The sequence below is a fragment of the Lactuca sativa genome, chromosome 1 (genome assembly GCF_002870075.4).
Source record: "Lactuca sativa cultivar Salinas chromosome 1, Lsat_Salinas_v11, whole genome shotgun sequence".
NCBI lineage: Eukaryota > Viridiplantae > Streptophyta > Magnoliopsida > Asterales > Asteraceae > Lactuca > Lactuca sativa.
In genome coordinates this window covers 115,369,511-115,513,689 of record NC_056623.2, presented here as the reverse complement: position 1 = coordinate 115,513,689, position 144,179 = coordinate 115,369,511, and the positions used below count along the sequence as shown (strand labels likewise).

Genomic DNA, 144,179 nt, shown 5'->3' with positions numbered 1-144,179 from the left:
CATCCATAGTCTTACATACAAGTCACAAAGACAATCAAGCTTTGTGATCTAACCACCATCATTGATACACATGTTGTGATCCAACCACGATATTTCATACAGATGTTGTGATCCAACCACAGTCTTTCATAGTGTTGTGATCCAACCACGGTCATTCGTGCAAGAGTCATAAAACCAATCTAGCAGTCTACATAGTATAAAGAGAAGACTAACCTATCTCATGAAGTCACTTAAAACACAACTCTATGCCATGTAGATAGTGCTACAACACACCTGTTGAAATAAAAAAATGTCCAACCTTAGTCTATACTCTAGAACTAGCAATTTGACCAAAAGTCAACTTAGGTCAACAAGTCTACGGTCAAGACCAACTATCGAAGTCAGCCTCAGGGAGTCACCATGCCGTGGCCTTCTACTAGCTACGTCCTGGTGGAATAAGACAAAATAGTCGACTTGCCCCTTGGTCGCCACGTCGTGACGACCAAGATGTCACATTGTGGGAACAGGGTGTCAGGGTCTTAAAAACATAATGGATTAAGTTGTTTTCCATCTATTCCATGAGTTATAAAACTCAGATCTGATTCTTATGAAGGTCTTTATGGATAATGTTTCCAACTTTATCCATTAAGACATCCCAATAAGCCAAGATCTCTAAACTTCAGTCCTTAATGGCAACTTATGGCATAAAGTCAACCATTTAGCACTTAATCCTTAAAGTCTCTAGTCCACAATTTTTAGAAGGGTTTCCTTCTCCTAAATCATCATAAAAATCAGTGCTTTATGGACATGCATGTCCCTTCCAAACTAGGTCAAAATTAAGGAAGAAAATAGCTTAAACTTGTGTAGTTGTGTATGAGACCAAATACCCTAAGGAACCTTAGATTTGCAACATAGAACACCAAAAGGACCTCAAGGATCCATAAGGTTTCCAACTTTATGGAATCATTTCTTTAAAACTCTCACAACATGAAGAATAAGGGACAAGGAACCACAATCTAGGATCATGCAACCTGAAGTTTGAATCTTGCACACTTACAAGGGTCAAAAATTATGCTTGATGATGATGATAAGACTTGCAAGATGAAAAAATGCACCAAAAGAGCTCTCTTCTTCTTCAACTTTCCAAAAAAGAACCATAAGATTCATTAAAACTTAAAAATGGAGGCTAGATGTGATTAGGGGTAGAAAGGAAGGTATTGGATGTTGAGTGTGACATCCCCAAATTCACGGTCATATTAAAAAATTTATTTACGCTTATTTAAAATCAGAGTATCCATTTTAAAGAATAATATTGTGGAATTTGTTCCCAAAAAACATGATAAAGATATTATCAAAGCATTTCCGAAGAAAAGTATTTTGTTTATATTAAAACATTGGTATGTCGTTGTTAATACAAAAACATAAGCATAAACAGACCTTACGTTCATTCACACTAAAGATTTACATCTCCTTTAATCTCTATGTGTAATGTAGCTTCGTATCGACACATGTGAAACAAATAAACTGAGTGGGTCAGGTTGGGAAACCTAATGAGTACATAGGGTTTTCAACCCACAATAATAAATTTATTATTGTTTCATCATCAAACAATTAACCCAATTACCCATCCCCATTATCTTCTTTATTCTTAAATTTCTTCCCTAAGAATCATCTATTCCTCAATACTTATTCCTAAGGATTGTCCTAAGGAATAGGCACGAAGTCCATCACTACCACAATTTATGTAACTGACACTAAGTTTATAGTTCTCGATGTTATCTATTAGGCACTAAGTCCATACCTGCCAATATTCATCTATAGGGATGTTCCAAAGGATCATCGCCTACATCGCATAGACAATGTTAGGTCCAGTATTGTGTTGCGTCTATTGGGCTCATTAGCTAGTCCATGTTTATCTCCGGTATGGGCTCGTCCATCCGTGAGTTTTGTAGGGTTTATTATAAATAGATGCTTGCATTCATCCTAGAACGTAATGATTAGAAACGATTAGACAAGTATTGTTCAGCATATTCATCGTTCTTATTTTGTAACCCTAGAAGTCCTCTACAACGGAAGTTCTTAGTCGAGCTCTGCTGAGGATTGAGTAATCTAATCATTCGACTCATTGTGATCCATACTTGTGTTTATTTCCTTGCTTTTTACGTTCTTTACTTACCTGTTACGAAGATCTAATCGATCTAACAATTTTTATAACTCATCAATTGGTATCAGAGCAGGAGGCTGTGTAATCGATACACATCTTTTCTGTGAAAGAGTTTACGATTATGGTTATTCCGCATTAACTGATATTTATTGAGCCGTCATTCCATAATTGACGTAACTCAGCATTTATTTGTTTTTCCCTAATCTTACGTATTACAAGTCTGATCTTTCAAACAGGTTAAACGATCAAGCATGGACGAGTCATAATCTAATCCTATCAACATCTCAAATAGCATTGGATCAACGACAAAGATTCCTATTCTCTACACCCAGGATTATGAAGTCTGGGCGCATCATTTTGAAGATTATGTCATCGGATCTGAAGATAATGGAAATCTTATTTGGGAAGCAATCGTGTCTGGACCATTCGCTCACTCAGGGACATCAAAGATCATCAAAACTCAGAAAGAATATAATGATCTTTTAAAAGACGTAAAAGACGTCGCTCAAGATGAAAAGGAAAAGTTTCAGTGCAATATCAAAGCATTGAGACTAATCCGATTCGCTCTTCAATCTGATACATTCAGGTTAGTAAGTTCCTGCAGTAGAGCTAAAGAAATCTGGGATAGGTTGCGAGAGCTTTATTCCACAGATGAAGATTTGGAGCATTCCATTCAGACGTTGCTGTTGTCTGAGTTTGGTGAATTTAAGCAGAATTCTGATGAAACTGTTACTCAGACATTCGATCACTTCAATCATCTTCTTAGCAAGATGATCAAACATGATATAGAAAGGAAGCTGATTGAACAGAAGGTCACCTTTTTGAATGGCCTAAGACCCGAGTGGAGAGCGGTTGTGCCTACAGTCAAAGCTCATGAGCAGTTCAAGTCTTATTCGCTGGCAAAGTCGGTGGGAATTTTGAAATCCCAAGAAAAGATTGTCATGCAAGAGAAGAATGTGGTTTCAAGTTTGGGGTCCTTGGCCTTCATGTCTAAAGGAAAAAATACGGTTGATGATGAAGATCTGAATCTAGAAGATTATGATATTACTTCTGAAGATTATGCAATGATGGTGTCTAATCCAAAGAGGTTTATCAAGAAAAGGTTCCCTACCAATAAGAACCGAAATTGGCAGGGAAGCTATAGTTCTGAAAAGGTCAGAGAGGAACCGAAGACTGAAGAATCAAAGAAGGAGGCGAAGGTTGAGGGAGATTCTGGTGTGAACTGCTACTACTGTGGAGGAAAGAACCATTATGCCAAAGACTGTGTTCTAAAGAAAATGGCAGAGAAGGATGAGGAGAATGATGAAGAAGCTATGTTGATGAAAAAGCTGGATGAGATCAAGAGGAAGAAAACTGCTACTAACCCTTCTATGAATGCTCTTATTGTACAGGGTTCGGCAGTGGATGACGAGTTCGGTGGCGTGCAAGTATGGTCTACCGAATCTGAGGATGATGAAGTGAGAGGGCCTTCGCATGGAAAGGCGTATGTGGCAAGAGGTGACGAGAGCAGTGGGAAATGTTTGATGGTGACTGATGTATCTCACATGATAGGATACAATACTGATGGCGGAAAAGAGGACACCAAGGAGCGAGAGGACTTATGCTTCACAGCAAAACCTCTCAGTATGCAGATCAATGAGCTTGATGAATTAATCAAGAAGGTACAATCCCTTTTTATTTCATTCAAAGTCCCACAAAATTCATATGAAAAAGAATTAAATAGCTTAAATTCAAGAATCTCAAATCTAGATAGTTGTTTAACTCAAACACGGGTCACCAATTCTAACCTAACAGACCAAATAAGTAGGGTGTCATCCAAGAGTGAGGAACGGAGGATGTGGATAGAGCTGAAGGAGTCGGAGCTGATTAAATCTAAGGACGAAAACATTTATTTACAAAGAGACAATTTAAAACTTTTGAAACAGAGAAATGTTTTTTGTTTAATTGCTAAACGTCTTTATGCTAACATCACTCAACTTCATATGAATTGTGAAATAGGGCAGAAAATTCATCGCATGATTTTTCCCTTGAGTTTAAGGAGGATGAAATCGATGCTGAGGCATATAATTGCGAAAAGTGTAGTTTCGTCTGATGATGTGAATTCGACTTATATGTATGGACTGGACAAAATTGAATCTTTCATAAAGTCCAAGGACCATAAGGACATGCTGAAAAACCTTTTAGATGAAAACGATAAGCTGAAACTAAGGACCGAAACCATACAAAAATTTGACTCATTGAATGCCAATTTAAGTTCAGAAAATAAAATTGATGTTGACATGAGCGTAATTTCTCTAGACGATGAAGTCGACTGTTCTGAGTTTGTCAAGAGCGAACCCGAAAACCACAAAAATCTTATTTCTGAAAATTCATTGGAGTTTGCTCGTTTGTCCCAAAATAAGTCCCCGATTCTTGAAGAAAAGGTTGTAGTGTACCAAAAGGTGAGAACAACACCAAATCAAGTATATAAGGTCACAGGAGTAACCGAACATCAAACAGCCGAACTCACTGCCATAGTGAATGAAGATAATGCAGATGGCTATGATGAGTTTTTCTGGTCTACTCCTATAGATAATGCTGACGAAACTGTTGGTCTGTCAGAGCGTACCTCCTGGAAAACCAAAGGCAGATATGTTCCAGAGCCACTGAACAAGCCTGACAACTTCGACATGCCAAGCACTAGTGGTACAAAAGAAGTTCCTGTAGAAGAAGTCACTTCTAGAAGCGAAACATCATCTGTTAAAAGTAAACCAGCTGACAGGAAGCTGAAGCAAAAGGCTAACATCCATAAACAGCCGAAGCAAGTGAAGGATCAAAAGCAGCAAAGGAATCTGAGATACAAAAAGAATCTCTCAGAACGAAGACAATTTTGGTGATCTCAAAACGCCCATTTCTCTTATCATGACAAAAATTCAAAGTCAGAGAAAAGTGATGTCAGGCCACAAGAGAGTAACAACAACCGAAAGGACAGATTCGGTTCGGAAAGGAATAACAGCCGAAGGGACAGGTTCGATTAAGAGAACACCAGCAACTGAAAGCATAGGTTCGGTTCCGAAAGCAAAAGCTACCATAGTTCAAGGTTTAGTCCCACTAGTGACCAAAAACAAAAGGATCACTTAGAACCTCAAGACAAGAAAACTTCTCAGTCCAAATTCTCTCGTTCTAATTCCTCTCAACCTCATTCTAAACCCAATTCTGTTCAAACTCAAAATCCAAAATCTTCAACAGATTTGAAAGGAAAATCGAAAGTTTCCTCAGTCAAGAATGATCAGCAGCAGTCAAAGGCCCAAACGCCAAAACCTGAATGCAAACCGAATGTAACAAATCCTAACAAAATTAAAGTATTCACTATTAAGAAGAAAGATGAAACAACTTTAATAAAATGAACATATCTTGTTGACATTTCTCTTACTATTCCTGTTCCTGTGAAAGGCTCACGTGGACCCAAGAAACTTTGGGTTCCTAAATCTGCTTAAATTTTGCAGGTTATTAGTGACGAGCAGTTCGACGAAGAATGGTATATTGACAGTGGCTGCTCACGTCACATGACTGGGAGGAAGGAGGAGCTAAGGGAGTTTCGATCTCTTCAGAATGGTGGGAATGTCAAGTTCGGGAACAACTCATATGGAACAATAAAAGGTTATGGTATGATAACCAATGGTGATTTCACAATTAGAAAGGTTGCGTACGTTGAAGGGCTACAGCATAACCTCATCAGTGTATCTCAGCTTGTTGGAGGTACCGGTCTTAAAGTTTCATTTGACGATGAGGGTTCGGAAATAATAGAGAAGAAAACAAAAAGGGTAATTCTCAAATCAAAGCGTAAAGGCGAAATGTTTCCTCTCAATCTCAAACCTATCAAAGGAAATCCAACTATCTGTCTGTTATCCAAAGCACATTCTGACGAAAGCTGGTTGTGGCACCGAAGGCTCTCCCATCTTAACTTCAAGGATATCAACAAGCTTCACTTCCTCAAGTTTGATCGAGAACATTTGTGTGCTGCGTGTGAAATGGGGAAGCAGAGTCGTCAAAGTCACCCATCCATTATAAACACTAAAGTTGTCGAACCACTTGAGTTACTTCACATTGACTTGTGTGGTCCATCATCTATCGAAAGCATTGGTGGTAGCAAGTATATTCTTGTTATCGTGTATGAATTTTCATGTTTTACATGGGTGTTCTTTCTGAAGCACAAATCTGAGGCCACTCTTAAGGTAAAGATGTTTATTAAGTAGGTTGAAGTGCGTCTGAGGAAAGTTGTTCGCAACATCAGGAGCGACAATGGAATGGAGTTCAAGAATAAAGAATTTGATGACTTTTTGGTAAGAAAAAGGAACCAGTCACAACTTCTCAGCACCCTACACCCCTCAACAAAACAGAATTGTCAAAAGACGAAACCGATCTTTGTGTGAGGCAGCCCGAACCATGCTAATTTTGCATCTCTACCTTTATATTTATGGGTTGATGCTATTGCTGCAGCATGTTTTACACAGAACAGGTCCTATCTCAATAAACGATTCACTCTTACTCCTTATGAGATCATCAACAACAGGAAGCCGAACGTTAAATTCTTCCATGTATTCGGCTCACGATGCTTCATCTTCAACTCCAAATACCATCGTAACAAGTTTGATGTTAAAGCTGATGAAGGAATTTTTCTGGGATATTCACTCACTTCAAAAGCATACCGGGTTTTAAATAAGCGTTCGAGGAAGATTGAAGAAACGTATTATGTGACTTTTGATGACAGTTACGTCAAGAAGCTGAAGGCCTCTGCAGAAACAGTTGGGGAAATTTTCTCTCAAACAGGTCAAGTCACGGCCTCAATTGCTAATTTGTTTGAGCAGTTTGTGGAATTGTTCGATGAACTGGAGAAAGCTAATCTATCGGAAGCCAAGGCAGCAGACAACAAAGTCGACTATCTGAAGCAAATCGTCGAAGATGCCGCCAAACGAATGGGTGAAGGAGAAAACGTTCCAAACGAACCTCCAAAGCATGGTGCTTCAGTTAAGGGGGAGAATCCACCTTCTTCAAAACAACTGAGCTCACAAACTGAGGGGGAGAATTCCATTCCAGTTCCACCCGAAAGCTCAGTTCCACCCGAAAGCTTAACTGCACCCGAAAGCTCAACCGCACATGAAAGCCCAACGCCACCCGAAAGTCCTGTAGCACCAGAAAGTCCAGCTACACCTGAAAGCTCATCTGTCGAGGGGGAGAATGACGACATGTTTTACGACGATGATAGCCAGTCTGAATTAGAAGAAATGGTGAATGCTGAATTAGATCCATCCTATGATCCAAATTACCCTCCTCTTGTCAAGTGGACCAGAGATCATCCCGTTTCACAAGTAGTCGGTAATGTCTCCGAAAAGGTCCTGACCCGATCTCAACTGAAGGCAAAGCAAGCATCTCTATTCTCAAAAGTAGAGTTCTACATGTTTAACTCTTTCGTATCAAAAGTTGAACCGAAGACAGTAAATACTGCTCTTGACCACTCTGACTGGGTTCAAGCTATGCAAGATGAACTCAACGAGTTTGAAAGAAATAAGGTTTGGCGACTCATTCCCACTCCTAAAGATGCCTCAGTTGTTGGTCTCAAATGGGTATTTAGAAATAAAATGGACAAGGAAGGCAATGTGATAAGAAACAAAGCTCGTCTAGTGGTGAAAGGATACTGCCAGGAGGAAGGAATTGATTATGAGGAAACTTTTGCTCCAATAGCTAGGCTAGAATCTGTCCGGATATTTCTTGCCTATGTTGCTCACAAGAACTTTGAGGTCTACCAAATGGACGTAAAGTGCACATTTCTGAATAGAGAACTAGAAGAAACCATGTACGTGCAGCAACCTCCAGGTTTCGTTAATGAAAAATACCCTAACTACTGCTATATTATGGACAAAGCGGTTTACGGTCTGAAACAAGCACCTAGGGCATGGTATGAAACGCTAACCAAGTTTTTAAAGATGTCAAAATTCAAACAAGGTTCGGTTGACCCAACCTTCTTTCGTAAGAAGGAAGGTAACCACCTTATGATAGTTCAAATCTATGTCGATTGTATCATCTTTGGCTCAACGAATCCTAGCTTAACAGCTGAATTCAGAAAGCTGATGGAGACTAAATTTGAAATGAGCTCAATGGGTCCAATTAACTTTTTCCTTGGTTTAAATATTAGACAGGGACCCGAAGGCATCTTTATCAACCAGGAAGCTTATACCAAGACTCTTCTTGCTAAATTTGGCATGATGGGAGAATCAAAAGTTAAAGTTCCAATGGCATTCGGCACCAAGCTCACACCATCCTTGGATAAACCAGCAGTTGGTATTACGCTATATTGTCAGATGATCGGTTCTTTAATGTACCTTACTGCTAGCAGGCCTGATATAATGTTTTCTGTCTGTTACTGTGCTAGATTTCAGGCGAATCCTCGTGAACCTCATATGCTTGCAGTGAAGAGCATACTCCGGTATCTGAAACGAACTACCTCTCTCGGTTTATGGTATCCATCAAACTCAGGTTTCTTCGTTCAAGCCTACTCAAATGCAGACCTTGGAGGTTGTGCACTAGACAGGAAAAGCACCACTGGAGGCTGCCAATTCCTTGACGGGAAGTTGGTTAGCTGGCAATCAAAGAAAAAGACTTGTGTATCTCTGTCTACAGCTGAAGCAGAATACATAGCAGCTGCCACCTGTACATCTCAAGTGATTTGTATCCAAAGCCAGCTCCGAGATTATGGACTCAATATGAAAAAGATCCCACTATATTGCGACTCAGAAAGTGCAATTAGGATCTGTCATAACCCAGTGCAACACTCCAAGACTAAGCACATAGCACTAAGGTATCACTTCATTAAGGATCATGTGGAAGACGGGAACGTCGAAATTCACTTTGTTCGAACCACTGATCAACTGGCTGACATCTTCACTAAAGCTCTTCCTGAAGCTTCATTCAACAAAATTCTACAAGGGCTAGGAATGATGGAATCGGAGTCAGTACCAAAGATTACTTCTCTAGATCGAAAGTTAGAAGCGAAATAGACCGAACGTTCGGGTTCGGGTCTCATGTATGCCGAAATGAACCGAACGCTCGGGTTCGTGTCTTGTTCTGGTGTACCGAAATGAACCGAACGCTCGGGTTCGGTTGTATCATCTACTCTTCGCTTATCACTCAAAGGTAGTTTCTTTGGTTGTAATTCTTTTGTATTATTTTCTCAAATTTATTTATCTTATTGTCAAAGTTCTTTTCTTTTTCATCTTTTTTTTTTGGCAACCGAAATAGACCGAACGCTCGAGTTCTGTTCCAAAATTTTTCTCAACCGAAATAGACCGAACGCTCGGGTTCGGTTCCAAAATTTTTCTCACCCGAAATAAACCGAACGCTCGGGTTCGGTTCCCAATTTTTTTTAAACCGAAATAGACCGAACGCTCACGTTCGGTTCCAACATTTTTTTGTATTCATTTTTTTATCTCATTTTTCTTTTTATCAAAAATTCCAAAAATATTTTTTTCGTAAATTAAAAAAAAAATCCAAAAATAATTTTTTTCTTTTATTATTTTATTTTTTATGTCTTATCTTTTTATGCGTCTATTTGTGGGAAATTCGTTTCACTAGTTAAGTGTCCCTAGAAGCATGCGGCTGTATGTGTCCAAAGCCTCACCTGATTCTGAATAATAGATTTACTGACTTGGTACATACAAACCTTGTCTTCCCAATTAGGCTCTCATATTTATTTTAATCATGAGCTACCTAACTCTATTCTCACATGAGATAAGAGTTTTCTGCTTGGTCTCTATTTTAACAGCAGAGGTACTTTGGTTTCTTTACACCATCTGCACTACTTTTCTCTATCTTATTCGTTTCACAAACGTAACCCTTGAGACTCTCAGCAATTACCACTGAGGTTTATGGTTACACAATTTATGTGTTAATTATCTTAGCCTCGTGTCACTACGTGCTAAGTGAAACCCAAAATTCAATACCTGCTATGCATTGACGGTGAACAATAAACTGGTTCTAGCTTTCACTAATGAATTTTATGGATTTATCCATGGGGATACAAAGTAAAATCTCTAATTTCCTTTTGAGTGATTTCTATGAAATTGTTAAAACCAATAACATTTCTTCCCTCAAAATCCAGTTTTAATTTTTTTTTTGAGATTTTACATACATTATTTTACCTTGCCACTTAAATTATCTCCAACCTACTTGTTCAATAGACTACATTGGTCTCACAAGTACTTCGTTCGATTTCTATCTTATATCAAGATCATGAATTCTGAATTGAAGTAAAAGACACCCAATTAAGCCTAATTAAAAGAAGCCTTTCAACACTTCTTAATAAGTGTCTGATCGTTATTCAATGGGAAACCACACAAACACTTTAAGGTCTCTCTTGACTTTGAAGGAAGAGATCTGTGCCCGGGATCCATTGTTTCGTGTCTTTATTGACATCACATAATCCCTCAAATATGTTGCTTTATTTCTTTTTCTTTTACACACATAGCACGAAAATCTTTTTGATTTTCCAAAATTCAGGTTTCATTAGTTACAAGGCATTTTAATGGGGTTGGCAGTTATTAACGGGTTGTGGTCAACATTAATCCACGTGGGTAATATTTCGCTTTCAAGATGCCGTTAACTCTAAAGGGATAAGATTACAAAAAGCTGACTCAGGCGGGAGTCCAATCGATTTGATTTCAAACGGCGCTAGAAGGCCACGCGTGCGAATTGGAACCGTTTCATCTGACAATGGGGCTTGATGAGAAGGCATGTAAATCGGGACTGACACTCTCTCTCATGCGTAATCATCGGCATTAACAACTGTCACACGTCAATCGCCTCTGAAAAACTCTTCGTTTTTCACTCGAAGATTTGGGAAAGATTCTTCTCTCTCCTTTACCCACAGTATAAAAGGTAACGTAACCCTTTGTTTACCTCTTTACTGCACCCATATTTCCAGAGAGCAAGAAAACCCTCCAACACTCTACTGTTCATCATCTCTCCCATTCTCTTCACAACAATGGCGGATTCTTCATCAGTTCACGCTACTTCACACATCTTGCCGATTTGTCCCCAGCAAAGTTTGATCATTGATCTTACTCCTCAAGCATACGACGCTTTCATGTTCCCCATTATCGAAAGCTTTAAGTACTCGCCGATTGCTCCTTCTTTCACCAGAGCTGAAGCAGTTCCCATGGAGTTCCTATCCCAGATATTTGCTACTGCTCACTACGACAAGGTCGTCGACCGGATTTTCTTCGACGTATTCGAGCACAAGGCGTCAATTTCCAAGCAGAGATTTTGTTCACTGTTAGGGTTTGAACCTGATTCGTCGAGGGTTAACCCTGAAACCATTCCAATGGGTCATCTTTTTAACATGTTCTACAACATGGGGTACACTGAGGTGCTCACAATGGTCACGAAATTCAAGAAATTGTGTCTGCCCCCTCAGTGGAATGGCATGTTTACAGTGCTTTTCAAGGGGCTGTCTGAAAGGAGTGCGGGATCAGACGGGGCAAGTCGTCTGTTCCTTTCAATCATGTACGGTATCTACAACGATATCAATATGGACTACGGGTCGGTCCTTTGGCAACAGCTCATTCAGAGCCTCTTTTCCACTTCTCGACATTAAGAGATTTCATATGCTCGGTTCTGGACTCTTGTCACTAAATGGGTGATGGACAAGTACCACATCGATTGGTACCTTCCATACCACGAAGATCATTGTATCTGACGCATCAAAATTTCCCTTCAACGGTTCTATCCCTGAAACAATGTATGGTGATGTTCCTGCCGACAGCTGGATCATTAAAACGTACAAGGAGTACCGACGGTTTGGTCCGAGAGACCTTACTCCAGAGATGCTCAAGTCAATTTATGATGCTAACAAGCCTGCCCCCAGAGGAAAGAAGGCTGATAAGGGCAAGCAGGTTGCAAAGGGAGCGAAAGACCCATCTCCCAAGAAGAGGAAACCCACCAAAGCTGCCCAATCCCCTCCTATGAAGAAGTGTAAAACCCAACCAAAGTGAAAGCTGATCATCGCTTCGTCCTCAAGCGAATATGAGGAAGAGTGTTCTGATTCTGATGGATCTCAACGTGGTAACACTCCACCATGTTCACATACACCAAAGATTCATATTTCCACTTCTCCAATTTCTTCTCCACCAGTTACAATTCCTATTTCCATTGCCCCCATAACCTCCACCACTCAAATACCATCCACCTCCATCCTAGTACCACCACCCATCTTTACCGAAGCAACCACCACCACTGCCGAAGTAAGAACCAACGTATCTGATACGGGGGCTCATACTGATGCACCCAAATCTACCTCAACACCCGAACCCACACCAACAACTGAACACACCACCCAACCCGAACCTACCTTTACTACCAAACCTCAAGTTTCACCACCACCATCTTCTCCTGCTTATACAGCAGAGAGTGAAGAACCACTCCTTGGTGGGGAGGACATGACCTTCGATTCGGTCTATTACAGTCCATTTCAAGTTCAGAGTGATGATGATGACGATGCTCCTGTCACAAAGAAACATCTCAAGGAGCTACATGATAAAATCGATTCGCTCATTGCCTCATCTTCGACATCTCAGTCCTCCATCTATGAAGCTGCCATTCAGAAAATTGTTGATGCTTTTTCCAAAGCTCATCAAGTTTCCCTTGATTCCACCACTGCAGCCATTGACGCCTCAACCAAAGCTTGTGAGGCAGCGATCGAAAAAGTCGATAAACTATTTACTGATGCTTCTACCCTTTTACAATCTATATAGGAAACTGCTGCAGCCACCAAAACAATGCTGGAACCAATTGTCAACCAGCTCGCTACAACATTTGCATCGGAGCTGAAGTCGTTCGCTTCACTTCCTCAAACTCTTTCTGACGACAACTCAGCTTTCAGAACAACCATTGAGGAGCGCCTTGCCAAGCCTCAAGAAGACTTAGCTGCTGAGAACACCCTCATGGATGCTCTCACACGGAAGACTAACGCTATGAAGGTCAAGAGTATTCAACTCTCCAACTCTCAATAGGAGATTGAGTCTCTTCGATCTGAAAGAGAGGTGGTTAAATCCTGTGTTTCGGATGTCCACTCAGCTATCTCAAACATCCTTGAAGCACATGACCCGATCCTCAATTATTCTGTAAGGCGTGACCTTGTAGAGAAGCTTGCTCCCGCCCTCTCTCTACTAAGCAAAATTGAAGGGCTCCTTGATTTCGTGTCCATTCCGAAACAAGGGGGAGAACAAGAAAAAGTGTCTCAATCACCTCCTACTTCAACAGCAACTCACACAACCGAACCTCCTTTAGTAGGCCAAGCCTCAGGTTCCGGTGTGAAAGACAAAGGCAAGAAAATTGTTGAGGAGAGTGACGATGATGATAAGGAGACAATTACCGACCTTTTGAAGTGACAGGGCCGAGATAAAGAGGCTGACATCAGTGCTCGTGTGGCTAGAGAGGCTGAAGAAGCCGAAAGGAGACAGAAAGAAGCCCACGACCTTCTCGAGAGCAGGAAAACCCTTTTTCCTCCTTGGACTCTTGAGAAACTGATTAAGAAGCCATCGAAACACCCATTATCTTGTGGCTAGAACCCGTGATCTCTTTAGATCGTTCTAACACTGTCGACTCTCAGTTCGATATGCCATTGACCCGAAAGGCGTTTATCTTTCATGCCTTTAACAACATTGCTGAGTTCCCTCATCCTCATCCAAAGGTTGATCGGGGCTTAGTCGAATTTTATCTGAGGGCAGCTCAACCACAATATCAAACTTGGAGCGCTCAGAAAATCGTCAATGTTCGGGTCCTAAAGCCGTACAGGGAAGGCAACTTCACCAACGTTCGGTTCAAGATACTACGGGGATCTGCCAAGACCGAACATGCCATCTCACTTGCAGAACTTCCCAACCTTAATCCCCATGACTAGATTATCTTGCACAACATCCTTCTTACAAACGAAGCTGAATATGGTCTGATCATCGACCACTTTAAGAGGATGCTTGTATGCTTTGTCATGGAAGTTGCCCTGATGGATCAGGAGATAGCGAGCGTATTCAAGAAAAAGCCTACCATATCTCCTGTTGGCTCTGCCAGTGATCTCAACATGATGCAAATGGGGAAGATTGACCCAAAGAGAAATTCCGTCATGTTTACCAGAAACGAAGGACAGAAATGTCTTTTCGCCTTGGCAGACAAACATCTCTATACCACTGCTTGTTTGCAACATGTCTTAGGGATCATCCATCGGTGCAAGCAGAACACAGCGGATGATATAAAGTACTTTGATGACATATTCAATGGTACATTCGCTTCAGACAGACTATCCTTGCACTTATCTCACGTCTGTTTGATACAATAAGGAAGGTTCCCGCTGCTGGTCCAAGCAAGAAGAAAAGATAGTCTCGCTCCAAATTGACGCAAAGGGGGAGATTGTTAGGTCCAGTATTGTGTTGCGTCTATTGGGCTCGTTAGCTAGTCCATGTTTATCTCCGGTATGGGCCTGTCCATCCGTGAGTTTTGTAGGGTTTATTATAAATAGATGCTTGCATGCATCCTAGAACGTAATGATTAGTAACGATTAGAGAAGTATTGTTCAGCATATTCATCGTTCCTATTTTGTAACCCTAGAAGTCCTCTACAGCGGAAGTTCTTAGTCGAGCTCTGCTGAGGATTGAGTAATCTAATCATTCGACTCATTGCGATCCATACTTGTGTTTATTTCCTTGCTTTTTACGTTCTTTACTTACCTGTTACGAAGATCTAATCGATCTAACAGTTTTTATAACTCATCAGACAATACTGTTTCGGGGATCGCTCCCCCAATACATATCCAATAAGGGCTAGAGTATTATTGCATGAATACATAGTTACTACATCGTATGAAATCGTAATTCACCACCTACAGGTTATGAGCCTTCTGATGTTTCCACATGACTTAGTCAAGAGTCCCCATCTAGACTCTGGTAGATGACTACATCGCAACATCGCAACCGCAGGTTAAGGTTATCTCATCTCCTAATCATCTCTCATCTCGCATCACCTATTTTTCATCACATATCTATCATCACCTATCTCTCATCACTCTTCTACCCATCTTTACCCAATATATTTATAGGTATAAAAGTACATATACGGTATGAATCACGTAACACAGGTATAAATCATTCATCTAAAATAGATATCAAGAACATAGATAATACACATACATAGCACGTAGTTTATATTAAATACGTCATATCTATGTGTAAGACAAAAGTAACTAGGAACTCATTTGTTAAAGTGATGACTCGAAATTCGGACTGTGCTTCGCTTCTAACAATCCTCCTTTCCTTCGACGAAACCTAGCATTATTATTGCTAAATTTGATAAGTGTTAAACAATACTTTTCAACTACTATGAAATGGCAGGGGCCAGACATGAAACACTGGAGGGCGGGACCATTTTGGCATTTAAGCTATTCTGAAATCCAACAATTCTATGTGGCCCTTCAAACCAAATTCCCCATACCGCGAGCAATTAAAAGGTATTATAATAAAGCTTTTAATATTTTTTGCTTAACATATATATTGCGTATAGGTTCATAATTACGATAATGAACTTAAATGTAAGTTATACTTAAAGTAGGGTAAGTATAACTCACTTACAAAGGAGTTTAGCGAAGAACCGGGCTTTGCGCGAGTAGAACTTCTGAGTAGAAAGCTCTTCTTCTCAGAGCCTTCTGGCACTCCAGGACTAGCCTCTAAAACTTGGGAAGTTCTAGGGAATGGGAAGGTTTAAGAAGGATGTTTGAGAGAGAAATAATGGGAAAGGTGTGAAGAGAAATGAAGAAAAACACTTCTATTTATAGGCTGGTGGCTGCGCATACGAGCGGCGTACTTCGGAGTACGCGGGGCGTCCGGAGCCTATGCTGCGCATACGAGGGGGTAGGTTTCTAGATTACATGTGAGGCCATGGGGAGAAAGTGAAGGCTGAGATGGTGCCACGTGGCACTCCTCGCATCAGCCTATATACAACTTCTAAATTCCGTTACTTTTGCATACGAGCTCCGTTTTTGATATTTTTTATATCCACGCGTATGTATCGATGGGATTTACAACTTTCATTCAGACTCCATTAAAAATTCATAACTTTGTCATCCAACGTCCGTTTTTCATTTTTCTTTATGTCGTCGAGTTCATATTAATGAGATCTTCAATTCTCATTTAGGATTTTTCGATTACAAATCAATCGATCTAAAATTCGATTTCTAGGTTATGCACTGCTACGCTAACTCTTAGAAAAATCATAACTTCCTCACACGAAGTCATATTTTGACGTTCTTTTTATGTACATTCTTGGTTTAACATAAACTACAACCTTCTTTTAGATCCCTAAGGCTAAAAAGTAATTTATCAAAAACTCACTTTTTACGTAGCGCGGTGTCGTGTCGATTTAGCCGTAAAATTTTGACGGGTCATTATTTCTTCGTAAGTCGGATTTCAGTGTTTTTTATGTGTACAGAATCCTTGTGATATATACTATAACTTGGTTAAGATTATTTATTCTAAATAATCTTCTATCAAAAAGTCGTTTTTGACTCTTATTAATTATAAATTAACTAGCCCGAAATTGTAGGCGTTACACTGAGGCTAAAAAAACCTTAGCTCATACTTTCCTTATATAGGGCCCAAAGCCCGAAAAATTTGGGTTTTTGCCCTTAGAAGGTCGCTACAATGTGAAACCAATACTTGCCACATCATGAGGCACAATAAAACATCTGCAAACATTCCTAGACATGCCATGTCATGGGGACACCTTTCCCACATCGTGGCTAATAAAATATTTAATAAAATTATAATAAATTATACCTAGGATGCCGAATGTAACAATGTACCTTCGATATATCTATGTATTTCAGGGAGCATTTATGTTTTAGTACTTTGATATGAAGTCTCTCTATACATTTTGTAGTTTGTTGAGGGAACTAGAAATAGTGTAGTGATCTAGATTATATAGGGCCCAAACCCCGAAAAATTAGGGTTTTTCCCTCAGGTGGTTGTCACAATGTGACCCTATACTTTCCATTTTGTGAGGCACAATAACATATGCAAACATTCTTGGACACTTTTCCCATATCGTGGCCAATAAAATATATAATAAAATTATAATAAATTGTACCTAGGATCCTTAATGTAACAACGTACCTTTGATTTATCTATGTATTTCAGGGAGCACTTCTGTTTTAGTACTTTGATATCGAAGTCTCTCTATACATTTTGTAGTATGTTGAGGGCACTATAAATAGTGTTGTGGTCTAGATTATTAGGTATGCAATCTCATTACATTGTAAACCTTATAACCTTGATTTCTTCCAGACTACATGAGAGCTTCAACAAATTTTTTTACATCGTATGTTCATTTCTTTTACTGAAATCATAACATGATTGGATTCTTAATTCTTCAAGATCATAATTATCAAAATATGTTTTCACAAAAATCAAATTGGTATACTTTTGTTTTAAAATATCCATTCATTGAGTATAAAATTAGTAGCAAGCAAACCACAATAAAGAACCAATTATATTACAAAACGACAACTATGTCTAGTCATGTCAAGGCTTGCTGTTAATATTCATATTTGCTAAATCTTTCCACCTAGTCATGGCGTACATGACATTACACAAAACATACGCCAGACAACATTTTCTGGTGACTTATACAGTTCAAACACAATGTATCATCAAAATGTAACACAATCAAAACTTATGGGCCTTTCGAGTATCATATTCTCATACTCATATATAATCCTTTGGTTATGTACCAATCAACACCTTAGGGATCATTATAAAAGTGACACCACATCGACCCTATCATCATAGGAAGAATGGATCAACCTTTTGAGGCTTCCCTAGACCTCTACCTCATGAAGGGATACTTTGTCCTAGTAGATTCGTCCCTTATCCACTTTGATATACCACCAACGTTCGAACACTAACATTCACTTGACAATCACTTCTAGCAAGATCAACATGTATAACATAAAATAATTTTGCATAATTAACATTTGCTCCTTATTACATTTAGTATGAACTCATATCAACATTACATACTCCTATAAAGAGTATCTTTAAGTATATTTCTTAATCTATCAAACCGTGTATCACTAAGAAAAACTCAATATAAATCACCTTACTAGTTATTGAAAACTAAATGTTACTTGGCTTTCCCATTATCAGTTGGTTCTCTTGATCAATCCCTTTGCCACAACCTATTCAAATGACACATTAAGCCTTTATTAACCTATCTTAATCCATAAACAACGTATTTCGAATCCATATTAAATGTGATCATTCTTTTGATCTCATGAACTTCTTATTCATAACTTTTGTCATGAAAACTATTTATGATCCATGGATATCTCATCTATATTACTTATATAAATAATTCTTATCCTTAATTTCAAGTTTCCAACACTATCATCAAGTTAGGGTTTGAGCCCTAAATAATAAAATCTATGAATTTTACAATGTTTCACCATGAAAACTTGAAATCATATCCTTCATACCTTTAACAAAAACATTCTAGACATCTAAATTCAGTTCTAACAATTTATGAAAACCCCACCATGTAAGCTTGTTCAAAGTTGATAGAAAGAGTATTTTATCTTGAATTCCAAGTGATAGAATCTTAATCATTTGTTCCCCTTGCAATGCCTTTAAGAGTTTGGCTTTAAAACATTGAAATCACCTTTATAAACATTAGAGCTCGAGTGGGTTTCCCTTGACAAGAATGAGGCCAAATGACTGACCTCATCCTTACTAGATACCATATAATTTCGTAGTTTTGTAACATCCCAAAAATCAAGGTAAAATTTTCATTTTCGAACCCAAATCCAGAAACCATAAGTGTTTGCAAAAGTTAGTTTCCAAAAGTCATTATCATAAATCAGAGTATCCCAAAATCGTAAAAACACATGAAATCTAGGAGGATGTACACAATCAAGACTTTTCCTTGCTTGTATCCTCTGAGTTCCCTCAAAGTACCGCATACACAACCATATAGATAATAGCATACAAATCTAAACCTTCAGCCTAACTGTATTGCCATGTCGGGCCTATAACTATCCAGACCGCTCCTTAGGCCTTCGGCCTAATTGGACAGCCTCGTTGGACCTATAACCTATCCGAACCACCCTGGATATCTTGTCCTTCAACAAAAAGTAGGATCGCCTCAACCCTACCAACCATAGCATGTCGACATATACAATAAAAAACAATAACCAACAAGAACATGTAATCATATAGAACTAACAATCTAACATACAACTAGGCTACACATGTAATTATACAGATCTACTAGTCTATCATATACCAGCATATCATCATCCAATATACCATAATACATAATCCAATTGGTCGACATTGGTGCCTTCGACCCATAAGTACATTGAGGAAAACTCACCTCACAGTCTGAAATGTAGCTGAATACATCACAGCTCCAACTGCTAACGCTACAGATCACTTATACAACAAGCAAGGAGCAAGTCTCAAACTACTGCTCAAAATATCCCTAGGTTAAACTTGGTCAAAATCCCGGTCAAAAGTCAAATATTTCATTTGGGTTGAGTACGCCATGTGTACTCCCCTCTACGCTGAGCATAGAGGGCGTCCTTCCAAAACATGGGTTCGATCCTTGGTATGTGCAACGTACCTATAGTTACACCCAACGTACTAGACTTGAATATATACTTCACTATTAAGCACTTATTTCGTTAAGCCAAGGCACAAAACTTCAGATCCAAGTAAAAATGGATGTGTTAATGGATAAAGTCTCAGAATTTATACATGTGCATGCATACAAGTGGGTAAAAACTTAAACCCTTGCCCAAAAAGTCATCCAAAGTCCGAAAACTCTTACATGGCTCAATGAGAATGCCAAATTTCTAATTTTTATGAATCTATGAGCTCAAAACTACATGAAACTTCATTTCAAGGACCTAGAGTGGCTCATACTCCACTAGACCAAACTATAGGACCGAAAAAACACATCAAGCTCCAAGATTTATACCTTCAATTGATGCTTGTAGACAATATACTTCTGGATCCAGGATACCTTGAACTTCTAAGTTGATTCCACTTCATTCTTCTTCCTTCAGGATCACCAAAAGCACACTTCAAGCTCAAAATGCTCATACAATGGATTAGGGTTTGTAAGGGACAATTTAGGAGGTGGATGTTGATGAGGGAAGAGGTCTTAGAGGGACAATTATGCTTAAATATGGTTCAAACCCTAAAAATTAGGGTTTGAACCCCAACCATAGATTCCCTACGTATGCTAAGTATGCCTAGCATACTAGATGAGACATGTGATCTCACTTAATGATCCAAGGGACTGATTTTGCAATTAAATTTCCTAGGAAGGTTATAAATCGAAAATACATGGCTCAAGGTGTTATAATTTTTCCCCACTTGAATCATACTTCATCCTCGAATCCCAATGTGGTGAATACCTGGGGCAGTGCTCTTGTATGTATGCCTCGATTCGGAACCTTTCTGATGATGCCGTTGGACCTTGACTAATGATACCACCTTGTTGCGTAAGGCCTTCGTCTTCCTATGCAAATCGCCACTGGCCTCTCAACATAATTCAGGCAATCATCAACATGAGTGTCATCCAAAGGAACCACTATTGAATCATCTACCACACACTTTCAAAGCTCGAAAACATGGAAGGTGTTGTGAATCTGACTGATCACCTATAGTAGATCCAGTCGATATGCCACCCTGCCTACCCTAGTAACTACTCAAAATGGACCGATGAATCAGGTCCCCAAATTGCCCCTCTTCCTGAAGCGTATTATACCCTTCCAGGGTGATACATTCAGTAATACCATATCGCCGACCTAGAATTCCAACTTTGATCGATGTGTGTCAGCATAGCTCTTCTACCGACTTTGAGCTATCTGTAACCTCTGCCTATTCATTTTTGTTAAACACTCCACTTGAAAATAAAGGTGGCTCCCAACATGAGTCTCAACTAAATAACCGTTGTAGTGGAACACAAAAAATGTTATGATACTCCACAACTCCCTTTAACAATTTTGAAATCAACACATCTTATAAAAAAACTCGAAAACCCATAGTTGCCAACAAATAGCCCAACAACTTGAGAATACTCAATCACAACAACTATCTTTCTCTTCTAACTATAAGACCAAATTCCAGTGAGAAACATGTGATAGGGAACTCTCAAAACTACAACCACAAATCAACTCCATCAATATACTTCCTGGAACCGGGAATCTATTAGTTTTAAACTTCAAAAACCATATACTAAGATTGATGATCATTTATTCGTCGTACTTACCCCTAATCCCTGACTAGGAAACATGTGAAAGAATACTCAAAACTTACTGACCGTGAATTTCACCCATTCCTAAATTTAAAAATTATGCCCAAAAACCTTAAATACACACCTGACTTCCTGACAAGTCATCACTAACCTATTACTCTCACGAGCATAATGGTGGTCCATCCAAAAATTTCATGTTGGATCCAAATCCCTTATCAACTCAGGTGTACCTCCAACTGACAAATAAGTCACGAAATTCACAACGAACTTCATGACTCGAGATTCCATAATTGATACCCAACATTGGTAAGCAAACTCCTAATAGACAGCCTGCAAGAGACATCTGATGCACAACTGCTACTCCCAACAACCTTTAACTTCCAACATGATCCATACTAGCTATATACTGAGTCTCCCGACTCATACTATGCACTAACAGCTAAACATGCCAAGAAAACTAATGATTTGAGACCTAATAGTCTCAATCAAATGACTATCGGGTCCCACCCGTATGAATCATATGACCACTGGTTCACAAGACATCGTGAAACCTTCTAACCACTTAACAATATGCTCACGATACAATGTCGATCTTGCCATCATCCCATCCCTGGCCTGAAGGCTCACGACTGGCACCACAAGGGCCCAAAGATACCCAACCATCAATCGACCGACTTGCAGAAAGCTGATCAGCATCCCCTTCAATGCTAACTGAACACAATAAAGGCCATACCCTTCTATACGTAAAATTCCTTTCATAGTATAGACTGCTACCAATGCAAAATCAAGCAAAAAACATGGCCGCACATGACTATAGATTGAGATAGGTGGTTAAAATATTATTCCAATTCAAAGGATAAAAATCAATTAAGAACCATGCCAATAACTTGATCCAAGTTTTCTCATACTATCTTACTCATCCTACATATATCCCCAATGGAAAACACATGACCAACCTAATTCTACAGCACTCCTTCTTCCTCATAACCTTACCCAAAGGATGTGGTACCAGTAGATCTAACCGAAAAGATGAACCTCAATCACTAACAGAAATATCCTCATGAATGGCCGAAACTAAGATCCCACATCTTGATTGAAACCAAACAGATCCTATCAATATGTAAATAGCTCAAAAAAACTTCCAAATCCATCAAAAATGCTAGCAAAACGCAGGTCGGTTCAATCCACAAACTAACCCTGCCAATGCGATATGTCAAAATTAGATTTTGTGCAGATCCAAAGCCACACCTAAAAAACTAAAATACGCTACCCTAACATCCAAACTTCCAATAACCAAGAACAACTTCCAAACTCAAGCCTGCTATGAATAATAATTTCACAACCAACCATTAAGGGTACCCATACCTAAAAACAAAATTGTATAATGTACATATTTTGATAATAGGTTGATGCATCCATTGAACTCTAACTGGTATAGCTCGAAACTTTAGAAAAACCCTTACTATTGATGATGAAACGAAATACCAACAATCGATAGTGCATTGACAACTAATCCATTGATCCAATACTCTACTAGACAAAGCCCATGAGGGAATAAAAATACCAAACTTAGAACTGATTGACCGATCAGCAATTGCCCAACCTAGACCACAGATATCAATCTACAGAACAAGCTGACAAGTCCCTCAACAATCGATACTCAACCTAAGTGACCCAAACATCTCTTGACCTTATTCCTCGATGTTCTCGAAAGGAGCCACTGGCTACAATGAGCCCCTTTTCTAACACCTTCTTGTCGCAACGACGACTCTTGCATTCCTGAACACATACATCTGATGGCATCTTGCTCTGCATCCTCATCTTGACCAAGCCCTGAACCAAAGTTTCGCATACCCGGACCATATGTCACACCCCAAACTAGAACGGTGGAAATGTTCGGCGGCGGAGGACGTCATATTCAATATCATAACAATTGAATAGTAAAGAAAGTACACACCACCATGATATAAATATATTTTAAAATTTTACATGATTGTATGTGTTACATGTTTGAATATCAAATAAAATATGGTGATCCAAAATATGTTACGAACGCCAGCGCGTTAGCCTTCAAAAGTAGTCGCTAACATGACTTAGCGGTTCCCTGAGAATACATGTTATTTCAAAGAAAGTGTCAACAATTAAGTTGGTGCGTTCATAAGTAGTGTTTTTAGAAAATGTATGCCATTCGAAAGTTCGTGTATGTTTTCCGGAAAATCCGATATTTTTTATGAGTGTATGAAATGAGTATGAATGATTGTTGTATAAATTGTATGTATTTGAACTAGGAAAATTCTATATTTTCCTAAAAGTGAAATGCAGTCTCAAATGACCAAGACCGTAACCTGTAAACAACTATGACATGCTCAAAAGAATGATGTATAGTCTTATTATAAAACAAAACCATAAGAAGATTTGTATTTGAATGTGAAAAGAACTGTATCTGTTACTTTTCCTGTGAAAACGTGATACCTTAATAATTGTCTATCCAGTGAGTTTTTATAACCGTACTATCATAATTTGTCTGTAGCGACATTCTTCAGGCGTCGAAATGAGATGACACTTGTCACCCCAGGGACTATAGCTAACAGTCAGGGCGCGTGATCATTTGTCGCATATAGATCTATACACACTTGTCACGTCCTCCGGACAGGAGATTCTGGTTATAAACAGGACTTCTAGCGGTACCATAAAAGGTATATTGAAGATGAATGACTCACGAATTCTCAATTAAGTCCCGTATCAAAATGAATGCACTTGATTCTGAAATGATTATCCTTTGCAACGATAGTAACAAAGGAAAAATTAAGAGGTGTATGTTCTGATGGATTTTGAGCATCCTAACAACCTTAATGTGCACATACAACCCTAGAAGCTTTGAAACTATGTTTTCTCTATTATACATTCAAAATTGATTTCCAAAGCTTTATCATTTCTAGCATGCAATCCTATGTACATGAATAACAAAACTAGATAGAAGTACATACCTTTGTTGTTGCTTGGATTCGTTTGAGACTTTGTGAGCCTAGCACCCCAAATGTGGTGCTTCAAATGCTTAACACAACACTACAAGACTTGGAATAACTTGAGAGAACACACTTGCACTCAAAATCGGTTATGCCCTCTTAGAATACCCTTAGGTCCCGATTTTTCTAGCTATTGGGTTCCTTTTATAGTGTTGTCACAATTAGGGTTTACACATGAATACCCTTAATTGTCATGACTCTTCATTTCTAATGATCCATGGGTTTGTAACTCCCATGAACTATCCATGGAGCTCCAAATGGTTATAACCCAACTCCATGAACTATGGATCATTAATCCACCATAAAAGATTATATGATTGTCATAATCAACCCTATATATTTAATTAGTCTCACTTTGATCACCAAATTAATACTAGATTAATACCTGATCAATACTAATTAAATAATACTATTATTAATATATTAGAACCTATAATATATTAATAATCACAAATGTCCTTTGTATCATTTTTGTCTATCCAAGTATTGCAATGCCATGCAACCCAAATGGACCATGCCAGGTTGGGTCAAGTACATACCAAATAAAGTTATGGACTTAGACACTATATCCAACAGTCTCCCACTTGGATAAGTCTAATAACTCTATTTGCATATATGACTTCAGGATCCGAATAGCAATCGTAGCTCTTTCAAAGTCTCTCGGAACTAAGATGATGATGATACGCCATTTAAGATAAGTGATCATATAATCCTCTGCTCGCAAGATACCAGCCGGACAAACACATGGAACATGGTCTTACTTATTGTCCAGCATCTGTTTCTCGATCTCTGATTTGTTTCGACATAGAACTAAATTGAACACATCAATTAGGTTCTGACCAGACCCGATACATAAGTCAAAACCAAATCATCGAGGGGCCAAAATATCGCTTCTATTTCTAGAAGGAACATATAAACTTCAACTCATATGCTTCTACTTACTACCTGTTAAATTATGCACAAGAGCACGTTTTATAACATCGAGTTACCAATGCGTTTACGTACAATCAATGGATAACTAACTCATAGTCAACAACTCATATCTCTAGGTTTGAAGATTTATATGATATTACCGTCTCACGATCACTCGAGAAATTCCATGAAGTGATGCAAGTGATCGTGGGTTGAATCCAATACTCAGGCCTTATGAGTACTCATGAATGTTGCAGCAACCATTGCTATGTCTAATACACTTTAGACAAATCATACAAACCAACTTCATGACAATCTTAAAACAATACCTACTTCCAAAGTTTGACTAACTATGGAAAGTTCGAATAATAACATAATTATTCTGGAAGTCAAAACATGCAAATTTGAAACATAGTAAACGATTAACACAAGATAGTAACACTTTACTCATAAATAAATAAAAACTTTTATTTAATCAACAAATGTCAATTATATTTTACAAGTTTCAGAAATCTAATTATTGAAACTAATATCATCCTTCAGCCCGATGCGCCTCGCATGCTGTAAATGCTTAACCCTACTCAGTCCCTTAGTGAGGGGATCTGATGGGTTCTCATCCGATGATACCCTCTTTGCCACGAGGAGTCCTTCTTCTACTCAATGCCTTATGAAATGGTATTTTCTGTCAATGTGCCTAGATCTTCCATTATCTCTTGGTTCCTTAGCCAAAGCAACCACACTTTTGTTGTCACAGAAAATTTCCATTGGCTCCTTTATAGCTGGTACAACTCCAAGGTCTACGATGAAGCTCTTTAGCCATATCGCCTCTTTTTCTACTTCACTCGCTGCTATGTACTCTGATTCACAAGTTGAATCAGCTACTGTCTCCTGCTTGGAACTTTTCCAAGTAATTGCCCCTCCATTTAGGATAAAGACTCAGCCTGACTGAGATCGGAAATTATCCCTATCAGTCTGAAAGCTAGCGTCCCTATATCCTTCCACTTTCAAGTTATCACTGCCACCAAGGGTAAGGACCCAGTCCTTAGTCCTCTGTAGATACTTGAGAATGTTCTTTATATCGATCCAGTGAGCCTTGCGAGGGTTCCCTTGATATCTACTGACCATGCTCAAAGCAAAAGCCACATCAGGGTGAGTACAAGTTATACCATACATGATCGAACCCATAGCGGAAGCATATGGTATATGACTCATTTTTGCTATCTCAGCCTCTGTACTCGGACTCTGAGTCTTACTCAGCTTGGCATTACTCCGGATAGGTAACTCCACTTTCTTGGATTCTTGCATGCTGAACCTCTTCAGCACCTTATCCAAGTAGGTACTTTGACTAAGTCCAATTAGTCTCTTACTCCTGTCTCTTAATATCCTTATCCCTAGTATATAGGCAGCTTCCCCAAAGTCCTTAATAGCGAAACACTTCCCAAGCCAGGACTTAACTTCTTGCAAGGTTGGGATGTCATTTCCTATTAGTAGTATGTCATCCACATACAGCACCAAATATGCTCCCACTAGCCCTAACATATACACAGGACTCATCCTCACTCCTTGAAAAGCCAAACTCTTTGACTTTCTCATCAAAGAAAAGATTCCATCTGCGAGATGCTTGTCTCAATCCATAAATGGATTTCTCAAGCTTACACACTCTATTAAGGTATTTTTAATCAAAACAACCCTCTGGCTGAGCCATGTAAATATCCTCAGCCAACTTTCCATTAAGGAAATCGGTTTTGACATCCATTTGCCATATTTCATAATCATGAAATGCAGCTATGGCTAACAACACCCTAATAGACTTAATCTTCGCTACTGGTGAGAAGGTCTCATCATAGTCAACTCTCGGAGTTTGAGTAAAGCCCTTCGCAACTAGTCGCGCTTTGTAAGTGTGTACCTTCCCATCCATGTCGGTCTTCTTCTTGAAGATCCATTTGCACCCAACTATCTTTCAACCTGGTATATTGTCAAACAAGTTCCAAACTTGATTGGCATACATGGAATGAATCTCACTATCCATAGCCTCCTTCCATTTTGCAGACTCAGGGCCTGCCATGGCTTTTATATAACTATTAGGTTCATCCAAATCTATCAGTGTACTATCACTGATAAATGTATCACCTTCAGTAGTGATGTGTTAACCGTAATAAAATTCAGGTGTGTTCCTCACCCTAGTGGAACGCCTCAGAGGTACAGACTCATCTATCGGTTCAACAGGAGTTTCCTCCTCTAGTTGGTCGCTTGACTTTTGAAGCTCTTCAAGGTCAATTTGCCTCCCACTATCCCCTTGGCTTATAAATTCTCTCTCACGAAAGACTCCTCTTCTTGCTACAAAGACCACATTATCACTGGGTCTGTAGAAGAGGTAACCAAAGGATCTCTATGGGTAGCCGATGAAAATACACCTCTCACTTTGAGGTTCAAGCTTATCATGAGTCTCACGCCTCACGAAAGCTTCACAAACCCAAATCTTGATGTGGTCTAAGTTGGGAACTTTCCCAATCCACATCTCGTGAGGTGTTTTGGCAACCTTTTTGGTAGGGACTAGATTAAGGATATGGGCGGCAGTCTCTATGGAATACCCCCAGAAAGAGATTAGTAACGAAGCTCGACTCATCATGGAATGAACCATATCCAACAAGGCTCGATTGCGCCTCTCAGCCACACCATTCAACTGTGGCGTTCTGGTAGGTGTCAATTGTGAGACAATCCCACATTCCTTAAGATAGTCAAGGAACTCAATGCTGAGATACTCTCCTCCTCGATCAGATCGGAGAATCTTGATGTTCATGCCCAATTGATTCTCAACTTCCAGCTTAAACTCTTTAAACTTTTCAAAAGTTTCTGAATTATGCTTGATTCAGTAGATACATCCACATCTGCTGTAATCATCAGTAAAAGTCACATAATAGCGATTAGCATCCCTTGTAGCAACTCTGAAGGCCCACACACATCCATGTGTACAAGGTCCAACAAACTTTCACCCCTATCACAAGTACATGTGAAGGGTGACTTTGTCATTTTTCCAAGTAAACAAGACTAGCAACTATCATTCGACTTTAGGTCGAATGATTCCAAGACTCCAGCCTTTTGGAGTTAGCCTATGTGCTTCTTGTTAACATGTCCAAGATGACAATGCCACAAGGACGCTTTATCCAAGCTATTTGAAGAATCAATATACAACACATTATTTCCTAGATTATCTACAACATTTACAGCTTCATATACACCATCACAAGGTAATGCTTTAAAGTAAAATACACCATTGTAATAAAAATTAATAGCACCATTATTATTATCAAATGAAAACGTAAAACCTTTTTTGTACAAGCCATGGAAAGAAATAATATTCCTCGCCATTTCAGGCGAGTAACAACATTTATTCAAATCTAACATTAACCCATTATTAAGCAATAAAGAATAAACTCCTATCTTGGTTACAGGTGATGCTTTCCTGTTACCCATGACTAAGTTTATCTTCCCGTGCTCCACTCGCTTACTTCTTCTTAGGCCCTGCAAATTAGTACAAATGTGAATACAACAACCTGTATCAAGCACCCAAGAATTAGCATTAGACGAGTTATTAGACAATATTGTATAAATACCTGCATGGGTGGGTTTCACTTTCCCATTCTTTACATCTTTCAAGTTGGGGCAACTTCGTTTCCAGTGCCCCTTTTCCTAGAAATAGAAGCATTGTGCTTCCTTTGGGTTTGAGGAAGGAGTATTGGGACCTTTCTTTGTTGCACTTGAAGAGAAACCATCAAGGGGCTTACCCTTGGTACCCTTCAAAGGGCTTTTCCTCTTCTTACCCTTTCCCTGCCCAATTGCAAGAACAGGGGCTACTAAAGGAGTGGAAGTAGAGGTAACTACCACATTGCCCTTACGGACATTTTCAGTTGTCCTTAAGAGTCCTTGAAGCTTACTAAGTGTGACTTCCTCATTGTTCATATGATAAGTCATACGAAATTCATCATAACATGGAGGTAAGGAATGGAGAATGATATCAATCGCCAAATCATCAGGAAAATCAACATTAAGCTTCAATAACCGGTCCACAAACCTTTGCATTTTCTGTAAGTGACCGGTGATGGGTTCACCATCTTTCATCCTGGTTGTTATCATGGAGTAGATGATTTCATACCTCTCCCAACACGCGCTCTGATGGTACCTATCCATCAGATCCTGGTGCATCTCATAGGGGTAGAAATCTTCATAGGATTTTTGAAGTTCAGGAGTCATGGTGGCCATCATGATGCATGCTACCTTAGTAGCATCCTTTTCATGTGCCACAAACTCCACAAACTCTTCAGGAGTAGCAGTGGCTTCATTCACAAGCTTAAGCTCCCTGTTGAGAACATACTCCTTGTCCTCATAGCAGGTAATCATTCTGATGTTTCTGATCCACTCATTAAAGTTGGATCCGTCAAAAATCACCTTCCCGCACAAGTTCATAAGGGAGAAAAAGCTTGTTGAGTTTGAGCCAGTAGCATTGTTGGAAGACATTTGAAAGAAAGAAAAACAAGTTTCATTAGATTTAAGAGTCCTTAATAAGTCACCCAAATGAAATATTAAGGCTAGGATCCAACAAACTATTTATAGTTAGAAGAGGGATTCTGTAATCCAGCTATAAAATATTTGAAGGTAGGTAAATGACGATTTACCAATTTCCACCATAAGAACGAAATATTTTACTATTAGGTTATATTGGATATGAAATTCCTAGATCTTTTGAGATACATTGAACTTTTCAATGACATGTTTGAATCTCGATTGTGCCCTCACAAGTTTGTGACTGGGATATCGTGGATCACAAACAAGGTGTGAATAACCATATAAATTGACTTGGTACCCTTAACTATATTACCTAATTGATATGCCGGTTAACCACACACGCTCCACCGATCTATAATAAAGTCAAGTTACCATTTTCCACACTTACTAGTCCTTGTTAGTGTGTCGGTTAACCACACACGCTCCACTAACGACTTGGTAAGGTACAAAGTGTAATTTTATGGGCTAGCACCTATTTCACTTTTTCCTAATGTAAATAAGATTGGGAATTAATAATGTATAGTTACTTTAAAATTCATTATATTTTTAATGAGAGTTAAAGTCATGTCCTACCCGTTCAGCTAAAGACCCTCCACCAGCCAAGGAAGCGGTGGGTGAGAGTGGACACCCATTAAACCACCATTTTATAGGCAGTAACCTTATACCCCCCTTATAGACCTGCTTCGTGAATGAGGCCTAATAACGGTAAGAGTGACATATTCTTATACATGTCTATATAAACAAGATTATCATAATAGTATAAGAGTTGATTTTAAACTATTAAAAATCTAAGGCTTAATTTGGAATTAAAGAATTAATGTGTAAGACTTTACAAATTTCAAAACTTGAGGGCAACTTTTGAAACTATTTCGAGACTCTTCAATTTGTAACTTATGAGTTTTAATGGTTCATAAAAATGAAGACTCTTCATTTTATGAAACCTCTTTGTTCTTTAATAACAATTTAAAGAAGTGACTTTTGGTTATCCATAACTTCAGGACAAGTTATGGACACCATCATTAGCATTAAGATCATGAATTAATCAAGCATGTAGGTTACACACAATTCCTATGATCTTCTAAAAACTCATAAAAAAACAAATATTCATATCAAACAATTTCAAGAAATCACATTAACACATATAACACTTGAAATTTTGATAATCACCATTGGAAATGGATTAGCATAGTCATCACAATCATCAAAAACAGATTTCATAAGTCCAAAACAGTTTAGGTGATGATTCTAGCCCATTTCCAGCAGAAAAGCTCGAACAACAAACTGTCAGAACACAAAACTCGTCGAGTTTCTTGAGAAAACTCGTCGAGTTCATGCCAAAACCATTGAACTCGTCGAGTTCATGCTAAAAACATTGAACTCGTCAAGCTCCTTGCATGAAATCGACGAGTTTTGCAGTCTGGACAAAATCCAGCTTTGCAAAATCATATGAACATCAATATAATAGAAAACAATCCTATGCTCTGATACCACTGATGGGTTTTGAGCATCCTAACAACCTTAAGGTGCACATACAACCCTAGAAGCTTTGGAACTATGTTTTCTCTATTATACATTCAAAATTGATTTCCAAATCTTTATCATTTCTAGCATGAAATCCTATGTACATGAATAACAAAAGTAGATAGAAGCACATACATTTGTTGTTTCTTAGATTCCTTTGATACTTTGTGAGCCTAGCACCCCAAATGTTGTGCCTCAAATGCTTCACACGACACTACAAGACTTGGAATAACTTGAGAGAACACACTTGCACTCAAACTCGGTTATGCCCTCTTAGAATACCCTTAGGTCCCAATTTTGCTAGCCATAGGGTTCCTTTGATAGTGTTGTCACAATTAGGGTTTACACATGAATACCCTTAATTGTCATGACTCTTCATTTCTAATGATCCATGGGTTTGTAACTCCCATGAACTATCCATGGAGCTCCAAATGGTTATAACCCAACTCCATGAACCATGGATCATTAATCCACCATAAAAGATTATATGATTGTCATAATCAGCCCTATATATTTAATTAGTCTCACTTTGATCACCAAATTAATAACAGATTAATACTTGATCAATACTAATTAAATAATACTATTATTAATATATTATAACTTATAATATATTAATAATCACAAATGTCAATTCACTCATTTTTGTCTATCCAAGTATTTCAATGCCATACAACCCAAATGGGCCATGCCGGGTCGGGTCAAGTATATTCCAAATAAAGTTATGGACTTAGACACTATATCCAACATGTTCTTTTATGTATAAGAATGGTATACTGAAAATGGTTACCCTTGATATGATTCAAATGTATAAATAAGCTTATAGTAATTATTATCATGTTTCATTCTGAGAGGGTAAAGTAGGGTAAGACGTTTTGCATGCTAACAGGTCCATATGATAGTTATTAGAAACAATATGAAATGTATAATGGAAGATAGATGTTTTCACGCAAGATTAATTGTGTTTTTACTTTTATTCTCCCCCTAATGTGTTAAAAGTATTTAAGAGTGTAGAAATGGGGGTATGAACTCACTTGGTAGTTTGAAGAATGTGAGACAAAAATCGAGCATAACTTCTACTGGAGAAAGCTGATTTTTTAGGATTCTCGAGAATCTTGGGAATCTCAGGAGCGTAAAACTTCCTTCAGAACTTGGATATGAAAATCTGGGCTTCGGGATGGCTTCAAGGGATTAAACGCACACATAAGCACGAGAAAGAGAAGAAGTGAGCAGCTAAACTTGGAACCCCCTTGAGTTCTATTTATAGTCCAACTTTTTGGGTCTCACATCGTGAGAATAGAGTTGCTCACATCGTGAGGTCGATCCTTATCCTCTTCCATAAACAAGATTTCTGCTGCCGGATCTGGAACCCATCAGTCACGGGCTCACATCGTGAGCTGTCTAACAGCTTTGTTTTTCGTGTCTCGAACTTTAGAAATTCATATCTCTCGCGTATGTTCTCCAATTTTTATGTTCTTTATATGCACGCGTATGTGAGATTATTCTCTACAACTCTCGTTTAGACTTCATTGGGTAATTTTGAATTTATTTTTAATATTATATTTTGAACAGGCCCGGACAGAAAAAGTCCATTAAAAATCCATAACTTCTTAATTTGATGTCTGTTTTTTTCAGTATTTATACCGTTGTACTACTATTGTTGAGATGTTCGACTATCGTTTAGGTTGCGTTGGCTAAAAGTCACTCGATCTCTATTTCTAGTTTTTAGTTGTCTATTGCTATGATTAAAACTTTGAAAAATAATAACTTCCTCATACGAAGTCAGATTTGGGCGTTCTTTTTGTGTAAGCTTACGATTTAATGATATCTACAACTTTCATTTACAAACCTAAGTTTGAAAAGTATTTTGTTGAAATTTCTCGTTTTCTGTTTAACAGTGTTTTACCACATTTGCGACGGATCTTAAATTGGTTATAACTTCTTCGTTATTACTCGGATTTTAGTTTTCGTTATACTTTTGGAAGCCTTATTACGATATCTACCACTTAGTACACTCAACTGAGATTTTTGAACATTGTGTTTTTTATGTTCTTTTTATTAATTCACAAAGGGATTACCATATTTGACTTTTAGTCATTACATTGACCTGAAATATCGGGTTGTTACATCATCCCACCGTTAGAGGGAATTTCGTCCCGAAATTAATTACAAAGCAATAGTTTATGAACTAGGGAAAAATGTGGGTACTTTTGTTGCATCTGATCTTCTTGCTCCCATGTGAATTCAGGTCCTCGCTTAGCATTCCAGCGAACCATCACTACTGGTATGCGACTCTGTTTTGTTCATTTGATTTCCCTTTCCATGATCTCGACAGGTTCCTCCACAAATTTAAGATTTTCATTCAGCTTGATGTCCTCGAGTGGATTTACAATAGTTTCGTCGGATAGACAGTTCTTCAAGTTAGACACGTGAAACACCATATGTACTTTGTTAAGTTCAATTGGAAGTTGAAGTCTATAAGCTACTGGACCAATCCTTGTAGTAATTTCAAAGGTTCCAATGTACCTTGGGTTTAGCTTTCCACGTTTCCTAAAGTGTATCATGCCCTTCCAGGGTGATACCTTCAGTAGAACGCGGTCACCAACCTCAAATTCCAAAGGTTTTTGTCTTTTGTCGGTATAGCACTTTTGTCTCTCTCGTGAGGCTTTCAGTCGCTCTTGAATTTGAAAGATCTTTTCAGTCAATTCCCTTATGATTTCTGGACCAGTGAGAGTGCTATCAGGGACTAGACCTTTTGCCAACTGCGTGTTGCCCACTTCCGCCCAGCACAGAGGTGATCTACACTTGTGGTCGTAAAGGGATTCGAATGGAGAAGTCTTGATGATAGTGTGATAACTGTTGTTGTAATAGAACTCAACCAATGGAAAGTGGGCGTCCCATGCTTTACCAAAGTCGACTACACATGCTCGCAACATGTCTTCTAGGGTTTGGATCGTTCTCTCACTCTGCCCGTCAGTTTGTGGGTGATAGGTTGTACTCATATCCAACTTAGTACCTAAGGCCTTCTATACCGTTTGCCAGAACCTTGAAGTAAATCTACTGTCTCTGTCTGAGATGATAGGCACTCCACGAAGTCGCACGATCTCTCGAATGTAGGTTCTGGTTATCTTCTCCATCTTATCGGCCTCTATGATCAGTAAGAAGTGGGCAGATTTGGTTAACCTGTCGACGATTACCCAAATGGTATCGTGGCCACCCTCCATTTTGGGTAGTTTGATTATGAAGTCCATGGAAATATGCTCCCACTTCCAATCAGGTATTTCGGGTTGATGGAGTAGACCTGAGGGCTTCTGATTTTCTACCTTGATCTTGGTGCAAGTCAAGCACTTGCCCACATAGGTAGCAATTTCTGCTTTCATGTTTGGCCACCTGTAGAGTCTCTTGAGATCCAAATACATCTTATCTGAACCTGGGTGTACGGAGTATGGGGTCTTATGTGCTTCGTCCATAACCATTTCTCTGATCCCACCGAACTTCGGTGTCCAGATACGGTTCATGAGGTAACGAACTCCGTCACTCTTGATTTCATGATTCTTGTCCATCCCTCTAAGTGCTTCACATACAATGTTTTCGGGTTTCAAGGCTTCCAATTGAGTTTCCATGATTTGTGTTGACAGGTGTGAATGGATCGTCATGGTTAATGAATTCAATCTTTGACCAGAGTACTCCTTACGCCTATGGGCATCTGCCACAAAATTGGCTTTTCCCGGATGATAACGAATCTCACATTCGTAGTCGTTGAGTAGCTCAATCCATCATCTTTGCCTCATGCTGAGCTCCTTCTGATCGAATATGTGTTGAAGGCTCTTGTGGTCTGTGAAGATGGTGCATTTCGTATCGTATATGTAATGCCTCCAGATCTCTAGAGCAAACACCACTGCTCCAAGTTCTAAGTTGTGAGTGGTGTAGTTGACCTATTGTGTTTTCAGTTGTCATGAGTCGTACGCAATAACCTTTCCTCACTGCATTAGCACACAACCCAGCCCTTAATTGGAAGCATCACACTATACTATGAAGTCTTCTGTCCCCTCTAGAAGGGACAAGATGGGTGCACTGCACAGGGCTTGCTTCAAGGTCTGAAATGCGGTATCTTGTTTTTCTCCCCATTTGTAGGCTACACCCTTCTATGTCAGGGAGGTAAGAGGTTTTGCAATGCTGGACAAGTTTTGTATCAACCTGCGGTAATAGACAGCGAGGCCTAGGAATTGGTGAACTCGGTTGGCGTTGTGGGCGTGGCCCAATTCTTGATAGCCTTGATGTTAGAAGGGTCCATGTGGATTCCCTCTTCACTGACCACGTTTCCTAGGAAGTCCACCTTCCTAATCCAGAATTCGCATTTTGAGAACATTGCATAAAGCTTCTCATCTCGTAATGTCTCTAAGACTTGCCTTAGGTGCTGACCATGTTCTTCTCTACTCTTTGATATGATGAGTATATCATCTATGAACACAATCACAAATTTGTCCAGGAAAGAACGACATACCCGATTCATTAAGTCCATGAACACGGCATGGGTGTCGGTTAGTCCGAGCGGCATCACTACAAATTCATACTGACTGTATCTTATTTGGAAAGCCGTCTTGGGAATATCACCTTCTAGGAATCGTAGTTGGTGATATCTCGATCTCAAATCGATCTAGGAAGAATATTTTGCTCCTTGGAGTTGGTCGAACAGATCATATATTCGTGGTAGGGGATACCGGTTCTTGATGGTAAGTTTTTTGAGTTCTCGGTAGTCGATGCACATTCTGAACGATCCGTCTTTCTTTTCACGAACAGCACTAGTGCTCCCCAAGGTGAGAAGGTTGGTCAGATGAATCCTTTGCTGAGAAGTTCGTTCAGTTGACTGGATAGTGGTGGCTCCATGAATTAAGTCGATTCTGAATTCGACTTGCCTTGCAGGAGGTATTCCCGAAAGATCCTCAGGAAAGACATCGGGAAAGTCACAAACGTCAGGCACGCTCTTGATGTCTTCTACTGCTCGTTTCACATCCACAATATGTGCCAAGAACACGTGACATTTCTTGCGCAGATATTTTTGAGCCTTGATGCAGGAGATGATACAAAGAGGGGTGCTAGGTTTGTCGACATAAATAACGAGGGCTTCTTCATTTGGCAGATTAAGGCGAACGGCCTTCTCGTAACATAAAATGTCCGCATGATGAGAACTTAGCCAATCAATGTCTATCATGACGTCGAAACTTTTTATTGAGACTAGCATGAGGTTGATTGGAAAGGATTTATTGTTTAATGAGAAGGTATAGTTTAAGTATATTTGCTTAGCGCTTTCTGTTTTCCCATAAGCCATTTCAACTATAAATGTTTCACTTAGTGATTGAGGGATTTGTTTGAGTAGGTTTTTAAAACTATGACTCATAAAATTCCTCTCCGCTCCACTATCAAATAACATGCATGCATATGAGTTATTGAGGAGAAACATAACCGTAACAACAGTGGGGTCTACAACGGTTTCCTCCTGGCCCATTACAAATACTCGGCCACTTCCTCCAATATTCCCTTTATTGGCTTTCGGGCAGTCCCTTCGGAAGTGCCCTGTTGCTCCGCACTCGTAGCAGGTACGACCTACTCCGACATTTGCAGCTAGAGCGGCTGGCTAGGTTGGTTCCTTGTAGAAGCGGACAGTGTGTCCCTTGAAGTTGCACTTGGTGTAATGCATCTCACGGCAGGCTCTGTGGTGATGAAACTTGCACCTACTTCACTTTGGCAGATTGTCAATGTACGGCTTTGTTGGTGTGGGGGTGGTAGGGACAGTAACAGTGTGAGCTGTCACTAACTGTTGCCTCTTGGGGTTCTCTTGTGGGGCTTTCCCGTTCCTCTTTTTCTAGGGTTTCCTTCGGTCGTCTACCTCCTTCAGTGGGTCAGAATAACTATGATAGTACCCTGTTTGAGCCCGTGATCGATCAAGCGTTCTGCCATGCGTTTTTTTGTTGAATGTTACTGGGTTGGAGGCCAAGACATGCCCTTGAATCTGGGGTGACAACCCCCAGATGTATCTTACCACTTTCTTCGGCTCCGGGTTGAACGTTCCCGGGTATAGGGCTGGTAAATCACAGATGCTGGCCGTATAGGCGGCTAGGTTAGAACCAACCATTTTCAAGTTCCATAGTTCCCGCTCCAATTTTTGAATTTCGCCCCTTGGGCAGTATTCTTCTAACAGTAGGACCTTCAGGTCCTCCCAGCTCATGGCGTTGGCGACAGGAAAGGATATGAATTTCACATGGCCCTTCCACCAAGTGAGGGCTCGGTCTGTGAAGGTACAAGCAGCAAACTTGACCTTGCTTGTTTCTTGGCATGAACAAATTTCAAAGACCGTCTCGGTCTTTTCAAACCATTGCATAACTGCAATGACTCCACTAGTGTCGTTGAACATTTTCGGCTTGGCATTCGGGAATTCTTTGTAGGTGCATTCCCTAACATGACCATGACCAGTGCCATGGTTCTGATGATTTATACTACTCCCGCTCCCCCCTCCCCCCCCCCCCCCCCCGTGCTCCATTAGAGTTTATTTGGGATAGCGCAGCTCCTACTGCTGCGGTGATGGTAGCCTGTACCATAGCGGGATCGTAAGTTGGAGGTGGTGGTGGCGGCGTTGGTGTCGCCTTTTTGCGAGCTGATCTACGAGGAGGCATTGTGCTATCAAATAAAAAATGAAAGACATTAAGTCTCAAATGATTGAAAGTCGTGTGTTAATGAGTTAGCTATTTTCAACATTTTCATGAATTAGGTTCAACCTAAACAAGGTCTTCCAGTTGGATTCATAATAAGAGTTTATAGATAAACTTATGAATTCAAGTGGTATGTAAGGAATTAACACACAAAAGAAATTCTTCATTATATTAAACATATATTGAGTTACATTCTGAAATCAGGAAAACTTTGACCTTTCTAAAGGTCTCCGATTACAAAAGTAAGAGAAAAGTAAGACTTTTAGCCAAGATCCTATTCTATAACAAAATTTTTGGGTCGAGCAAGTACTACTTGCGATGCGGGTTACGCTTGGAGCTAGACTCCGCGTTTGATTGCTTGGTTCCCATCAGATGCCTTTCAATGGTGGTTTGTTGCTCCCTCATTTCTCTTACCTCGGCGAGGGCCATATTCATTTGATCCTGGAGTGCGTCAGTGTGGAGTTGGGCATTTTCCTGCAATCTGTCAGGGCGACGAATGTCGGCAACGTTATCTTGTACCTCTCCGTTGATTTCACGAACCCAGTTCGCTGAGACTCCGGATTGGTAGGTCTAGTTAGCTAGCTTGCCCATAATGATTGGGAGTGCCCAGTCAGCTGAACTTCCATTGCTAACATTGTAGAAGTCCCAACACATCCCATATGGAGGACGTAACCCTTATAGTTGACTTCAGTGGTGAATGTGGCTTCCCCAGACGGGGGTTGGTCCCTGAAAACCTATCCTAACATAAGGAGGTCGAACGGCTGGTCGGTTGATTACCTCTAGCTCTGAGTCTTCCCCTTCTGAGCCTTCCTCTTCCTCCTCTTCCATGGGTTCTTCATCCTCTTACGGGTCATCCTCCAGCTAGCCTCTGTTGCCTTGGTTTGGGTAGTAGGGGTCCCCTGGTAGATGGAATCCAGCCATCGTTTCTGTGCGAGAATAAAGATATGAGAATTATCTAAAAATTACAACATGTAAATCTAAATATGTAAATTAAGCTATTGTATTTACAAAATAATCCTATAGTATTATAGATGTTATGTTTGATTCTAAAGTTTATAAGTTTTGGTAAGTTTACAATAGCTATTCCCTGGCATATGTTGGTCGGCTCTAGGATAAATATAGTTGATCAGGCTATATCCATCCCAATCCCGATTACATGTCCCAAGGCATACATGTAGTGCACAACTCATCTATATAACTTCTATATTGTTTTCATTATGATACTGACCCTGTTATATATTATATGCATGTATACTTTATAAAAGTATAACACTCACTCAAAGTGTTTTTGCCCAGTTGTGTCTATAGTTGTATATCAAAAATGGTTTTGATATACTTAGTTCACTATAAACAATGCTCTGATACCAATCTGTCACACCCCCAAACCTGAACGGCGGAAACGTTCGGGGGCGGAGGACGTCATATTCAGTATCATAACAATTGAATAGTAAAGAAAGTAAACACTAGCATAATATAAATATATTTGAAAATTTTACATGATTGTATGTGTTACATGTTTTCCTTCAAAAGTAGTCGCTAACCTGGCTTAGCGGTTCCCTGAGAATACAAGTTATTTCAAAGAAAAAGTGTCAACAATTAAGTTGGTGAGTTCATAAGTAGTTTTTTGAGAAAATATATGCCATTCGAAAGTTCTTGTATGTTTTTTGGAAAATCTGATATTTTCTTATGAGTGTATGAAATGAGTATGAATGATTGTTGTATAAATTGTATGTATTTGAACCAGGAAAATCCTATATTTTCCTAAGAGTTAGATGCAGTCTCAAATGACCAAGACCGTAATCTGTAAGCAACTATGACATGCTCAAAAGAATGATGTATAGTCTTATTATAACACAAAACTATAAGAAGATTTGTATTTGAATGTGAAAAGAACTTTATCTGTTACGTTTCCCGTGAAAACGTAATACCTTAATAATTGTCTATCCAGTAAGTCTTTATAACCGAACTATCATAATTTGCCTATAGCGACGTTCTTCAGGCGTCGAAATGAGATGATACTTGTCACCCCGGGGAGTGTAGCTAACAGTCAGGGCGCATGATCATTAGTCCCGTATAGATCTATACACACTTGTCACTCCTCCGGACGGGAGATTCTGGTTATAAACAGGACTTCTAGCGGTACCTTAAAAGGTATATTGAAGATGAATGACTCACGAATTCTCAATTAAGTCTCATAATAAAATGAATGCACTTGATTCTGAAATGATTTCCTTTTCAACGATATTAACAAAGGCATAATTAAGGGGTGTATGTTCTTATATGTATAAGAATGGTATACCGAAAATCGTTACCCTTGATATGATGCAAACGTATAAATAAGCTTATAGTGTTTATAATCATGTTTCATTCCGAGAGGGTAAAGTAAGGTAAGATGTTTTGCATGCTAACAGATCCATATGATAGTTATTAGAAACAATATGAAATGTATAACGAAAGATAGATATTTTCACACAAGATTAACCGTGTGCTTACTTGTATTCTCCCCCGTAATGTGTTAAAAGCATTTAGAAAGTATTTAAAAGCATAGAAATGGGGGTATGAACTCACATGGTAGTTTGAAGAATGTGAGAAAAAAATCGAGCAGAACTTCGATCGGAGAAAGCTGATTTCTTGGGATTCTCGGGAATCTCTGGAATCCATCAGCCACGGGCTCACATCGTGAGCTTCTGGCTCACGTCGTGAGTTGTCTAACAGCTTCGTTTTTCGTGTCTCAAAATTCATAAACTCATATCTCTCGCGTACTAGCTCTGATTTTTACGTTATTTATATGCACGCGTAGGTGAGATTATGCTCTACAACTCTCGTTTAGACGTCATTGGCTAATTTTGAATTTATTTTTAATATTATATTTTTAACAGGCCTGGACAGGAAAAGTCCGTTAAAAATCCATAACTTCTTCATCTGATGTCCATTTTTGTCAGTCTTTATACCGTTATACTACTATTGTTGAGATCTTCGGTTAACGTTTAGGTTGCTGTAACGCCTGTGTTTCTGGGCTTGCCATTTTTACCAATGTAATAGTCTAGGTTAACTTTTGTAACCCTTTTTGAAATAATAAGAATGTATTATTTTGAGTATTATGTGTTTTGTGCTTAATTGCTTAATTATGTGGTCTGATTAATTAAGAATAAAAATAAGCGTCAAAATTTAAGTGTAAAATAAACTTAATATCTTTGGATAATGTTGTAGTAGTTGAAACGAGGTTTCCGAATATATATATAGAACGCCAAAATCTGACTTTGTATGAGGAAGTTATGATTTATCGAAGTTTCAGCTTAGCGGTGTGCAGCCTGAAATACTCGATTTGAGATCGAGCGTTTTTTAGCCGAAGCATTCTAAACGAGGATCGAAGGTCTCGTTGTTGGTATCGAAGGGATAAAAAGTTAGGCGAGAACGGACGTCAAACGAAGAAGTTATGAATTTATAACGAAGTTTTTCTGTCACGGCCTATTAAAAATAAATAATAAAAATTAATTCAAAATTAGCCGACGGAGTCTAAACGAAAGTTGTAGAGCGTTGTCTCACCTTCGCGTGGATATAAAGAATGTCGAAAACGGAGTTCGTATGAAGAAGATATGAATTTCCGAAATTTGATAAATAAATTATATTTATTTTTAATTGAAAAATCGGAAGCTTTATCCGAAGAGTAGTCATCGATCTGATCCGAGGTACGCGGCGTGTACTCGTGTACGCCCTGCGTACTCCGAAGGTGTCGACATCACAGCAAGTGGCTTCGGATACGTAAGCAGTGACGTTTTTCGGACCTGTACGCCCCGTGTACTCCGAGGCTCCAGCCTCCTATAAATAGGATCCGAAGGCAGACGAGTCTTTTGCCAATTTCTTCTCTTCTCTCTCCCGTTTTGCATCGTTTTGCGTGCCAGAAATACCCCGAAGCCCCGGTATCATACTCTATCCCCGAGGCAAGTCTCGAGGTCCCGAAGATCCCAAGAAGTGCGGTTCCCGAGCCGAAGCTCTGCCCGCGAGAAGTTCGATTTTTGTGGAGATCTTCCAGATCTGTTGAGGATTACTACTTCTGCAAGTCGTAGTGCTGTCCGATCATCTTCTGATCAAGTGAGTGTATACTACCTTTCATAAACACAATAATAATACAAGTGCGGTTTGAGTGTATTAAGTAAATTGTGGTTTATATTTGTGAGGGTGTAGTTACTTTCTTCTAACGAGTAACTATGAAGTATTTTATACGATATACTTGTTATGTGTATATTTTGTGATTGTATGCGTGAATGGATATTCACTTTATTCTATCTCATAGATTTGAATTGTTTTTCTATGAAATACGTGTTATGTGGTATGCCTCATCTGTTATGTGGAATATATATTGAATGAAAATGATATACAAGTTTTAAACTATGTATGAGAATATATATATTTTATCTACTAATATGTTGGGTAGAACATGGGTAGACAGTTGGTGTGTAATAAACAGATGAGAGGCCTCGATGTTGTTGTTGTTGTTGTTGATTTAGTTATTCAGCGGATTATGGATAACGACCACGGACTCTTTCTAGACAGTCCAGTGGAACGCTAGCAGGTTCATAACCTGTAGGTGTTGTGAACGATGTGTTCACCGGTGTACTATATCCCCCTCATAGTTGCCTTTAGGATATCTATTGTTGAGGAAGCCCCTTAGCGGTGATGTCCGTCCCGATGAAAATCCTAGATTAGGTCCCTTGAGATAGATGTTATTTTAGGGACGTAAAGTGAGGATAACGGGAATGGGTAATCGGGATAGTGATTGGTTGGTGAAATTAAATATAACTTATTTATTGTGGGTTGAAAACCCTATATGCTCACCAGGCTCCCAAGCCTGACCCACTCAGTTTTATTTGTATTACAGGTAGTGGCGCGAGGGCATAAGATGGTTGAACCATCAAGTTGTTTTGTTTACAAGTCTGTATATGTATATATTTGTTGAATGACTTGTAATGTTATCGTTTATGCTTTATGGTCTGTATCGGAACATGACATCCCGAGTTTTAATTATATAATGAAAATGCATCTCTTGATGAAATGCTTTGATAAATATTATTTTCTCATGTTTGTTTTGGGAACAAAGTCCACAACACTTTTAAATCAAAAGGATTTACTCTGAAATTATTTTAAAAAGCATAAATGAAAATCGGTCTTTTCTGGCCGTGATTTTGGGGATGTCACAGTTGGTATCAGAGCATTAGTTTAAGCGAACTAGGAATTTGTTGGTATTTCTAGACTTAAACTTAGAATGCTAAGTGGAATTTTGAGGTCTGTGTCTATTGGATTTTAGACACGAGCACTAGTTTATTTTAGGAAAGTTGCCTAAAATGCTTTTATGTGCTAAATGTTGTATGTTGCCATATATGATATTAATTGTTCGGATCTACAGTCTGTTGCCGACCGGATCTGGAAACCATATGTGTGTAGGATTCTAAGCGTATGTTTACGGTATTAGAACTAGCATGTAAACGTTTCGGAGTAATAAGGATGATTTGAATATCTATCGTAAATGAAGATCTAAATTTCACCTTATTCGGTGTGTAGATCAAAAATGGTGAGAACAAGGAGTGGTGTTGGAAACGCGGATGAAAACAGAAATCAACCGCCAGTGATTGAGCAAATACCCGTTGTAGAAGCAGCACCAAAACCAATAACAATGGCTGCGGTGCAAGCCATGATTCGGGCTATGCTAGCCGAACAAAGAGAGGAGATGCGACAAATGTTGCATGATAGTAGGGATGAACCTATCATACCTATTGAGGAACCCGAATTGATCCCTGAGCAATCGGAGGAATGGAACAATAGTCGCATTATGAGTCAAGTTGGGACTCAAGGAGAACGAAGGAACGATCCGGAAAGGAGAAACAACAAGGATGGGCGAATGTACAAGAACTTCTTGGGCGCCAAGCCGCCAAGTCTTTCTGGAAGCCCAAAGCATGTTGAGATAATGGATTGGATCTCCGAAATGGAGATGTTATTTGAAAGTTGCGACTGTAGCAACAAACAGAAGACCGTCTTTGCGGTTAGACAACTGAAGACTGGAGTCTTGAGTTGGTGGAAGTTGTTGGCAGATACTATGCCACGAGGAGAAGCCCTGAAAATGTCATGGGACAAGTTCTTGGAGCAACTAAGAGTGCAGTATTGTTCAGAGATAGATCTGATTGATCTGAACAATGAGTTCCAAAACTTGAAGAAGGGGAAGATGAGCATAGATGACTACGCTACTGCATTTACTGAGAAAATGAAGTTGTTTCCGTACCTTGTGCCAACGGAACTCTCCAAGATAGAGAGGTTTGCTAATGGACTGCTTGCCGACTTTGGTCCGACAGTCAAGATGGCAACTACTCTGAAAACGGCTGTTTGTGCAGCTAAGAATGTGGAGGCCCAGCAGATAGAAAAGGGTCTGGAAAAGATAGATGTTGGAGAAAAGAGGAAGTTCGATGGAACTTCAAGGTCCAACAAGAAAAATAAGTTCTCGAAGTCTGGTTCGAGGGGAAGTGGAGGTGAAGCGAAGTGGTGCGACAAATATAAGAAGAAGCATCATGGAAGATGTGAGGTGGAGAACACATGCTACAAGTGTGGAAAGCCAGAGCACTATGCCAATGAATGTACCCTCACTAAGAAAGTTTTCTATGGTTGTGGTGAGGAGGGACACATGTCGAGGGACTGCCCGAAGAAGAAGGAGGCAGCTAGACCCAACATTCCACCGAAGCCAAAGGCGAGAGCATTCCAGATGACACTGGAAGCTGCTAAAGATGAAGCTGATGTCGCTTCAGGTACCTTTCTCATTAACGAATTGCCTGCCCAAATTTTATTTGATTCTGGAGCCAACTACTCCTTTATATCGCATGAATTTGGTAGAAAGCTAGCTTTGCCTGTTGTTAGACTAGATGATGCCTTATTAGTCGAAGTTGCTAGTGGCAAGTTTGTACCTGTTAGCCATCATATGGAAAACATCTTAATTGATCTGAATGGGAATAAGTTCCACAAGGAATTATTGCCTATAGAACTAAACGGTTTTGATATCGTTTTGGGAATGGATTGGCTTAGCGCCAACGACGCTGAAATTTTATGCAAGAAGAAAATAGTCAAAGTAAACCCGCCTGGGAAAGATTCGTTTATGGTGTATGGGGACAAACGCAGAGTGAATTCTGGAATCATTTCATTGATGAAAGCCAGAAAATGTTTGACCAAGGGGTGTACATCATATCTAGCATTCGTGATTGATGCTAAGAAGGAAAAGAAGGTGATGCAGAATATTCCAGTTGTGTGTGATTATCCAGAAGTATTTCCCGAAGATCTTCCTGGATTACCGCCTGATCGACAAGTGGAATTCTGTATTGACTTGTTGCCAGGAACAACGCCAATTGCGAAAGCACCTTATCGATTAGCACCGACGGAGATGAAGGAGCTAATGATGCAACTTCAGGAGTTATTGGACAAAGGTTTCATTAGACCTAGTTCATCACCCTGGGGAGCTCCGGTGTTATTTGTGAAGAAGAAAGATGGAAGTATGAGAATGTGCATTGATTACCGAGAGCTGAACAAGGCAACAATAAAGAATAGATATCCGTTGTCAAGGATTGATGACCTGTTTGATCAATTGCAAGGTTCGAGCTATTTCTCGAAGATCGATCTAAGGTCAGGATATCATCAGCTAAAAGTAAGAGAGCAGGATATAGAGAAGACTGCATTCAGAACTAGATATGGACACTACGAGTTCTTGGTTATGTCGTTTGGACTAACCAATGCTCCGGCAGCATTCATGAATTTAATGAATAGGGTTTGTAATCCTTTCCTTGATAAATCCGTGATAGTGTTCATAGACGACATTCTGATTTACTCGAAAAGCCAAGAGGAGCATGGCAGACACTTGCGAGAAGTGTTAGAAGTCTTGAAGAAGGAGAAGCTATATGCTAAGTTCTCCAAATGTGATTTTTGGATTCGTGAAGTCCAATTCTTGGGTCACGTGGTCAACCAAGAAGGGATAATGGTTGATCCATCAAAGATTGAAGTTGTGACAAAGTGGGAGCAACCAAAAAGTCCCACGGAGATTCGAAGCTTTTTGGGATTAGTTGGATATTACCGAAGGTTTATCCAAGGCTTTTCTTCGATTGCTAGTCCATTGTCAGCTTTGACCCACAAAGGAGCTACTTATGCTTGGAGTGATAAGCATAAATAAGCATTTGAGAAACTAAAGAAGAAGCTATGCGAGGCACCAATACTTTCTCTACCCGATGGAGTTGAAGACTTCGCTGTTTATAGCGATGCGTCTGGGGTTGGATTGGGTTGTGTTTTGACCCAAAGAGAAAAGGTGATAGCATATGCGTCTCGACAGCTGAAGGAGCATGAAAAGAATTACCCGACTCATGATTTGGAGTTGGTAGCGGTAGTTTTCACTCTGAAAATATGGAGGCATTACCTCTATGGTACAAAGTGCAAACTTTTCAGTGATCATAAGAGTCTCCAATATCTCTTTAATCAGAAAGAATTGAATATGAGGCAACGACGCTGGCTAGAGTTACTCAAAGACTACGACTGCGAGATACTTTACCACCCCGGTAAAGCCAATGTTGTTGCTGATGCTCTCAGTCGGAAAGTCAATCTTGAAAGGAAAAGGCCAAGAGCGTTGAGAATTGAAGTTGTCTCGACTATTGTGGAAAGTATAAAGAAAGCTCAAGAGGAAGCTTCTGAAAAGAATGACCGAAAGGAGGAACGTTTGGGCAAAACGTTGGTGTTCGGTGTAAACAGCCATGGACTGAAGGTGTTCCAAGATTGGATTTGGATACCTAAGGCAGGAGGAATTAGAGATCTTCTAATGGAAGAAGCTCACAAGACCATGTACTCGATTCATCCAGGTAGCACTAAAATGTATAGGGACCTGAAACCCTACTACTGGTGGCCGACGATGAAGCTTGATGTTGCAAAGTATGTGGCTGAGTGTGTGACTTGCGCGAGAGTAAAGACACAACATCAGAAACCGTACGGGAGTTTAGAACCTTTTCCTGTGCCAATGGGTAAGTGAGAAGACATTGCTATGGATTTTGTCACTAAACTGCCCAGAACAAAGAATGGTCACGACATGATTTGGGTGGTCGTTGAACGATTCACTAAGAGTGCGCATTTCATAGCGGCCAAGGAGAAATGGTCTATGGAAAAGCTTGTGAGTTCTTACGTGAAGGAAATTGTGAGGCTTCACGGTGTTCCGTTAACGATTGTGTCGGATCGTGATAGCCGTTTCACCTCGAGATTTTGGAAAAGTCTACAAGAGGAATTGGGTACTAAGTTGTGTTTAAGTACAGCTTACCATCCGCAGACTGATGGTCAGAGCGAAAGAACGATACAAACACTTGAAGATATGCTGAGAGCATGTACCTTGGAATTCCTAGGTAATTGGGATGAACATTTACCATTGGTAGAATTTTCCTATAATAATAGTTTCCACTCGAGCATTAAGATGGCACCTTATCAAGTATTGTATGGACAGAAGTGTCGTACGCCGTCTTGTTGGCTTGAGTCTGGGGAAAAACAGTTTATGGGACCGGAGTTGGTTCATCAAACTGCTGAAAAGTTGAAAATAATTAGGGAAAGAATGTTAGCAGCTCAGGATCGTCAAAAGAGCTATGCTGACAAAAAGCGAAGACCGATGACTTTTGAGGTTGGGGATTCGGTTTTGCTTAAAGTCTCGCCGTGGAAGGGACTTATAAGATTTGGTAAAAGGGGAAAGTTGAGTCCAAGGTTTATTGGACCGTTTAAAGTTCTTCAGAGGATTGGGAACCAAGCTTACAAGCTCGAACTACCAGGAGAACTGAATGGAATTCATAACACTTTTCATGTGTGTTATTTGAGGAAGTTCACGGGAGAAGTTCCCAACATAATTCCAATTTCGGAATTGAGAATTGAAGAGAACAAAAGGTTGATTGAGGAACCAGAGGCAATCGTTGACCGAAAGACTAAGAAATTGCGACGCAAGATGGTTGGGTTAGTGCTTGTCCGATGGAAACACACGAATGGGCCGAATCTCACCTGGGAGACGGAGAGTGACATGATGGGTCGCTATCCGCATTTGTTTGTTGATGTGTGATTCCAGGGACGGAATCATTCTAAGGTGGAGAGAATTGTAACGCCTGTGTTTCCGGGCTTGCCATTTTTAGCAATGTAATAGTCTAGGTTAACTTTTGTAACCCGTTTTCAAATAATAGGAATGTATTATTTGAGTATTATGTGTTTTGTGCTTAATTGCTTAATTATGTGGTCTGATTAATTAAGAATAAAAATAAGCGTCAAAATTTAAGTGTAAAATAAACTTAATATCTTTGGATAATGTGGTAGTAGTTGAAACGAGGTTTCCGAATATATATATAGAACGCCCAAATCTGACTTTGTATAAGGAAGTTATGATTTATCGAAGTTTCGGCTTAGCGGTGTGCAGCCTGAAATACTCGATTTGAGATTGAGCGGTTTTTAGCTGAAGCATTCTAAACGAGGATCGAAGGTCTCATTGTTGGTATCGAAGCGATAAAAAGTTAGGCGAGAACGGACGTCAAACGAAGAAGTTATGAATTTATAACGAAGTTTTTCTGTCACGGCCTATTAAAAATAAATAATAAAAATAAATTCAAAATTAGCCGACGGAATCTAAACGAAAGTTGTAGAGCGTTGTCTCACCTTCGCGTGGATATAAAGAACGTCGAAAACGGAGTTCGTATGAAGAAGATATGAATTTCCGAAATTTGATAAATAAATTATATTTATTTTTAATTGAAAAATCGGAAGCTTTATCCGAAGAGTAGTCATCGATCTGATCTGAGGTACGCGGCGCGTACTCGTGTACGCCCTGCGTACTCCGAAGGTGTCGACATCGCAGCAAGTGGCTTAGGATACGTAAGCAGTGATGTTTTTCGGACCTGTACGCCCTGCGTACAGGCGTACGCCCCGCGTACTCCGAGGCTCCAGCCTCCTATAAATAGGATCCGAAGGCAGCCGAGTCTTTTGCCAATTTCTTCTCTTCTCTCTCCCGTTTTGCATCGTTTTGCATGCCAGAAATACCCCGAAGCCCCGGTATCATACTCTATCCCCGAGGCAAGTCCCGAGGTCCCGAAGATCCCGAGAAGTGCGGTTCCCGAGCCGAAGATCTGTCCGCGAGAAGTTCGATTTTTGTGGAGATCTTCCAGATCTGCTGAGGATTACTACTTCTGCAAGTCGTAGTGCTGTCCGATCATCTTCTGATCAAGTGAGTGTATACTACCTTTCATAAACACGATAATAATACAAGTGCGGTTTGAGTGTATTAAGTAAATTGTGGTTTATATGTGTGAGGGTGTAGTTACTTTCTTCTAACGAGTAACTATGAAGTATTTTATACGATATACTTGTTATGTGTATATTTTGTGATTGTATGCGTGAATGGATATTCACTTTATTCTATCTCATAGATTTGAATTGTTTTTCTATGAAATACGTGTTATGTGGTATGCCTCATCTGTTATGTGGAATATATATTGAATGAAAATGATATACAAGTTTTAAACTATGTATGAGAATATATATATTTTATCTACTAATATGTTCGGTAGAACATGGGTAGATAGTTGGTGTGTAATCAACAGATGAGAGGCCTCGATGTTGTTGTTGTTGTTGATCTAGTTATTCAGTGGAGTATGGATAACGACCACGGACTCTTTCTAGACAGTCCAGTGGAACGTTAGCACGTTCATAACCTGTAGGTGTTGTGAACGATGTGTTCACCGGTGTACTCTATCCCCCTCATGGTTGCCTTTAGGGTATCTATTGTTGAGGAAACCCCTTAGCGGTGATGTCCGTCCCGATGAAAATCCTAGATTAGGTCCCTTGAGATAGATGTTATTTTAGGGACGTAAAGTGAGGATAACGGGAATGGGTAATCGGGATAGTGATTGGTTGGTGAAATTAAATATAACTTATTTATTGTGGGTTGAATACCCTATATGCTCACCAGGCTCCCAAGCCTGACCCACTCAGTTTTATTTGTATTACAGGTAGTGGCGCGAGGGCATAAGATGGTTGAACCATCAAGTTGTTTTGTTTACAAGTCTGTATATGTATATATTTGTTGAATGACTTGTAATGTTATCGTTTATGCTTTATGGTCTTTATCGGAACATGACATCCCGAGTTTTGATTATATAATGAAAATGCATCTCTTGATGAAATGCTTTGATAAATATTATTTTATCATGTTTTGTTTTGGCAGCAAATTCAGCAACACTTTTAAATCAAAAGGATTTACTCTGAAATTATTTTAAAAAGCATAAATGAAAATCGGTCTTTTCTGGCCGTGATTTTGGGGATGTCACAGTTGCGTTGGCTAAAAGTCGCTCGATCTCTATTTCGAGTTTTTAGCTGTCTACTGGTTTGATTGAAACTTCGAAAAATCATAACTTCCTCATACGAAGTCTGATTTGGGCGTTCTTTTTGTATAAGCTTACCGTTTAATGATATCTACAACGTTCATTTAGACACCTAAGTATGAAAAGTATTTTGTTGAAATTTCACGTTTTCTGCTTAACAGTGTTTTACCGGATTTGCTACGGATCTTTAATTGGTCATAACTTTTCGTTATAACTACGATTTTAGTGTTCTTTATACTTTTGGAAACCTTATTACGATATCTACCACTTAGTACACTCAACTGAGATTTTTGAACATTTCATTTTTGATGTTCCTTTTATTAATTCACAAAGGGATTACCATATTTGACTTTTAGTCATTACATTGAACTGAAAGATCAGGTTGTTACAACATAATTCCCTATGAGCCATTCTTCTAAAACCATAACTCAAACAGATCGTTGATACTCTAAGCAGAATATCCAACTCTCCTCTACTTAGGTTTCGAACTACTACCAATAGACATTGCAAACAGACAAAAACTTAATCCGGTTCACTTAGATATACATCATACATGACCCTTGGGATATATAACACAACACAAGTTGATCTTATAAATAAAGACCAAGCAACTTAACGAGATTCTGAATCATAGATGAAGACCTCAGGAACTCCCCACTCATGACAGTTTCTAACAAATTCCATTCAGATACACAAGCAATAAGTATGGCTATCCATTCATAACACCAAATTCCTATCTAGAAACAAATAGACTACCACACGCCTCGCCTGCAAATCCCCAACCATTAATTCATCACGAGAATCATTCATAAATACAAAACGCATCATTCTTATAGTTAGGTTACATCAGAGACAACAAAAGTTGTCACTCCCGACTCAGTTCCCTGATCACTTGAAACCACCAACTAGCACCTGACTTACCTATCTCCCAAGAAAGTATACCCTTGATCTCATTTCAAGGTAACCATACCACAAGAATCCTTTTTTGCATTACAACGCTGCCATACTGTCGCCAAAAACTGCATCCATCTAGCCCCATAATGGGTCTACATCGCAACTCTGAAAATCACTTGTCTGCTCTCTCACTCATCCCAACATGGAAAGTTGGAAGAACATAGCCCCCACTATAAATAGTGACCGTCCAATCCATCTTCCATTCACTCAGCCCCAGGCTACAATCCTCGACCTGATCATAACAATCGCTTCTTTCTTGAGTCCTAGAATCAACTGGTATTGCCTCGAGTAAGCCCCTCGAGACCTCAAAATCAACTAACTCACCTAGGTCTGCACCACTTAAACCCATCCTGACATGGACACTATTGCCTAACAAATCACCAAACCCATCCTTGAACAACCATACCAAAAAGTCGACAAATACGGAAACACTACCATGAATCATGATTATCATACCATGTTATCTACCCTCATCCAGCTCCTTAGAATCCTTGTGGATTCCCTTAATTTGAGTATGGATATTGTATTGCTAGTAGTACGGGCCCGATACTACCCTTTACACCTATCCATACTTTCTTCAAGAAGCATCTCGACTCCTCTAAACCACCTATTCATAATAATACTCCCCAATCTGCTAAATAGCATAGCAACCACACTAATGCACTTCCTAAGCTCTCCTAGGATCCCCACCTCACCTTGCCATCAACTTCTAAAAGACCCCCATTGGTTCCAAATAACTACTCCATGAATACAGTCACATTCAACATAACTTAAATAATCTTAGATTAAAAGACTCAACCCTACAACGGTTGGACTCAAACAAGAGTTACACAATAGGACCCAAATCCTCCACTCTAAGATTATTTAACCTTTAAAGATCCTTAATTTGACTCTGGGTTCACATGAATGCTCATCCAATTCTCTTAAACGAAGGCTCCAATACCAACTTGTAACATCCCAAAAATCAAGGTAAAATTTTCCTTTTCGAACCCAAAACCATAAGTATAGTGAGGAAAACTCTGCTCACAATCTGAAATGTGGATGAACAGATCACAACTCCAACTGCTGACTCTACAAATCACATATATAACAACCAATAAACTAGTCTCAAACTACTACTCAAAATACCCAAAATAACCCTACATCAAACCTGGTCAAAATCCTCGTCAAAAGTCAAAGATTTCATTTGGGTTGAGTATGCACTGCCTACTACCCTCTACACAAAGAGCAGAGGCTGCCTTTCCAAAACATGAGTTTGATCCCTGGTACGTGCAGCATACCTCCAGGTATTCCCAGTGTACCAGAGTTGAATCTCTACTTAGCTATTAATCTCTTTTTTCAAGATGCCAAGGCACCAAACTTCATATCTAAGTAAAAACTGATGTCTAAATGCATAAAGCCTCAGAATTTATCCATTTGCGTGCATACAAGAAGGTAAAAACTCAAATACTTGGTCCAAAATTCATCCAAAATCCCAAAACTCATGCATGGATCAAAGAGAATGCCAAAGCTCTCATTTTTATGAATCTATAAGCTCCAACCTATAGGAAACTTCATTTCAAGGACCTGGAGTAGCTTATACTCTACTAGATCAAACTATGGGACCAAAATGCACACAAACTCTAGGCTAGAAAGATCTAAGCAAATAACACATCAAGCTCCAAGCTTACCTTCAAACGATTATTAAGGAAACGATACTTGTAGATCCAAAATACCATGAACTTCCAAGTTGATTCCACTTATTTATTCTTCCTTCAAGATCACCAAAAGAACACTTTTAAGCTCAAAATGCTCACAAAATGGATTAGTGTTTCCACGGGACGATTTGGTAGGTGGAAGCTAATGAGGGAATAGGTCTTGAAGGGATAATGATGTTTCAATAAATTAGGGGTTGATGCCCAACCACGTACACCCTGAGTACGCTAAGCATACTAGATGAGACACGATCTCACTTAATGAGCCAAGGGACCAATTTTTCAAATATGTTTCCTACTAAGAGTATAAATGGAAAATACATGGATCAAGGTGTTACATGTTTGTACGTTGTATAATCTGCTTGAATGCATCGTATTCTCTTAAGTTGTTTCGTGTTATGTAAGAGTACTATCATGTTGTCCATCATAAATTAACATCTTACTTCAAAACCACTGCATGACATCCTCATTAAGTGTTGCATTTTAATTAGTATAATGTGCATATCAGATATAACATTGTACTTCATCATTTTATGTAACATCCAGATTCAAGTATGTAATACCTTAAATTCATTTATGCTAGATTTTGAGTTATAGGGTTTTCTGGCTAGCGTGACGTGACTTATCGATGTTATGAAGTGGCCATGTCATTTAAAATCATGACGTGATCAACTTGATAGTCGTAATGTGGTAGCGATTGGTTACAAAACCCTAAATCTTAGGCTTTGGGACTTATTTAAAGGCACTAACTTATAGGGTTTGCTTATCCTTTAGCCTTCATCCCCAATATTGAAAACCTAATCCTAGTGTGCCCTTATGTATGTGTGTTCTTGGTATTTGAAGCCTTGGAGTGCTCTTGAAGGAAAAGGTGGTGAGCTTGTTGCTTGAGGACTAGTTTCTGCATCACATCTTGCATCTATTTCACCTTTTGGAGTTTGTTGAGGTGTAAATATCATACCTATATGAGCTCTTAGTTTTCGATTCTTGATTTGAATCTTTTTTTGGTTCTTGGAGTTTGAAGCAACTCCATAACCAATATCTTAGGTCTTACGAATTTTTGGACCTTTGTGAAGGGTTTTGAGTATTCTAACACTCCTAAGGTGTACATGAAACCCTAGAAACGTTGGATCTTTGTTTTACTAAGATACATGCAAATTTGATTTTTCCAAGGTTCTTAACCTAACTAACATGGTATGGGGAACTTGAAACATAAAGCTAGTAGGAGAGCATACCTTTCTTGTTGGTTGGATTCCTTAAGAACTTTGTGAGCCTAGCACCATAAATGTGATGCCTCAAATGTTTCACACATCACCACAACTCTTGGAATAACTTTGAGAGAAGTACACACACCCCAAAATCTGCTAGCCCTCTAGTTCATCACTTAGTACCGATTTTGGTAGCTCATGGGGTCCTTTTATAGTTGTGTCACAAGTAGGGTTACATCATGTAAACCCTAATTGCAATGGTTTTTCATTTCCTCCATGATCCATGGGTTTTAACCTCCATGGACTATCCATGGATCACCCTATGGGTTTTATCCCAATTCAAAAAACCATGGATCATTAGCCCACTATAAAAGAATTGATGATTTACACAATCAACCCCACATATTTAATTAGTCACCTTTTGATTACCAAATTAATTCTTGATCAATACTAATTAAATAATATTATTAATATATTAGAACTTATAATATATTAATAAATCATAAGTTTCCTTTCTCTCATTTTGTCTATCCAAGTGTCATGATGTCATGCAACCCAAATGGACCATGCCAACCGGGTCAAGTACATACCAGAAATAGTTATGAACTTAGACATGTAATTCAACAGTCTCCCACTTGGATAAGTCTAATAACAATAACTGGAAGCATGACTTCAGGAACCGATCAGCAATCGTAGCTCTTTCAAAGTCTCACGGAACTGAGATGATGATGATACACCATTCAAGATAAGTGATCATATATTCCTCTGTTCTAGATATCAGCCGGACAAACACATGGAACAATGTCGTACTAATTGTCCAGTAGTTTGTATCTTGATTTGCGATTAGTTTGACATAGAACTTAATCGAACACATCAGTTTAGTTCAGATCGCGCCAGGTACATAGGTCATAACAAAATCATCGAGGGGCCCAGATATTGCTTCTAATCCTAGAAGGAACAGATAAACTTTGACTCATATGCTTGTTCTACTACTTGTTGAATCATACACAAAGGCACTTTTATAACATCGAGTTACCAATGCGTTTTCGTGCAATCAATGTATAACCAACTCATAGTCAACAACTCATTTCTCTAGGTTTGAAGACTTATATGATATTACCATATCACGATCACTCGAGATAAATTCCATGAAGTGATACAAGTGAGTGTGGGTTGAAACCAATACTCAGAACTTATGAGCACTCATGAATGTTGTAGCAACTCTTGCAATGTCCAACACCTTAGACATCCACAAGCCAACTTCATGACAGTCTTGATTCATATCTACTTTTACCATATGACCGGCTGTGGAGAATTTGAATAATATGATATATCGTAACATAATTTTTCTGGAAGTCAAAACATGGAAAATGAAATGATAGTAAATGACTGACAGAAGATAGCAACACGTTACTTATAAATAAACAACAACTTTTATTTATCATCAAATGTCAATTACACTTTACAAATTTCAAAAGCTATCTAATTTCTAAAACTAATATCATCCTTTAGCCCTATGCGCCTTGCATGCTAAAGATGTTTAACCCTACCCAATCCCTTCGTGAGGGGATCTGCGGGGTTCTCATCCGATGATACCCTCTTTTCCACACGGAGTCCTTCTTCTACTCGATGTCTAATGAAATCGTTATTTCTATCGATGTGTCTAGATCTTCAGTGATCCCTTGGTTCCTTGGCTAAGGCAATTGCACTTTCACTATCACAAAAAAATATCCATAGGCTCCTTTATAGTTGTTACTACTCAAGGTCTTCAATGAAGTTCTTCAGCCATATTGCCTCCTTTGCTGCCTCGCTTGTTGCTATATACTCTGATTCGCAAGTTAAATCAACCACTGTCTCCTGCTTGGAACTTTTACAAGTAATTTCTCCTCCGGTTAAGGTAAAGACCCGGCCTAACTGAGAGCAGGAATTATCCATATCAGTCTGTAAGCTAGCATCACTATACCCTACTACTCTCAAGTCATCACTCTCACCGAGGGTAAGGACCCAATCCTTAGTCCTCCTTAGGTACTTGAGAATGTTCTTTATTGTAGTCTAGTACGCCTTGTCAATGTTCCCCGGATATCTACTGACCATGCTCAACACAAAGGCCACATCAGGATGAGTACAAGTTATAGCATACATAATCGAGCCTACAGCTGAAGCATAAGGTACTCGACTCATCTCAGCTATCTCGACCTCTGTACTCGGTCTCTTAGTCTTACTCAATCTGGTGTTACTCTCGATCGGTAACTCTCCTTTCTTGGAATCCTGCATGTTGAACCTATTCAGCACTTTATCCAAGTAGGTACTCTGACTAAGTCCAATTGGTCACTTACTTATGTCTCTAAAAATCGTTATCCCTAGGATATAGGTAGCTTCTCCAAGGTCCTTCATAGTGAAACACTTCCCAAGCCAGGACTTCACTTCCTGCAGAGTTTGGATGTCATTTCCTATGAGTAGTATGTCATCCACATACAATACCAAAAAAGCTAACTATACTCCCACTAGCCTTGACATATACACAAGATTCATCTTCGCTCCTCGATAAACCAAACTCTTTGACTTTCTCATCGAAACAAAGATTCCATCTGTGAGGCGCTTGTTTCAATCCATAGATGGATATCTCATGCTTACACACTCTATTAGGGTACTCTGTACTGAAAAAACCCTCTGGCTAACTCATGTAAACATCCACAACCAACCTTCCAATAAGGAAAGAGGTTTGGCATCCATTTGCCATATTTCATAATCATGAAATGCAGCAATGGCTAACATAACCCTAATAGACTTAATCTTCGCTACTGGTGAAAAGGTCTCGGCATAATCAACTCCCGGAGTTTGAGAAAAGCCCTTTGCAACCAGTCATGCCTTATAAGTGTGTACATTACCATCCACGTCGGTCTTCTTCTTGAAGATCTATTTGCACCAAACTGTCTTACGAGCTGGTACATTGTCAACCAAGTTCCAAACTTGATTGTCATACATGGACTGTATCTCGTTGTCCATAGCCACTTTCCATTTAGCAGACTCAGGGCCTGTGATGGCTTCTGTGTAGCTGTTAGATTCATCCAGACTTACCAGTGTACTATCATTGATAAGTGTATCACCTTCCGTAGTAATATGGAAACCATAGTAATGCTCAGGTGCATTCCTAATTCTCGTGGAACGCCTCGGAGGTACAGACTCGTCAGTCGGATCAACAGGAGTTTCCTCATTAGGTTGATTGCTAGGGTTTGAGGTTCCTTCACCACTTGACTCTTGAATTTCTTCAAGGTCAATTTGCCTCCCACTATTTCCTTGGCTTATGAACTCTCCTTGCTACTAAGACCACATTATCATTCGGTTTGTAAAAGAGGTAACCAAAGGATTTATGTGGGTGGCCGATGAAAATACACCTCTCACTTCGGGGTTCAAGCTTATCGTGAGTCTCGCGCCTCATGAAAGCCTCGCAACCCCAAATCTTGATGTGGTCCAGATTGGGAACTTTTCCAGTCCACATCTCGTGAGGTGTTTTGGCAACCTTTTTGGTGGGAACTAGATTAAGAATATGGGGGGCAGTCTCTAAGTCATACCCCCAAAATGAGATTGGTAACGAAGTTCGACTCATCATGGAATGAACCATATTCAACAAGGTTCGATTACACCTCTCTGCCACACCATTAAGCTGTGGTGTTCTGGGAGGTGTCAATTGTGAGACAATCTCACATTCCTTAAGAAAGTCAAGGAACTCTATATTAAGATACTCACCACCTCGATCAGATCGAAGCATCTTAATGTTCCTACCCAACTGATTCTTGACTTCTTGTTTAAACTCCTTGAACTTTTCAAAGGTTTCTGACTTATGCTTGATTAAGTATACATATCCATATCTATTATAATCATCAGTAAAAGTCACATAGAAGCAGTTAGCATCCCTTGTGGTGGTTCTGAAGGGTCCACACACATTAGTATGTATGAGATCCAACAAACCCTCGCCCCTAGCACAAGAACCAGTGAAGGGTGATTTTGTCATTTTTTCAAGTAAACAAGATTCACAACTATCATTCGACTTTAGGTCAAATGACGCCAAGAATCCATCCTTTTGAAGTTGTCCTATGCTCTTCTTACTCACATGCTCTTCTACAACCAACACAGTTTCATACACACCATCATAAGGTAATGCTTTAAAATAAAGAACATTATTAAAGAAAGCATTAATACCACCACATTCATTATCAAACGAAAAGGTAAACCCTTGTTTGTACAAACCATGAAAGGAAATAATATTTCTCGCCATTTCAGACGAGTAACAACATTTATTCAAATCTAATGTTAACCCACTACTTAGAAACAAAGAATAAACTCCAATCTTGGTGATAGGTGAAGCTTTCCTATTCCTCATGATTAAGTTTATCTTCCCATGCTCCACATTCTCACTTCTTCTTAGTCCCTGCAAGTCATAACAGATGTGAATACCACAACCTGTATCAAGGACCCAAGAATTAGAATGGGGAGGGTTACTAGACAATATAGTGTAAATACCTGCATGGTTGGGTTTCACTTTTCCATCCTTAACATCTTGCAGGTACATTGGGCAGTTTCGCTTCCAGTGCGCCTTTTCATGGCAATAGAATCATTCAGCTTCTTTAGGGTTGGCAGAAGGAGTGATAGAACCACCTTTGGATCTACTTGAAGTGGAGCCATCAAGGGACTTTCCCTCGGTACCCTTCGAAGGGATCTTCCTCTTCTTCCATTTGCCTTGCCCTATGGCCAAAACAGGGACGGCGGTAGGAGTAGGAGTGGTAACAACCGATTTACCTTTAAGACCACTTTTGGCGGTCTTCAAAAGTCCTTGAAGTTTGTTGAGTGTGACCTCCTCCTTGTTCATGTGATATGTCATTCAGAATTGATCATAACAAGAAGGTAAGGAGTGCAAAATGATGTCAATTGCCAACTCCTTGGGGAATTTCTCATTCAATTTCAGCAAACGGTCCACATACTTTTGCATTTTCTGTAAGTGGCCCGTGATGGGTTGACCATCCTTCATCCGGTTTGTTATCATGGAAGGGATAATTTCATACCGCTCTTGACGATCACTCTGATTCTATCTGTCCAACAAGTTCTGGTGCATCTCAAAAGGGTAATAGTCCTCATAGGACTTTTGGATCTCGGATGTCATCGAGGAAAACATGATACATGCCACCTTAGTGGCATCTCTCTCATGTGCCCGAAATTCAGCAATCTCATCTGGAGTAGCAGACGAATCATCAAGTTCCTTAAGCTCCTTGTTGAGGACATATTCCTTTCCTCATAGCGCATGACCATCCTGATGTTCATGATCCAATCATTGAAGTTGGATCCATCGAATATGACTCTCCCACAAAGGTTCATGAGAGAAAAGGAGTCGGTACGGTTTGAGCTAGAAGCAGCATTATTGGAAGAAATATAAAAAGAAGAAAGACAAGTTTTGGATTAGATATAAAGATAGTCCTTAATAAGACACCCAAATGTAATTTTAAGGTTAGGACCCAACACAATATTTTATAACTTAGAAGAGGGATGTCGTAGTACAAGCTATAAAATATTTGAAGGTAGGTGAATGACGATTCACCAATTTCCACCATGAAAAATGAAATGTATTATTAGGTTTTAATTGGTTTTAGAACTCCTAAATTCTTTTGAGATTCATTGAAATTTTCAATGGCATCTTTCAATCTCGAATGTGCCCTTCAAGTTTTGTGACTGGGATACCGAGGATCACAGAAAAAGGTGTGAATAACCATGCAAATTACTTGCTACTCTTAATGTTTACCACCTAACCGATATGTCAGTTAGCCATACGCGCTCCACCGATCTATGATAAACATTAAGCCACCCTTTTCCCACCTTGTTAAATCCAAGTTAGTGTGCTGGTTAACCACACACGCTCCACTAACGACTTAAGAAAAGTGCAAAGTGAAATTTCATGGGTTAGCACCAAATTCACATTTTCGGAAATTAACTAAGATTGGGAATTTAAAAAAAACATTTAGTTACTTTATAATCATTATACTTTTAATGAGGATTAAATTCATTGTCCTACCCGTTCGGCTAACGACCCTCCACCAGTCAAAGAAGCGGTGGGTGAGAGTGGACACCCATTAAGCTGTCATTTTATAGACAACAACCTTATACCCCCTTATATACCGGCTTCGTGAATGAGGCCTACTAATAGTAAAACGACTTGTTCTTATACATACATACATACATATATATCTATATATATATATATATATATATATATATATATATATATATTATCAACATATAATATTATAAAGTATAAGGGTTGAATTTAAATTTTTAAAATTCTAGGGGTTGGAACTAAAGTTTTTACAGTGACTTTACATGTTCCAAAACTTGAGGGCAAGTTTTGTAACTTTCAAAACTTTTCAACTTCATAACTTATGAGTTAATGGTTTATTAAAATGAAGACTCTTCATTTTATATAACTTATGTGTTCTTTAATGGACTTTAAAAGAAAGACTTTTGGTAATCCATAACTTGAGGACAAATTATGGATTCCATTAAAACACATTAAGATCAAGAATTAAACTAACAAACTACTTGCAAATAATTCCTATGATCTACTAAGCTCATAAGTGTATGAACATTCATATCAACAATTTTAAGAATCATAAAAACACATATAGAAGTTGAAATTTTGATTATTCACATTGTAAATGGATTAGCATAATCATTACCACATAAAAAACATGTTTTATAAGTCCAAAACACTTAAGGGTAATGATTCTAGACCATTTCTAGCAGCAAAACTCGAAAAACTGCACTCTGGGCCTCTTACTCGTCGAGTGCGTGAACCTACTCAACGAGTAGGATGAATATGTGCTTGGACTCGTCGAGTCTGCCCATGGACGCGGCGAGTTCACTCAGCAGAATGCAGAAAAATGAGTTTTTTCAACAATTTGCATCAAGTATCAAGAAAACAAGACTAGGCTCTGATACCACTGAAGGGTTTTGAGCATTCAAACACTCCTAAGGTGTACATGCAACCCTAGAAACCTTCGATCTATGTTTTACTAAGATACATGCAAATTTGATTTTTCCAAGGTTCTTAACCTAACTAGCATGGCATGGGGAACTTGAAACATAAAGCTAGTTGGTGAACGTACCTTTGTTGTTGCTTGGATTCCTTAAGAACTATGTGAGCCTAGCACCCCAAATGTGATGCCTCAAATGTTTCACACATCACCACAACTCTTGGAATAACTTTGAGAGAAGTACACACATACACACTCAAAATCAGCTAACCCTCTAGTTCTTCAGTTAGTACCGATTTTGGTAGCTCATGGGGTCCTTTTATAGTTGTGTCACAAGTAGGGTTACATCATTTAAACCCTAACTGACATGGATTTTCATTTCCTCAATGGTCCATGGGTTTTAACCTCCATGGACTCTCCATGGAGCACCCTGTGGGATTTAGCCCAATTCAATAAACCATGGATCATTAGCCCACTATAAATGGGTTTTAACCTCCATGGACTCTCCATGGAGCACCCTGTGGGATTTAGCCCAATTCAATAAACCATGGATTATTAGCCCACTATAAAAGAATGGATGATTTACACAATCAACCCCATATATTTAATTAGTCTCCTTTTGACCACCAAATTAATTCTTGATCAATACTAATTAAATAATATTATTAATATATTAGAACTTATGATATATTAATAAACAATGAGTGTCCTTTATCTCACTTTGTCTATCCAAGCGTCATGATGCCATGCAACCCAAATAGACCATGCCAACTGGGTCAAGTACATACCAGAAATAGTTATGAACTTAGACACATAATCCAACACTTTGGGTCTTTAAAGATATAAGTTTGGCAGTCATTTCCAGCGATGCATGAATCTTTGGGTCTGTAGGATCATTTAGAGATGTAGGGCTTTAGATCTTAAAAGTTTGGACTTGGGTGATGGATAAAATTGGAAAAATTTTCCATGCAAAGCTCTAAAACAATTAGACATGATCTTTTAACCTGTAGACGCTAAGGATTAAGAGCTTAGTGGATTAAGATGTTAGGATGTGTGTTATGACCTTGCATATGAGTGTTTCTTGATGCGATCTGTGATGCGAAATTGCACTTGTTTTAGTGTTTTGTGAACGTGACGCGACCAAGGACATGGTCGTAGCATGAAGGCCTGACCGTTGACTGTTGAATTTGGATGTTTACTATTGATCGTTGAATTTTTGACCAATTTGACTTTTAGTCAAATTGGAATTTTTGAACTATAGACTGAGGTTTAGCCTTTAATTGGTTTAGATGGTTCTTGTAGTTGATTTTTCAATAATTCGTGTAGTTGGGATTAAACTCTTTGATTTAAGTGAGTTTTCTTACTATATTATTTAGAACACTAGTTATCATTGTATGTTAGAATAGTAGGGTCTTGATGATTGTTGTATGCTTACATGCTAGTTGGCTGATGCCTTTTAGGTTGAGACAGACCTATTGGGCTAGACCTGTTAGGTTGAAACAACACTATTGGGTTTGAGACACACTCATTGGGTTGAAATATCCTAGATGTCATGGTGTATGGATATTCCATGATGTGTGTGTTATTTTAAGGAACTCACTAATATTTGTGCTTACAGTTTAATTTTAAAAGTTTTAGGTTGTTCCGGTAGCCAGGGGAAGGGCTCAACTTTATTGCATTGCATACATGAGAGATTTTCACATTTTATGATGTTTACTATCTATTAAAACTTTGATATTTGGTTTTTTTGTTTATCAAAATTATTAAATGGTTATTGGTTAAACTTAATAATGAAATTAGGATGTTTAGTTTTTAATTAAAATGAAAAAAAATGGATTGAAAATCTAGGATGTTATATTTTACGTCACATTACCCTTACGTGTCACATAATACCATCATTACATGTCACATTCTTCATCGTCCTAAACTAGAATCTACTTCCAAACACGTCAAGTAATCCTTCATTATGTTTAGTGTTCCCTTGGTATATTTCCATTTCATGTAATGGAAAGTATACCATCATTCTACAAAAAAAAAAATAGGGACTTCCATCTGGCGCATAATTTCATTAGTCGCGTCTCATAAAGTGGGCAGTTGTTTTAGTTCTTAACCAAGTTAACATCTTCACCCACCTAATTCACATTACACAACTAGATTACAAAAATACAATTCAAATAATCATAATATAGTTCAAAGGAATCATTTCATCAAGTAACAAGGTATAAACAAAACTTGGTGTTCATATTTCATAAAATTCGTCAAATTGGACCAATTTACCATTTTCATCAAAATTCAATACACCATATAACATTTAAATTTTTAGAGATGTTACATGTGAGGATAGGTTGACTAAGAGATCTAGGGTACCCAAATTAGTTGTATATAGTACTTGGTAGGTGAGTAGATTTATAGATAACCCTCATGTTGCACATGAGTGGCTAGCTAGAGTTGATGGTTCTCTAGTTCTTCTAGATCTTTGATGATAATCATATGGTAACCATTCCCCCAATGAGTCTAAGGCTTGAGATAATTGTCAGATGGTAACCATTCCCCTGTGAGCCTCAAGCTAAACCATCTATTTAGGGGAGTTTTGGCATTTATGAGTATGACAAAGGTTGGGAATAGTTGCATGCATTTCATAATAATTGTGAACTATTCCTTATTTACCATTTTTTGGGAGTTTTGATGTGATTTTGTAAATATTTTTGTAACGACCATAAAATTTGGGTCAAATTAAAACATTTTAATTCATTCAAAAACCATTGTTTTCAAAATAGTTTAACATCAGAGTATTTACCAGAACCATATCATAAAACATGAGGAGTGGTACGATCACGCCTTTGCCTTGCCACAATCTCCTAAAGTACCTGAAACAAAAAAACGAACTGTAGGCCCGAAAGCTTAGTGAGTTACCCCCAAAATACCAACCACATATAACCATACTCATAACATATCACAATATAGAACAGCCATGCACATCGGGTCTACTGTGTGACTAGTCGGCTGCACCGGGCCTTCAGTCCACCTGGTCCACCCTCCGAGTCTAGCCATATACATCGAGTCTACAGTGTGATTGGTCCGCCCGCACCGGGCCTTCAATCCACCTGGTCCACTCTCTGAGTCTACAGTATGATTGGTCCGCCCGCACCGAGCATTCAGTCGGCCTGGTCCACTCTCCGAGCCTCGGCACGTCTGGTCCGCCCTCCTGGGGCCTTCAGCATATCCGGACCGCTCGTTGGACCTACGGAATATCTGGTCCGCCCTAGGTATGTTGGCCTACAACACAAAGCAGGATCCGCCTCAACCCAACCCCAGTCAAACAACCATGTGCACATAAAACAATTAATCACATAACAATCCTTAACCAGACAGACAGTCTAATAGATCATATAGCATATCAACATCCTAGCCAGGATTCCGACCTAACCGGTCATTAGCATAACATTACCCTATATACCGGGATACCAACCTTAACCAGGTCACTAACATAATACCATCCTAAGTACCAGGATGTAGATCTAGCAAAGCAATAATATAGCAACAATACCCGGATACTCATCCGATAAAGGGTCAGCCTTGGTGTCATAGACCCTGTAAGTATAGTGAGGATAACTCACCTCGCAACTGTCGACTGAAAGGATAAGACCAAGCTGCTCCGACCACCGACACGATCTTCATCGCAGAACACTACCAAAGAACCAATTCCATAAATACCAATATTAACAAAATACCCTTGGAGGCCAAACTGGTCAACTCTTGGTCAAAGTCAAAGTCAAACTCAAAGTCAACCTTCCTGGTTGACTCTACTCGCCGAGTCACCTCGTTGACTCGTCGAGTTCCCTTATCTAGAAAACTCTCATAACACACTTAACTCGCCGAGTTCAACGATCTCTGAGTTCCATCCGGACCAACTCACTGATTCCCCAACCGAATCACTAATCCAAGGCTTTAACTGAAAGGGATTGGGGTTCTGCGACCTGACTCGCCGAGTCCAAGAACAGACTTGCCGAGTCCAAGGCAATCTTAATCAGACTCGTCGAGTTGTTCTTCCAACTCGTCGAGTCCATGCACAAGTTCATACAACTCGTCGAGTACACCCATGTGACTCACCGAGTCCCTTCAGTTCTCGATCCATTTAGAGGCTTTTTGATCCATGCAGGGGCTCAAATCCATAGATCGACCCCTCTACAATCTAACCCCCACATAAAGTTGCGAACTTTACGTGAAACCATGGAGATATAGGCCTAAAATATGCTCGGGCTTGGGTTTTGGACAAAGGGGCTTCACCAACAACTCAAAGACTGAAACTTTATGACATTATGGACCATCACAAGCCTAGATCTGAACTAGCAACCTCATATCTAAGCCTCTAACTCGAAATAGCTCATAATCATACCAAAAATGCCCCAAATCTCACATGATAATACATATAGATGAAAAAGAGCCCAAGCAACAGATTATTACCTCCAATATAAGCTCCAACTGAAGTAGATCCCAGATCTACACCCCTCCTTTGCAGTAAACCTCTTGATCTTCAAGCCCCTTCTTACCAAAATCACTTATCAAGGCTCCAATCTTCCTCAACAAAGAAGTTTCACACTAAGATTAGGGTTTCTGGAACTCTCAGGGAGATTAGGAGGCTGGAAGAAGGACATAAAGTCCTTTAAATAGGGTGCAACCCTCGTAATTAGGGTTTTCTCTCTTCAGCACCAACTCGTCGAGTCCAAGCCACTAACTCGGCGAGTTGGCCACTTAACCCGCAATCAATCCCGTTCCAATTCGACGAGTAGCATACCTACTCGTCGAGTAGCTTCCTTAATTTTACACTTGGCACCCTCCATCTTCTTGCTTCTGGACTTGGGGTGTTACAATTTTCTAACAAATGTTTAGTCTTTTGAATATGTTTGGACCTACGGGTTATCTAATACACTTTTGGTGTGTGACATTTTCATTGATTTTTGGAGGTTTGATCCGATTAAGGTAGACTGTTATTTTCTCACTCTAGATGAATCAACCTCAGATACTCTCACTAGGAAATTCCATTGTCTAACTTATTTTTATGTATGCTCAAATTCAAGACTTTAGAAGTGAAGTTAGAAGTAGCAAGTACTTTTGAGAATACTATGTGATGTGTGGTACATTAAACTATGTTATGATATTTTATTGATTAAATTCTTACTATTTTGAAGTTTTAAACTTGTTTCGGACTATTATTTCCACAAACTTAAACTTTAAACTTTTTAAATTAAAATAAAAATGTTCTTTTAAATTACCCTAGCAAGGGTAGTTCAAAATCCATTAGTTTTGGTCCATTTTTCATGTTCCTCTAATTAATTTTGTTAAGTGCATATGAAATGACAAAAACTATATTTTTGTCTTTTTCTGACTTTATATTTTCTTGTTTTAAGAATTCTTTTATTAAATTAATGGGCCCCTACTATAGAATTATTAGTCGACTTCCACAACCAACACTATATACCACCATATACAACAACCATCATCATGTTTTACCGACTAAATGGCTATAATTAAAACATAATTTAATTTTAGAAAATCTACAGAAAAGTCCCAAACTTTTGAAAAAAGTTTCAATAAAAGTCCTAAAGTTTTTTTTAACAGAAAAGTCCTGATTGTTTAACATTTTGCCCAAATTAACAAAAAAGACTTTTTTTTATATTTGAATAGCAAATGACAGATTATATCATTTTCTCAAAGTAAGAGACTTTTCTGTTTCAAAAAAAAGAATTTATGACTTTTTTTAAACTTTTCCCAAAAGTTTGGGATTTTCTGTAGATTTCCCTTTAATTTTCTCTATTAGTTAATTCCTTACATGTTAAATAACTATAAATTTGATTATAATTTAATTAAACGTATCAAATGAGCATATATTAAGACCATCTCGTATACCCACGACCACCACAAATATTATGGGGTGTCATGTCAATGTCACTTCATTACCACACAAACACCACATAAACTTGGTATACTCACCACTACACATGATCCTTTTTAGTAAAAACTAAATGAAAATGTAATAATTTTTAACCAAAATAAAAACATTACATCACATAAACTTAAAAACACCAAAAATTAAGCGAATAAAATAAAAACAAACATAGAAAAATATCTACCATTCAAATAATCCTAAAATAACATAAAACAAAATTTCCATAGAAATAAATAATTCAAAGATAAAACCATTTGTGGGAGTTCATGTTGTTTCGGAGTTCAGCTACTCTAGCTAAGAATTCAGCCGATCTAGGAATGAATTGTGGATCCATATTAATTATGTTGTTCTCATCATACATGCAAATTGCTCAACCTTGATATCAATCATAATATTATGTAGTATAATACACACATACATATCCTTTCTAGAAGATTACTATTTTTTATGAATATATTAGGTTTATGAGTTTGAGCTACCATGTATTCATTCACAAAGGTGGAGTAAAGTAATTGAGTATATCCCATTACAAAGGTAGTAATCTTGTTTGTAATCATATTTGTGACAAAACTGCAAAATTGGTCCTTGTGGTTTGCAAAAAACTGTAGATATGGTCCAAAAAAGTTTCCGACTTACAAGGAAGGTCCAAACTCAGGAATTTCTCGTGAATTTTGTCCCTAAAAAATTTAAAAAGACTATTTTACCATTATCATTTATTTTTACATTATATTTATTTATTTTAGTATTTAATCAATTAAAAAAACTATAAAAAGAAAATCCCACCCCACCCTACCCCTCTACGGTCTCCACTGTACCCCACATTCTCCCTTGCTATCTCTTTGACTCTATTTCCCATTTTATTCGTCACTCATCACTTGTAGATCAAAACTTACACACATACATATAAACATAAAACCCAACTAAACCCATATGGGTTTTGATCAACGATCTAAAGGAAAAGGGAAAACATAACTGGAATCTCCATTACAATTCAACTAAGCTACGATCTTCACAAAATAAAAAAAAAATCAATTTGATTAAATCTCAGTTACAGTATCATCAAAATCAGTATAATTTTTAACATCTCAAGGCCACTCTTCAAATAAAAAACACAGAATAATCATCTTCAATCCTTCATCTTAATTCATCATCAAACCCATTTATATATCAAAATAAAAACATCAAGAACACTTGGGTGTATCAAACCCTAAACCATTAGTTACCCCAATGACCGCTTCTAAAAAGCCTAAAGCCCCTTCACCGGACCTAATAGACTTCACATATGAAACTCCCTTTCCACCGCCTTCGTTCCAATGACGGTAAAGCCTTGACTTTTAGTCAAAGGTCAAAACTTTCCCTCAAAGAACATAGACAAACTCTAACAATCTACAAACTGAAAAAAGAATGACTCCAAGTTGTACGCAAAAACCATTCTCTTGTGGTGATCATAGAAATGGGTTTCGGGAAAACAACTCAGGTGACTCTGTATCTAGCAGAAGAAGGGTACACTACAAAGGGTAAAATTGGGTGCAAGCAACCCCGTAGAGTGGCTACCATGTATGTCACAAAAAGAGGCAGTGAAGAATTTGGGTGTTGATTGGATGAAGAAGTCGGAACGCGATATTGAGTTGATGTAGCTGATGGAGGCTAGGCTAGAGGCGGAATATGGCTTAGTCTCATGAGCGACATTTTTGTAGATGAAGACCGAATAGGCATCTGAATATACATTTGGTTTAGGTTACAGAGAGAGGGAGAGAGAAAGAAAGAAAGATAGATAGAGAGAGAGAGAGAGAATGAGAATGAGAGAGAGAGAGAGAATGAGAGAATGAGAGAATGAGAGGATACATAAGGGAGGGTACGACATAGGTAGGGGAGTGGGGCCATTTTTTTTCTTTTCATTTTTAATTTATAGAGTATTAAAATAAATATGAAAAATATAAAAAAAGAAATTAAAAGGGAAAAACGGTCTTTTCAGGTTTTTTAGGACCAAAATCACGAAAATTTCTTAATTTTGGACCTTCCATGCAAGTTGGAAACTTTTTGGACCCTATCCATAGTTTTTGCGAAACCACAGGGACCAATTTTACAGTTTTATCCATATTTGTTCACCCAGAAAGAAATATTAGGTGCTCTTCCAATGCGTACAATCAAGGATAATGAGCATTCCTGATCAACCATGCCTCATTTCCTGTTCGAAATACAATTTTTTAATATCACGTATAGTAGGTTTAAAAAAGTATTATTTTCCAAAAACGTCAATAACACATGCGCAAAAATAATCTACACACTCTACTACGGTCACCTCATACATTTTCAGTTAGTCGTCTGTTGCATCATTAGCTATTTGTATCCTAAGTACTAAGTGAAACCACATACTTTTGTATAGTACTAAATCTCATTCTACCTCTAGCATCTAGTCTTTTCTAGAAAAACCTATAGCGCGAATCTAAAACTAATACAAAAAAATACATACTGATATGAAAATGGAAATTCAATATTATGCTTAAGATGAATGGTGAGTTTTAGTATGGCGAGAAACTCACTTATGTTGAGAAGCAGATTACTATCATTGAGAGAAAGATAAGAGCCTTGCGCAACAAGGATATCATGTTAGTAAAATTCCATTGGCAGTATTGAAAGCGTTTTGTTTGCACTTGCGAGCCAGAAATAGATATATGGGTGCACTATACAGAGTAGTTTCCTAGCGGTGAATTAGAGGCAGAAGTCTGATTCAAATAGGGGAGAATTATAACGTCTATTTTCCAAATAATTAATTATTTGTCGGATATTGATGGAAATGCAATTAAATGAATACGATTAATAATGAATAATAATAATGATAATATGAGAAATAATAATTATATATATACTTTAATAATTTAAATGGAAATTACAATCGAATTTAAGTACTAAAAAGGTAAAATGAGGAGAATAAGGTATGTGAGGATATAAAGTACCAATAACTAAACTTTGTATGTAAATGTTGGTGTTAGAGGGACTCGTCTTTCCAAGTTATGAAAACATGGCCATGGAACACGATATATGTATGTGGGTGCGACGAGAAGAATCACCTTCCCTTTTCCCTCACCTTGGATCACGGCTGTGAACCCTAATCCCCTATCTCGTCTCCTCTCATCATCTCCCTAGCTCAGCCGCTATGTCATTGCCTTGTGCCGCCTCTATGCCAGAAACTGCCACTACCACTTTACGGTTGCTATTAGTCGCCAGAAAAGAATTGTATAGTAGGAAGGAAGGCTTAGTTATGAATTTTAATGTCAAGGTTTCACATGAAAGGTATTTCCACTCTTGCTCTGTTGTTCTTTCTTTTCTTCTTAACCGAAAATGCACCACCACCACCACCATGATGGTGGTTGCCACCGCCGATGACCACTGCCATAATAGCAGTGGGTGTTGATGATTCTAATGCTTTTTATTTTGGATACTATTTTTCCTTTTGGATATCGTTTGGGTGTAAGATAATGTAGCCCTAAAGTTACATTTGTTGGATTAGTGTTTATACCCGTAACTATATTTGATGTGTACTTGACTCGGTTGTGCATGGTCCTTTTGGTTGCCTTCACCAAAGCAACTTGATAGGATGATTTATGGAGAAAGAGGATTAATTATAATTTACTAATATATTATATGAATAATAAATTAAAGGAGAAATCATATTGTTTAATTAATATTAGTCAAGAATTAATTGATAGTTAGTTTTGTGACTAAAAGACATTAAGTAAATTTAAGGGACTGGAATTGTAATTATAAGATAATTACAATTGGGCTATGGATCACCTTGGAACATAGGTTGGAAAAATCCTATGGGAAGCCCATAAGGAATTCGTCCAAGGGGTGTTCTAAAGGGAGTCCATGGGCTACATAGGGCCTAAGTAGTCAAATTAGGGTTTCCTAGTTGAAAACCCTAATAGCCTCACTATATAAAGACCTCTATGGCCCCAAAAACATGGGGAATTATCTTGAAAGAACCATAGATAATTGTTGGTGCTCCTCCTCCTTCTCATAAGTCGTTCTCTTGCTTGTGGTGTTTGTAAGCCATTAGAGGAGTGACACTAGTTACTCTAAGCTCCAAAGACAAGAAGATTCAAGCCATTGAAGAAGAGATAATCATCTAGATATGCTCTTATGTGATAATTTCGAAATGCATATGCTAGATAAGGGTTCTTGAGACTTGGATAAATTGGATGTACAATAGAGAAACCTAGATCCAAGCATTAGAGTTTGCATGAGCACAAAGGATGTTCTTTTGTATAAAATCCATCAATGGTATTGATGTGTGTGAAATGAACTAGTTTTAATCCTACTAACTTAGACACAAAATAAACACACGAAAGGCAGTGTACCTATCGATTAGTAATATAGTTCAAGCAAGTAGGGTTCGAATCATTTGTTCCCATGGATGATTTTATGGTAAATATATCGGATTAATTCTTCATTGGTTACCGACTAAAGTGATTAGATTCACATTCGCTATAGCTAATCCTTAGAAAACAGATTAATTCAAGCAATGGCCAGTTGTCTAAATTAATGAATTTCCTAGTTTGTTGATTCGGGTTTAAAAAGACTTGTAATTAGCTAATCAAATTGGTGATTCAATTAACCTCTTGTTGATGGTGTATCACACAAGCTCACACATTAACTTACCTATCTTCAAGTTAAATCTAGTTTCACATTCGTTATTCCTAGACATACAACTATCTGGTCACGTAAATCATATGAAATTAGCAACTAAGAGATGTTCATACAACTTAATTACTGATTTATTAACAGAAGAATAGTTATTGTTAACACATAAGGTTCTTTAACAAGCTTAATAAAACATAATCACCAATTAAAATTAATCCTAATCAAATAATCAATCCATGTTCACAAATTCATCTACCTAAACAGAAGTTATGAGTTTTTAGCTCATGATTACAGCCGAAACAAGCACAAAAACGAAATCAATTGGTAAAAACATAGTTCAAACAAGAGATTAGGTAAGAGTAAACTTGACTTTGACTTGATTCTCCTTAAAATTGAATGTAGGGTTGATTCCCTTGCTTCCTACGCTCCAGCAGCACCTTTAGTCGACAATTGGCCTCCAAGGGTTTCTCTATATGCTAGGGTATCGATCTGAAAGTCCCTTTGTATAGATTTTCACAAAACAGAGCCTACTCGGCGAGTCCAGTGACCTACTCGCCGAGTACATCACTTAAAACCCGTGTACGGCAAGTCAGCGCGTCCAGAATCCCGAAAGTTCGATACAACTCGCCGATTAATCTACCCTACTCGCCGAGTACGTTTCAAATCAGCATTTTCTCAAAACACTAAAGTCGTCTGAAATTGTGTCTACTTTTTAGAACATTTTGAATCTTGTCAATCGGAGGTATGGTTCATGAGATATGGCCAAAACACTGACAAGGGGTCAAGCTGTCCAGCAACATCCTTCTTTCTTCAAAATCCAAGATCCAAGCTTCCAATCACTAGTTTCGCTTCCTTTTCCATCCGAGCATGTAATTGTTGCTGAAAAATGAAATTATAAACTAATTAAGCACCTTTTGTTCATTAAATGAGAAAAAATCAACATAAAGTATTAAGATCATGCATGATTTTTATGACTAAATAAGCCCATATCAAAATACCCCACACTTGACCTTTGCTTGCCCCCAAGCAAAACTGAATTTTAGTACACTAATATTACATAAGACAATCTCAATCGAACCCACCCATTATGCCAAGACCGCAACGCATGCATTTGTGTCTAAAATTTTTCCTAAAGAACCCCCTATACTCTAAATACTCACAATCCTCATAAACATTCGCCCACTTTTTCCGAACAATGCTCATTTTATGCATCCCTCCAAATCCATCCGCAGAAAACCTCCTAACCTCAAGGTAATTTTGGTTGAGCAACCCAATCATACATAATCTAGACAATTACAATTTATGATACCATATTGGAGCTCTTTGGAATTCTTCACTTCTTTGACATTTGATCTTTAATTTCTTTGAGTATCTTCAACTTTTGAATTTCTTCAGAATTTTTGATATTTGAACTTCATACTTGAACTTTGATGCTCCAAAAATTCTTCGAACTTTTTCTTGTAATTTTCTCTCTTTTTTTATATTTATTTATTTATTATTTTACATGTAACTCACTTTTTCCACTCAAAACCCTACATGCTTAAGCAATGGCGCTCAACTTCAACCTTTATTGGTTAACGATAATAATTTTCCTGGATACATTTCTGGTACACGATGCTAAACATATTGCATCCTTCAAACTAAGCGAGGTCGTGTTTTTGTCCCATGATTTCACTGGAATAAGGAAGCCACAAATGCACTAGAACGTATATAGGCTCGACTAAACATTTGGGTTTTCATGCAGTCATCAAATATAATACTAGCATGATCCCTAATTGTTTTACCAAAATTTTCTAAATTAGCCCTAGCAATTTTAATGCAAAATTTTCAAAATTAACTAAAATTTCAAGATTTTCGAATTTTAACTAAAATTTTAACTAATTTAACCAACCCCCTACCCCACACTTAATTTATGCAGTGTCCCCATTGCATATTATGCATGATAAAGAACAATAAAATAAAGAGAGAATTGGAACAAACTCCCCTGGGATAGTAGTGGCGAGGTTGATATCTCTTCTCTTCAGCTCCATCTTCAATTGACTTTAGACATGGGAACAGCTCATCCATGTCTTGGGTGTCAAAATCTTGTGTGGTTGACAACTCTAAATATGTGGGAAAAAGCATATTGGAATCGCCTAGAAATGGTCTTCAAAAATATAGCCAATTGTTGCCTTGAATTGAATCAAATCGTCGACTCAAAGATAAAAGAATGAGCAATTCGTCGAGTTTTATGTGGAGACTCGCCGAGTTGAATCGTCATATGGGCATAAATCGCGAATTTTTGCTGGAACTCGTCGAGTTATAAGGGTGCACTCGACAAGTTTTCGGCTCTGATCGTGAAAATTCTTCTTTCTACTTCAGGTCTGTTTTGAGGTCAAAGAGGGTATTAAGGTAATACACCTCCTTATATTCTTCAGTGACGAAACTCCTTTTTAACCATTATAATCACCGGACTCAAAGTATCACTCAAATCTTCAATTCTTCTCGTTAACAATTCGACCCCTCACTTTAATTCCCTCACGCTTTAAGAAACCGCTCTAATCTCACCCTAGCTTCTGAAAAGATCAAAAACAAATACCAAATAATAATAAAAATAAATCAAAATAAAAATCCTAAATTATCCCTAAATAGTAGAAGTTTAAAAAGAAAAAGAAAAGCAAACTCTAATGACGGGTTGCCTCCCGCAAGCGCTTCTTTTTGTGCGAGTCTTTAGCTGGACTCCCAACTTAATAAACTTCTAATAAAATCAATGTCATTCCATCCATTGCATTAAATATTTTCTTTTGACCAATTTGTAAAATTTGGCTCTTTTCTTCAAAAATTGGCCAAACGAGCTTGATTTCATAAAACCCAAGAATCTTGATAAGGGTTGGAACCGGTTGGATACTAATAAAAAATGGATCACGCTTCAGAACTTTCTCCAAAGTTGGAGTCGTCACCCTACACTTAGAAACACAAACCGAAAGAATAGGGGGCCATGTCGTGGTAATGGTCAAACCACAACTTGGTTCCTGCAATTCAGCTTGTTCTTGTTCTTCGTCTAACCCTTCTACCAGCAACCTTTCCAACTCCTCCAAATCTCTTTCTGGATTAAATTCTTCATATTGTAACTTTAGCTCTTGTGACTCAGATTGATCTTGTTTGTTAGTCAAGAAGTTATCTAACCATCTTCCAAATTTCTTCAAATCTTCACCCGAGTCATACTCCTCATCTTCTTGCTCAATTTCCTGCACTACTTCCTCAAGAAAAGCATCAAAAGCATCGAGATTTGGAAAATACATAATAAATAAAAATTAAACTATAAAAAAATTTAAAAAAAAATAAAAAAAAAATATATGATAACAATTAGCAAATAAAATTAACTATTTAGAACCGTTCCCCGGCAACGACGCCAAAAACTTGATGTGTGTGAAACGAACTAGTTTTAATCCTACTAACTAAGACACAAAATAAACACATGAAAGGCAGTGTATCTATCGATTAGTAATATAGTTCAAGCAAGTAGGGTATCGAACACAGGGAACGGTAAACAATTAAAATAAATGCTAATATTATCTAAATAAAACAAGTAAAAAAAGGGTTTTCTCTAGTTTTGCAAAACTAGAAACTTAAATACTTTACTAAAATGCAAACTAAGCAACTAACAGCTAAGAAAACAAAGATCAACTAAATTCAATGACTAAAAAGGCCATCTGTTTAGGTTCGAATCATTTGTTCCCATGGATGATTTTATGGTAAATATATCGGATTAATTCTTCATTGGTTACCGACTAAAGTGATTAGATTCACATTCGCTATAGCTAATCCTTAGAAAACAGATTAATTCAAGCAATGGCCAGTTGTCTAAATTAATGAATTTCCTAGTTTGTTGATTCGGGTTTAAAAAGACTTGTAATTAGCTAATCAAATTGGTGATTCAATTAACCTCTTGTTGATGGTGTATCACACAAGCTCACACATTAACTTACCTATCTTCAAGTTAAATCTAGTTTCACATTCGTTATTCCTAGACATACAACTATCTGGTCACGTAAATCATATGAAATTAGCAACTAAGAGATGTTCATACAACTTAATTACTGATTTATTAACAGAAGAATAGTTATTGTTAACACATAAGGTTCTTTAACAAGCTTAATAAAACATAATCACCAATTAAAATTAATCCTAATCAAATAATCAATCCATGTTCACAAATTCATCTACCTAAACAGAAGTTATGAGTTTTTAGCTCATGATTACAGCCGAAACAAGCACAAAAACGAAATCAATTGGTAAAAACATAGTTCAAACAAGAGATTAGGTAAGAGTAAACTTGACTTTGACTTGATTCTCCTTAAAATTGAATGTAAGGTTTATTCCCTTGCTTCCTACGCTCCAGCAGCACCTTTAGTCGACAATTGGCCTCCAAGGGTTTCCTATATGCTAGGGTATCGATCTGAAAGTCCCTTTGTATAGATTTTCACAAAACAGAGCCTACTCGGCGAGTCCAGTGACCTACTCGCCGAGTACATCACTTAAAACCCGTGTACGGCAAGTCAGCGCGTCCAGAATCCCGAAAGTTCGATACAACTCGCCGATTAATCTACCCTACTCGCCGAGTACGTTTCAAATCAGCATTTTCTCAAAACACTAAAGTCGTCTGAAATTGTGTCTACTTTTTAGAACATTTTGAATCTTGTCAATCGGAGTTACGGTTCATGAGATATGGCCAAAACACTGACGAGGGGTCAAGCTGTCCAGCAACATCCTTCTTTCTTCAAAATCCAAGATCCAAGCTTCCAATCACTAGTTCCGCTTCCTTTTCCATCCGAGCATGTAATTGTTGCTGAAAAATGAAATTATAAACTAATTAAGCACCTTTTGTTCATTAAATGAGAAAAAATCAACATAAAGTATTAAGATCATGCATGATTTTTATGACTAAATAAGCCCATATTAGGTATCAGAGCCATGATTGGTTTCTGTTGTATGTGGCGCAATGCTTGTTTATCTGCTAAAAATCGAGTTTCTGGCCTCTGCCCGACCCGACTAGGCGAGTCGGCCCAACTCAGTGAGTCCGGGAGTCAGGTAAAGGATATTTCCGGATTTATTATTGTTTTGCTGAAGGATAATTGCTAAAATCATTTTCTTATGATAAAATCCGAATTTTATTATTTCTATGTGATTATCCTTACCAAAACAAAAGATAATTTCAAATTGTTTGAATAGTAATTTCATTATATGATAAAAGTTGATTATTTAAATTATTTGGTAAATTATCTTGTAGATAATCATGATTACGTCAAATTTAGATATTCATTAAATTAATTGTTTAATTTAAAATTATTTGCTATTTGATCCTTTATGTTTTGAAAAGTCTCAAAACTTGCCCTCAAGTTTTGGAATTTAAATTTTGATTAAAAACTTTAATTTTGAAATATTTAAATTCTGAACCCTAATGATTTGAAATGTTTCAAAACTTGCCCTCAAGTTATGGAATTTAAATTTTAGCTAAAAGTTTAATTTTAAAATATTAAATTCTAAAACCTTAATTTTTGAAAAAGTTCAAATTGCACCCTTATGGTTTTATTAAATTAATAAAGTGTATAATCAAAAAAGAGTTATTAAATCCATAATGATATGGTTTACATTAAATTAAATTAAAAGTGTAATTTGTTAAATTAGACCACATAGTACTTTAAAGTGTAAAATACACCCTTATACTATATATAACATTAAAATTCTATTATTGTATATGTATAACTTAAATTGCTAGTCTTACCGTTAGTAGGCCTCATTTACAAAGCTGATCTATAAAGGGGTATAAGGTTATGGCCTATAAAATGGCGTTTAATAGGTCCACTCTCACCCACCGCTTCCTTGATTGGTGGAGGGTCGTTAGCCGAACGGGTAGGATAGGGCAAACCCTCTCCTCATTAAAAGTATAATGAATGTTAAAGTAACTAAATGTTTTACAAATAATTCCCAATCTTAGTTACTTTAGGCAAAAGTGAATTGATGCAATTCCATGAAATTACACTTTGTACGCTTGCTAAGACGTTAGTGGAGTGTGTGTGGTTAACCGACACACTAAATGGGTTTTAAGCAAAGGTTGCAAAGGGTGAGTCGATGTTTGTCATAGTTCGGTAGAGCGTGTGTGGTTAACCGGCACATCGAGTAGGTAACTGTAACATTGGGGGAACCATGTAAGTTTGCATGGTTTTTCACACCCTGTTTTGTGATCCGCGGCATCCCAGTCACAAATCGAGGGGTATATCGAGATTTAAACATGCCATTGAAAAGTTCAATGAATCTCAAAGGATCTAGGAGTTTTTCAATACATTTGAAACTTAATCTCTTTTTGTTTTTCATGGTGGAAAATTAGTGAATCGTCATTCACTTACCTTCAAATGTTCTTCAATTTGGGTGACGGCATCCCTCTCCCAAGTGGTAGAGTATTGTGTTGGGTCCTAGCCTTAATATCTCATTTTGGTGTTTTATTAAGGACTCAATCAATCAACTAACTTGAATTTTCTCCTGTTTTGTAGATGTCAAAGTATGACAACTATGGTCTTCCCAAATCCCATGGAACAAGCTTTCCACATGAAGATGATATTCCACAATTCGATCGAGGAACACGAGATCATGCTTCACTTCCTCCACCTCCTCCTATTGTTCTCCTTAACCCACAAGTTAAAAGGCTTGAAAAGTTAAAGCTCACTCAAGCCCTTTTGGCAAGTAAACATGAAGAAGGAAAGTCAATGTGTGCACACGTCTTAGAGATGAAGTCACACATTGATAGGTTAAGAATGTTGGGAGTCATTGTCTGTGAGAAACTGGCTATTGATTGGGTTCTTCAGTCGCTTCCTGACTCATATAGTGAGTTCGTAAGAGAGTACCATATGATAGACCACGACATGACCCTCATCGATCTCACTTATTTGCTTGTTGCTGCTGAATCGACAATGATTTGGCGCACTAGAGAAGCAAAGTTGATTGGTGGATCTGCCTTCCAAAGATCTATGGACATAGGCAATGGCAACAAAAGGCATGCCATGGTCGAAAAGTTTGATCATAAGACAAATGCAAAGTATGAAGTAGTTCTGTGTGCTATTCCAAAAGAGTCAATTTTCTTTTATTGCCAAGAGAATGGGCATTGGAAACGAAGTTGTCCTGTCTACCTGAGAGATCTAAGAGATGGGAGAGTAAAGACGTATGGCTCTACTTCAGGTAAAATCCATTAACTAACTCTATAAGTTCCTATTTTTTGATTCTTGATACATTATGTGATAAGATTGCATTTTTGATGTTTTTTAGAATCGAAGAAAAGAAAGGAAGCTTAAAGGAAGAAGTGAGTTGAGTCTGATCGCGAAGAAATGGATTTCGATCGCATGGATTCAAAGATCGGATTTTTGAGCTGCTCCTTTAGAGTTAGGATAGATTGCTAAGAAATGTAATAGCATAGTTTTTCAACAGAGTTGCATTGTAAGGACAATTTTTCCCACAATAAAATGAATTTTGATTTTGTTTTATTTATTTATCCTTGCAATGACATGTACGAAAAATTGATGTTTGTGTATTTCTCTTATCAGCAATATTGAAATGGATGTGATCCTTAGTTATATTATTTATGGTAGTGTCATAATTTTCAAAGTAAAGAAAGATTCCCATCACCTAAGTTTCAATTGGACAGAAACTTGGAATCATACAACTTGTATTGTATGATGTATGGAAATATTGGTACTTAAGTAATTAAGACTAATTCCTTGTTCACATAAGTATGTGAGTCATGTGAAGGACTAAAGGAACTAGTACACAATGTTGTGCACTAGTCAAGTCCACCATAAATAATAATAACATTATTCATCATGATTTACTAAAGGTCTAGTAAATGTGGTTATATTTACAAGATTAAGTGTAATTCTGAATCATTGAAAAGTTTCAATGAATGGAAGAATAAATAAGTAGAATCAATGAAGTGGGAGCATGATTATAATTATTTTAAGTATTGCAAGTTGGCAATATTAATTATAGAAAAACAAAAGTTTCACTTTGCAAAGTTGCAGGGGTTGAAAAGTTGTTTTTGCTATAATTAAGGGAGAGAATGTTATACTTTGTTTCCAATCTAAAAGCTTACATCGAGAAATTTTAATTGAATTTAGTCAAGGATATATTTACTATTTTCATTCTTAAAGTTTGATTATGATTACGGAATCCCTCTTCATAGTTCGAATTTTGAGAACACGGCAAATAGAAATATTATGGCAATATTATAGCAAGAAACTGGTAAAGTATCATGTTTTTCATTATGAATCGTATCCCACGCGCTTCGGGAATAGGATTGATTGCATATGCTGTAATATTCAACCGTTCTAAAATTTTCCAAATGCCTAGGGCATTTAGAGGGAAAAAGGGAATAGAACCGGATTTGACTAAAATAATTGAACAACTATCAAGGACAATTTAAGGTTCGCCAAAGATTGGTCACTTGTGGAAAGTTGGAAGTATACTAATGGATGGACCATATTGACTTTATTATGAATAGATAAGAGTCTATTTAGAATGAGTTTTCATATAGAAAATATGGAAATGTTTCCTTATTGGGAGTTGAATGTTAAGAATCTATGATTAGAAACTTCTATGCAAGAAAGATGTTCAAAGGAATGTACTTTGAATGTGAGACTTCATGACTATGGAATTCTCTTGTAACAATCTCCAATAGAGCACTTTGTAATTTCATTGGCAAAATCTTGGTGACTTTGGCGCTATGATATTACGAAAGGACCGTTGCATAAAATGTTAGAATCTAACATATTCTATAAGTGGCAAGAATTTGGTATTTTCACACTTGTGGTAAGGATTGGGAATTATGAAATGAGTGTGATTGAAAATGTTATTCAATTATACTATTTCACAAAGTAAGGACCATAGGTAAACATAGTGTGCATGCTAAGAGCATGGGACAATTGTTGTTATAATTCAATTAAGAAGTTGATTACCCGAAACAACAAACAGTGAGTAATCAATATGGTGATTAAATAAACTGGTTTATTTATACTCAAAGGTTTGGGGCCATATGGGATTAGTATTATTCTTGTGTTTCACTTTGCATGTTTTGACTTCCGGAATAATAAGATTATTCGAACCCTCCACAGTCGCTCATTCTTGGGAAGTAGGAATGAATGAAGACTGTCATGAACTCCTCTGTAGATTGTCTAAAGTGTTTAGACACAGCACAAGTTTGCTACAGAGTTCATGGGTGCTACTATAAGATTAGAGTATTGGATTAAACTCACGCTCACTAGGATCGCTTCATGGATTTTATCACGAGTGATAGGTGAGACGATAATATTTTATATTCTTGAAACCGAGATGTGTGAGTTGTATCTTACGAGTCGCTTACACATTGATAATATGTAAACGCACCAGTAACTTGGTGTTATAAAATGTATTGTTATGTGTGATTCGGTAAGTGAGTACAAACGAGCATTGAGTCAAAGTTTATCCGTTCCTTTTACCCAAAGTGGGATAAAAGTGATATATGTGGGCCCCTTGATGATTTAGTGATGACACCCTAAGCGCTTGGCCAAGCCGGGACTAAGTTGATGTGTCCAATTGTAGTCTAGTCGTCATAAACTAGAAATCAAGAAACAACACATGAACAGAGAGTATGATTAAAATCCATGTCGCAGTTCATACGATATCTAGAATGGAGGAATATATGATCCCTTATCTAAAGGACATGTAACTGATAAGATCAGAGTTCGACAACATCTTTGAGAGCTACGATTTCTAATCGGATTGTACTTACATTATAGTTACTAGACTTATCCAAGTGGGAGACTGTTGGATTAGTGTCTAAGCCCGTAACTATATTTGGTATGTACTTGACCAAGTTGTGCATGGTCCTTTTGGGTTGCCTTCATCAAAGCAACTTGATAGGAGGAATTATGGAGAAAGAGGATTAATTATGATTTATTAATATATTATACGAATAATATATTAAAGGAGAAATCATATTGTTTAATTAATATTAGTCAAGAATTAATTGATAGTTAGTTTTGTGACTAAAAGACATTAAATAAACTTAAGGGACTAGAATTGTAATTATAAGATAATTAAAATTGGGCTATGGATCACCTTGGAACATAGGTTGGACGAATTCTATGGGAAGCCCATAAGGAATTCGTCCAAGGGGTGTTCTGAAGGGGGTCCATGGGCTGCTTAGGGCCTAAGCAGTCAAATTAGGGTTTCCTAGTTGAAAACCCTAATAGCCTCACTAAATAAAGACCCCTATGGCCCCAAAAACGTGGTGAACTCTCTTGAAAGAACCGTAGATCGTTTTTGGTGCTCCTCCTCCTTGTCATAAGTCATTATCTTGCTTGTGGTGTTTGTAAGCCATTAGAGGAGTGACACTTGTGACTCTAAGCTCCAAAGACAAGAAGATTCAAGCCATTGAAGAAGAGGTAATCATCTAGATCTGCTCTTTTGTGATATTTTCGAAATGCATATGCTAGATTAGGGTTCTTGAGTCTTAGATAAATTGCATGTACAATATAGAAACCTAGATCCAAGCATTATGGTTTGGATGAGCACATAGGATGTTCTTTTGTATAAAACCCATCAACATTCACATGAAACAATAAGAAACCCTAGTGTTCATCATTATGGTAATCTACTTTCAAACCTAGAATTACACAATTGTTGAGAGAATTATTTATGCTGGCTGGTTGAGTATTACTTTCTGCAATTCTCAGTAGACCTTGAAGCTTGCTCAGAGTTACTTCCTCCTTGTTCATATGATAAGTCATTCTAAACTGATCATAACAAGGAGGCAAAGAATGTAGGATGATGTCAATAGCCAACTCTTCATCGAAGTTAACACTCAACTTCAGCAAGCAGTCCACAAACCTTTGCATCTTGTGCAAGTGGTATGTAATGGACTCTCCATTCTTCATTTTGGTTGTAATCATGGAGGCTATGATTTCATACATTTCTTGCCGAGCACTTTGATGGTACCATTCAATAAAATTTTGGTGCATCTCGAAGGGCCAAAAGTCGTCATAGGACTTTTGAACCTCAGCAGTCATGGTAGCAATCATAATGTACGACACCTTTGTCGCGTCCCTCTCATGAACCCTGTATTCCTCGATTTGCTCGGGAGTAGTAGTTTGTTCATCAATCTCCTTCACCTCTTTATCGAGGACATATTCGTTGTCCTCGTAGTGAAGGGCCATATGAATGTTTTGAATCTAATCGTTAAAGTTTGACCCATCAAAGATAGTTTTCCCAGCCAAGTTCATGAGGGAGAATGAACTAAAAGGGTTGGAGACTGAAGCATTGTTTGGGATAGACATCTGACGATGTGGCTCAACTAACGACGTGGTAATGTGTAAAGTGCAATTTCATGGAATATCACCATTTTCACATTTTTCCTAAAGTAACTAAGATTGGGAATTAATAAAAGTTTAGTTACTTTATAATTTCATTATACTTATTAATGAGAATTTATGTCTTATCCTACCCATTCGGTTAACAACCCTCCACCAGTCAAGGAAGCAATGGGTGAGAGTGGACACCCATTAAACCACCGTTTTATAAGTAGTATCCTTATACCCCTCCTTATAGACCGGCTTCGTGAATGAGGCCTACTAACGGTAATACTGACTTGTCTTTTATATATATATATATATATATATATATATATATATATATATATATATATATATATATATATATATATATATATATATATATATGTATATATAGTATTAACTTTTAATATTATAATACTATAAGGGTTGAATTTTGAACTGCCATATGATGATCCAACTCGTCAAGTCCAATCATAGGACTCGTCGAGTCCAACAGTCAGAGTCCAGAATTACAATTTTTCAGCTTTGAAAATAACACAATAACATATCAATATAACAGAAAACAATCCTAGGCTCTGATACCACTATTGGGTTTTGAGCACTATAACACTCCTATGGTGCACATGCAACCCTAGATACTTTCGATCTAAGTTTCTCTAATTATACATGCAATTTTTCCAAAGCATACACCCTAACTAGCATGCAATTGGAGATATACAACATAAAACCAAGTTAGATGAATACCTCTTGATGTAACTTGTAGTTCTTGACCTTTAAAAGCTTTAGCACCTCAAATGTGATTCCTCTAATGTGTTACAAACACCAAATGCAAGAGGAGGCTTATGAGGAGAGGCTACATAGCACTAAAATCGATTATGGTTCTTCTCAAGAATGCATGTGTCCGATTTTAGGGGTTAAGGGGTTGCTTTTATAGTGTGGCAAAAACTAGGGTTTCATCCATGCAAACCCTAATTCACCATGAACCTTCATATTTCTTAGACCCTTTGGGTTTAAACCTTCATGGACTATCATATAGGTTTAGGCCATCCTAATCAACCATGTATCATTAATCCATATTATAGGTATTACTAATTTACTTAATCGGTCCCTATAAATTTAATCAGTCTCTTTTGATCACTAAATTAATCCCAAATCAATTCTTGATCAATACTAATTAAATATGATTTCTCAATTAATATATTATACTTATAATATATTAATAAATCACAAATAACCTCTTCCTTAGAAGTTCATCCTTTCAAATTTCTCTAGTGAAGGCAACCCAAAAGGACCATGCTACTATCGGGTCAAGTACATACCAATTATAGTTATGGGCTTAGACACCTAATCCAACATTTTGAAGGTGAGATACTTTACTAACCCGGTAAAGTAAGTGTAGTTATTGATGCTCTTAGTATGAAGGCAGCTAGTGAGATACTTTGGGAGTTATATCTGCAATGACAACGCTTACTCCTCTTCGAGTTGTTAGGAAGTCATAAGAAGTGGCGTTTTGAATAAGAACGACATATACAAGAGAATTTCATACTAGATTTAGACCGTCGATTAGGATAGTCGGGGTTACTTGACAGTTTATAGTCAGGTTCGTGTTCCTACACTTGAGGTAATAAGAATTTACCTACATGAGAGGGGTTGTAGCTAGACTCCATGACATTCCACCACAAGCAGACAGTTAGAGTAAATGCAAGGTTTAACCTTTAGGGTAATTGGGATGGGTATTTTCCACTATAGGCATTCTGCCTTTAGAACGGTTGTGTGGTAAGAATTTCATGTTATATTGTTGTTAGGCAAGATTAGTCACCGAGTACTAGGGAGCCTAAATGTTATGCTTAAGATGAATGGTGAGTTTTAGTTTGGAAAGCAACTCACTTATGATGAGAAGAGGATTGCTATTGTTGAGAGAAAGATAAGAGTCATGTGCAACAAGGAGATCGTGTTAGTAAAAGTCCATTGGCAATATTGAAAGGGTTTCGTTTGGACCTGGGAGTTGGAAATAGATATACATGTACACTATCTAGAGTAATTTCCTAGCAGTGACTTCGAGGACGAAGTTTGATTCAAGTGGGGAGAATTATAACGCTTGTTTTTCGTTTAATTAATTATTCGTGGGATATTGGTGTAAATGAAATTAAATGAATACAATTAATAATGAATAATAATGATGATAATATAAGAAATAATAAGTATAGATATTGTTTGATAATTTAAATGGAAGTTACAATCGAATTTAAGGACTAAAGGAGTAAAATGAGGAGAATAAGCTATGTGAGGGTAGAAAGTCCCAACAACTAATCTTTGTATGTAGAATTTGTTGTTAGAGGGATTGGTCTTGCTAGGTTGATAAAACATGGCCATGGAACACGATATGCGTGTGTGGGTGCGATGGGAAGAATCGTCTACCCTTTTCCCTCTCATTTGATCATGGTAGCAAACCCTAATCCCCCATCTCATCTCCACTCACCGCCTCCCTAGCTCAGCCACTATGTCATCACCTTGTGTCGCCTCTATGCCGGAAACCGCCGCTTCCACCTTCGGGTTTCTACTATTTGCCGGAAAAGAAGCATATAATAGGGAGGTAGGCTCGATTGTGAATGTTTTGGGTCAAGGTTTCACACGAAAGGTATTTCCACTCTTACTCTGTTGTTCTTTCTTTTCTTCTTAACCGAAAATGCACCACCACCACCACCACCATGGTGGTGACTGCCGCCACCGGCCACCAGTGTCGTGGTAGTAGTAGGTGTTGATGATGCTAATGTTTTTCTATCCTATTTTCCCTTTTGGATATCGTTTGGGTGTAAGAGAATGAAAACCCAAAGTTAGTTTCACATGAAATGATAAGAAACCTTAGTGTTCATCATTATGGTAATATACTTTCAAACCTAGAATTACATAATTGTTGAAAGCATTATTTATGTTGGGTGGTTGTGGATTAGTTGTCAATGAAAGTCTCTACACCAAAAAGAAATCACTTGAAAGTACTTATTTGTATGATAAAGCAAAATTAACAATATATTTTGTATTTTGGGTGGTTTGACCATCACAAAACCACCATTAGACCACCATCAAGTGGTGCAACTATTAATAACATGTTTTTCAGCAAATAGGTCTCCTAAGGAGCTTAATGGGTTATGTTGGCAACTTAACCCCAATAAGGTTAAAACTGTCATTATATGTGAAATCTCTAACTTTGAACCCTCATTAAGCCAAGTATTAAGACCTTTTGGTTAAAATGAATTACAAATTTAAATAGCCTAATAAGTAACTAATAATCATGTTAAAAGTGTTAAAATGAAGGATTAATCATTAAATCCTTAATGGGACACCAAAAGTGATTCAAAAGCTAATATGTTAAATTTCACAGAATATATCCTCCAACTTGTAAAAATCGTACAAGACTAGTGGAAACTCCAAAAATCATAAAGATTAGTTTTGTTGAAATCTTAGTGTATCTAGTTTCTCTAAACTTTGAATAATCTTTCCAAATTCCAACTCCCTGAGGGGTAGAATGGTCAATCTTACACGACTAGTCTATGCTATCATAGATTTCTTGCACTGCCTTCTAAAAATCATAATAAATTCGTTAGGACTCCAAATTCCAAAAATCCAAAGAGTATAGTTAGATATGGATGTCTAGTATCCTCCATATCAAGTTCTTGATCAAATTCCTTGTGAATTGATACAATTTATTAAAAGAGTATTGTGTAGTCGTGAAAGGGACAACATAAAGTCACTAACTTGTAAAATTAATATAAAATCAACCAAAAATCATTATAAGGGGACCCTTATATATCTGGAAAGGTAAAATATAGAGATTTAACAACATAATTTTAGCAAAATTTATTAATGGGAATAAAAGTATCAAAATGGGTCCCGAACAGAGCACTATAATCGAAGAAAAGTTAAAGTAATGCAAAGATAAGTATTTTAAAGTATAGTTATGAAGCACAAATTAAGTAAAAATGTTATAATTGTTTTATAGTTGTTCAAAAATGAGGAGGTTCGTTTAGCTCTTATAACCAGAGTATTTCAAGCTATCAAGAGAGGTGAGTTACACTAACTCTCTTATTATGTACACATTACTTATTTTATGTTTTGTTAACGGATACCCTAATCTGGTAGAGTGACCAAGGTAAGGCAGAATGTAGGTTGTTATCTAGTGAGGCAAGCTTCACTCTTATCTCTTATTCCCTATCTAGGGAGTAATGGGGTAGCCAGAAGGAGGAACAATGTTATGGTTGGTACCAACAATATGTGTTGGGAATGTTTATGTTTATGTTATATGTTTGTATGTGAAATGTTATGTTATGTGTAAGTAAGGGATCTATATAGTGATAGAGTAATGTGTATGTTCACTACGCATTATGCTTATCCGTTGTTATTTAACATTTTTCAGGATCGTCAGGTTTTAACGAAGGAAAGAGACCGGTGTGATTGCACACGACACTCTTAAAGATTTTTATGAAAATTACTATGTTATGTTTTCCTTTTAAACCTGGGATGTTTCTACTTCCACTAATATTCCCTTAAAATAATATTTTATAAGAATGGTTGAATTTTTTTTTTAACTTTATTTATGTTTTTAAAAGGGTAACAATTGATTTACTATGTTTTATATATAAAAAAATACAGCAGGTTGTTACAGGTTGTTATTCATATTTTTAACTTAAATAAAAATGATCCATGAAATTCAGAAAATGAAAAAAATGAGGGACATAAATGAAGCGGTACTTTTTTTTCATTTTATTGTACTTAATGATACTGTTAGATGGTAATCGAGAAAGAGACCAAAACTAATGAATAGGTCAATCATGAAAAATTGTAATGTCAAATTTGAAAAATAGATTAACATCTAAAGAAAGGTAAATGCTATATAGACTAACAGAGACCAAAATTGATGATTTGTCAATAGTAATGTCAAATTTCAAAAATAGATTAACATCCGAAGAAAGGAAAATACTATATAGACTAAACTTGTAAATTACTTTTTTTCCTTATAAAATATTATGCCATTAAGTTCATATGAAATTAAACCTAAAATATGTGAAATATATTTTATTGTATTTGAAAAAATACATATAGATATATTAAACTATAAAATATTTTAAATACAAAATTGCAAGTTTGGTCATGTGGTATGTCCGTTTGGCCCAAAATGTTTTAGAGTCACATCATTGATCCAAAAAGTGAATTTTATTGTAGGGTTGGTCCAAATATTTTTGGAAAACTTAAAATGACCAATTTACCCTCCATATTTTGTTTTCCTATTTTTCTTTTATTGCATAAATTAAAAGAAAATACCACCCACCCACCCATCTGATGGGTTTTGGCCATAAGAACATCCTATGTGCTCATACAAACCCTAATGCTTGGATCTAGGTTTTCTCTATTGTACATGCAATTCATCCAAGACTATAAACCCTAGATCTAGTATATAAGAATCAATATAACATATAAATTAGGTTTTAGATCATACCTTGATTGTTATGTAGCAATAACAATCCCAAATCCTCCTTGTAATGACTTTAGAAAGCTTAGAGTCACAAATGTCACTCCTCTAATGGTTCACAAACACCAATAGCAAGAGGATGAAGAAGAGAAGAAAAGGAGGCTGCCTAAAACATGTGGAAACCCTAGACAACAAGTTCTCCACGTTTTTGAGCCATAAGGGTCCTTTAAATAGAGAGGCTATTAGGATTATCTAACAAGAAGACCCTAATTTGGATGCTTAATCCCTAAGCAACCCATGGACTCCTTCCTTAAAGGCCTAGGATGATTTCTAATGGGTTTCCCCATAGAATTCGTCCACCCCTTTAATATGGAGTCCATTAGCTCAATATTCAACTATCATACACTTGACAGTTCAAGTCCCTTAAGTTTAATTAATGTCTTTTAGTCACAAACCTAATTCTTATTAATGCTTGACTAATATTAATTAAACAATATGATTTCTCCTTTAATATATTATTCTCATAATATATTAATAAATCATATTTAATCTTTTCTCTCCATAATTTATCCTATCAAGTTGCATTGGTGAAGGCAACCCAAAAGGACCATGCACCATTGGGTCAAGTACATACCAAAATAGTTATGGACTTAGACACTAATCCAACAGTCTCCCACTTGGATAAGTCTAATAACTATTCTGTGTATGACTTCAGATCCTGATCTGCAATTGTAGCTTTCCAAAGCTGCTGTCAACTCTGATCTTATCAGATACGCGTGTCCTTTAGATAAGGGATCATATATTCCTCCATTCTAGATATCGTATAGACTGAGACATGGATCTAAATCATTCTCTCTGTCGATGTGTTGTTTCCCGAGTACAGATTTATGACGACTGACAACAGACTATAATTGAACACATCAATTTAGTCCCGGCTTGGCCAAGCGCTTAGGTGCCATCACTAAATCATCTAGGGGCCCACAGATATCGCTTTCACCCTACTTTGGATAAAAGGAACGGATAAACTTTGACTCAATGCTCGCTTGCACTTACTCACCGAATAACACACAACAATATGTTTTATAACACCAAGTTACTGGTGCATTTACATATTATCAATGTGTAACCGACTCGCAAGATACAACTCACACATCTCGGTTTCAAGAATATAAGATGTTATCGTCTCACCAATCACTCGTGATGAAATCCATGAAGTGATCCAAGTGAGCGTGGGTTTAATCCAATGCTCAAATCAGATTCATAAGCACTCATGAACGTTGTAGCAAACATTTGCTTATGTCTAATACACTTTAGACAATCCACACACCAATTCACGACAGTCTTCATTCATATCTACTTCCAACATATGAACAATTGTGGCCCGTTTGAATAATTTGACTGTTCTAAACCAATTAAATTATTCAGGAAGTCAAAACATGCAAAGTGAAACACAAGGATAATACTAATCCCATATGGCCTCAAACCTTTGAGTATAAATAAAACACCTTTTATTTATCACCATATCGATTACTCATTATTTGTTGTTTCGGGTAATCAACTTCTTACTTGAATTATTACAACACTTGTCCCATGCTCTTAGCATGCACATAATGTTTACCTATGGTTCTTACTTTGTGAAATAGATCAAATGAACATATTTCCAATCATACTCATTTCACAACTTCTAATCCTTTTTCACAAGTGAAGGAATATCAACTTCTTGCCACTTATGGAATATGTTAGATTCTAACATTTTATGCAATGATCCTTTCGTAATGTCATAGCACAAAAGTCACAATGACTATTGCCAACGAAATTACAAAGTCCTCTATCGGAGATTGCCACAAGACAATTCCATAGATGTGATGTCTTTCACTCAAAGTACATTCCTTTGAACATCCTTTTGCATAAAAGTTTCTAATCTAGACATTGATTCTCAACATCCAACTCCCAATATGGAAACATTTCCATATTTTCCATATGACAACTCATTCTTAATAGAATTTTTTCTATTTATAATAATGTCGATAAGGTCCATTCAATACTTTACTTCCAACTACTCACAAGCGACCAATCCTCGACGAACTTTGGATTGTCCTTTGATAGTTGTTTAATTATCTTAGTCAAAACTGATTCTTGTCCTTTACCCTCTAAATGCGCTAGACATTTGGAAAATTTTAGAATGGTCAAATATTACAGCATTTGTAATCGATCCTATACCCAAAGCGTATGGGACACGATGCATAATGTCTTACATAAAGATTTGATACTTTATCAATCTTCTACCATAATATTTTATGTGCTACGTTCTTACAATTCGAACTATGAAGAGGAATGTCGTAATCATAATCGAAATTTAAGAACTCACTATGTATCCTTGACTAAGTTTATTAACATTCCATAACCTAAGCCTTTAGTTTTGAAATGAAGCATAATATTCTCTCCCTTAATTATAGCAAAACAATTATTCAACCCTTACAACTTTGCAAAGTATAACTCTTGTTTTCTATAATTAATATTGCTAACTTGCAATACTTGCTTTAATAATCATACAATCATAACATTTATGCTCCCACTATCATGATGATTATTATAAACACTTATGCTCCCACTAGCTTTGACATGTATTCAGAAACAACTTAACTTCCATAAAAAAACAATACCTATTGAATTTTTTAAGTCCATGTTTCTAATACCTAATGCTTTGATAATCTTTTATCAAGGCTTCTTGAACTTATACATCTTTGTCTTAGATAGCTCATATGTGTGTCTAAACAATTCAGACTAATTGCCAAATTTCACAATTCGAATCATGGAAAGGGATACCGTAACCATAATCGAATTCGAGAATCCAATTTTCACAATCACTATCTTCTTAAAATCTCTCTTAGTGAAAGCATTTCCTCACAGTCATTTTCATGAAGGAGAGAATCTTATGACACTTAGATTTTAATGGTTTATGTGTTCCTATCCATGTGAATTTGTTAAAACCAATGTTTATGACAAATTCAAACTCATATGGACCAAACTTTCAATCTTGATTTCTTGCCTTATGGTAACACGGCTGCCCACCATGTCTTCCAAGTAGTTAAGCAGCTCACCCTTTCCCATCAATGTACTTTTAATTGATTAAGGTCCTTGCCTTTTATGCATTCAAATGAGAACTCATAGAACTCATATGCATAATTAACTCGATTGGAACGACACAGAAACAAGATAATGTCAACACGATATGTTGCAAACCTCAACTAGTGTGCTAGTGATGATTGATAAGGTTTATTTTGATTTATTCTTGAAACCTTTTCAAGACCATTAAGACTCCCACTGACTCCTTGACATATAAGATTCTCTTGTCAATAAACATTTATCGACAAACAAATATTCAAGAGTTAGTGTAGCTTTTATCAAGACAAAACATTTCATAAAATTTGTCCTAGTTGGTCTTTGTCTTATCCAAGACATCACAACTTAACAATTTCAAATGTGCAAGAATAAGAAAACCTTTTTCCAAATTCTACATTTGATGAATGTTATAAGCCTTTTTAAGACTTGTCACTCAATGTCACAATCTTAACTCTAAGACTTGTTTTGGAACCAAGTATGATTGACTTCTTGATTTAACCATTTCGTCAATTCTTAGTTCCTCTTCTTAGACATACAGTTGTACTAAGCTTTACTTAGAGGATAAATTGTGATATGGTTCTTAATCATTAAGACTTATCATAAAACATAATAAAAGGTACTCTCACTTCTTCTTAGAATGGAGAAACTTTTATCTTTCTGCCTACTTGATTCTTCTTATTCGTTCTGCTATTGATTTAAACCTTTTCAAACAATTCAGAATTACACTTAATCTTATAAGTATAATCGTATTTACTAAACCTTTAGTAAATCATGACGAATATCTTTTTTACTCTTGCGGTGGACTTGATCAACACACAACTTTGTGTATTCGATCTCCTAGTCCTTCACTTGACACTTTGTCAACGAACTAGTCTAATTTCGAAATATGAAATTTCTCATTCATCGTGCAACCAAGTTACATGATTCCAAGTTTCTGTCCAATTGAAACTTGGGCGATGAGAAACTCTCCCTATTTGGTAAATTCTCGACATTTCCACAAATAACATAATTAAGAATCAAATCCATTATTGCTAATAATAGAAACATTCAAAACATCAATTTTTCATACATGCCATTGCAAGGATAAATAGATAACATAAAATCAAATTTTATTTTATTGCGGAAAAAAATTTGTCCTTACAATGCAATTCATTGAAAAACTATGCTAATACATATTTCTTAGCAATCTTATTCTAACTCTAAGTAGCAGCTCAAGAATCTAATCTTCAAGTAATGCAATCGAAATCCATTTCCTCACGGTTAGATTCCGCTCACTTCTTCCCTTAAGCTTCCTCTCTTTTCTTCGATTCTACAAAACATCAAATGTAATCTCATCACATCATGTATTAAGAATCTAGAATAGGAACTTAAAAGAGTTAGTTAATGGATTTTACCTAAAGCAGAGCCATACGTTTTGACTCTCCCATCTCTTAGATCTCTTAGGTAAATAGGGCAGCTTCGTCTCCAATGCCCCTTCTCTTGGCAATAAAAGCAAATTGACCTTTTTGGAACAGCATATGGAACTACTTCAGACATTGCTTTTCTCTTATGATCAAACTTTTCGATCATGGCATGTCTTTCGGTACCATTGCCTATATCCATAGAGGTCTGGAAGGCAGATTCACCAATCAACTTTGCTTTTCCATTGCACCAAACCATTGCTGATTCAGCAGCAATAAGCATATAGGTGAGATCTATAAGGATCACGTCGCGGTTCACCATATAGTACTCTCTTACGAACTCACTATACGAGTTAGGAAGTGACTGAAGAACCCAATCGACAGCCATCTCCTCACATACAACAGATCCCAACATTCTTAACCTATCAATGTGTGACTTCATCCCTAGGACGTGTGCACACACCGACTTTCGTTCTTTATGTTTACTTGCCAAAAGGGCTTGAGTGAGCTTGAACTTTTCAAGCCTTCGAACTTGTGGGTTAGGGAGAACAACAGGAGGAGGAGGAGGAGGATGAAGTGAAGCATGATTTCTAGTTCCTCGATCGAATCGTGGAATATCATCTTTATGTGGAATGCTTGTTCCACGGGATTTGGGAAGACCATAGTTGTCGTACTTTGACATCTACAAAACGGGAGAAAATAAATTCAAGTTAGTTGATAGATTGAGTCCTTAATAAATCACCCAAATGAGATATTAAGGCTTGGACCCAACACAATATGCTACAACCTAGAAAAGGGATGCCGTAATCTAGTTGCAGAATATTTGAAGGTAAGTGAATGACGTTTCACTAATTTCCACCATTAAAAACGAAAAAGAAATTTAAGTTTTAAATCTATGAAAACTCCTAGATCATTTGAGATTCATTGAACATTTCAATAGCATGTTTAAATCTCGATATGCCCCTCTAGTTTGTGACTGGGATGCCGAGGATCACAAAGCGGGTGTGAATAACCATGCAAACTTACATGGTGCCCTCACATGTTACAGTCATCTATTCGATGTGCCGGTAAACCACACACGCTCCACCGAACTATGACAAACATTGAGTCACTCTTTGCAACCTTTTCTTAGAACCATTTAGTGTGCCGGTAAACCACACACGCTCCACTAGCGTCTTCGCAAGGGCACAAAGTGTAATTTCATGGAATTGCTGATAGGTTTTATACAAACAATCCTATGTGTACATGCAACCCTAGCATTAGATCTATGTTTTCACTATTAGATACACAACATTATGAACACATAATAAAACCCTAGTATGATTGCTATTTTCAAAATTAACCAAAAAGGTTAGATTAGATACCTCTTATTGTTATATTGTAATAACAACTTGAATCTTTAAACCCTAAGTCTTGAAAGCAAGCACCACAAGTGTAGTGCCTCTAATGGCTCACAAACAAACCTAGCAACCAAGGATTACTATGGAGACAGAAGGGAAGTGTAAAATTCGGCTCTAAGCCTTTCTTGGAGTGCCTTAGACGAAATCCAACCCTATAAGGGTTTATATAGGTGATAAGGAAGGTTTAGGATAAGGCAAGTGTATCTTAGATAACCCTAATCCCTTAACTTCCTCCCTAAGGCTACCAAGGCACCCTAAGAGCCCAAGGAAACCCTAAGACACTCTAGATTTCGTTCCCCACCTCTAAGGGAGGTTCTAGAATGCTTCAATGCTCAACTTTTGAGCATTGTCACCTTTAGTCCATGCAGTTTCAATTAATTCCTTTAATCCTAAAATTAATTCCAAATTAATTTTTGATTAAATATTAATTAAACAATATGATTTCTAATCAATATATTATATCCATAATACATTAATAAATCATTTATCTTGATTTCAAATTAATTTATTAACCAAGTAATAAGTTAATAAATCATTCTTCTCTCTCCAACAATTATCCTATTCCATTGCCAGGTTTGAAGGCAACCCAAAAGGACCATGCACAATCGGGTCAAGTACTTGACAAACATGGTTATGGGCTTAGACACTAATCCAACAGTCTCCCACTTGGATAAGTCTAGTAACCACAAATGTAAGTACAACTCGATTAGCAATCGTAGCTCTCAAAGACGCTGTCAAACTCTGATCTTATCAGTAACCTGTCCTTCAGATAAGGGATCATATATTCCTCCATTCTAGATATCGTATAGACACGAGACATGGATTAAAATCATTCTCTCATTCTATGTGTTGTTTCTCGATTTCCGATTTACGACGACCGACTAATTGAACAAATCAAATCAGCCCTAGCCCGACCGAGCATTTACGTTTGTCATCACTAAATCATCGAGGGGCCCACAAATATCGCTTTTATCCCACTTTGGGTAAAAGGAACGGATAAAATTCGACTCAATGTTTGCTTGCACTCACTCACCAAATCACACACAACAATAAGTTTTATAACACCGAGTTACCGGTGCGTTTACATATTATCAATGTGCAACCGATTCGCAAGATACAACTCACACATCTCGGTTTCAAGAATACAAGATATTATCATCTTACCAATCGCCCGTGATAAAATCCATGAAGTGATCCAAGTGAACGTGGGTTTAATCCAATGCTCAAAATCATATTCATAAACACTCATGAACGTTGCAGCAAACCTTTGCTATGTCTAATATGCTCTAGACAATCTACAAACCAATTCATGACAGTCTTCATTCATACTTACTTCCAACGTATGACTGACTGTGGTCCGTTTGAATAATACGATTATTCTTAATAAACTCAATTATTCTGGAAGTCAAAACATGCAAAGTGAAACACAAAGGTAATACTAATCCTATATGGTCCCAACCCTTGAGTATAAATAAAACACCTTTATGTAATCACCATACTGATTACTCATTATCTATGGTTTAATGTTTCAGGTAATCAACTTTATCACTTGAATTATAACCACAATTGTCCCATGCTCCAAGCATGCACACTTTGGTTTTCAATGGTCTATTACTTTGTGAAATAGATCAAGTGAACACATTTTCAATCATTCTCATTTCACAAATCCTAATTCTTTATCATAAGCACAAGAATATCAAATTCTTGTTACTTATAGAATATGTCAAATTCTAATATTTTATGCAATGATCCTCTTGTGAAGTTACGGCACAAAATCACAAAGACTCGGCCATCGAAATCACAAGGTACTCTATCAAAATAGTTATAGAACAATTCTATAAATGTGATGTCTCTCACTCAAAGTACATTCTTTGAACATCCTTTTGCATAAAAAATTTCTAATTTAGACATAAATTCTTTATTTCTAACTCCCATTTATGGAAACATTTCCATATTTACTATATGACAATTCATTCTTAATAGAATCTTATCTATTCATAATGATGTCGATATGGTCCATTCAATGCCATACTTCCAACTACTCACAAGCGACCAATCCCCAGCGACCTTTGGATCGTCCTTTGATAGTTGTTTAATTATCTTAGTCAAAACAGATTCTTGTTCTTTTTCCCTCTTAATGCGCTAGACATTTGGAAAAATTTAGAATGGTGAAATATTATAGAATTTGCAATCGATCCTATACCCGAAGTGTATGGGACACGATGCATAATGTCTTACATAAAGATACGATACTCCATCAATCTTCTGCCATAACATTTTATGTGTCACGTTCTTACAATTCGAACTATGAAGAGGGATACCGTAATCATAATCAAATTTTTTAAGAACACAATATGTATCCTTTGACTAAATTTATTAAAATTTCTCAATCTAAGCTTTTAGATCTTGAAACGAAGTACAATATTCTCTCCCTTAATTATAGCAAAACAACTTTTCAACCTTTACGAAATTGCAAAGTACAACACTTGTTTTTCTATAATTAATATTGCTAACTTGCAATACTTACCATAATCATGCTCCTACTTACATGATGAGCATAACACTTATGCTCCCACTAGCTTTGACATATATTCAAAAATCAGCTAAACTTCTAGAAAACAATTTCTTCAGTTCATATTTCTAATACTAGATGCTTCGATAAGACTCTATCTAAGCTTCTTAAACTCATACACCTTTCCTTTGACAACTCATATGTATATGTATAAACGATTCTAGGACTCATATCAATAAGTCTAAGATGTTCAGACCTTTTTGCTATTTCCCACAATTTGAACTATGAAGAGGTATGCCGTAATCAAGGTTGAATTTGAGAAACCCAAATCATATAATACTATCTTCAAAATCTCTTAGTGAAAGCGTTTCCTTACAATCATTCTTATGAATGAAAGAAACCTTATGACACTTAGATTTTGTGGTGTATCCATTCTCATCCATGTGAATTTGTCGTAACCATAATCACAAGATAATGTCGGTAACAAATCCCAACTCTGATGGATAGAACTTGCTTTCCTTAATTTCTTGCCATCGAGGGTCCCACCATTGCTTCCAAGTTATTTAGCAGCTCACCCCTTCATTTCAATGTACTCTCCATCGAACAAGGTTCTTGCCTTTTAAGTGAGAACTCATAGAACTCATATGCATAATTAACTCTATTTGGAATGGCACAGAAACAAAAACAATGTCAACTCGATAGGTTATAAACCTCAAGTCGTGTGCTAGTGATGATCGATAAGGTTTATTCTTGATTTGTTCTTGAAACCTTTCAAGACCATTAAGACTCCCACTGACTCTTTGACATATAAGATTTCCAAATATTCAAGAGTTAGTGCAACTTTTATCAAGACAAAACTCTTCACATAATTGGTCCTAGTTGGTCTTTGTCTTATCCAAGACATCACAACTTACCAATTTCAAATGTGCGAGAACAAGAAACCTTTTCGAAGTTCCACATTTGATGAAAGTTCTAAACCTTCTTAAGACTTGTCACCTAATTCACAATCTTGGAGTATAACTCTAAGAATTGACATTGGAACGAAGTATGATTGACTTCTTGATTTAACCATTTTCACAATTCTCATTTCCTCTTCTTAGACATACAAATTGTACTAAGAATCACTTAGAGGATCTATTTGAGATATGGTTCTTAATCATTAAGTCATATCATAAAACACAATAAAAGGTACTCTCCCTTTTTCTTAGAACAGAGAAACTTTTATCTTTCTGCCTACTTGATTCTTCTTATTCGTTGTGCTATTGATTGAAACTCTTTTAATCAATTATACTTAATCTTATGAGTGTAACCATATTTACTAAACCTTTAGTAAATCATAATAAATATCTTGTCACTCTTGTGGTGGACATGATCAACACACAACTTTGTGTACTTGATCTCATAGTCCTTCACTCGACACTTTGTCAATGACTAGTCTAAATTTCCCAAATGTGATAGTTTTCATTCATCATGCAATACTTGTTGCACGATTCCAAGTTCCTATCCACTTGAAACTTGGGCGATGAGAAACTTTCCCTATTTGGTAAACTTTTGACACTTCCACAAGTAACCTAATTTAGAATCAAATCCATTTTGTTAATAGTAGAAGTACACAAACATCAATTTTTTTATATATGCCATTGCAAGGATAATCAAATAAGATAAAATCAAAATTTTATTTTATTGATCAAAACAGCGGAAAACATGTCCTTACAATGCAAAATTCAAATGAAAAACTATGTATTCAAATACTCCTAACAAATCTATCATAACTTCCTAAGCTCAAAATCTGATCTTCGAATTCATGCGATCGTAATCCATTTCTTCGTGATCAGACTCATCTTGCTCTTCCATCAAACTTCCTTTCTTTTCTCTAATCCTGCAAAACATTCAAATGTAATCTTATCACATTATGCATAGAAAATAGGAATTTAATGGAGTTAGATAGTGGAATTTATACCTGAAGTAGAGCCACACTTTTTGACTCTTCCATCTCTTAGACTCTTCAATTCCTTTGGGCAGCTTCGTATCCATTTCGTTTTCCCTTGGCAGCAGAAACATGTGGCCTCTCCTAGAGCATCCACGGAAGCATGGTTGGTTGAATTTCCCAACAAATATGCTCCATTGCTTTGCCAAATCATTTCTGATTCAGCAGCAATGAGCATGTAAGTTGGGTCAATGAGGTTTTCGTCATGATCCATCATATAATACTTTCTTTTGAACTCATTATATGATTCAGGAAGTGACTGCAGAACCCAGTTTACAGCCAACTTATCCGGGAATGACGCACCCAACATTATCAACCTATCGATGTGTGATTTCATCCCAAGGACGTGAGTACACACGGGTTTACCATCTTCATGTTGCATTGCCAATAGGGTCTCGGTGATCTTGAACCTTTCAAATCTTCGATCTTGTGGGTTGGGAAGAACAACGGGAGGAGGAGGAGGGAGTGAGATCAAGCTAGTCCACATTGATCCTTCGCTTTAGAACAAGCTATCATTTTCAATAGGAACACCTTTTCCTTGGGATCCGGAAAGACCACGTTTAGAGTCAGACATCTACAAAACGGGAGATATTTCAAGTTAGTTGATTGAATCCTTAATGAAACACCCAAATGAGACATTAAGGCTAGGATCCAACAACATTATTTACACATTAGAAGAGGGATGTCATAATCCAACATGCAAATAATTTGGAGGTAAGTGAATGACGATTCACTAATTCTTCACCATGAAAAACATAAAGGCTTAAGTTTTAAATGTATTAAGAATTCCTAGATTTCCTTTGAGATTCATTGAACTTTTCAATGGCATGTTTAAATCTCGATATGCCCCTCTCGTTTGTGACTGGGATGCCGAGGATCACAAAGTGGGTGTGAATAACCATACAAATCTACATGGTGCCCTCATTGTTACAGTCACCTATTCGATGTGCCGGTAAACCACACACGCTCCATCGAACTATGATAAACATTGAGTCACCCTTTGCCACCTTTGCTTAGAACCAATTAGTGTGCCGGTAAACCACACACGCTCCACTAACGTCTTCGCAAGGGTACAAAGTGTAATTTCATGGAATTGCATCAATTCACTTTTGCCTAAGTAACTAAGATTGGGAATTTGTAAAACATTTAGTTACTTGTGTACTTCATTATACTTATAATGGAAGGTTTTTGTCCTATCCTACCCGTTCGGCTAACGACCCTCCACTAGTCAAGAGTGCGGTGGGTAAGAGTGGATACCCATTAAATCGCCATTTTATAGGCAATTTCCTTAAACACCCCTTATAGACCAGCTTCATGAATGAGGCCTACTAACGGTAAGACTGACTTTTACTTATACATATATATAATGTTAGACTTTTAATGTTACATATATTATAAGGTGTGTTTTACACTTTTAAAATACTAGGTGGTCAAATATAACAATTATACTTTTAATTGTAAACCAAAACTTTTATGGATTTATTAAACTTCTTTTAATTATACACCTTAATTAATTAATATAACCATAAGGGTGTGATTCGAACTTTTCAAAACAATACTAGGGTATTAGAATTTAACATTCCAAAATTAAACTTTTAATCAACTTTTAAATTCCAAAACTTGAGGGCAAGTTTTGAAACATTTCAAAACATTAGGGTTTAGAATTTAAATATGCATCAAAATTAAACTTTTAATCAAAATTTAAATTCCAAAACTTGAGGGCAAGTTTTGAAACTTTTCAAAACAATTTAGTTTTAATCTTTCTTAGAAATTTCGAATTTATGACATTTAAATTAAAAAATTTAAATATTAAAACTCTTGATTTAATAATTATCTTGAATTAGACTATTAATTTAATTATTAAATCATAAGGGATTATCTAAATCATGAGGATAATTACCATTTATACATTTAAGATATCCTAATCCCTTAATTATCTCTCTAGATTTCGAAATTATGGTTAGGATAATGCAAAATCTATAATTACCATATATAACAATTAAAGGATAATTACAAGATATGGGATAATCCAAATCCCTAAAATTTAGGATCTTATCTAGGGGAGGAGGCCAAATTTCGAAAATCAAGGGATTAAAACAAACCCTAGATTTCAAAATTTAAGGGTTTGAAGATCTTATTCAAACTCTTGCAAATTAGGGTTTGCAAACCCTAATCCCTAAAATTAAGGAGAGGATTTGAAGATCTTATTCAAACTCTTGCAAATTAGGGTTTGCAAACCCTAATCTCGAAAAACCCTAGCCTCCTAGGGTTTATTGGCAATAAACCCTAATATGTCAAGTTCATACAATTGAATAAACTAATTGAAAACAAGTTAACCAAAGGCTCTGATACCACTGATGGGTTCTATACAAACAATCCTATGTGTACATGCAACCCTAGCATTGGATCTATGTTTTCACTATTAGATACACAACATTATGAACACATAATAAAACCCTAATATGATTGCTATTTTCAAAATTAACCAAGAAGGTTAGATTACATACCTCTTGTTGTTATATTGTAATAACAACTTGAATCTTCAAACCCTAAGTCTTGAAAGCAAGCACCACAAGTGTAGTGCCTCTAATGGCTCACAAACAAACCTAGCAACCAAGGATTACTATGGAGAGAGAAGGGAAGTGTAAAATTCGGCTCTAAGCCTCTCTTGGAGTGCCTTAGACGAAATCCAACCCTATAAGGGTTTATATAGGTGATAAGGAAGGTTTAGGATAAGGCAGGTGTATCTTAGATAACCCTAATCCCTTAACTTCCTCCCTAAGGCTTCCAATGCACCCTAAGACACTCTAGATTTCGTTCCCCACCTCTAAGGGAGGTTCTAGAATGCTTCAATGCTCAACTTTTGAACATTGTCACCTTTAGTCCCTACAGTTTCAATTAATTCCTTTAATCCTAAAATTAATTCCAAATTAATTTCTGATTAAATATTAATTAAACAATATGATTTCTAATCAATATATTATATCCATAATACATTAATAAATCATTTATCTTGATTTCAAATTAATTTATTGTTGGGCTGAAGATTATTTTGATGATTGCGTCTTTTGGGCTCGGTTGTTTAGTTATTTTGTTTATACTCCAGTTTGGGCCTGTCCAACCGTAAGCCTATTTTGTTTAATATATAAGTATATGCTTGCATGCATATTAGGTTAAGGATTAATAACGATTTTAGCGATTATTCTAGAGCTTAACGATAGCATTACAGGTTTCTTTAATCGTTCTTGTAACCTACCAATCCTCTACAGTTGATGTTCTTAATCGAGCTCTTCTGAGGATTTTGTTTAATCATTCGACACGTTTGATTCAATCCTGTCTCGTTTTTATTTTCGTGTTCTTGCTGTTCTTATTGTTAATTACCTGTTTAAGATCTAATCGATCTTCATAGATTAAAGGTTTCTTAATCTTATCATTTATTAACCAAGTAATAAATTAATAAATCATTCTTCTCTCTCGAACAATTATCCTATTCCATTGCCAGGTTTGAAGGCAACCCAAAAGGACCATGCACAATCGGGTCAAGTACTTGACAAACATGGTTACGGGCTTAGACACTAATCCAACAATTGCATCAATTCACTTTTGCCTAAAGTAACTAAGATTGGGAATTTGTAAAACATTTAGTTACTTTTGTACTTCATTATACTTATAATGTAAGGTTCTGTCCTATCCTACCTGTTCGGCTAACGACCCTCCACTAGTCAAGAGTGCGGTGGGTAAGAGTGGATACCCATTCAATCGCCATTTTATAGGCAATTTCCTAAAATACCCCTTATAGACCAACTTCGTGAATGAGGCCTACTAACGGTAAGACTGACTTTTACTCATACATATATATAATGTTAGACTTTTAATGTTATATATAGTATAGGGTGTATTTTACAATTTTTAAAATACTAGGTGGTCAAATTTAACAATTATACTCTTAATTCAATTAAATTGTAAACCAAAACTTTATGGATTTATTAAACCTCCTTTAATTATACACCTTAATTAATTAATAAAACCATAAGGGTGTGATTTGAACTTTTCAAAACAATACTAGGGTTTTAGAATTTAACATTCCTAAATTAAACTTTTAATCAACTTTTAAATTCCAAAAATTTAGGGCAAGTTTTGAAACATTTCAAAACATTAGGGTTTCAACTATTTAAATTTCAAAACAAAAACTTTTGAGTTCAAATTTAAACTATAAAACCTAAAGGGGAAACATTGAAACTTTTCATAACACAAGGATCAAATAACAAATAATATAAATTAAACAATTAATTTTATCATTATCTATATTTGACCTAATTTCAATTTCTTGCAAAGTAAGTTACCCAATTAATACAAATAATCAAACTTTATCATATAAGGAAGTTATTATCTAATCAATTGGTAATTATCTTTTGTTTAATCAAGGATATACTCATAAATATGTATAAAATCGGATTTTCATGACCTAAAATAGATAAGGCAAGTATCCATGAGTAAATGTAACAGCCCGAAATCTCAGGTATTGTTTAAATTATGTTTTTGGGTGATTTAAGAGGGGACTCGGCGAGTTGGAGCCTAGACTCGCCGAGTAGGAGCGCAGACTTGGTCGCGGGATCGCGACTGGACTCGACGAGTCCAGGTATGGACTCGGCGAGTCGACGCTGTTCAGCAGAAACCCTAACCGTTCGGTTTGGGATCGTATATAATGCTCTTATGTGCCGTCATTGTTCGTTTTTAGTCGATTGAGAGAAACCCTAATCGGTGGTGGGCATCTAGAGCAAGATTGGAGGATATTGGGGCTTGAAGAAGTTGTAGGACAAAGAGAAGAAAGGTTTTGGCTAAAGGAACAGCAAAGGATTCGAGTTCTGCGGTTTGGAAACACAGAGAGGGCATATTCCAGGTAATATTTCGGAATTCCTTCTGTTGTTTGTTGTGTTTGTGAAGTTAGGGTTTATGAAACCCATTTAGTGATTAGATAAGTTATTATGTTGTTACCCAAACGTTTATACCCCCCAGTAATGAGATGTTTAGATGTCCAGAGGGTCCCATGGTTGTATACCTTGGGGCCATACGTGATTCAGGAAGCAGTTACTCGTCTGCATGGCATGGACTCGCCGAGTTGTTCTTCAGACTCGGCGAGTAGCTTGAAGATGTACTGGGACTCGCCGAGTTGTTCTTCAGACTCGGCGAGTGGAGTCGGGGTAGCCCCGCGATTCTTCCACGAGGACCTCGTCGAGTCAAGAGGTATGCTCGACGAGTAGAAAGGGAATATTCAGGGATCTGTGAGGACGACTAGACTCGCCGAGTCGCCAAGGTACTCGCCGAGTCCAGTCGAGTTGACCGTTGACCAGAGTTGACCTAAGTCTGATTTCTTAGGGATAGTCACATTTAGATGATATAAGTGTTAATGAGTTATGTAATGTTATAGGAGGATTGTAGCTCGTTGGTTGGTGCGCGAGTGATTTCAGGAGCTGCTAGCTTTCAGCATCTTCGAGGTGAGTCTTCTCACTATACTGTAACCGGAAGGGTTTGATTGTGTGACCGGAAGGTCGATTATGTTATGTGATATGTATGCTATATGTGGTAAGCTAAATGTTTTATGGATACGTATGCTATATGTGGTAAGCTAAGTGTTTTGTGGATATGTATGCTGTATGTGGTAAGTTAAGTATTATATGTGCTATGTATGATATGTTATGGGCCGGAAGGCGATTATATTATGGGCCGGAAGGCGTTGTACTGAGGACCAGAAGGTCAGGGCCTGGAAAGGCGTATGTGTGTAAGTGTATATTGGGGAACTCACTAAGCATTTATGCTTACAGTTGTGGTGTATGTATGTATTTCAGGTACTAGTGAGGACCGTGGGAAGGCGCCGGCATGATCGATACACACTGAAGATTGTTTTAGGATCTTGGGATTTGAATAAATGTATTGACTGAATAATTATACTTTTTATGCCTTGATTTTAATGGAAAAAATTATGTTTTAAAAATGAAAAATTTGTTTGAAAAATTTGAGTTGTTACAATTGGTATCAGAGCCTTGGTTTGAGGGATTCGGGTGCACCTTCGGGGGTAACTGAACTCAAACCGAGGATTTGAGGAAACTTTTCAAATAAAGGCATAAATTTTGTAAATGGTTTTGTAGTAAGCAAGAAAGAAGCAGTGTGTACGATCAGTCAGCGCCCGAACGGTAAAAGATCCCCAAAATACCTTATAAAATTATATGATATGAATTGTTATGCATGCTAGAAGACTAGGTATTCATGATAGAACTAGAGTGGCCTGAATTGTGATGCCTTAGTCTAGGAAAGTTGCTTATATGAGATGCTTTGCTAGTATGCGGGTAAATAGAGCGTATCAGAAGTAGAGTACTCACTATCTGGAGTTTGGGGAGGAGGACTTGGGATGAACCTTGATGCGGTGTGGTCGGTAGTATTGGGCCCGTACTACCGAGGACACCGGGTCAGTGGGAGGCCCAAGTAAGAATCCCTGGATATCTGGGATTGAGTAGGGTTGCGTATCGAGTACGATTATACTCGGTAGAATCTCTGATAGTTTTATGTTGTATTTCAGAGATATCATGGTTAGACCGCGTCACGGAGCAAGTACGAGCGGTGTGAGTGACGAGGATATTCGTCAGATGATCCACGAGGAAGTGGCGGCGGCGATCCGGGCTGAGATCCCGGAGATGTTTGGGTCTATCAAGACCACCCTTATGGAGACGTTCGACGAGCGGTACGCCGCCTTGACTGAGGCTGCAACCGCTGCAGCTACCGCCGCTGTGGCCGCTGCTAGGCCACAGGGGGGTGATTCATTGCTGTTTCGAGAGTTCAGCAACACGAAGCCACCGGAGTTCGACGGGACGCAGGATCCGATTGCTGCGATGAGGTGGATCGCAGATATAGAGGGGTGCTTCTACACTTGCTCATGCCCGGAGCACCTGAGGGTACGGTTCGCTTTGAACCAGCTCCGTCTGGGAGCCAAGGACTGGTGGAAGTTCGTGACGGCGAACTTCACTTTAGCAGAGACTGCGGCAGTGACTTGGGAGGGGTTCACTACCATGTTCAGGGATGAGTACGTTCCCCCGGTGGAGCGGGAACGGTTGGTTCAGGAGTTCTTAACCCTCAAGCAGGGTACTGATTCGGTGGCGGTGATCACGCGGAAGTTCCACGAGAGGGCGATGTTTTGCCCCGAGCTAGTGGCCACAGAGCAGGCTCGGATGAGCCGGTACTTGGGTATTCTGAGGCGGGAGATCCGGGAGTTTGTGTCAAACTCCACCTATCATACTTTTACTGAGCTTCAGGCGAATGCCAGGAAGCGTGAGATCGAGCTAGAGACTCAGGCCAGGGAGGAGGCCGAGTCTCAGCAGGCAGACCGGCGACCGGCTCAGTCTCAGCCGGCAGCCAAGCGAATCAAGTCCGCCGATTCGAGGACGGGAGGTTCGAAGAACCGCACTTGCGTAAAGTGCGGTAAGGGTCATGATGGGGTGTGTCGAGCCGGTGCTTGCTACAAGTGTGGCAAGGAGGGACACATTGCTAGGGATTGTCCCAAGGGATTTATGGTTTGCTTTCATTGCAACCAGACCGGCCATCGGAAGGCCGAGTGCCCTCAGCTTCGTCAGGGATCTGCACCTGTTACCAGGACTACTGAGACTCGACCGGTGAAGGTCGAGGCCCCGAGGGCTCGTGGGAGAGCCTTTCAGCTGACTGCGGAGGAGGTCCGCGCTGCGCCCGATGTTGTGGCAGGTATGTTTTAATTCATGTACTTATTTTAATGTCAAGATGTTATGCTTATGTTATTATATGCGTAGGTACTTTTCTTGTGAACTCTGTGCCTGCCTTAGTGTTGTTTGACTCGGGTGCGAGTAGGTCCTTTGTGTCCTTAGCCTTTAGTCAGCATATTGGTGTTAGTCGTGAGTCGTTGAGCCGACCTTTGAGAGTCTCTATAGCTGACGAGAAGGTGATTTGTGCTACGGAGGTTCTTCGGGAATGTGTACTAGAGATTTTCGGGGTTGGATTCCCGATTGACCTGATTCCTATCGCGATGGGGGATGTCTGTGTCATCGTGGGCATGGACTGGCTGAGCCGGTTCGGCGCTGTTATCGACTGTGAGCGTCAGTTGGTGACTATACGAGACCCTAGAGGGGGAGTTCTTTCGGTGTACGGCGAGGGTACCCGTGCGGGATCAGCTTTTTGTTCGGCCGCTAGGGCGAGGCAGTGTCTACGGCAGGGCTGTAAAGGTTTTGTGGCGTATGTGATGGATACGCGGGAGGTCTCCGAGAAACCGAAGTCAGTTGAGGAAGTTCCGGTGGTGCGCGAATTTTCAGATGTCTTTCCCGAGGAGTTGCCGGGAGTACCGCCCGTGAGGCAAGTAGAGTTTAGTATTGATCTGGTTCCGGGGGCAGCACCTATTGCTAAAGTGCCCTATCGTCTTGCACCTCCAGAGATGCAAGAGTTGTCCTCGCAACTCCAGGAGTTGCTGGGGAAAGGATTCATTCGGCCGAGCAGCTCGCCATGGGGAGCACCTATTTTGTTCGTCAAGAAGAAGGATGGTTCACACCGGATGTGCATTGATTACCGGGAGTTGAACAAGCTAACGGTCAAGAACCGTTACCCGTTGCCGAGGATCGATGATCTATTCGATCAGTTGCAGGGAGCATCTTGGTTTTCCAAGATCGATCTGAGGTCGGGTTACCATCAGGTGAGAGTACGGGATGAAGATGTCCAGAAGACAGCGTTTAGGACGCGATACGGGCATTATGAGTTTGTGGTGATGCCTTTTGGACTCACCAATGCCCCGGCTGTGTTCATGGATCTCATGAACAGGGTATGCAGGCCGATGTTGGATCGGTCAGTGATCGTATTTATCGACGACATTCTGGTGTATTCGAGATCGAGAGAGCAGCATGAGGCACATTTGAGGGAGGTCCTTGAGGTATTGAGGTCGGAGAAGCTTTATGCAAAGTTCTCCAAATGTGAATTCTGGTTGCGGGAGGTCCAGTTTCTAGGACATGTGGTTAATCAGAAAGGGATATTGGTCGACCCGGCCAAGGTTGAGGCGGTGATGAGTTGGGAGGTGCCGAAGTCACCCTTTGAGATCAGAAGTTTCCTTGGGTTGGCAGGGTATTATCGGAGATTTATCAAGGATTTCTCCAAGATTGCAGTGCCACTCACCAGATTGACCCGGAAGGGTGTTACGTTCTCATGGGGGCCCGAGCAGCAGACCTCCTTTGAGACACTTCGCCAGAGATTGTGCGAAGCCCCGGTTTTAGCTCTCCCAGAAGGGATGGAAGATTTCGTGGTATATTGCGACGCATCGATTTCGGGATTTGGTGCAGTGTTGATGCAGAGGGGTCATGTGATAGCTTATGCATCGAGGCAGCTGAAGCCTCATGAGGCGAGATATCCCACGCATGATTTAGAGTTGGGGGCAGTAGTGTTCGCTCTCAAGATTTGGCGCCACTACTTGTATGGGGTTCGATGTGCGATATACACGGACCATAAGAGTTTGAAGTATTTGATGGATCAACCCAACCTAAATATGCGTCAGAGGAGGTGGTTGGATGTGGTCAAGGATTATGATTGTGAGATCCTGTACCACCCAGGCAAGGCTAATGTGGTAGCCGACGCGTTGAGCCGCAGGGCGGAGAACACTCCATTGCGAGATGTGTGCTTGAGATTGACCGTGATGACTCCTGTATTGGACGATATTCGTAGGGCACAGGCTGAGGCTGTGCGACCAGAAATGCAGAAGAAGGAGCGGGTTGTGGGGTTAGTCTCAGAGTTTGTCAAGGATGGTCGAGGCCTTATGACGTTTCGGGGTCGGATTTGGGTGCCGTTCGTGGGCGGTACGCGTGTTACGTTGATGGAAGAGGCTCATAAATCGAAATTCTCGATCCATCCCGGTGCTACAAAGATGTATTTGGATCTAAGGAAGGGATATTGGTGGCCCTGTATGAAGAGGGACGTGGCATGGTTTGTTGAGAGGTGCTTGACCTGTCGTAGGGTTAAGGCCGAACACCAGAGACCGCATGGCAAGTTGCAGCCATTAGAGATTCCCGAGTGGAAGTGGGAGCAGATCACCATGGATTTTATCACCAAATTGCCAAGGACTGCTAGGGGAGTTGACGCAATTTGGGTGATTGTGGATAGGTTGACGAAGAGTGCACACTTCCTTGCCATCAGTGAGAGTTCTTCAGCGGAAAAGTTGGCGGAAATATACGTTAGAGAGGTGGTGTCTCGGCACGGGGTGCCGATCTCGATCGTGTCAGACCGTGATGTGCGCTTTACTTCCAGATTCTGGAAGAAATTCCATGAGGAGCTGGGTACTAAATTGCATTTTAGTACCGCATACCATCCCCAGACCGACGGTCAGAGCGAGCGGACAATTCAGACGCTGGAGGACATGCTCCGAGCGTGTGTGTTAGACTTCGGGGGTAGTTGGGATGCGCATTTACCCTTAGCAGAGTTTTCCTACAACAACAGCCATCATTCGAGCATTGGTATGCCGCCTTTCGAGCTGTTGTACGGTAGGAGGTGTCGGACCCCCATTTGCTGGGGAGAGGTGGGACAGAGAGTGATGGGCAGCACGGAGATCATACTCCAGACGACAGAGCAGATTCAACAAGTGAGACAAAGATTATTGACTGCCCAGAGCCGACAGAAGAGTTACGCAGACAGGCGCCGATCCGAGCTTGAATTTCAAGTCGGCGACTTCGTTCTCCTGAAGGTCTCTCCTTGGAAAGGAGTGATTCGATTCAGGAAGAGGGGCAAATTGGGGCCCCGGTATATTGGGCCATTTCGTGTGATTGCAAGAGTAGGCCGGGTAGCCTATCGGCTGGAGTTGCCAGCGGAGTTGGGTCAGATCCACGACACCTTTCATGTGTCGCAGCTGAGGAAGTGCATAGCCGATGAGTCGGCAGTGGTTCCATTGGGGGATATTCAGGTGGATGCGAGCCTGAATTACGCGGAGAGACCAGTGGCGATCAGGGATCGGAAGATCAAGGTTCTGAGGAACAAGGAGGTGCCCTTGGTGTTGGTTCAATGGCAACACCGTAAGGGATCGGAAATGACTTGGGAACCGGAACGCGAAATGCGGGAGCAGCATCCGGAACTATTTGCGGAGTGAGACTTCGAGGGCGAAGTCTAATCCAAGTGGGGGAGAGTTGTAACAGCCCGAAATCTCAGGTATTGTTTAAATTATGTTTTTGGGTGATTTAAGAGGGGACTCGGCGAGTTGGAGCCTAGACTCGCCGAGTAGGAGCGCAGACTTGGTCGCGGGATCGCGACTGGACTCGACGAGTCCAGGTATGGACTCGGCGAGTCGACGCTGTTCAGCAGAAACCCTAACCGTTCGGTTTGGGATCGTATATAATGCTCTTATGTGCCGTCATTGTTCGTTTTTAGTCGATTGAGAGAAACCCTAATCGGTGGTGGGCATCTAGAGCAAGATTGGAGGATATTGGGGCTTGAAGAAGTTGTAGGACAAAGAGAAGAAAGGTTTTGGCTAAAGGAACAGCAAAGGATTCGAGTTCTGCGGTTTGGAAACACAGAGAGGGCATATTCCAGGTAATATTTCGGAATTCCTTCTGTTGTTTGTTGTGTTTGTGAAGTTAGGGTTTATGAAACCCATTTAGTGATTAGATAAGTTATTATGTTGTTACCCAAACGTTTATACCCCCCAGTAATGAGATGTTTAGATGTCCAGAGGGTCCCATGGTTGTATACCTTGGGGCCATACGTGATTCAGGAAGCAGTTACTCGTCTGCATGGCATGGACTCGCCGAGTTGTTCTTCAGACTCGGCGAGTAGCTTGAAGATGTACTGGGACTCGCCGAGTTGTTCTTCAGACTCGGCGAGTGGAGTCGGGGTAGCCCCGCGATTCTTCCACGAGGACCTCGTCGAGTCAAGAGGTATGCTCGACGAGTAGAAAGGGAATATTCAGGGATCTGTGAGGACGACTAGACTCGCCGAGTCGCCAAGGTACTCGCCGAGTCCAGTCGAGTTGACCGTTGACCAGAGTTGACCTAAGTCTGATTTCTTAGGGATAGTCACATTTAGATGATATAAGTGTTAATGAGTTATGTAATGTTATAGGAGGATTGTAGCTCGTTGGTTGGTGCGCGAGTGATTTCAGGAGCTGCTAGCTTTCAGCATCTTCGAGGTGAGTCTTCTCACTATACTGTAACCGGAAGGGTTTGATTGTGTGACCGGAAGGTCGATTATGTTATGTGATATGTATGCTATATGTGGTAAGCTAAATGTTTTATGGATACGTATGCTATATGTGGTAAGCTAAGTGTTTTGTGGATATGTATGCTGTATGTGGTAAGTTAAGTATTATATGTGCTATGTATGATATGTTATGGGCCGGAAGGCGATTATATTATGGGCCGGAAGGCGTTGTACTGAGGACCAGAAGGTCAGGGCCTGGAAAGGCGTATGTGTGTAAGTGTATATTGGGGAACTCACTAAGCATTTATGCTTACAGTTGTGGTGTATGTATGTATTTCAGGTACTAGTGAGGACCGTGGGAAGGCGCCGGCATGATCGATACACACTGAAGATTGTTTTAGGATCTTGGGATTTGAATAAATGTATTGACTGAATAATTATACTTTTTATGCCTTGATTTTAATGGAAAAAATTATGTTTTAAAAATGAAAAATTTGTTTGAAAAATTTGAGTTGTTACAATTGGTATCAGAGCCTTGGTTTGAGGGATTCGGGTGCACCTTCGGGGGTAACTGAACTCAAACCGAGGATTTGAGGAAACTTTTCAAATAAAGGCATAAATTTTGTAAATGGTTTTGTAGTAAGCAAGAAAGAAGCAGTGTGTACGATCAGTCAGCGCCCGAACGGTAAAAGATCCCCAAAATACCTTATAAAATTATATGATATGAATTGTTATGCATGCTAGAAGACTAGGTATTCATGATAGAACTAGAGTGGCCTGAATTGTGATGCCTTAGTCTAGGAAAGTTGCTTATATGAGATGCTTTGCTAGTATGCGGGTAAATAGAGCGTATCAGAAGTAGAGTACTCACTATCTGGAGTTTGGGGAGGAGGACTTGGGATGAACCTTGATGCGGTGTGGTCGGTAGTATTGGGCCCGTACTACCGAGGACACCGGGTCAGTGGGAGGCCCAAGTAAGAATCCCTGGATATCTGGGATTGAGTAGGGTTGCGTATCGAGTACGATTATACTCGGTAGAATCTCTGATAGTTTTATGTTGTATTTCAGAGATATCATGGTTAGACCGCGTCACGGAGCAAGTACGAGCGGTGTGAGTGACGAGGATATTCGTCAGATGATCCACGAGGAAGTGGCGGCGGCGATCCGGGCTGAGATCCCGGAGATGTTTGGGTCTAACAAGGAAACCCTAATTTGGATGCTTAAGCCATAAGCAACCCATGGACTCCTTCCTTAAAGGCCTAAGACAATTTTTAATGGGTTTCCCCATAGAATTCGTCCACCCCTTTAATATGGAGTCCATTAGCTCAATATTCATCTATCATACAATTGACAGTTCAAGTCCCTTAAGTTTAATTAACGTCTTTTAGTCACAAACTTAATTTGTCACAACTAGAAATTTTGTGTCGTGTAATCTATACACTCAAGTAAATGTTGAATCAAAAACTTAAGAGCATGTGTGATACCTATTATTATGACATCAAAAACTTCAATCAAATACATCATACAAGTACTACAAATAGTCATCAAACAATTGGAAACCCTAGAAGTTCTTGTTTAGGTCCATTTTGGACTAGTACTCCCTTATTGGGCCCAAATGGACTAATAAGCTTCCAATTTGACTATCATGGGCTTAGAACCCTAATTGGGCTCTAATTGGACCCACAATCAATTATTTCAACATTTTGGGCCATTTTGGGCCTAGAATGAAATGAATTAAAAGCTTTGATCCATGATTAACCTAATCTAGCTTAATAAAGCATAAAAATCACAATTTTAATTTATAAGGCCAATGATCACCCAAACTAACTCTAATATTGGGCTTAGGGGCAAAAAGCCCAACAAATCCTTTCTTCCCTCTCCATTCTCGGCCCAAGCCCAAGGAAAAGGAAGAGTTGACCTTGGATTGCCACCTCACTTTTATTTGTTGGGTCTCCATGCATGCAACTCATACTTCCAAGCATCTATCTTGTCAATGTCACTCTCTTCTTTTCCCTCTCTCCCTCTCGGCCGAATCCCAAACACACACACAAACATTTAACTCATCTTTTCTCTCAAGGAACTCTCTCCATTCCTCTCCAAATTTTCGAGATCTAAGAGGTGTTCAAGGGAGTTCTTCCACAAAAATCATCATCTAGGTAAATTGAAACTTGGATCCACACTTTAGACTTCTTCTTATATCCAAAAATCTCTTCTTAACTCAGATGAAATTATAATCTTGTGTCTTAGAACCTCTCAAACTCGAGATCATCAAGAAAAGGTTGCTTAGGCCGAAAATCATCCCATTTTCTTTCCATTTCTCCTCCAAAACCGAAACTACACCCTAACGTGAGCTTCATACTCCCTTTTTTTCTGTTTTATAAGTTTTGTGGGGGGGGGGGGGGGGGGAATACAAATGAAAGTGTAGATCTATATGTGTTTTGTATGCCTTGTATGATTTCTATGCTTATATGTGTGTTTTTGTGTGTTTATAATGTTGGATCTAGCCATAAACCCCTAAAAATCGAGATATACTTGATGATAAATGATACTAGCATCAATTATATTTCTACATACAAAGTATTTCAAGAAAAAATAGCTAAGTGGCTTAGTAACATCTTCTTTGGGCTAAAAACTCAATTTTTGGACATAAAATGTTAAAAATATAAAGTTAAAGGGCCCAAAATGAAATATTTCGAATTCTGATGGGTGAGATGAGTCAAAACAGTTTCCATAATGTATTTTCTGAAAATATACCCTTTTGGAGGATTTAAAACATAAATTTCAAGCTTAATGGGCTAAAAATGACATTTTCGGCCCAATAGGGCCCAATATGCGAAATTTTCTGTTTTGAAGGGCCAAAACTGTGTTTTTCTGTAAAACAGTGGACTACTAGTGTTCCAAGACCTTTTCTAAGGCTTAAAATGCTTTTCAAATTTAAAAAGGACCAAAGTTGCAAAAATTTTCCAATTTGGGCCAAAATTGTAAAAACTGCGAAAAAGAGGGGTTACAACCGAGAAAACTGTATTTCAGGGACTAAAACTGTTTTCAACTAAAAATGTGCTGAAAAATACCAATTCCAATAAGTTTTGATGTTAAAATGCCAAGAAAAATAGTTTAAGGACTAAACCGGAAATTTATTTATGCAAAGGGTTGAAAAAGTAAATTTACAAAATAAAGAGGGGCTGAAAACAGAAAATTTTCAAGATTAATTCAATACACCCATTGTGATCAAATATTGGCACCGCGACTACCGACGAAATACAATGCACAACAATACCAAAAATCGTTGTTAAACGAATTGATTCGGTCTCGAATCAATAACAACTCGAAACTACTAACACGACGATAACTCGATTCATACAAGTAACATTTGGGAATTCAATACACACGTGAGAGTGCACAGACGTCGACGCACCATCTTTGGGCCCCAAAGTGTAAAATCTTGTTTGTTGGGCCTAGCTAGCCCAACGACCTGATCTTAAGGCCCGAAGACTTCTACCTTACGAGTTGTTGGGTCTTACATGATCTAACACAGCGTAAAAGGACTTTCAATGGCTTTTATACTATTGGTCCCCAAGGGTCCTTTGGTACTGCTAGTAAAGTCGGTTATTTTAATGCGAGTCGGGTCAAGGGCCCTTCGCACTCTTTTTTTTATCCCCAACCGGCTAATGGAGTTATCGAGGTCTTCATGCCCTCTTTCTCTTCAGATGTGGGATTACTCGAAGTCAGGGCGGTTGGATTACGTGAATAGTACGGACGACGCCTACGGGATCGTTAGTATAGTTGTAAACTGGTCGTTTGCGTAACGCGTGTTTATAGCAATTCACCATACGCAATAATCCGACGTCGCCTGGAATCAATGACTTCACGCGCCGCGATGGTTTTACAACTACATGGAATTCAAAGCATTAGGAAAACATTGGGTTTTCCTAGGGTTTTTCAATACATACGGTTTTTTTTTTGAAACATACACAAGTTTAATGAACAAATATTTTTTTTACAACTATACAAACAAACAAGCATACTTATGGATCTTCACAAACTTTTTCAGAAACTCTTTTCAGAAAATATCGGATTTTCTGGTGGTTTTCAAAATAATACAAAACGCTGCTTTTCAAATACCGCTTATGAACTCACCAACATTTCATATGTTGATGTTTTTCAAAATACTTGTATTCTCAGGTAACAAGTGAACCAAAGGAAAATGTACTCAGTGATGGCTTGCAGTTTGTTTATTTATGAACCGAACAATTTATTTTTTTGGAATGTAATGTTAAAACAATGTACTCAATGTAAACTTTATCGGTTGTACTATATTAATGCATGGTGACGAATGATGTTATGTTTCATATATATTTAATGTTATGGTATTCAATTAAGTCACAACAGCCCTCGGACGTTTCCGCCGTCTGGTTCGGGGGTGTGACAGGTTGGTATCAGATCTTTGTTTATAGTGAACTAGCATATATCTAGCCACACATTGATATGCAACTATAAACCAAAAAGAGGGACTAACATAACTCTGAACAAAACAAATAAATAAAACACCCTTGCTTGCATTAGGAATAAGAACATAACGCCGAACCAAACACAATATTGCTAGTATCTCGGTTAATTGAGGATTGTTCTTAGTGATACCAAGGAGTGGATGTAGCCTGATCAACTACATTCTCTCCAAAGTAAAACTAACACACACCCTGATGAGATCGACATAGCTAGGGAACCTAAAACTATACCCTTCTAGCACCAAAAGAGAACGCCTGTTAGCTTATGCAATAGTCGTAGCACCTTAGGAATAATGTTAGCATATTTACACACTCTCGCAGACAACATGGCTGGTTTTCATCATCCCGGGGATCCCTACTTCCCTAACCAGGGAAACAACGGATGGCTAGAGGAGGAGGAGCCTGAGGAAGAGCCTGAAGAGGAACCCGAGGAAGACCCCGAAGAGGAATCTGACGGGGAACCGGAGGCAGAAGTCGAGGGCGAGCCTGTCGAACCCGAAGAAGACGAAGAGAATTTCGAAGAGGAACCCGATGACAGCGAATGGGGTGATTCGGACGCAGAGTCCGAAGTCATCAACCCCCCTTACCCGATCAGGGTGCCTGCTTACCGTGTGGGCCCCACTGGTCCTACCCCTCCTTGGGGTATTGATCTTTGGAGATGGAGCAAACATCAGGGACAGCGACCTCCGTTCGGCATGTCACGCGAGTTCTTTGACCTGAGGGATGGAGGACCGGCCGACCGAGCCCTACCGGTCATGGTGAGACGATTACGGGACACCGGCGACCTTGCTCAGGGCACTGCTGATCAGGTACGCCAGCTGTGGACTAGGATCGAGCGTGCGGAACAAGAGACGCGTGACGTCCTTCGGGAGTTTCACATGAGGCAGGTAAGGTGGGAGTCACGACTTCAGGACGCTGAACGATTGGTGGCCCGTCTTCAGGGAGCATCCACATCCTCGGCACCACCTCCGGACGCAGCTCATCGCGGTTAGGGATAGACTTATCTTAGTAGGTCATTAGGAACTATGCTATGTACCCCGACTCTATGTTTAAGTGACTACACTACTCATAGAGCTGTTATGTTGTCGAATTAGTGTCGCTCATGTATGCTCTTACGAGCAAAATTCTCTTGTATCAAATGCGGATAATATTAATAAACTTTTATGTGCTTTGATATGATATTACAAATTGCTGTGTGTTAAGAATTTATGATTGTATGTTCAACGATAGTAGTGTTCCGAGTTCGTACCATGCACCTAGTTAGTAGGATCACAACCTCACAGAAACCACATACACTCAACATCTTTCCGTTTCGTGACAGAAAGATGCCTCTCCGACCTACTCACGGAAACCCAGGACCAACCCCACCTGAAGTTGACTCCACTGCATTCCAGGCAGCCGTGTCTGCTGCGGTCACCGCAGCTATGGCACAACTCCATCAGGGGAATAATGGAGGAGGCAACGGGCAAGGGGCAGGGAGTTCGAACAACGGAATGAATCAAGGACCTACCAAAACATGTACCTACAAGGACTTTACGAACGCCAAACCACGAACTTTTAACGGCACTGGAGAAGTGATCCCCCTGAAGCGATGGATCGAGAAGGTGGAGTCGGTATTCGAGATATGCGATTGCCCTGAGCATATGAAAGTGAACTTTGCAGCCTGCACTTTTGCGGATCAAGCACTCACCTGGTGGAACGGACATGTGGAAGCCATGACGCTCCCTGTAGCCAACGCTGTGCCGTGGGCGGAGATGAAAGAGATGTTAATGGCTGAGTACTGCCCACGAGGGGAGATCCAGAAGATGGAGCAAGAGCTATGGAACCTCACTGTGCAGAATGCGAATATCGATGCCTACATATCGAGATTTAGTGAACTATCTCTGATGTGCCCGGGTATGATCACCTCGGAAGGAAAGAAGATTGAGCGATTCATCTGGGGACTAACAGCACCAATTCAAGGGAATGTAATAGCTGCGAACCCTGAAACGTTTGATAGTGCAAAAAGACTGGCAAAGAGGCTGTATGACCATAACAACAAGAAGGGCGAGAAGCCAGTGGAGGCTGAGAAGAAGAAGGAAGGTGATGGCAAGAAGGGAAAGAATAATAAGAGGAAGGGACGCCAGGGCCCCGAGACCTCTAAAAAGCAGCAGACAGTGGCGGTTAACGCTGTCACCGCACCGGTTCCAGCCGCACCACATGCTCCAGCCTCAGCTGCTTCAAATGCTTCAAGACCTTATTCCGGTAATCTTCCCAAGTGCAATAAGTGCGGTCTCCATCATAACAGAGAATGCAAGGATTTTCAGTGTACCAGTTGCAACCGAAGGGGACACACTGCAAGGTACTGCAGGACTTACCCTCCCCAGAACCAAAATCAGGGAAACAACAATAACAACCATCGCAACAACAACAACACCAATGCCGGCGGCAATAACGCAGGGCCTAGCCACACCTGCTTCGGGTGTGGGAGGACTGGGCACTTCTGCCGAGACTGCCCTAACAACAACAATTTAGGAAACGGAGGAACAGGAAGGATGCTGACCATGGGTCAGGGTGAGGCTATTCAGGACCCCTCTGTTGTTACCAGTACGTTTCCCCTAAACCACACTTATGCATGCATCTTATTTGACACCGGAGCGGAGCGAAGTTTCGTACGCGATAAGTTGAAGCAATTACTAAAACAACAGCCCCAAAAGCTAAATGAAACCTTTACGGTGGAAATGGCCAATGGGAAAACCGAATCCACTGTGGAAATCTACATCGGATGTACCCTAACCCTCAATCAACACGTCTTTCGAATAGACTTGATGCCTGTATCAATTAGGAGTTTCGATGTGATTATTGGCATGGACTGGTTAAGCCCCCTCCATGCTGAAATTATGTGTCACGAGAAGGTCGTTCGCCTTCGTCTCCCAAATCACAAAACCCTAGTAATTTACGGAGACAAACCCAGCATGAACCTTCGCCTTATCTCGTGCATTAAGGCACAAAAGCACCTACGAAAGAAGGATTCGGCATTTCTGGTTCACATAGTGGACAAAACCAAGGATGAGACTAACATTCAAGATATTCCGGTAGCATGTGAATTTCCAGACGTGTTTCCTGAAGATCTTCCGGGAGTACCCCCCGAGAGACAAGTGGAGTTTCGGATCGACCTCGTTCCAGGAGCAACTCCTCTCGCTAAATCACCCTATCGGCTGGCTCCTGCTGAAATGCAGGAATTGTCCAGCCAACTCAGTGAGCTTCTGGACAAGGGATTTATCCGACCTAGTTACTCGCCATGGGGAGCTCCAGTCCTTTTTGTCAAAAAGAAGGATGGATCTTTTAGAATGTGCATCGATTACAGAGAGTTAAATAAACTCACTGTTAAAAACCGCTACCCACTCCCACGAATCGATGATCTATTCGACCAACTCCAAGGAGCTAGTTATTTTTCTAAAATAGATCTACGGTCCGGATACCACCAACTCAAAGTCCGGGAAGAGGATATTCCAAAAACCGCTTTCCGAACCCGTTACGGACATTATGAATTTGTTGTAATGCCCTCCGGTATGACAAATGCCCCTGCCGCATTTATGGACCTAATGAATCGAATCTGTCGACCATTCCTCGACAACTTTGTCATTGTCTTCATTGATGACATTCTCGTTTATTCACGAAGCGAAGAAGAGCATGGCCGACATCTCCGGCAAATTCTAGAAACGCTGCGATCGGAGAAGCTATACGCAAAACTCTCCAAGTGTAAGTTCTGGCTCCGGAGTGTGAACTTCCTAGGTCATGTAGTTAGCCAAGATGGAATTCATGTGGATCCCTCTAAGTTCAAAGCCGTGGAAGGATGGACAACCCCGACAACGCCCACTGAAATTCGTCAATTCTTGGGTCTAGCAGGCTACTATAGGAGATTCATTCAAAACTTCTCTAAGATCGCCAAACCACTTACCTCGCTTACGCAGAAGGTCGTACCATTCAAATGGACAGACAAACAAGAGATTGCGTTTCGAACCTTGAAGCAAGCTCTCTGTAGTGCTCCTGTACTATCTCTACCGGAAGGCACGGAAGATTTTGTAGTCTACTGTGACGCGTCAAATCAGGGCTTAGGCTGTGTTCTCATGCAACGTGGAAGAGTGATAGCATACGCATCCCGCCAACTAAAGACGCACGAAGTAAATTATACGACCCATGACCTAGAATTGGGAGTTGTAGTCTTTGCTCTGAAGATTTGGAGGCATTACCTTTATGGTACGAAGTGCACCATCTTCACGGATCACAAGAGTCTCCAACACATCTTGAACCAGAAGGAGCTGAATATGACGAAACGAAGATGGGTTGAATTGCTAAACGATTATGAGTGCGAGATCAAGTACCACCCAGGCAAGGCCAACGTGGTAGCTGACGCATTAAGCCGGAAGGAGTACTCGAATCGCCGTGCGAAAACCCTCTCGATAACCATTCAATCTCATTTGGCCACCCAAATTGCAGCAGTCCAGGCAGAGGCCATGAAGACGGAAAATAGAGCGAGCGAAGCATTGCACGGGATGGAGAAGAACTTAGAGGCAAAGGAGAATGGAGTATACTACTTCATGAACCGTATTTGGGTCCCTAAGGTCGGAGGATATAGGGAGGTAGTTATGAAGGAAGCCCACAAGACACGATACTTCATTCATCCTGGTTCAGACAAGATGTATTTGGATATTAAGCGACACTATTGGTGGCCTAACATGAAGGCGGAAATTGCTACCTACGTTAGTAAGTGCCTTACGTGTGCCAAGGTAAAGGTGGAATACCAGAAGCCCTCAGGGTTATTGCAGCAACCAGTAACCCCTGAGTGGAAATGGGAGGGAATTTCTATGGATTTCGTGACCAAGCTACCCAAGATGTCGGACAGACTAGACACCATATGGGTAATAATCGACCGACTGATGAAATCTGCCCATTTCCTGCCAATCAAGGAATCCTACAAGATGGAGAGATTGACGCGCTTATACATACGAGAAATCGTGAGACTCCATGGAGTGCCAAAATCTATTATCTCGGATAGGGACAGTAGGTTCACCTCACGTTTTTGGCAATCACTCCACAAGGCAATGGGAACTCATCTCGACATGAGCACCGCTTATCATCCGCAAACGGATGGTCAAAGCGAACGAACCATCCAAACGCTCGAAGACATGCTCCGTGCATGCGTGATAGACTTTGGGAAGTCTTGGGATACCCACCTACCTTTAATCGAATTCTCGTATAACAATAGCTATCATTCGAGCATCAAGGTGGCTCCTTTCGAAGCACTGTACGGGCGTAAGTGTAGGTCACCGTTATGTTGGGCTGAGGTGGGTGATACCCAACTGGCAAGAACACATACGTCGGACAAAGCATTAACGGGACCGGAGATCATTCGCGAAACCACGGAAAAGATCGTCCAAATCAGGGCTCGATTACAAGCATCGCGCGACCGACAAAAGAGTTACGCCGATAAACGACGAAAGCCCTTAGAGTTTCAGGTTGGTGATCGAGTACTGTTGAAAATCTCACCCTGGAAAGGGGTTATACGTTTCGGAAAACGGGGAAAACTGAACCCACGATACATTGGACCTTTCGAGATCGTCGCCCGAATAGGCCCAGTGGCGTATAAGCTGCAGCTACCCGCAGAGCTAAACAGTGTTCACCCCGTGTTCCATGTCTCTAATCTAAAGAAGTGTCTATCGGACGAAACACTTGTCATTCCTCTTGACGAAATCGAAATTAACGAGAAGCTCCTGTTCGTTGAAGAACCAATCGAAATCATGGACATGGAGGTGAAGCGTACTAAGCAAAGTCGCATCCCGATCGTGAAAGTACGGTGGAACGCAAAGCGTGGGCCAGAATTCACGTGGGAACGCGAAGACCAAATGAAGCAAAAGTACCCTCACCTATTCTATCATGCTCAAACCTAGCTCCAAACAGAATTTCGGGACGAAATTCCCTCTAGCGGGGGGATGATGTCACAACTAGAAATTTTATGTCATGTAATCTATACACTCAAGTAAATGTTGAATCAAAAACTGAAGAGCATGTGTGATACCTATTATTATGACATCAAAAACTTCAATCAAATACATCATACAAGTACTACAAATAGTCATCAAACAATTGGAAACCCAAGAAGTTCTTGTTTAGGTCCATTTTGGACTAGGACTCCCTTATTGGGCCCAAATGGACCAATAAGCTTCCAATTTGACTATCATGGGCTTAGAACCCTAATTGGGCTCTAATTGGACCCACAATCAATTATTTCAACATTTTGGGCCATTTTGGGCCTAGAATGAAATGAATTAAAAGCTTTGATCCATGATTAACCTAATTTAGCTTAATAAAGCGTAAAAATCACAATTTTAATTTATAAGGCCAATGATCACCCAAACTAACTCTAATATTGGGCTTAGGGGCAAAAAGCCCAACAAATCATTTCTTCCCTCTCCATTCTCGGCCCAAGCCCAAGGAAAAGGAAGAATTGACCTTGGATTGCCACCTCACTTTTATTTGTTGGGTCTCCATGCATGCAACTCATAATTCCAAGCATCTATCTTGTCAATGTCACTCTCTTCTTTTCCCTCTCTCCCTCTCGGCCGAATCCCAAACACACACACAAACATTTAACTCATCTTTTCTCTCAAGGAACTCTCTTCATTCCTCTCCAAATTTTCGAGATCTAAGAGGTGTTCAAGGGAGTTCTTCCACAAAAATCATCATCTAGGTAAATTGAAACTTGGATCCACACTTTAGACTTCTTCTTATATCCAAAAATCTCTTCTTAACTCATATGAAATTATAATCTTGTGTCTTAGAACCTCTCAAACTCGAGATCATCAAGAAAAGGTTGCTTAGGCCGAAAATCATCCCATTTTCTTTCCATTTCTCCTCCAAAACCGAAACTACACCCTAAGGTGAGCTTCATACTCCCTTTTTTTCTGTTTTATAAGTTTTGTGGGGGGGGGGGGGGGAATACAAGTGAAAGTGTAGATCTATATGTGTTTTGTATGCCTTGTATGATTTATATGCTTATATGTGTGTTTTTGTGTGTTTATAATGTTGGATCTAGCCATAAACCCCTAAAAATCGAGATATACTTGATGATAAATGATACTAGCATCAATTATATTTCTACATACAAAGTATTTCAATAAAAATAGCTAAGTGGCTTAGTAACATCTTCTTTGGGCTAAAAACTCAATTTTTGGACATAAAATGTTAAAAATATAAAGTTAAAGGGCCCAAAATGAAATATTTCGAATTCTGATGGGTGAGATGAGTCAAAACAGTTTCCATAATGTATTTTCTGAAAATATACCCTTTTGGAGGATTAAAAACATAAATTTCAAGCTTAATGGGCTAAAAATGACATTTTCGGCCCAATAGGGCCAATATGCGAAATTTTATGTTTTGAAGGGCCAAAACTGTGTTTTTCTGTAAAACAGTGGACTACTAGTGTTCCAAGACCTTTTCTAAGGCTTAAAATGCTTTTCAAATTTAAAAAGGACCAAAGTTGCAAAAATTTTCCAATTTGGGCCAAAATTGTAAAAACTGCGAAAAAGAGGGGTTACAACCGAGAAAACTGTATTTTCAGGGACTAAAACTGTTTTCAACTAAAAATGTGCTGAAAAATACCAATTCCAATAAGTTTTGATGTTAAAATGCCAAGAAAAATAGTTTAAGGACTAAATCGGAAATTTATTTATGCAAAGGGTTGAAAAAGTAAATTTACAAAATAAAGAGGGGCTGAAAACAGAAAATTTTCAAGATTAATTCAATACACCCATCGTGATCAAATATTGGCACCGCGACTACCGACGAAATACAATGCACAACAATACCAAAAATCGTTGTTAAACGAATTGATTCGGTCTCGAATCAATAACAACCCGAAACTACTAACACGACGATAACTCGATTCATACAAGTAACATTTGGGAATTCAATACACACGTGAGAGTGCACAGACGTCGACGCACCATCTTTGGGCCCCAAAGTGTAAAATCTTGTTTGTTGGGCCTAGCTAGCCCAACGACCTGATCTTAAGGCCCGAAGACTTCTACCTTACGAGTTGTTGGGTCTTACATGATCTAACACAGCGTAAAAGGACTTTCAATGACTTTTATACTATTGGTCCCCAAGGGTCCTTTGGTACTGCTAGTAAAGTCGGTTATTTTAATGCGAGTCGGGTCAAGGGCCCTTCGCACTCTTTTTTTTATCCCCAACCGGCTAATGGAGTTATCGAGGTCTTCGTGCCCTCTTTGTCTTCAGATGTGGGATTACTCGAAGTCAGGGCGGTTGGATTACGTGAATAGTACGGACGACGCCTACGGGATCGTTAGTATAGTTGTAAACTGGTCGTTTGCGTAACGCGTGTTTATAGCAATTCACCATGCGCAATAATCCAACGTCGCCTGGAATCAATGACTTCACGCGCCGCGATGGTTTTACAACTACATGGAATTCAAAGCATTAGGAAAACATCGGGTTTTCCTAGGGTTTTTCAATACATACGGTTTTTTTTTTGAAACATACACAAGTTTAATGAACAAATATTTTTTTTACAACTATAGAAACAAACAAGCATACTTATGGATCTTCACAAACTTTTTCAGAAACTCTTTTCAGAAAATATCGGATTTTCTGGTGGTTTTCAAAATAATACAAAACGTTGTTTTTCAAATACCGCTTATGAACTCACCAACATTTCATATGTTGATGTTTTTCAAAATACTTGTATTCTCAGGTAACAAGTGAACCAAAGGAAAATGTACTCAGTGATGGCTTGCAGTTTGTTTATTTATGAACCGAACAATTTATTTTTGGGAATGTAATGTTAAAACAATGTACTCAATGTAAACTTTATCGGTTGTACTATATTAATGCATGGTGACGAATGATGTTATGTTTCATATATATTCAATGTTATGGTATTCAATTAAGTCACAACAACCCTCGGACGTTTCAGCCGTCTGGTTCGGGGGTGTGACATAATTCTTATTAATTCTTGACTAATATTAATTAAACAATATGATTTCTCCTTTAATATATTATTCTCATAATATATTAATAAATCATATTTAATCCTTTCTCTCCATAATTCATCCTATCAAGTTGCTTTGGTGAAGGCAACCCAAAAGGACCATGCACCATCGGGTCAAGTACATACCAAAATAGTTATGGACTTAGACACTAATCCAACACCATCCCCCTCTCTCTCACATTCAAAATTCAAGAAAACACATACACACTTCAGACGTAATTGATTTCAACCCATAAAAAAGAAAACCACTTTCGGAAGCACCACCACTCATGAATCTCGCTTTTTTTTTTCACAAAAATCATATCAAAATCCAACAAAGAAGTGTGATGAATGGTTCGAGACCTCGAAATATAGGCTTTTATTGATTTTAGTGAAGGATGGATCTGAGAAATAAACATTTATTAGAAAAAAACACCACCATCATCGAAATCCCTTCTTCTTGTTGGAAACCTCTTGGCCGATGTCACCGATTGCTCGATTTCACCGCCTGAAGGATGATTTGCGTGTCTAATCTCTATGGAGGCAAAAAAAAAATAAACACCAGGAACGTCCATGGTCTTCAAGTTGGAACGAGATCTAGGTTTTTTAGGGTGTTTCTCTAGAGAAAATTGATCAACAGTTTCTTTTCATTGATTTTTTTTTTTGCTGAAGTTTTGATCGATCCAGTGAAAAATGGGGATGTTTTAATCGATCCTCCATCTTGTGATTTTCATAAATCGATAGTTCTTGAACAAATCCAAAAAAATCATCTCCTCCATTTTTCTGAAATCGATAGTTCTTAAACAAACCCAACATATGTTTCAAATCAAAATATAATCTCTCTATTTTTTATAGGCTCTCTATTTTTTATTTCTCAGTCACAGTGGGGGCGAGAGTGGGATTTGGTTCGTGAAGCACACCAGTCGAGGAGAAAAGCATCCAACAGAGGGATTCCAATTTTATATGGTTTTACACAGTTCTTCACTGTGTATGAGTGTGTGTTTTTCAAATTTTCAATCTGTGCAGAGAATGAAGCAATTTCTGTAGAACGAAGGCTGTGGACGGAGGTTTGATGGAAGTAACAGATCATAAAAGTTTTGATCCATGTGGGTTGGGTTTGAAAACAAGATTGATGAGTTTGAGCATATGGGTAACTGGAAAAGGTTGAGGAGATTAAGTGGGGCTCAATAAATTTCTTCTTCTTCTTCTTCTTCTGAGAGAGAGAGAGAGAGAGAGAGAGAGAGAGAGAGAGAGAGAGAGAGAGAGAGAGAGAGAGAGAGAGAGAGAGAGGCGATATTTTCTTTTTGTCATTTCTTTTAATTTATGTAATAAAAGAAAAATAAGAAAACAAAATATGAAGGATAAATCAATCATTTTAAGTTTTTTCAAAAATATTTGGACAAAACCTGCAATAAAATTCATTTTTTGTAGAGGTGGTGCAACTTCAAAACATTTTGGACCAAGAGTTCAAGTTTTGACTTACCATAAGGACCAAAATTGTAATTTTATCTATTTTAAAACATATTATATTTTTCTAATTTTTAAAAACAAAATTTGTATATACAGTAAAATATAATAATATAATATAATAATTACTAATAATAGCAAAAAAATAAAAAGAAAATAGAAAACGATCACACAGCTAATATGGTAATCTATAATTTATGCTATTTTTATTTACAGCAAACACTTTTTTAATTGTTTTCTTTACCCATAACACACGTAATATCTAATATTACTGATTTTTCAACTTAGTTTATATATATATATATATATATATATATATATATATATATATATATATATATATATATATATATATATATATATATATATATATATATATATATATAAAAGTTCAATTGAGAAAATAAAAAAGGTTGAAAATTGGGGAACTCTTCTCAGTCACTCATTTATTTTTATCACAAAAGTCATTGTTGTATTGCGGAAATGGATAAAGAATACACATGTGTTTCCAACAAAAAAACATGTTTCATTAAACTATGACAATCATTACCTTAATATATACAAAAACATGGTTTTTTTTTTTTAATTTTTAAGAAGCTATTTATATCGAAAAATGATTGTAAATATAAAAAAATTCATAATTTTTTATTCTCTATAAATAGACATCCATATTGATATACTTTTAAGATAAAATAAAAATTTTATTTTTTTTTATATTTTCAGCTATCGTTATTCATAAGTGAATATAAATGCATCAGATTTTTGCTACAGTACATTTGTTATTCACTTATGAATAAAAATATATAATTAATTTTTTTTACAGTTTAAGTATTATTTATAATACGTATTCATATATGAATAACAAATTAACTGTAACAAAAATCTGATACATGTTTTATTCATATATAAATATAAAATATGACGACAACTAATACACATTTTATTCATATATAAATATAATATATGATAAAAGATGAAGTAAAAAATATATTTTAAGTAAGAAAACTTTATTACGTGTCATATTCATATATGAACGATACTTAAACTATAAAAAAAGTTACGCATACGTTTTATTAATAAGTGAATAACGAATATTAAATCTGATAGATTTTTTTATTCACTTATGAATAACGAGAGCTAAAACTCTAAAAAAAATAAATTTTTTATTTTATCTTAAAAGTATATCAATATGGATGTCTATTTATAGAGAATAAAAAATTATGAATTTTGATATATTTAAAATAATTTTTCGATAATAATGGCTTTCTAAAAATTAAAAAAACGAAAAAAATATGTTTTTTGTGTATATTAAGGTAATGATTACCATAGTTTAAGGAAACATGTTTGGTTGGAAAACACATGTTTATCCGTTATCTATTTCTGACGGTACGTCTAAGTGTTTTATGGCTGAGAATGATTCCCCCAATTTCAACCTTTTTTTTCTCAATTGAATCATCCTCTCTCTCTATCTATCTATATATCTATCTATCTATCTATCTATCTATCTATATATATATATATATATATATATATATATATATATATATATATATATATATATATATATATATATATATATATATATATATATATATATATATATAGGCTTAGGTTTTTGTGTTATAATTAATTAGTATGTGGATGTAAGGATGAATGTGGACCAATGGTTTTAGTTATTTAAGTAAATGATTTACCTAACTTTAAATTAGGAGATACATGCTTAAATTAGGAAACATGTGTTTAATTAATGAAATTTTCGGATTTTAAGGGAAATTGATTCTTTTAATTTTGAATTCTGCTTTTTTTAATTAATTTATTTTCAATTCTAACTTAATTTTTAATTTTACTCGATTTTATTATTTTAGAATTCAATTTTGTTAGAATGATATTCTATGAAAATGTCAGAATATATTCTGATAGAGAACATATTTTGATTGAAGGAATTTCTTGTAGAAAAACAACATTCATGAACCTTCAGTGAAAAATAACATGATTCTTATATATTCAAACATTGAAATGCAAATATAGATTCATACATATTGTTACAGAATAATAGTGTTATACATTTTAATACAATTATACATATTCTAACAGAATGCCATAAAAATAAATAAAATTCTTAAGAACATAGCATTTTTTAATATATAATTCTTGAACGAATAAACATAATCTTCTTTAATGGTCAAAAGTCAACTTCATTCCTATCATTCTTACAAGAATGCCCTTCTATGTTGTGTTCTCACTGTCATGAAATCGAATTATGTAAGAATAAATTTCTATGAGAATGTTTTATATTACAAATAATATTACAACTTTAGTAACTTTGATAGAATATAGTTTACTAGTACAAGATAAATGAAAATTTTCAACAAACAAAATAACAATTTACAAATAAAAACTGATAGATGCTTTAATTTACAAAAATAAATACTAATAACACACCATATGAAAATATGTGGTTATGCATTGAACAAATAAATGCTTACAGTGATTGGAATAATCAAAATTGAACTTTTCTGATTTATGTTAAACTCAAAGCTAATTTATGTTTATTGAAATAAAAAAACATGAAAAAACAAATAAAAATATTTTAAGAGTACAATGTTAAATCACAACAGTTCTCGTCCTGAAAGTTGGTGTAAATACAAGTATTATCTGATCATAATTACACACAACTTGTGATTGAACTGGATAACTTTTGAATTGATACTTCACAAGATTAAACCCTTTTAAACAACATTCGTACTTTACCAAACAATAAACAATTCACAAAGACTTATAACCTATTTTCATAAGTCATAACAATGTTAAAAAAGTTAACGGTAATGTAATCACTGAAAATGAATGAACAATAAAAAAATATAAAAACAATAAATAAAACAGTAGTGGAGGTAAGAAGCATTTGATCAGTCACGTAATACTTTCACATGCCTGAACTTTCTTGGTCTTCTTTTTCTTGTCCAGTTTCTTAGAATCGAGAATTGATGGGAATAGGATAACTATTTTCCTATCAAGATTCCTAATCATCCAATAAACCAACAGAAAACTCAAATTGATAGATGCAATACAATTAACTACGACATTTAGATAATCAGAACCCTAAAAAATAATTGAATTATTCAGTTAGGTTTACGAGTATGAAGACCCTAAAAAATAATTGAATTAGTTGGTTAGGTTTACGAGTATGAAGAATATTACCTTTCGCTTGAGATCATATAATCTGGAAACGAGTGAATTAAGAAGTTAAACATCATCGTCTTGGAAGATATCAATGACATTTGAAAGATTAGACATGATAACAGATACCACTTTCTCGACAACCATATGGTTGGCGCGAATCGTCTTTTTGTAGTGTTCAATTGGGACTCACTCATGTTCTAGTTTTAAGGAATTCGTTAGTTGGGTGAGTTTCAGAGAGGGAACTACAGCATGAACTGATGGGAAACCGATAGCTACAGTGAAATAGGTTGTCATCGGTGGTGGGAATGAAATAAGTTGATTCACTTTTATTAGGTTACCTCCTTAATTATAGGTTTAATAATAAATAATTATTAATTAATCAAACTATCCTTATATATTCAACTAGTTATTAAATTTTAATAATTAGAATGATTGGTCTACATTAATCCTTACATCCACACAATACTTAGAATAAATGAATCTATCTTTCTTTCTCTCTCTCTCTCTCTCTCTCTATATATATATATATATATATATATATATATATATATATATATATATATATATATATGTGGGGATAGGGAATATACATTACAGCCCCACCTAAGCTTAGGTACTAAACCTATAAAATATGTTGTTTTAACTTAGTAAATATACCCGATTTGGTTTTCATTTGGTAAATATATCATCCTCGATAACATTTCTTTCCTCCATTATCGTTTTATCATCCCTATTTTCTTTCATCCATTATCGTTTATTACTTCACCCAGTGCATATTGCTTTTTTTTACTGTCACGAAGTTCTAAGATAATCGCTTCCTTATCAAAACTATTGTGTTGATCTTGAATCAACATCTCCAATTATTAATCGTGAATACCCTAACCGTAATCTTTATATAGTAAAACACCGTATTTTCATGAGGTTTAGTACCTAAGCTTAGGTGGGGCTGTAATGTATATTCACTTTTCCCATATATATATATATATATATATATATATATATATATATATATATATATATATATGGGAAAAGTGAATATACATTACAGCCTCACCTAAGCTTAGGTACTAAACCTCATGAAAATACGTTGTTTACTATATAAAGATTGTGGTTAAGGGATTCACGATTAACAATTGGAGATGTAGATTCAAGATCGACTCAATAGTTTTTATAAGGAAACAAGAATATTGATTATCTTAGACATTCGTGATAGTGGAAAAAAGTAATGTTCACTAGGGTGAAGTAATAAACGATAATGGAGGAAAGAAAATAGGGATGATAAAACGATAATGGAAGAAAGAAATGTTATCGATGATGATATATTTACTAAGTGAAAACCAAATCGAGTATATTTACTAAGTTAAAACAACATATTTTATAGGTTTAGTACCTAAGCTTAGGTGGAGCTGTAATATATTTTACAATATTTCTGAAACTTTTTGTTATGTTTAAGAAAACGGAATTTTTTATCTCAAACTCTAAGATTTGTTTATTGGATTGTGGATGTATTTTTGCAATTTCGGATTACAATTTGAAATAAATTTAATTTTCTATTAAAGATATAAGTTTTTATGACATAAAGGTATGGGATAATGACTTAAAATGATAATGTATTTTGATTTGTACATTGATCATTGAGTTTTCTTTTCGTCCACATTTACTTCTTCAACTTGTTAAATTGTACATATTCAGTCCTTATGATCGGTTACTCCAGATAAGCCGAAAAAAATGACTTAATAGGGTAATATATTTCTCACTTTGTACACATATAGTCCTTAATAATTTTGTGCATATTTAGTCCTTAATATATTTTTTTGTTGTAAAATAAGTCTTTGTTGTTTTTGTACACATTTAGTATTTAAGACTGATTTCTTTAGGTTTTTCTTATGACATCTTATGTGAGACAATCATTAATGAGATGATTGGGGATGTTGATGTTTATGTCTATGGTGGCCTCAACTGCTTGGTTGCCTAGGTCTTGTGGTTTAGTTTAGCTCTTGTGTTCTGAACGTCGTAACTTCTTTATACACTCTCAGATTTTAACAATCTTTATATACACGCATTCATATTTGAATTTACTACAACTTTCATTAAGATTACTTCCGTTAAAAAGTAATATATTTTTACTTATCATTTTATATAAAGAAAAACATTTATACATTCATTCATAACAAATGCATGGATATAAAGACCGTAAGTAAAAATATATTATTTTGTAAAAGGAGTATCTAGTAGACTCAAATACAAATGTGTGGATATACAAATTGTTAAAATCCGAGATTGTATGAAAAAATTACGACGTTCAAAACACAAGATCTAAGTCAAACCACAATACCTAAGCAACCAAGCAGTCGCCATGGATATAAGCATCAACAGCCCCAAACACCTAATTAATGATTGTCTCACATAGGATGCTATAAACAAACCTAAAAAATTAGTCTTAAGTATTGAATTTGTACAAGAACAACAAAGACATATTTTGCAATAAAAATATATTAGGATTAAATATGCACAAAAATATTAAGAATGAGATGTATACAAAGTGAGAAATATTTTACCCTATTACATTAGTTTTCTCGGTTTATCTGGAATAGTTGATCATAAATACTGAATATATACAATTTAACAAGTTGAAGGATAAACATAAACGAAAAAAACTCAATGACCAAAATGTTTACAAATTAAAAAATATATTACCCAATAAGTCATTATCCCTAAAGTTATTTTAAATATAAGTTTAAATTTAAAATATATCTTTATCATATTTAGAAAAGTATAAGAGAAATTATATAGAATAAAGTCACATAGGATGAGGTTGATGATGTGTAATTATCGAACCTATCAAAATCAGTTGGAGAAGAAGTGATATATATATACAGGACTACGCACCTTTTCCAAAACACTAAAGCCGCCGTCCCCTCCATATAAACGTCCCCCTCCGCCTCATCGACGCCTCCAAATCAAAAGGTTGCCACCGTACTCGCCTCCTCATTTCTCCGGCAACGGCGTTCATCACGGTCATCTCTATTCCCTCCCTCAGGTTCGATTTCTCATCACCATATCATATCTATAGTTGCTTGATAAAGTATATGATGAGTTGCTATCAGTTTCTAATTCCTTCTACTGATCTATAAAGTGATGGATTTCTGTTTATTGTTATATATCGATATCGATTTTGAATAAATCCCCTTTGTAATCTTTTATATTTTGTTAACAAAACACTTTTATTCATATAAGTGATAAACCTTTTGGTAATCTTTTATACACCAACCGATATACAAAGTAACAAAGAATAAGCATGAATACTCATATCTGTTCTACCAATTACAACTGCTAATTACTAAATATTATTCCGACGGTTTTGTTTATTTGTTTTTTTTTAGATATTTTTTAAAGTTATTCGGACGGTTTTGCGGTTTTGGTTCGGTGTCAAGTCAAGTTAAAATGACCATTTAGCCCTTGGAGACACTACCGCTGTCATTGGGGGATGTAAGTTAGCCGCTCATTACTTTTATTTAAGAAAAAAAGAAAATTGGATAAATCTTTAGGACCCAAGCCACAAGCCACCCACACGACCTAACTTTTTGTGTTTGCTTCGATGACATGTGTATTTTTTTTTTTCTAAATACTTAATTAAATACTTAAAGTATCATTAAATCTAATATTGTTTTTGTAAAAAAGAAATAAAAATACTATAATTGGTATTTTTTGTTTTAAATAAAATATAATATTAAGATACGTTATATTTAATTTAAAATTTTCATTTTTAATCTCTATTTGTGATCATTATATTTGGTATTAGGTATTAGTTGCGTTTTAATTTTACAGAATTATTTATAAAAAAATCATATAGTTTTTAATACTTTTAATAATTTTTATATAATAAACTTTTTTTATTAAATAAAAAATTTGCGTCGGTTGGTAATGGATGTTGAAAATTAGATTAAATTAGATAAAATAGAGATGAATTAATTTTTTAATAAAAGAAATAGTATTGAATTAAAAGTTGTTGATAAAGATAAGGCTATTTTTTTAAGGAATTAAAGGAACCCTATGTGGCTGGAATCTTTGTGGGGTCATCATGTCGGTTTACTTTTGTTATATTAATTAAATATCCCAAATAAAAAAAAAATAGTAAACCAAAAAGAAGAATTTGATATCGAGGGTTCTGCTTAATGTTTTGAAATACGCATAAGGCATATATGTAATATATGTAATGCACTTTTATGTCTTTTGAGACATTATGTCAATATGAATGTGGGGGTAAGAGTGTTCAAAATTGGATATCCAAAATTTTTGAATAGATATTGTTATCCGAATCTATGCAAAAATTTCTCTTATAGATTCGGTTATTCGAAAGTATTGTATGTTTTTGCTCCTTAAAAAATGCCAAAAAATTTCGGATATCTATATCGAACATCCGAAATTTTGAATATCTGGAATTTTCAAATCTTTGAAATATAGTAATCAGAATATAGTCATTTCATGTCTGGTCGTGATGAAAAAAGATACCACATGACAACAAGTGAAAGAAAAAAGACATAGGGACGAAAAGTGCACATTAGACTAAACAACACGGACGATTTATGTAATTTGCTCTACTATTTGCTTCCAAACAAACACAAGTTCTATAAATTTTTTATGTCTACTTTCTCATCTTCAGTTTGATTGCTTTTGTAATGTGATGGTATATGATTTTGTAATGTACTAATATATTGGTTATTTCCAAACAAACCATTTATTATGATGTTTTTGTAAAATGACAGCTACCACCTTCACTCCACAAATCAAAAATGGCAGAGTACCTCCCACCCGAACTCATTATCAAGATTCTTTCAATGCTACCCTCAAAATCCCTTCTCCGTTTTCGATCAGTCTGCAAATCATGGCATTCTCTCATTTCTTCCCCCGAATTCAGCCCAACTCATCTTCACAATTTCAATAAATTCAACCCTCGCAATCTTGTTCGATGCTGTCTATGGACAGAGAAAAAGGAAGTATACACTGTCCATCACGATGACCAACATCTTACTCTTGATGCCCCTATTGATTTCCCCTTCAATCTTCTTCGTGATGAATATGGAACCATCTTTTTTACACTCATCGCGTGTTGCAAAGGCGTTGTTTGCCTCTATAATGAAAGATCCCCAAAAAATGAAATCCTACTTTGGAATCCTTCCATTAGAAGGAAAGTAAGCTTAACTCCTCCTTCATATAGGCCCGAACTTACTCTCGTTTTCGGGTTTGGGTATTGTGCGAATTCTAATGATTATAAGGTTGTGAGGCTCGCATATGATCGTAGCAACTTGATCGATAGACCTGAGGTAACTATTGATTTAACATATATAATATTATAGAGAAATTAAGTAATCTAACCACAATTTAATATGTATTTCAGAAAATGACCAAAAACATTGTTTTCTTGCAAAAATAATCACTTGGTCTAGAATGTCATTCTAGACCAAGAAAAAAACACATTTTTCTGACAAAAAAGTACATTTCGGACTAATGGAATTTCGAACTAAAATTTCAAATTTTGGAAAAAAAATCCGGGAATTTCAAAAACAAGTCTAAAATCAGATGAACAATTCCGAAATTTTGAGAAAAAAAATTGTTTTTTACTTAAATCTAACAAAAGTTTAAACAAACATACTAAATGTAACTATATAGGATATCAGTGTATAAAATTAGACATTTTATTGAAAAACGGTGAAATTAAACATTTGAAATAAACATTTTGGTTACGTAAAAAGATTTTTTTGAAAAAAACTCTGGAATATGAACAGTAGTCATCCATGAGGATATATTTTGAAAAAAGTGTTTATTTTTCAAAAATTGAAAAATAATGGTTATATTACTCAATTTCCCGATATTATATGTATTAATCGATTGCTATATCTTGAACTAATTATTACCACTTTTTTGATATGCCTATTTAAGGTCGAGATTTACACGGTGAAAACCGCGATATGGAAACCGATCGAGTTCCCTCAAGACTCTCCTTGCTACCATATCCTTAGCGATTGCTCACAAGTCTTTTTCAATGGATCTATTCATTGGTTAGCAACCGATTTGGGAGTTTCACATTGCTCAATCCTAACAATGGACATGAGTACAAATCTTTTTGGGGAAATCCAATTGCCTGAGTATCTAGTGAACTATTCTTCAATGGGAGTGACTTTAACGGCTGTTGGAGATTCTTTAGGTGTGATTTATTCAAACCGTTGTACAGTTGTGGGTTCAAGCACTTATAAGATATGGGTTATGAAGGAGTACAAGAAACCGACTTCATGGACATTGATATATGATGTGCATTATCCGGATACGGATTTAGGGAGACCTTTGAAACTTAGAGATAATGGGGATTTGGTAACTGAATCACGTCGATGCAATTTATCAATTTATAATCGTGAGTCGGGGTGTTATACGGTGGATGGGTGTTGTAGAAAAGGTGTTAAATTGTGGTCGATTTCTATAGACAAATACGAAGAGAGCCTGGCATTGTTGGACGTAGAAAGTGATGGTAATAATGAAGAGTGATTGGCAAGGTATGAAGGTATTGTATATTTTGTGTGTGTTTGTGTATATGATTATTGTATTGTAATGATTGTGGTAGTAAACATGGTTTGTCTGTATAAGAAATTTAAGTCATTTGGCTAGTGTTTGAATGTGGCTTGGCTTTGTACACTTCCATTTCCTTATTCATCTTTTTCATTCCCACACGTTTCCATTGCAAAAACATAATGATTTTTATCCTCATCTTTGTCATTCAACACATCATTATTTTTAAAAATAGGGATTAGGTCATTTTTAGTCATTGAATTTTTCTGGATGTTTTATTTTGATCATTATACTTTGTTTATAATTAGTCATTGAACTTTCTTATTTGGTTCATTTTGGTCACTATAACACTTTCTTATTTGGTTCATTTTGGTCACTATAATCACGAATAGCAGGTGTATAATGGTCAAGGTTATAATTAGTCATTGAACTTTTATGGGTGTTTTATTTTAGTCATTATACTTTGTTTAAGCTACCATTAGTCACTGAATTTGTTGATATTTTTCATTTAATCACTCAATTTTTTTTTATTATCATTTATATAAAAAAAAACCTATTATTATTTTTCTTTTTTTCACAACTAAACCTGTTAAATCATTTATTTAGAGTAAATTATATGAATAATCCTTGTGAGTTAAGGTAGGGTGCATATTTAGTCTTTAATCTTTTTTACTCGAGGGTGCATATTTAGTCTTTAATCTTTTTTACTCGAACACTCCTAATGACTTAAAAGAACAATTTTGCCATTATCCATCCCATCACTCTTGTCACTAGTAGAAACACACCAAATCATAATCATTGATAACTAGTTTTATGTTACGTGACCCCATGGAAAGTCTCTTCATCGGATGGCCCAAAGCAGAAAATATTTTGGTACATATGAATTAATTGAAAACACTAACAAGTCTACTTATTCTTCTAAAAGCCCGAATCAAGGGACTTGATCATCCTTCAATGCACAATCAAGGGACTCGATCATCCTTCAATGCACAAAGACTATGTTTTGTATGAAGCAATTGAAAACATTAAACTTGCATGCTCATGATCACAATGATTATTCATATAATTTACTCTAAAATAATTGATATAACAAGATTAGTTGTGGAGAAATAGAAAAAAAAAATTGTAGTTTTATAAAAAAAATTATATATGATAATTAAAAATAGAGTGACTAAAATGAAAAAAAAAAAAAAAAGTTCAATGACCAATGGTAGCTTAAACAAAGTATAATGACTAAAATAAATCATCAACAAAAGTTTAATGATTAATTATAACCTTGACAATGTTATAAACCGGCTATCACCGGTTAGAGTGACCAAATAAACAAGTTCAATGGCGAATGATAGCTTAAACAAAATATAATGACCAAAGCAAAACACTTAGAAAAGTTCAGTGACTAAAAATAACTTAAACCCTTAAAAATATGGTCCTCATGTGCATGATATTTAACATCACTTTCAACACCATCAACTTTTCCCTGAGCATCATTTTTATGAATTTGGTCCTCAAGTGCAGCATCATTGACATCCACTGTTGGATTAATGTTTAAGTTCATAACTATATTTGGTATGTACTTGACTCGGTTGTAGCATGGTCTTTTTGGGTTACCTTCACCGAAGCAACTTGACTGGATGAATAATGGAGATTGAAGTTATTATGGTTTATTAATATATTATATGAATAATATATTAAAGGAGAAATCATATTTTTTAATTAATATTGATCAAAATTTAATTAAGAATTAATTTCGTGGTCAAAAAGATATTAATTGAACTAAGGGGACTGAAATTGTAATTATGAGATAATTGGAATTTGGGTTGTGGATCCCTTAAGCAAAGGATGGACGAAATCTTATGGTACCCATAAAGATTTCGTCCAAGGGCTTGATTCTGGAAGATTCATATGGGCTGCTTAGGGCTTAAGCAACCAGGTTAGGGATTTGACTGAAACCCTAATTCTGCAGCTATATAAGGACCCCTTGGGATGGTGAAATCATACACTTGAAACCCTAGAAGAGTTCCAGCCGATTTTAAGCCTCCATTCCTATTTCTTCATCATTCTCCAACTTGCTTTGGTGTTTGTGATCTATTAGAGGCACAACATTTGAGGTGTTAAGGTTCTCAAAAGCTCAAGATCTTCAAGCAACAATCAAGGTTTCATTTTGATTTCAAGTTCTTGTTGTATGCTATATTACGGTTTGCAAGTCTTGGACAATTGTTGCATGTTCAAATAGAAAAACTAGATCCAAGCATTAGGATTTGCATTAACACCATAGGAATGTTGTTTTCCTTATAACCCAATAGTGGTATCAGAGCGTAGATTGTTTCATTTTTGTATTTGATGCATAGATAATTTGTTCAAGCTCAAAAGTCGAAAATTTCAACCTCTGACTGATGGACTCGTCGAGTCACTAGATAAACTCGATGAGTCAGGGCTACTCGACGAGTCCAGTTCTGTGACTCGGCGAGTCTGCTCGTCTGGTCGCTGATTTTTCGGGATTTTGACTAAAATTGAATTTGGATAATTACCAAAAAAGATTTTGACTGATAAAACTTGATTTTTTCAATATGGTATTGATTATCCTAATTCAATTGAAGGATAATTGTTATAAATAAGATAATTACTTGTTTTATAAGATAAATTTAATTATTTGTATTTTTGATTTGAATTGTCCTATAAAGAAAATAGATTAGGTCAAATTATGTGATAAATATTAATAATTTGATTAATTAATAATTTTTCAAATTTGATCTAATACATGTTTTGAAAAGTTTCAAAACTTGGCATCAAGTTTTGAAATTTAAATTTTTGATTAAAAGTTTAATTTTGAAATATTTAAATTTTAAACCCTAGAATTCTACAAGCTTAAAATTCAACCCTTATACTATTATAATGATATTATAAGATTAATAATATATATATATATATATATATATATATATATATATATATATATATATATATATATATAAGATTAAGCTAATCTTACCGTTAGTAGGCCTCATTCACGAAACCGATCTATAAGGGTGTATAAGGTTGCTGCCTATAAAATGACAGTTTAATGGATGTCCACTCTCACCCACCACTTCCTTGATTGGTGGAGGGTCGTTAGCCGAACGGGTAGGATTCTATTCCATGAAATTACACTTTACACCCTGTCAAGTCGTTAGTGGAGCGTGCGTGGATAACCGACACACTAATATGGACTAGCATTGTTGGCAAAGGGTGGATCGATGTTTATCATAGATCAATGGTGTGTGTGTGTGTGGTTAACCGACACATTGATTAGGTGGTAAATGACATCGAGAGCACCAAGTACATTTGCATGGTTAGTCACACATTATTTGTGATCCTCGGTATCCCAGTCACAAACTTGAAGGGCATATTGAGATTTAAACATGTCATTGAAAAGTTCAATGAATCTCAAAGGATCTAGGAGCTTTAATACATTTCAAACTTAATTGTCTTTTTCGTTTTTCATGGTGGAAATTGGTAAATCATTATTTACCTACCTTCAAATTGTTTGCAGTTTGGATTACGGTATCCCTCTTCTAAATTGGTAATCTAAACTTTGTTCTTTTTCTATTTCAGATGTCTACTTCGAACAACAACAATGCTTCTGGCTCGACCCCTTCCGACTCATTCTCATTCATGAACTTGTGTAGGAGGGTGATATTTGATGGGTCCAATTTCAACGATTGTTTCCTCAACATTCGCATGGTCACCCGTTACGAGGACAAGGAGTATGTTCTCGACAAGGAGCTGAAGAAGTCAATGTCATCACTGTTACTCCCGAACAAATTGTTGCTTACGAAACCCACGAACGAGATTCTTTGAAGGTTCATTGCATCATGCTCGCAACAATGACTGCTGAACTTTAAAAGTCCTACGAGGACTACTACCCCTACGAGATGCACTAAGATTTGATGGAAAGGTACCATCAATGTGCTAGGCAGGAATGGTATGAGATCATCGGTGCGATGATCACTACCAAAATGAAGGATGGAGAGTCCATCATGGCCCACTTGCTAAAAATGCAGAGATACATGGACCGCTTGCTGAAGTTGAATGTTAACTTCGATGAGGAGCTGGCCATAGATATTATTCTACACTCCTTACCTCCTTGCTATAACCAGTTTCGTATGACCTACCACATGAACAATGAGGAGGTCACTCTAAGCAAGCTTCAAGGCCTGCTAAGGACTGCTAAGAGTAGTCTGAAAAGCAAATCTATTGCATATACTCCTACTACTGATGCCCTTGTCTTGGCTATTGGGCAAGCAAAAGGAAAGAAGAGGAAGGCTCCTTCTAAGAGCCACAAGTGAAAGTCTCACGATGGTACCTCTTCTAGTGGAACCAAAGCTGGTTCTACTGCTCCCTCTTCCAACCCAAAGGAAGCAAAGTGCTACTACTGCCACGAGAAAGGGCATTGGAAACGAAGCTGCCTGAAGTACATGCAGGACATCAAGGATGGGAAGATAAAGCTCACCTTTACAGGTATTTATACTATTCAATCTCATAACTCATCACATGCTATGTCTTGGGTCCTCGATACATGATGTGGTTTTCACATTTGTTCTGATTTGTAGGGTCTAAGAAGAAGTATGGATGCAGAGCATGGGAAAATAAACTTGATCACGGGGAATAGGAAAGCGTCGACTGTCACCAAGATTGGAGTTTACTCTTTAGTGCTTAGTAATGGGTTAGGTCTAGATTTGAATAATTGTTGCTATTCATCATAAATGAAACAAAACATTATTTCATTTCATGGTTCGTATAAACAAGGTTTTAGATTTTCATTTAATAATGAAAATGGTTTTATTAATGCTTTCTTTAATGGTACTTTCTATTTTGAAGCATTGCCTTGTAATTGAATATATGAAACTGTGATGGTTGTAGACAACTTAGGAAATGATGTATTACATATCGATTCTTCCAATAGTGTGGATAAGACATGCTTGTGACATTGTCGTCTTGGACATGTCAACAAGAAGCGCATAGCCCAACTCCAAAAGGATGGAGTGTTGGAGTCATTCGACCTTAGGGACGATGACACGTGCGAGTCTTGTTTACTTGGAAAGATAACCAAGTCACCCTTCACTAGCACTTGTGAAAGGGGTGAGGGTTTATTGGATATCATACATACCGATGTATGTGGGCCTTTTAGATCCACCACAAGGGATGCGAATCACTTTTATGTGACTTTCACTAATGATTATAGCAGATATGTGTATATCTACTTAATCAAGCACAAGTCAGAAACCTTTGAAAAGTTCAAAGAGTTTAAGTAGGAAGTGGAAAATCAGCTGGGCATGAAAATAAGATGCTCCGATCCGATCGAGGAGGTGAGTACCTTCGTATGGAATTCCACGACTACCTCAAGGAATGCAGAATTTTTTCGCAATTGATGCCGCCTAGGACACCATAGTTGAATGGTGTGGCTAAGAGGCGCAATCGAACCTTGTTGGACATGGTTCGTTCCACGATGAGTCGGGCTTCGTTAACTATCTCATTTTGGGGGTATCCTTTAGATACTGCTGCCCATATCCTTAATCTAGTCCCGACTAAGAAGGATGCCAAAACACCTCACAAGATGAGGACAGGGAAAGCTCCCTCATTGGCACATATCAAGGTTTGGGGTTGCGAGGCTTTCGTAAGACGAGATACTCACGACAAGCTCGAACCTCGTAGTGAGCGGTGTATTTTCATCTACTATCCACAGAAGTCCTTTGGATATCTCTTCTATAGACCGAGTGACAATGTTGTCTTCGTTGCGAGGATAGGGGTTTTCCGAGAACAAGAACTCATATGCCAAGAGGACAGTGGGAGGAAAATTGATCTTGAAGAGCTTCAAGAATCAAACGATGAAGGAACCTCTAACACTGGTACTCAACCCGAGGAGGAAAATCATGTTGAACCGATTGACGAGTCCCTACCTCTTAGACATTCCAATAGAGTTAGTGTTCCACCTGTATTATATGGTTTCCATATAATTGTTGGGGGTGATATATTTATTAGTGATAGTACACTAGTAAATTTGGATGAACCTAATACCAACAAGGAAGACATGGCAGGTCGGAGTCTGCGAAATGGAAAGAGGCTATGGACAGTGAGATTCAGTCAATGTATGACAATCAGGTCCGGAACTTGGTTGACAATGTAGTGGGTCGTAAGACGGTCGGGTGCAAACGGATCTTCAAGAAGAATACCGACATGGATGGGAAAGTACACATGTATAAGGCGTGATTGGTTGCGAAGGGCTTTACTCAAACTCCCAGAGTTGAATTTAATGAGACCTTATCACTAGTTGCGAAGATTAAATCTATAAGGGTTATGCTAGCCATAGCTGCGTTCATGATTATGAAATATGGCAGATGGATGTCAAAACTGCTTCCTTAATGGGAAGTTGGCAGAAGATGTTTACATGAGTTAGCCAGAGGGTTTTGTCAGTGCAGAGTACCCTAATAGATTATGTAAGCTTGAGAAATCCATTTATGGATTGAAACAAGCGTCTCGCAGATGGAATCTTTGTTTCGATGGGAAAGTCAAAGAGTTTGGTTTTTCGAGAAGCAAGGGTGAGTCCTGTGTATATGTCAAAGCCTGTGGGAGTATAGTTAACTTTCTCGTATTGTATGTGGACGGCATACTACTCATAGGAAACGACGTCCCAACCTTGTAGGAAGTTAAGTCCTGGCTTGGGAAGTGCTTCGCTATGAAGGACTTCGGAGAAGCTACTTATATTATGGATATGGATTTTGAGAAATAGGAGTAAGAGACTAATAGGACTTAGTCAAAGTACTTACCTGGATAAAGTTTTGAAACGTTTCAGCATGGAAATTTCAAGAAAGGGGAGTTACCAATCCAAAGCCATACCAAGTTGAGTAAGACTCAAAGCCCGAGTACCGATATCGAGATAGCAGAGTTGAGCAGAGTACCTTATGCTTCGGCAGTTGGCCCAATCATGTATGTTATTACATGTCCTCGCCCTGATGTGGCCTTCTCTTTGAGCAAGGTCAACAAATATCAAGGGAACCCTGATAGGGAACATTGGACCGTAGTAAAAAATATTCTCAAGTACCTACGGAGGACTAAGGAATGGTTCCTTATCCTCGGAGGGAGTGATGCCTTGAGAGTGCGAGCGTATAGTGTAACATCCGGATTCCTAGGTATATTATTTTATTCATTTATTTTTGGAGTTTGTGGAGGGACTCGGCGAGTTGATGCTCAGACTCGCCGAGTAGGGTCGCGAATTCTCATCCGGATTGATGACCGGACTCGACGAGTTTAAGGGTGGAATCGGCGAGTCCGCGCTGCTTAATAAAACTCTAATTTCTCGGGTTTGAGACCTATTTAAAGGCCCTTAGGGCCGTCATTTGCATCTATCAGTTCCTTGAGAGAAACCCTAGAGCACTTGAGCGTTTTGGGAGAGAGAGGAGGCCATTGTTGACCTTTAAAGCATTGTTTAGCAAGGAAAAGGAGGTTCTAGCCAAGAGGAAGCAAAGGAGGTGGACATTCTGTGGATTTGGAGCTCAGAGCATCACATTTGAGGTAGTATTTTGGCCCCCCTTATGTTGTTATGATGATCATATGGATTTAGGGTTTCTTGGACCCTTTATTGGCTAGATTTTATGTCCAATTCGTCCCTATTTGTGATGAGGCTTTAGATCTGGATCCATAGAGGTCCAGAGAGCTTTACTCCTCAAGCTTTATGAAGATCAATGGGGGTTTTGACCATGGGTTATGATAAGTGGGGCTAAAACATCATATAAGAGCAAATAGATGTTTTTTGTGCATCAAGATTCGGACTTTACGTGATTATCATGATTGGGAAGGCCAAATCTATGGATTAGGGGCACAGATCTGACCTCAGGAGGTCAGTTTGGTTTGTGCATGGCATGAACTCGCCGAGTTGTTCTTAAGACTCGACGAGTAGGGTTAGGGTTTCAC

General features: G+C 37.7%; 1 protein-coding gene across 2 annotated transcripts; it reads left to right on the top strand.

Annotated features, from left to right (window-relative positions):
• Positions 1-132,526: 132,526 nt before the first annotated feature.
• On the top strand, positions 132,527-136,393 carry LOC111910621 (F-box/kelch-repeat protein At3g23880). 2 transcript variants are annotated; one of them, XM_023906447.3, is made up of 4 exons: positions 132,527-132,711; positions 133,055-133,160; positions 134,438-134,995; positions 135,612-136,393. In XM_023906447.3, the coding sequence occupies exons 3-4, from the start codon at positions 134,465-134,467 to the stop codon at positions 136,209-136,211; spliced, it is 1,131 nt and encodes a 376-aa protein (XP_023762215.1). In that variant the 5' UTR covers positions 132,527-132,711; positions 133,055-133,160; positions 134,438-134,464; the 3' UTR covers positions 136,212-136,393. The 2 variants fall into 2 exon arrangements, with proteins under 2 accessions (XP_023762215.1, XP_023762216.1); XM_023906448.3 differs by lacking the exon at positions 133,055-133,160.
• The last annotated feature ends 7,786 nt before the right edge of the window (positions 136,394-144,179 follow it).

Bases quoted from the DNA above. Each gene is read 5' to 3' on its own strand.
- LOC111910621 (XM_023906448.3), top strand. From the start codon at position 134,465: ATGGCAGAGTACCTCCCACCCGAACTCATTATCAAGATTCTTTCAATG. The intron at 134,996-135,611 runs GTAACTATTGAT...TGCCTATTTAAG, and splicing joins ACTTGATCGATAGACCTGAG to GTCGAGATTTACACGGTGAA.